This window comes from Panicum virgatum, chromosome 3N (genome assembly GCF_016808335.1).
Source record: "Panicum virgatum strain AP13 chromosome 3N, P.virgatum_v5, whole genome shotgun sequence".
In the NCBI taxonomy this organism is placed as follows: Eukaryota; Viridiplantae; Streptophyta; class Magnoliopsida; order Poales; family Poaceae; genus Panicum; species Panicum virgatum.
This window is the reverse complement of record NC_053147.1, coordinates 13704374-13843217: the sequence shown is the minus strand read 5'-3', so window position 1 is coordinate 13843217 and position 138844 is coordinate 13704374. Positions and strand designations below refer to the sequence as shown.

The following is a 138844-nucleotide window of genomic DNA, read 5'->3' as shown; positions in this document are numbered from 1 at the left end:
CTTTCGATTTTCAAAGGCGTCCCACCGAGCGCCACTTGCTCACACGCCTCCACCACGATCTCGAGGCTTCCTTTCGATTTTCAAAGGCGTCCCACCGAGCTCTTCGCCGGCAGAGCCAGCTGTCACCATGCTCGGGAAGCACATCACACTCTAATTTGGAAATAGAAGAATTTCTGCAAACAATTACTCCCTCCATCTTAAAACAAATGCAATTTTAAGAGCAACTACAACAGTATATATAAATCACCATGTATAGGTAAAAAAAAAGAGAAACAGCGCTAAAATTCGTTTCCAACAGAGTCGCAAAAGTCATGGCGTTGCTTTCTCCTTATGTATCCCGGAAAGCCGGTAGGCTACTTTGCCGATTTCTAGCCGTTCGCCAAACGCTCACCCGCCTTCCCGCGCCCTCCACCTCCTCTTCCCCCGCGATGGCGCGAGCAGGACCGCCCCCCCCCCCCCCCCTCTCCTTCCCACACTCGCCCGCAGCTCCGGCGCCCTCTCCCGCGGCGCGGCGTCGAGGCTGCGCAGCTCCTCCCCGGCGCGGACCACCAGCGCGAGCTCCCCGTAGCAGGAGGAGTCAACACCGGCTGCCAAAGGCAGACGCGGGCGCCTCGTCGGGAGAGAAGCGGCCGACCTTCATCGGCGTGCGCAAGCGGCCATGGGGCAGGTTCGCCGTCGAAAATCGCGACTCCACGCGCCTGGCTCTGCAGCCGGGCTCCTTAGCGCCCATAGCTTCAGCGCCCCCTCCCGCCGGCGCGGCGTCGAGGCCGCGCAGCTCCTCCCCGACGCGGACCTCGGCGCGAGCTCCCTCTCAAGGCGGCCATGGCAAACCTCCGGCGTGAGCTCCCCCAAGCAGGAGGAGTCAGCACCGACCGCTGGAGGCGGACGCCTCGCCGGGAGAGAAGCGGCTGGCCTTCATCCTCGCCCTTCATTCTCGCCGGGACGTGTGCAATCGGGAGACGGAGGAGAATCGGGAGGAGGGGGGCGGCCTGTAACAGCCCAAAATCTCACACAAACAAATAATAAAAATAAAATTGTTTGAATTCAAAATTCATTTTCAAAAATCTAATTTTAAGACTATTGAGCTCATCTTTCTTTACATGAAAAATTCCTTTCAAGCTTAAATTATCTAATTTCTTTCTAACAACCATTGTCAAATCGCTATCTTTTTTTCTAATTACTCTCTCCTAAGCACTCACATGCACGCACACGGCACCTCTCCCATTCTCTCTCTGTCGGTGTGTGCAGCATTAACACTCTCTTCTCTTTCTCACCCCTGGCAGAGCTCTACAGCAGCACCTTTCTCTCCCGTGTTTGATTTTTCTTTCTCCCACCGCAAGAAGCAACGCAGCATCATCTAGGGTCCGATTGGTTGTCTTCCCACGCGAGCCAGGCTCGCGTCACGGAGCCAGGCTCCACTGAGCTAGGTCCTGCGCATGCAAATGCCCGCTGTTTGGTTGCCTGTGCGCATGTAGCATGGCTGAGCATGAAGTTGATTGGTTGCCTGGGTGTATGAGATGTTCTTGCATCGGTGCTCTCTGCGCGCAGCTCCCACTCGCACGCGCCCGGCCATGCTCCCGAGAAACGCTCGATCTGACCTTCTCCCGCGAGCCTGGCTCGATGGCCTCCGCTGCATCTATAGGGCCAGGCTCTACCCCTTGACCAGGTATCCAAACATAAGGACCCTGCATCCCGGGAGCCTGGTTCCCTCATATGCAGGGAACCAATCAGGCCCCTAATCTCTCCTCCACCGCACAGATCAACCAGCAGCTTCCTCTATCTGTCTCGCACATCAGCAACCCGAGCACACAGGCCCTGTTTGGTTTGAAGTAGCACAAAATTTTTTGACCAATAATTAGAGGTACTAAATAAAGGGTAAATTACAAAACTAACTCCACAACCCTGCGCTACTCCGCGAGACGAACCTAATAAGGCCTTTGATCGCACGATTAGAGGATGGTACTGTAGTATCACTGTAGCCAATTATTGATTAATTACTATCATTAGATTCGTCGTGAAAAGTTACACTTATCCGTGAAAAATTTTTACAAATAAACTTCATTTAGTACTCCATGCATGTGAGATTCTTTTCTCGGAAATCATGTGCGATAGGTATGATAGGAAAACTAAACAGGGCCACATGGAGCACACAGTACCAATATTTACTCAGTCTGTGTTTAGTTCCCCTGAAATACAAAGTAGCGCGGGGAAATACACTGTAGCGCACTGTAGCACTTTTCGTTTGTTTATGGTAGATATTGTCCTATCATGATCTAACTAGGCTCAAAAGATTCGTCTCGCAACGTACATCAAAACTATGCAATTAGTTTTTTTATTTACCTACATTTAATATTTCGATGTGATGGAGATGTGATGTTTTTGTGGGGGGTTTTGTGGCAACTAAACACAGCCTCACTCTCTTTCCCGTTGCAGGCAGCCTGGCACCCTGTTCTCTCATCTCTCACTCACTTCCTGCACACATACATGCACATATGCATGCAATTAACTCCATCGGTGGCAGCAGGCAGCGCAGCACACACATGCAGCTCTCTCTCTCACTCTCTCTCACATGTCTCTTTCATTCACTGCATATTCATGCACACACAGCAGCTGCATCTCTGGTCTCTCTCTCCCTTCTGTTATTGTTTTTCCGCCACCACGAGAAGCTAGCAGCAGCTGCTGCTCCCGTTCCCCTGCTCCTTGTTCAACACTGAGATGCAAACCAACAGTTCCTCTTCCCTCTCCCATGCCAAGCACAACAAGCAAGAGCTCCAATCTGAGCACCATGCGCCACTTCTCCATCTCCCTCTGTTCTTCTACTCCTACCGCAAGCCAGCAAGCCAGTGGCCCTCTCCCCTCTCTGATTTCTTCCACGAGAAAACAGGCAAGCAAGCTGCAGCAGTGCAGTCCACCATCCGTTCCACCCCTGCTCCTCTCGCTCGAGCAGAGCGACGTGACGCCGGCGGCCACGGGCCGGACAAGTAGAAGCGTGTCGACGACGCCGACGCCAAATCACCGACGGCCACGACGAGCAGTGCCGCGAGCCGTAGCTCCGACCTCGCCGACGACCAAGCCAAGCTGCCGCCGCCGAGCCGTGTGTTGTCGTACCGCGAGTCCACACCCCGCGCCGGCCACGCCTTCACCGTCGACCCACGGTGAGCGCCGTCCCGCTCCCGACGTCCTAGTGCTGCCGATGTGAGCTACGGCCGCCGATGACCCCTCCATAGAGCCTAGGACCCTCGTTCCGTGTTCTTGTGCAGGAACCGAACACCGTCACCATACGTTTCCTCGCTGCAGCCAGACACTGCTGCGGTCCGGCATAGTCACAAAGTTTCTGCGTCGACGGGTCGAGGAACGGGGTCGAGGGTCGAGGGTCGTCACTTTATAAAATTATGGTACGAAGGGGGTATACCTCTGTGGAACGATAAATTATTATGTGGGACGTGACCCTAATTCATCCGGGTCGATATTTTCGGGTCGATGCGTCTTTAAAAAGACAAAAACTATATATGTGCTACTAATGAAGAAACTAATTTGCACAAGCATATAAAAAATATATAAAAAGAGTACATTTAGACAATAGTACACGTACTCGGCTCATTATCTAACAAAAACTACACCCTTAACCTTCTTATCCCAATTAAATCTGCTAGTAATGGGGTTGTGACCCCTCTCAAACAGGGACGCGATCCAATCTTGAATGGGACACTGACCCTCTTTGACCCCGACCCTCGAATCGAAACGGCGTTCCCGGGTCGTGGGACGGGGCATCGACCCCGAATCCTGTAACTATGGTCCGGCCTTGCCGGCGTTTCGCGAGCGTCTCGGCCGTTCCGCGGCCTCGGCCATGCCGTGAGCCCGTGCGCGCGTGCTCACCCTTGGCCGCAAGGCACTCCCTTTACTCCTCAAAGCCCAACCTGAGTTGCGTGCCTGCGCACGGCCAAAGGCCCTGCCTCTGCGCCGCTCAACCTAGCCGAACTGCTCTGCCACAATGTCAAGACGACGACGCCGAGCTGAAGCCATTGCCGGGAGCAACGACGACGTCAACGGCCACGAGCACGAGGAAGCTGAACATGTCCTTGCAGCACACTGACACACTGCAGCCACAGACGCAGGTCCGCCACGACCAAGCATGGAACAAGCCCCGACCCAGACCAAACAGGCACACCGTTCTGTCGTCGCCGATGTCGCGACACGAGCTCCGCGAACGCACGATTGGCCTTGCCAAGCCTACCTGCGGTACCACGGCCGCTCTGCCCCGCGCTTTTGCCGTGGGCTGGCACGTCACGAACCAGCCATGCCGGGCACCGTGCGCATGCATGCTGCTGGAGGCTGTCACAATTGCCACCGTACTCGCACGCCCCGGGCACGAGCCAAGTCGTCGTGGACTAGTCGTCACTGGACACCACGAGCGCAAGCCTGCACAATCGTTCTTTTTCCATAAATAATCTGAAGTTACAGTCTATCCAACCGTGCACAAGGCAGGCTTTTGTTCGGTAGAACGGATGCCGAGCCGTTCGCTGGACGAAACGTTGCCGACTCGTTGCCACGTGCCAACATCCTACTCAGGGTGCCCCTCGCGGTGCCATCCCCTTTCGCTGAGCCCACGACACGTGTGAACCGCACTCACGCACGTCGCAACACTGGCCCCACGATGAGACCGCACATCACTGTTCGGCAGCTTTCGGCGCCGTTCCACACTGTGGCACCATGATGCTTTTCCGCCCGTGCCGGCTTTGCCGTCTCGTCACATGTGTGTCGGCAACGCCGCTTTTCGCTATAGTGTTATCTCTGTTTTCGCACCAGTACCCCGTCACGCCGTTGTCGGCCACTGCCTCCTCTTGGTCGATAAAAGGCGCATTCGCGTAGCTCCTCCATCACTCCCAACTCATTCCCGACCAACCCAGCTACCTTTCCATCCCGAGCTCACTCATTCCATCGGTTCCATTAGAGCAAGGATTTGCTCGCCGCTCTCTCATCCTAGCAAGCTCATTGTGCTCTTGGTAAGCACTGCATGCTATCTGGCCCGACTCTTCTTCCTAAATTCATCAAAAATCAAGCTCTAACTGTCTTTGTTAGTTTTATAAACTAAGGAGTTCAGTTTATTATTATGGATGCTTTGTTTATTTGGTTTGTGTCGCGTAGTAGTCGCCGAGAGCTGACGAATGACGATGAGAAGAAGCCTGGAGTCCGGTGTCGTACCGCAAGCAGAAGCCTGGAGTACGTACCACGAGCACGAGGACTAGTACCGCGAGACGAAAATCGAAACATGTACCGCGAGTTGAGCTACCCATTTGTTGAGCGAAGGCAAGTCCAACATTATCCCTTTTGATCACGTTTATCCCAGTTTTTAAACACAACCCGTAGAAGCCTATTTAAAAGTGCATTCAATTGGTATATGAAACCTTGAAATATTTTACTGCTTGATGTAGTTAAATACCCTTTGAAAGGCCATACCTTGCTATTGTTTGCATCCTGATTATCCCTTGACAACCTAAGATTTATCTTTAAACATGATTAGCTCTGTTTAGATGAATGCCTTGATAAATGATGCTAGCATGCTTAGGATTTATTTATACAGTATTACTTACTGTTATTTACCAAATGCAATCATTTATAAACGAAAAACTGGGTTGGTTATTTTTAAAAGGTGTGAGTTAAATTTTTAAAAAGAATAATGAACATGATGACGATGATGGTGATTACCCAGAGATGGGGCGGAATAGGGTCCATGTGTGGGACCACTGGAGATTGGACTCGAGCCTGTGTGGTAGGGTCTTGTAGTTGTCCGCCTTATCTCGATTAAGGACCGGTAATTGGTATTATTCTAGTCAAGTATTACAGTGCAACTATAGGACCAAATGGGCACTGGCCTTAGCTTATTAAGTCAGTCGGCTCGAGAGGATGCTACCGCCCGAGTGCTCGAGGAGCTCGTCAGTGTCGGGGTAGCTAACCCGGTCAGATGTACGGAGCCGCGATACTCCGGCAGTCTGTCGTGTAGCATATTTTGGGTCCGGCTGATGTAACGGCTCTGTCATGTTAGCTTGCCGACACATCTAAGGAATTGTGTATATGCGCGCTGATCCCGCGCTGGCGTCAAAGCGAAACATGTCGTGTGGGTAAAGTGTACGACCTCTGCAGAGTGTAAAACTATTCGAATAGCCGTGCTCACGGTCAAGAGCGCTGGTACTAGTCGCCGGTTTTAGAACTTTTAAAATATTTTTGAAAAAATGGGATTTGGGACTGGTTTTCGGAAATGCCCGGCAAGAGTGCCGTGGGCTACTGCGGACGGAGTGTCCGGTAGCATTAAAAGTTGAACTCACTTCTTTTTAAAAATACTTATAAATATGACTATATTACTCTTTTGCTAAAATGCCTTTACAAAATTAACTTTGCATGGGTAAAAATCTCCTTTTCGCAAAATAAACCCCAATCACTTCCTTGTACTTCATTATGCATGAACTTTTATCCCCCTCCATAGGGCGGGGTTGGTCTTGCTGACTACTTTTGTACTCACCCTTGCCTACATTTACAGAGACGGTTCTACGTCGGAGAAGTCTACCCGTAGTCGTCACGTCCGCACCCGACTCGCCTGTGGCGTGGGCCATCACGATGCTGAGTTGCGATGTTGACTGCTTCATCAATGTTTTTTTTTGCCTTAGCACTAGCTTTCTTTCTTTCTGTTCTTCTTTTATTTTAGATTGAAATCCATAAACCGCTGCCATACAATCGGCAATGATCCATTCTGCCGAAATATGTGTACCAGCCTCCTGAGGCTGGAATTATACCACATGTGGCTCCTGTGTAAGCGGGGTCGCGACACGGCCGTTCGAGCTGGACAATGGGAGTGGGGAGAGAGAACGGAGGAGAAGAAGTGGAGGATGAGATTGATAGTCGGGGCTCACAGAATGGAGAGTATATGAAGAGCGGGATTTAGCTAAGCTGGTTGGTTCTCCAACCCTTTGGTTAGCTTTTTATTTGTTTGCCTATTCTTTTGCCTAATCATTTAGCTAGAAATTTAACATAATATCTTGGAGTTGCTTTAAGACCGGACACGCAAACCAATGCATGATGTGAAATTACAAAAATACCCCTCATCTTTTGTGAGAATGATTCGGACACTGTCTTATCTTTTTTTTGTAAGAACACTCCAGAAACTATTGTCTTCTATGGTTGTTGAGTCAAAATAGCTATTTCTTGTGGGACAAATTTTAAAATGTAAATATGAAATTATTTTGGGACGGAGGGAATATGTGGTTTAGTATAAATAATCAGATTGCGATGGATAATTTAGGAGGTTAAACAAAAATATTTGACCAATTGATAATCGCTATACAATTTATGGATGTTTATGTAATATTCGGAACGCGATTAAAAGTCGCAATCCAATTTTGAAGTTTTGTGTAGATATTTTTAGAGTTTCTATAAAATATATTGGCTATGATTTTTTTCAAGCCCAACTCTTCTTTTACCGTCGTATCACTCTTGCTCCCCACTGCCAACGCGGACGGCTAAGGCCACCCTCTATATGGCTCTTATTGTGACCACCGCCTCCTTGCAAAAGCCGCCACCACTTGCTCACACGCCTCCGCCTCAACCTCCACATCCATCATCAGCGGCGTAAATTGATGACTTTTAGGTGCATCTCCAACCTAATTTAATTCAAATATTTGTACTACTTTCTCAAAATAAAAAAATAGAATTTCATTTTTAAAAATTAATACAAATATTTGAAATAAATCGGATTGGAGGTGCATCTAAAAATTATCATTTGCATCCCTATCCACCACACCCACGTGCACTCCAGCTTGGCGAGGTCGCCCACCTTGCAGCCGGCGAAGATCGCGCTTGGAATTCCGCCACCCGATCCGGTTCGCTGTCCCAACAGCCTCCTCGCATGCTCCCACCGCCGCTCTTGCTCCACCCGCACCTTCCCATCATCCGCCTCCTGCTCCGGCGCTTAGAGCTCAGGACAGTCGTAGTGGATATTGGATAATGCGGGAGCGGTGGGGGTTGCCCATCGGGCAGAGGCAGCGCCAGCAGAAGCGGGCGAGCACGACGGCGCGCACTCGATGCTCCCTCAGCCGTCGGGCCGCCCGAGGCCCCGCGGGCACGGCTTCGGGTGCACCAGCAGCCAGTCGGCTCGCGCCCCGTCCGAGTCGCGCGCCCACCGCGCAGCTCGCCGGCCAGTGCGCAGCGTCGTGAAACTAAAGGCTTCTGCACTGATGAGAGCATTTAAGTAATGCAATGCAAAATGTGGTTCTATGGATCCGAGGCCTCAACGGCATTCCCTTTTTATTATCATCAAGATCAGACAAGCACTGGATTACATATAGTCACTCCTTGCCGGTCATTAGGTCATACGGCAATGCATACCACTAAATTAGGACTATGACAACAAAAGCCACATGGAAGGTAAGAGAGTATGAAGTATTACGAGCTATCAAACCGAACCTCCCTCTGTTTTGTCACTCTCTCTCAAATATGTGCTATTACCAAAGCCATTGCGCATACGCAAATACTCTTCTTTTAGCGAGATCGGTTGAGGCCAAGTATTGAGCTGAGCCACTTCCGGAGATCGTCCATTTCTTCAGGGATGGTATAGTGGCCCAACCTGCATCATAAGAACTTAATTAATGTTTCATCAAAAAAAGAACTTAGTTAATGGATCTCGGCAGAGGGGAAAGTTTGGAATTCTCAGGTGTAATGTTTGCGGAACTGTACCCATTGTAGGGTTTGAAACTCAGATATGCGAATCCTGAGGACCTCAGAATCTCAGCTGACCTTTCGCCATTCCTGTAGGTCACAACCTCATCCGCTGCAAGAGCACAAAATTTAGAACATGTTAGCCAGTAATATGTACTGAATTTTTGGGTATCAACATCATTGTTACCTCTTCCATGACAAAGTAGGATGGGCAGGGAAGCAGCTCTTCTAGTAGCAATTTGTGAGCTCTCCATCTTGCTCCTCAGGGTCCTAAAAGAAATACAAAGAACATTAGGATTCAGGAATAGATGAAATACAGTAGCAAATGCCTGACAAAGATTATCTCTGCAATGCTAAACCTTGAGCAAGGGAGCCAGCCACTCAAACTGATGACTGCATTGAGTGTGATTGGATAGGGTATGCCGCTTGTGAATTTGCCATGAGCATAGCATGCTACGGAGTGGAGGGCAACGGTAGCGCCCATGCTGAAACCACCGATCCCAAGCTTCACTGCACTCACGTGTTCTGAACATTAATAGAATGAAAGACAAAGAGCAATTGTTTCATCCAACTATGTAAATCTGTACGTGTACTGATAAATATGTTTACTACTTATGGGCTCATGGTCTAGCAATCAGAAAAACAATATTATGAGGCCTAGCATTTTTTTCTTCTTCAATGATTAGATGTTATGATCCTGGGATTAATACCATCAGATGGCTCAGATGACAGCAGGTTTGCAATGTGTGCAGCTGAAGCATCCAGTCCCTCAATGTCATCTCTGCCATCTATTGATGTGTCCTCAACATCAAACCCTGTTTCATTCCCGGAAATAGTGATCAGACATTTTTCAGGCTTCAGAATTCAGAGAAACAGCAATACTACCATGTTTCAGAGTTCAGAGTATGTAGAGCAGTTCTTTGATAAGTTCCATGAAAAAAACTCACATGCAGTGCAAGGGAATCCACCAAAAGCAGCGACAGGACGGGTTGCTGCTGTGGGACATATCCACTTGATCTACATGAACATAAACTTCAAGGTAAACAAACTTTGTTGCAGTGAGAACAGCTGACATGCCCTACTGCTGAGCAAAATAAGCTACACTATTCTGATTTTTGGAACACGATTGCAAATGCGGATACTGTTGCATGATGGCTCAGGAATAAGACAAGGTGTATGTGTATCCATATCTATTGATGCTTGCTTCAAGTACAAAGCATTGATGCTTACATTTGGCAGAGGAAGAGAATCCAGGAGCTGGGACCAGCTGAAAAAAATGCAGAATGATTAAAAGAAGGAAAAGGAAATCAATCACTTCACTGTATCAGGAAAAACATTGCAGCAGCAACTGGTAAAGATATTCCATTCCAGTTCATCTCAAATTTTGTAGATCGCACCACACTATATAAGCTTCACGTGTTGTCTGAAAGTACCAGCAACACAAAGATGTGCAGAGTGGAGAAAAGAACATCTGGAGCTAAAGGTTGACACACAAAACTGTAGGAAAGTAGGATGCGTATAATATGGTCGATATACTCTAACATCCCCCCGCAGTCGTAGCGGTAGCAACACGAACGGTCAGACTAGAGAACAATGGAGACGTATCCCCCTGCAGTCGGAACGCCGGTGCGAAAGCTTTGACGGGAGACTCATGCAGATGATAGCCCTTTAGTGCCGGAGTAGCCGAAGTTGAGGTGGATGTGGTCGAAGCCGTGGAGGGGGCGCGGGTCGAAGCGTCGTCGAGGTGCTCGAGTACACAAACTCAGCAGCTTCTTGACGAAGACAGCAGCAGGACGGTGCGGCGGATGAGGATGGTAGATGGCGCGGTTTGCGAGTTAGGTCACGCTTAGGACAGGGGTGGCGACGGCGCAGGTTGCAGCAAGTGTCGCACTCAGATCAGGGGTGGCGATGACGTCTTCCTTCAGGAACATCGGCGGCGATGTCCGCGCGAGAACGGCTGGAGGCGCGGAGCCGGATCGAGCGCCTGCTTGACGAAGACCGGCGGCGAGTGGCGCCACCGCCTGAAAAGGCGACGACACCGGTAGGGTGGCTTGATCACGAACGTCGTTGCTGCAGCCTGGAGGGCGCAACAACAACCTCGTCCTTCGGGAGTGTCGACAATGAACGGCGACGAACGGTAGGGCGACGCAAACCGATCTTAGATCGGAAAAGAAAAAAACTAGCAGCCAGACGAACCATGGGGTACAATCTCGGGTGCCCCTAGACTGCTGCCTCCCCCATCCCTTATCTCCTTACCCCAGTCAAGGACAGAGGAAAAAATCAAAAGGTGAGAGGAGAGGCTGCCCCTCCCGGACTCCATGGCCGGGCACCCACCCGCCCTTGCAGATGCAGGGCCCGCGCTCAGGTCGGAAGGACCCAGCAGCAGGGCACCGGCGGTGAGGGGGAGCGACGGTGCTCTGGCAGATCGGGAGGGACCGGTGGCGAGCAGCAGGGGGAAGCGAGATGGGGTGGCGCCCCCACGGCGGCGCGACCCACCAACGGCGGCGAAGTGATGGGTGGAGGTGCGTGGAGGCCAGGGCGGGGCGAGGGTGACCCGCGCGGCCCGTCCCGGCGATGGATCTCGACGGAGGGCGCCATCGGCAACCGGCGGTGCAGCAGCCGGCCCGACCCCGACGACTTCAACAAGCAGCACAGGCGCCCCTCGTGCTTCCTCCGCAGCCATGGTCGCGCACCAAGCAGCGGTAGGGGAGGCGCAGGAGGAGGGAGGGCGGCGGCGCATGGGAGGAGACGAAAGGGAAGGGGTGACGAGGCAGCCGACGAGATCGAAACACCACGGCAGGTAGGTCCATCTGCTCCGCTTGACGATGTGACAGCGCGGCGGATCAGAGGGATCCGCGTGCTGATCCTACGAGGACGCAGCCCCCGGCGGAGATCGATCTGACTGATCTCCCCGGGGGTGGCACGAGGGCAGCGGAAGCCGGTGGCCTAGGGTTAGAACCTAGTCTTGTGATACCATGTAGGAAAATAGGATGCGTATAATGTGGTCGATATATTGCTTGAGCCTCTAGGAAGAATATATAGGAGTACATGGTTTGGAGGGCAAGTAGCCTCTCCTGGAGATAAGAAAGGTTATCCCGGGATTACAATCAATCCTAAACTAATCATATCCGGAGTTGCCTAATATACTCTAACATCCCCCGCAGTCCTAGCGGTAGCAACATGGACGGTCAGACTGGAGAACAATGGAGATGTATCCCCTCTGCAGTCGAAACGCCAGTGCGAAAGTTTTGACTGGAGACTCATGCAGTTGATAGCCCTTTAGTGCCGTAGTAGCCGAAGTCGAGATGGACGTGGTCGAAACCGTGGAGGGGGCGCGGGTCGAAGTGTCGTCGAGGTGCTCGAATACACAAACTCAGCAGCTTCTTGCCGAAGACAGCAGCAGGACGGTGCGCCGGATGACGATGGTAGACGGCGCGGTTTGCGACTTAGGTCACGCTCAGGGTAGGGGTGGCGACGGCGCAGGTTGCAGCAAGTGTCGCGCTCAGATCAGGGGTGGCGACGACGTCTTTCTTCAGGAACATTGGCGGGCAATTGCTATGTGCACCCAAGATTGTACCCGCGGGTCCCCTGCTGCTGTGATTTCTTAGGTTTTTCCCGATTCGTTATCGGGTTTGCGTCGCCCTGCCATTCGTCTCCGTTCATCGTCGTCTGGTCGCTCCAACTCCGGCTCCGGTGGCGGCAAGGGGTCCGGGGGGGCAACAGCAACAAGGGAGGGTGCGGCAAACGCGGCAACAAAGGCACTACAGCGCATCAGACTCCTGCTGGCGGCAGCAGTCCTGGCGCTCCCCCTCTACAGTGCCCACCCAAGGGGTGCAGGTGCAGTGGCCCTCCTTCTACAATGTTAGAGTATATTAGGCAACTCCGGATATGGTTAATTTAGGATTGATTGTAATCCCGGGATAACCTCTCTTATCTCTAGGAGAGGCTACTTGCCCTCCAAACCATGTACTCTATATATACCGCCTAAGGGGCTCAAGCAATATATCGACCACATTATACGCATCCTACCTTTCCTACATGGTATCACGAGACTAGGTTCTAACCCTAGGCCTCCGGCTTCCGCTGCCCTCGCGCCGCCCCCGGCCAGCGAGCAGCAGCAGAGACCGCCTACCTCAGTGGCCGATTCGATCCCGCCAGGCATGCCTCGTCTTTGCGCCGTCGATATACATCTGCCGCCCCTCCCGCGCCACAGGCTAGGCGCCCTTCTACCAGCGCCGCAGCACTGCTGCCCTAGCGCGAGTGCGCGGCTGCGGAGGAGGGGCCGCTAGGCCATCGCGCTGTTAGGGCTGCACCGCTGGTCGCCATCGACGCCGGGCCGCAGCTACGCGGGACCCCGCCCCTCCCGCCTTCCATCGCCGGTGATTTCCTCCGTGTACTGGGCTGTCGTCCCCTCCCACCTTCAGCGCCGCCACTGCTGCCATGCGCGCAAGGCCGCGCGGGGGCCAGCCCACCGCGTCGCTGGAGGAAGACACCGCTCGGGCCGCACTAGGTGCACCCAAGATTGTACCCGCGGGCAATTTTTGCTGTTGCATCTGCTGTGTTTTTCTTTTTTCCGATCTAAGATCGGTTTACTTCGCCCTGCCTTTCGTCGCCGGTCTTCGTCGACACCCCCGAAGGACGAGGTTGTTACTGCGCCCTTCCAGGCTGCAGCGACGACGTTCGTGATCAAGCCACCCTACCGGTGTCGTCGCCTTTTCAGGCGGTAGCGCCACTCGCTGCCGGTCTTCGTCAAGCAGGCGCTCGATCCGGCTCCGCGCCTGCAGCCGTTCTCGCGCGGACATCGCCGCCGATGTTCCTGAAGGAAGACGTCGTGGCCACCCCTGATCTGAGTGCGACACTTGCTGCAACCTGCGTCGTCGCCACCCCTGTCCTGAGTGTGACCTAAGTCGCAAACAGCGCCGTCTACCATCATCATCCGCTACACCGTCCTGCTGCTGTCTTCGGCAAGAAGCTGCTGAGCTTGTGAACTCGAGCACCTCGACGACGCTTCAACCCGCGCCCCCTCCACGACTTCGACCACGTCCACCTCAACTTCGGCTACTACGGCACTAAAGGGCTATCACCTGCTTGAGTCTCCAGTCAAAGCTTTCGCACCGGCGTTCCGACTGCAAGGGGGATACATCTCCATTGTTCTCCAGTCTAACCGTTCGTGTTGCTACCGCTACAGCTGCGGGGGGATGTTAGAATATATTAGACAACTCTGGATATGGTTAGTTTAGGATTGATTGTAATCCCGGGATAACCTTCCTTATCTCTAGAAGAGGCTACTTGCCCTCCAAGCCATGTACTCCTATATATACCGCCCAAGGGGCTCAATGCAATATATTGACCGCATTATACGCATCCTACTTTCCTACAAAAACACTAAGCGGAATCCAAATAATTCAGTATTGAACCAAAATTTTTAAGAGCAAGGTGGTGAGGTTGCCTCCATTTCTTAGATTATCTGGAGAGCTTTAACAATAAGTAAATAATAAAAGTGTTACATGCAAGGAGCCCAGACTCTCATGTTTGCTTTTCCTTGTGATATTAGAAAATTAAGAGTAAGTGGGTAAAGAACATCTGAAGCTGAGCTGGACAAATATACAAACTTGGAAACAACTCTTAAAAATGCGTCGTACTAAACCAAAAGGCTATCAGCTGATTTTTCTCCAAAGCTCCCATTAGAAATTCTGATAGTGGAGACAAGACCAAGATACTGCAATTCAGTCATTTGTCATAAACTGGAACTGTAAATTCGGATTCTTGCCTAATACAAAATTTTAACACGCAGTATGTGTGTACTATTAGCCCACTTTATATGTTGTCAGCACACATCAATAAGTATTTGACATTCCTATTCATTCTCAATGGAAAGTGAAAGCATTATCAGTGTCCTTCATAGCACAGAAGGTGGTTAGGTGTGCAATAGGTGCGAGAAAATTATGTACTTTGAGCAAAGCAGTACTAGGAATATATGCATGCATGGATAGACAAAAAGGGCACTTAAATCATTTCTAGCAAAAGGATGCAAAGGAATAAGTTTTTGCATCGACACTGCAACAATCTAGTTCTTTCCTCTTTGCTTGATTGACAAGTGTAGTTTCTTGCATTCATATGTCAGTTGCATGAGAAAGCATGCATGAAGGACCATCATCTGAATAAGCAAAGTTTAAGAAAAACAGCAGTAGGTATGCGTCTAGCAATAAGTTGGTACCTTGCTCCATTGTCACCTAGGCCATGGAGCCACACAATGGTGGCTAGGTGCCTTCCCTTTGGCCTCACCACATATGTCCTCCCGTAGTCGACTCTCCTACCGCTTCGTCCACCTGAATGATTGATCATCCATGTAGCATGTGTTGGCATCAATGGTAGATCAGAGCATTAGGCTAATGGAGAAACGACCAGAATTACCAGAAGAGCTGCTGCCATAATAGCTCATTGTGTGTTCTGCAATAGTTGCACTATGTGCTGAATACTGATGCTTCTAAGCTCTGGTACTCCTTGTAAGCTATGAAGGTTTGGAACTGTGAAGTGCACATCCCCAGTTGGCCTATATTTATAGCAAAAGCCTGTAGAGGAGAATATATGTTGAAAAATTCCTTGAATCCGTGGTTTTTCACACCTTGCTCACTGCAAGCTGTCATAGAGGAGAATCTGGAGGATAAAAAGATTAAAGGCTTTAGCTCTAGAGTGAAGAATCCTGCAAGCAGAGATATACAGTGAGGGTGGCAGTGGCACTTGGTCATTTCATGAAAATGCATTTGGCACACAGGTTACTAAGATGCATCTTTGGCAGTGGAGAAGGAACCAGATATATAAATGTTATCTTCTCCCTTTTCTCTATTTTGCAGCCACCAAACATTTCTCTGCTTCATGGGTTATTAATGTGCACTGCCTTCTGCACACAAATCCACGCAGTTCCTTATGTGACAATCTCAAAACAAATTTGAAAGAAATAAACACAAGTTAACTTATTTTCTAGTCATGAAGCTTTTCTTTTGACATCACTGCTACAGTTCTATTAGATGAAACTGCAAAAGTTCTTTGCTGGAGACATTACCTGCCCACAGACATACAGAAAATCATTTGGTGTAAGAAGTTCAAGTGGAAAACAATATTGAAAGAATTTTATAATGTAACTAGCAATTGATATACCATCAGGATACAGTACAGAGCTAAAAAGAAGGATGATTATATAGCAAGACATATCTATCATGTTTCAGTGCCGAATCAGCATGGATATGGGAACCAAATCAGGCTGAAATTCAAGTCCACTTGCAGCATATACGTGATTACACCTTTCATGATGGTACATGTACTAACAGAAGTAACCCCACAATAAGAGCTTAACATGAATTTCTTTTAATACAATGAGAATAACTGTGAAATTTTTCTCTCAAATTTACTCCAAGGTTTTGTGACAAAGATGTTATGTACACCTTCTTATTCTTTCTAACTCTCAATAGGTAAATACTGCAAAAAGTTAACTTTTTTTCAGATTTGGAAAACCCTCAAACCTAATATCATTCTTCTGGCCAAATTTGATGTTGTTTAAAGTAATTGGCACTGTGAAGAAATATTACTCAACAAGACATCCCTCTTGAGGTATTTTCTATTTTACTCTAGGTTTTCTTGCGGGAAAGGTGTTAACCTTTGCAAATATTCCTGTCGCTTTAGGAAATGGAGAGCAGCTGATTCTTTCTTCACAATGCAAATTTGAGAGGTGATTACAAAAGAAAAAGATAACTGTAAACTGATATATATGAAAATTTTGGTTAACTTTTTTCCTTGGAAAATTGATAACCCAGTAGAAAAAGAATGATGAAACAAAAATGGTCGGATATTTGTTTTCTATGTGTGCCAGCCCCACTACATACAGCAGGAATCATGTTCCATTCCCCTTTTCATTTTCTAATGATTGGGATGGGTAATATGGGAGACAGCTCAAGCCAAAATACATGAGCTATGTGTGATTTTTGTTCCTACATTAGCATCAGAGGTTTGAGTTTACATCGAGCTAGATGAAGCTACTTCATGAGACAGGTTCACCAGCCACCTTTTTTTCACACTGGAAATTAAAGGCATCATTGTGTTATGCCCTAGTACTAGAAGCCTGCATATTCCTCTCTATGCATATTGTTCCCCTCCATGTTGCACATGTTCCTATGAAAAGTGATTTTATATAAAGTCAGAAAAATGGTCCTCAAAAAGGGAACATGCACAAAATATCGGATTTGTCGTTACTCAAAACCTAAAAGCATACAGTTAGGGAAGATATAAAAATAGGAAAACTTAAATCCTTTAAATATTTTCTACTTCATGCTTAATATAGATTTACATATTAGCAGGCTTAACACAATTATGCACACCTTCTAGATGGAATAACTGTGAGTGCAGTTTCTTTGCAAACAAGTTTCTGATTGCATATGCAGTTAGGTACAGTTTCCATATTCAGCTCCCACTAAAGCCAGATCACTGAATAGATTTATAAGGTAAAGAATACTCACTGTAAGAAGAAGTCCACATCAAGGCTCAACAGAAGTCAACTTCCAAAATGCAAGAGCTGAATGTGTGGCCGCTATTATCCGAGGAATTATGCCTTTGGAAGTAAATGAGGGAATTATGCATGCTCTTTATTGCATGGATCGATCTCTCCAGAAATTCTGAAATAACATCTTCTCCACTTACTATTTCGTACCATTATTTATTCATGTAAAATTTGCTTTTTTTGTTATTAGTTTTATTAATGCTCATGTTTTTCTTCCATTTTGTTTTCATTCTAGGACTTCTGATTTTTTTTTTGGAAAAGATGAAGATAAGAAATGCAAAGTAATGTTACAGTCAGCATAGTGCAGAATTTATCCTGTGATCAAACTTAGATAAAGCAAAGGCGAAATAGCCAAATACATCTCTCAACTTTAGTCCAAAGGTCACTTTGGTCCCTGAAGTATCAAATAGTCCACCTGAGTCCTTCAACTTTTCAAAATGGATCAAAATGGTCCTTGGGCTGATGTAGCAAGCCATATATTCATGCCATGTCAGTTTTAGTTGTCCTTGGATGCGTCAATATGTTATAATGTCTCATTTAACCCTTGTTCCATCCAACTATAAATAATACTTTACGTGGAGTTGATAGTTTACAAGAAACCTATGTTAATGAGTCATCACAAAATCTTATGTCTAATAATAAATAATACCTAGTACACAACCATTATAATAGGTATGGTAAATCAAATGGGGGAAAATCTACTACTTTATAATGCTGACTTATTTAAATGATGCCCTTGCTGACATGGCAAGAGCACATGGTATGCCAAGTCAACTTAGGGACCATTTTAATCCAAAATAGAAACTTGATGGACTTTGGCCTATTTGATAGTTTAGGGACCAAAATTATCCTTGGAGAAAAGTGCAGGGACGTATTTGGCAGTTATGCCTAAAACAAACAAAGGATTTCCAGCTGGTGGTTTGAGGTTGAGAGATGGACCATCATAATCTGTGGGTGATAGTAGGAAAATGCTGAAAGTTTCTGGTAAAAGCATGTTTATGGGCCCAGAGATATACACTCAATGACTAAATATTGTAACCTTTGAGTCAACTATAACCCTTTTTTTTGCGATGCGAATCAACTTAAGTCTATAAACTGACTCTCGTAGTAAAGCCTGAACATTTTTTTTTCAAAGATCCCTAAATTTTCAATAGTGTTAACTGATAACCATAGCATTCTGGGCGGACTCGGAATTATCAACCTGGAAGTTATGGCATGGGCGCTGCAAGCAAGATGGCAATGGCACAAGAAAACCCAAGTGGATCGTCCTTGGACTGATTTGGAACTTCCCTCGCATCCCAACTCCTTAGCCCTGTTTGCTATTGCAGTCAAGACGGAGCTGGGAAATGGAAACACTACTCTCTTCTGGTCAGATACTTGGCTGCATGGTACTTCGGTTGAGAATTTGGCACCTTTGGTCTTTGCAAGTGTGCCTCCCAAGATCCGTAAGAGGCAAACTGTGGCAGACGCCCTAACCAACAATGGTTGGGTAGCTGCAATTCGAGGATGTCTTTCATGGGTTGGTATCAGGGAATTTCTGAAATTATGGGATTGTGTCCAGGGTATTGTATTAAATGAGCAAGAAGACAGGCACATTTGGAAACTGGATGCGAAGGGATGCTACTCTTCTAAATCTGCATACCGATCCTATTTCCTGGGGTCTATTACCTTTGAACCATGGAAAAGATTGTGGAAATCTTGGGCTCCTAACAAGTGCAAAGTGTTTCTTTGGTTGGCAATTCGGAACAGATGTTGGACAGCGGATAGGCTGGCCAAGAGAGGACTACCACACCCTGACCGGTGCCCTCTTTGTGATCAGGAGGGGGAGACAGTGCAACATCTTTTAGTCTCATGTGTGGTGGCAAGACAGGTGTGGTTTAACCTTTTACAGCCTCTCAATCTGGGGGATTATATTCCTAGACAGCAGGAGTACAGCTTTGCGGAATGGTGGCGTAAATTGATTAAGAGGGTGAAAAAAGAGTACAAGAGAGGTGTAAATTCTCTCATTATTCTGGGAGCTTGGCTGTTGTGGAATCACAGAAATGCCTGTGTTTTTGAGGGAGTAACCCCTTCAGTCAGCGCCGTCATGTGTGCTTTCAAAGATGAACATAGCCTTTGGTGTCTGGCCGGCGCTAAAAAGCTGCAGGGCCTAGGTGAAAGAGATTGGATTTGTGGAAATAGTAGATTGATTAATTGAGAGACAATACATTTACATATATAGGGGAGGAGGAACGTGAGGCAAAAGGAAACCTCGTATAGGATCAGGACTCCTCCCCATATATCTCTAATCAAACATACTAAACAAGGCTGGTCGGCTGATAGCCAGGCTCTAAGCCGTACAAGATCAGGACTCTGTCTAACCCCCCCCCCCCCCCCCCCCCCCCCGCAGTCGAATCATCGGAACATCGAACATTTAGACTGGACCTAAATTCCGTGAAGACCGAAGAAGGCAGCCCCTTGGTGAAGATGTCAGCGAACTGAGAAGTCGTTGGCACATGTAGAACTCGAACATCACCAAGTGCAACACGCTCCCGGACGAAGTGAAGGTCAATCTCAATATGTTTGGTCCGCTGATGCTGAACAGGATTGGCAGACATGTAGACAGAGCTGATGTTATCACAATACACCAAGGTTGTCTTGCGCAAAGGAGTGTGCAGCTCAGACAAAAGTTGGCGTATCCAGGTGGCTTCAGCAACAGCATTGGCAACAGCTCGATATTCGGCCTCTGCACTAGAACGAGAGACGGTATTCTGACGCTTGGAAGACCATGACACCAAATTGTCACCAAGGAACACTGCATAACCCGAGGTAGATCTGCGTGTATCCGGACAACCGACCCAATCAGCATCAGAGTAGACCACCAAATCAGCTGGTGTAGAAGGACGAATGAGCAAACCCATATGTAGCGTGCCACGATGTAAGGATCGATGGACCAAGAGGGGAGGTGAATTGGGCCTTTTTCAAATTCCTAAGACAAATAAAGCAACATTAACCTATGCAAAGCTAGTAAGGCTCAATTCACCAACCGGCTAACAAAGCAAACTACACAAGCTAACAAAGATATGAAACTAAGCAAGGTAGAGCTAAGTTATGATCTCTAAGGTCAAGCACATGAATAGTTGCATGAAAGTAAGTGCTTGAAATGAAAGAGCGGGCAAGAGACAACCGGATTTTTTCCCGTGGTGTCGATGTGTTGGCACACACCCCTAATCCACATTGTGACACTCACTAAGAGTCTTGTCACCTCCCATGTCACCGAGACTTGGGCGCTCACTAAGAGTCTCCGTTCACCATCCCGGCGTGGTGGAGCTCAAGCCACGTACAACCTTCTTCGGGCTCCCACAATCTTTGGCAAGCTCCGGAAGAAACACCTTCAATCACCAAGATCGCCTAGGTGTTGCCAATCACCAAGAGTAACAAGCTAGGGCCTTCACTTGAGCAAGAACGGATGCACACAAGCTTCTCTCTACTCAAGTCCTTAGTCTTGCTTCTTGAATGATTGAATGAACAAATGTGTGAACAATGAAGCTCAAGGTGGCCCTTAACAATATATGAGTGTATGAATGTTGCCTGGTGTCAAGATAGAGCAAAATAATCCATTGGAGGGGTATATATAGGCAGCTCTCACGAATAGAGCCGTTGGAGAAAAGTTGCCAGAAAACTGCTTAGCGCCGGTTAATCCGACGTACCTCCAATAGCCAGCGTCGGTTTAATCGATGAATGTAAACTGCCCATTCTAAAAACTAGCCGTTACAGCTCGGGCAGATTAACCGACGTATCATCGGTTTAACCGGTGAGTGTAGTTGTCCACTGATCAACTGAAAAACCAAGTCTCTGGACAACTGCACCGACGTTAACTCAAATCCATCGTCGGTTTAACCGGTGAGTACAACTTCTGAAATCCCTGGAAAAACCATCTCACTGGTCAATTGCACCGACGTCTCATTTCAAACAGCGTCGGTTTAACCGGTGTATTGAACTTGAAATGCCCTGGAAAAACCAACTCTGGACTAATGCACCGACATTAATTCAAACAACATCGGTTTAACCGGTGTATAGAACCTGTCCAGACTCTGCTGACTGCGTTTAACCGACGTATATAAAAGTGGAAGCGTCGGTTAAATCGGTGTATAGACTTTTTCTGATTTTGACTTTTCTGATTTGAGTCTTGAGTGAAATCCAAATATTCTTGAGATATAAGTTGAAAATCACTTATTTGAACTTCTAGGAACCTGAGTGATCATAGTGTGCATCCATTTTCAAATGACCATGTCCATGCTCAAGTTACTTGACCTTAACCCCTCTTAATAGTGCGATCACTACAAAACTATAAAACCTATACTAACCTAAGTGTCCTTCTCAACCTTACGACACTTAGGACTAGAAAGATCCTTAGTCTTGTTATATATTTGAGTTGAATACCGAGATCGCCTTTTTGAATAACGAAATTGAGGGGCCTCTTTTGACATATGACCAAATAAGCGGTAATGATTCATTAAGCTGCACAAACTCATTAGTCACAATAATGGTTGTCATTAATCACCGAAACATACCTAGAGGGCCTAGATGCTTACACACGAACATAGCGCAGGATGCGCTTAAGAGCAGCAAGGTGTGTCTCCCGAGGATCATGCATATGAAGACAAACTTGCTGAACTGCGTAGGAAATATCCGGTTTGGTGAAGGTAAGCCACTGAAGAGCACCAGTGAGACTCCGAAAATCCGTGGCACCCGTAGACCAGAGTGGAGGTCCTTCAGCAGACAACTTTGGATTAAGATCCACCAGAGTCAAGCAAGACTTGCAATCAGCCATTCCAGCACGCTCAAGAATCTCAATCATATACTGCTCCTGAGAGAGAAAAAGATTCGAGCCCAGATGCTGAACATGCATACTGAGGAAGTGATGAAGAATCCCGAGGTCCTTCATAGAGAACTCCTGCTGAAGAGCACCAATAATCTGCCGCAATAAAGCTGGTGAAGAGGCTGTCAAGACAATGTCATCGACATAAAGCAAGAGATATGCCACATCTGCTCCATGATGATAAACAAAAAGCGAGGTGTCTGACTTTGCCTCAGTAAATCCAAGCTGCAGAAGATGCGAAGCAAACCGACTGAACCAAGCATGAGGAGCCTGCTTAAGACCATATAGAGAACGATTAAGCCGACACACGTAATTGGGATGAGCAAAATCCTCAAATCTAGAAGGCCGAGCGCAGTAAACCATCTCTGACAAATGGCCCTGAAGAAAAGCGTTGTTGACATCGAGCTGATGGATCGTCCAAGAGCGAGAAACAGCAAGAGACAAAACTGTCCGAACTATGGCTGGCTTAACAACTGGACTGAAAGTTTCTGCGAAGTCAACACCAGGCCGCTGAGTAAATCCACGAAGTACCCAACGAGCTTTGTAGCGCTCGAAACTCCCATCAGCATGAAACTTGTGCTTGAATACCCACTTGTCGGTAACCACATTAGCTCCAGCTGGCCGAGGCAACAGATCCCAAGTGTTGTTGGACAAGAGGGCAGAAAACTCAGCTTCCATTGCTGCTCGCCAGTTTGGATCAGCAAGAGCAGCACGATAACTCCGTGGAATAGGTGACAGTGAATCAGTCTGAAACAGAGCTGGAACCCGAAAACCAGACTTGCTGCGCGTACGCATGGCATGCTGATTTGCCACCGGAGTAACTGAAACTACACCAGCAGGCAGTGGAGGGCCGACGGGACCAGGAGCAAGAACCGGAACACTAACCGGAGGCGCCTCTGGTAAACCTTAGTGAAGGGAGGAGGCAGACGGCGCAGTACAGAAGGTGCCGGGGATGAAGGTGCCGGGGCCGAGCGTGGCGCAGTGTCATCGTCGGGGGCCGCGCATGGCGCAGCGTCAACATCGGGGGCCGCGTGTGGCGCGGGGACGACGTCAGGAGGCGTGGCCGCGCATGGCACAGCGTCAACGTCGGGGGCCGCGTGTGGCGCGGGGACGACGTCAGGAGGAGTGGCCGCACGTGGCGCAGAATCAACGTCGGGTGCCGCGTGTGGCGCGGGGACGACGTCAAGAGGCGTGGCCGCGCGTGGTGCGGTTGAAGAGACGGGCGCCCGGACCACGCAGGGCGCAGGTTGTGGCGAGGCCGGAGATGGCCCAGCGCTAGGCGCAGGGGCAGAGGAGACACCAGGGGGACCTGTAGTAGAGAAAAAGGTGATGGCGGAAAGTGAACAGCCACCGGGTTAGTAAACTCCTCCAGGAAATCAAAATCGGCCCGTGTAGGAGTAGAAGAGGATTCCGAGGACGGGAAAGAGGTCTCCTCAAAGACTACATGAGGGGAGATGATGATGCGATTGGTGTGACGATCAAGGCACAGATAGCCCTTGTGGTGTGAAGAGTAGCCAAGGAACACGCACAAGGTGGATCGAGGAGCAAGTTTGTTAGCGGCGGTGGCGGAAAGATTTGGGTAGCACTTACAGCCAAAGACACGCAAGTGGTCGTACGTCGGCTGCTTCTGGAGAAGGGAGAAGTACAGCGTGGAGAAATCGAGTGTCTTGGTGGGAAGAATGTTCAGCAAATATGTAGCAGTGCTGAGTGCGGCTGCCCAGAACCTGGGAGGAATGCTAGCCTGAAAAAGAAGAGAGCGAATGATATTGTTGATGGTCCGAATGATGCGTTCAGCTTTACCGTTTTGAGGGGAGGTGTATGGACAGGACATGCGCAGACGAATGCCATTGGCGAGGAAGAAGATGCGCGAACTGGAGTTGTCAAACTCCGTGCCATTATCGCACTGAATTCCCTGCATAGCAACATTGAACTGGGTGCGCACATAAGCGAAAAAATCAGAAAGAGTGGAGAACGTGTCTGACTTCAATCGCAAAGGAAATGTCCATAGATAATGTGAAAAGTCATCAAGAATCACAAGATAATATTTATGACCCGAAACACTAGTGATTGGTGATGTCCATAAATCACAATGTAGCAACTCAAAAGGGCGCGAGGCGCGAGAAGAGGACACATGAAACAGAAGACGAACATGACGGCCAAGCTGACAAACGTGGCACAAAGATTCACTACTCCTCTTGTTACAGGTAATAGCAGAAGATTGCGCTAATTTGGACAGAACTTCATGACCAGGATGCCCGAGACGTTGGTGCCAAAGCGTCGAAGTATTAGCAAGGAACGCTGATGCTGAAAACTGTAATGGGTAGAAAGGCCCGGAACTGTCACATCTGACGATCTCGTTCCTGGTTGGTAGATCCTTCACAGAGCAACCAAAATGGTCAAATTCGATAGAACAGTTATTGTCAGTGGTAAACTGGTGGACAGAGATAAGATTCTTAATAAGGTGAGGTGAGACCAAAACATTATTAAGATGAAGCTTGTGTGGAAGAGTGGTGGCGCCAGTGGAAGTGACAGGAAGAAGGTTCCCGTTACCGAACATAATAGAGGATGGACAATGACTGGAAGGAACTGAGGAAGAGGAAAGGATACCGGAGTCAGATGCCATGTGACTGGTGGCACCAGTGTCGAAGTACCACTCATGTTGCGGCGGCTGCTGAAGCGTCATGGTCTGGAAGTTGCTCGCCAAGGACTGCTGATCCCATCCTTGCACCAAGGAGGGAGGAGCAGCAGCGGGAGGAGGGACGCCCCACTGGCCGGCCCACTGGCCAGGAGGACCGGCGGATGTAGGTCTGGGGCGCCTGCAGCTGCTGGAGAGGCGCCTGCTGGGGCACGGAGGGGCGTCCAGCCTGCGGTCCAGGCCACATGAAGATGGCACCGGTCCACGGGTTCCGGTACGTGTAGACGCCAGGGGGAAGGGCGCCACCAGGAGTAAAGGTGCCACCACCGCCTGCGGGAGCACTCTGGGAGGTGTTGTCCTTGGTTTCTTTGTTCCACCACTTGCCACCACGTTGACGACGAGGTTGTTGCTGTTGCTGTGGCGGCTGAGAGGGACGCTGCTGTAGTTGTTTGGCCTGTGGTTTGGGGCCACCAGAGCTGCCACCACTGCTGCTAGAGCCGCCATTGAAGACAGCAGCGAGAGCGGTTGCGGGAGGGGCTTTGGCCATGGTGATCTCTTCAAGGCGCAGGTCATCCCGGACCTACAAGAACGAAGGCAGGGGGTGGTGCACCTGATGTGGAGACCAAGAGTCTGGAAGCGTTCGTTCAGCCCGCGAACGATGTTGAGGACGAGCATCTCGTCGGAGACAGGCTGGCCGAGATCGCGAAGATCCTCGGCCATGCGCTTGAAGCGGCGGCAGTAGTCGACGACGGACAAATCGCCTTGAGTGAAGGCGCGGAACTCCTGGTCGGCGTAGATGGCACGGGTGGTGCGGTTCCCCAGGAACTGGGACTCGATGGCGAGCCAGATCACTCGAGCGGAGGCGTCGCGCTCGGAGATGGTGTCGGCGAGGTCGTCGGAGATGGCGCCGAGGAGCCAGGTACGAACGACGCAGTTCATCCGCACCCATGAAGGTGAGTGGGGTGAAACGGCATCGGAGAGTACGTGGGACTGGAGCGAGTACTTGCCGAGAACGTCGAGGAACGATTGCTTCCAGCGGCCGTAGAAGGTGGAGTTCACGTCGAGGAGTAGCGGAACCAGGGAACGAATGTTCTGGATGGAGACGGCCTGGGCATGAAGATTGTGGAGGACAGAGGCCTCCTGTTGAAGTAGCGCGGCAGCGAAGGGATCACCGTGGGGGCCGCCGGCGTCGGAGCCGTCATCATCAGTGCCGCCATGGTTGTCTTCAGGAATTTGAGACACAGCACGCACACGAGCGGCGCGCTCTTGGGCAGCACGAAGGCGCTCGGAGGCCGCCTCGATTTCCTTTAGGATGGCAGCGGCTTCCTGATCGGCCTCTTCGGCGCGCAGGCGAGCGGCATCGCGAGCCTCCTGCTCAGCACGCGCCTTCTCAGTGCGGGCCTGGATCTCGGCTTCAGTCTCGACACCAGAGCCGTCTTGAGCCATAGCGCAGGGCCGGCGGACGCGCAGGTGAGCAGCGTCGTGGGGCAGCGCAGGGCCGCGCGGAAGCGCGGAGCGGAATCGCGCGGGGTTCCATGCACAGAGGCGCGCAGGGGATCCGCGTGCAGAGGCGCGCAGGGGCGCGCGGCTGGCGGCGCGGAATCTCGCGCGCAAGGGTGCGCAGGGGAAGATGGCGCAGGGCCGACGGTCGCGCAGGGGGCGGCGACGGAGGGCAGCGCGCGGGCGCAAAGCCGGCGGACGCGGGAGAGGCAGCGTCGGCGGGCAGCGCACGTGCAGCGGAAGAGGAGAAGGGATTAGCCCTAGACTCGTGATACCATGAAAGAGATTGGATTTGTGGAAATAGTAGATTGATTAATTGAGAGACAATACATTTACATATATAGGGGAGGAGGATCGTGAGGCAAAAGGAAACCTCGTATAGGATCAGGACTCCTCCCCATATATCTCTAATCAAACATACTAAACAAGGCTGGCCGGCTGGTAGCCAGGCTCTAAGCCGTACAAGATCAGGACTCTGTCTAACACTAGGTTTGGCTAATGTAATCTAGGTTCTTGATCAAGGTGTTCTGGTCATGTTCTTATTTTTGCCATAGGCTAGTCTGGTTTTTTAGTTTTGTACCAATCTCTCTTATTTGGTCCCCGTATGAGAGGTGGGAGATGTATGGGGACTTTTTTCTCTCTCTAATGCAATCAAGCGCAGCTCTCCTGCGTTTTCGAAAAAAATAACCATAGCATTGTATTCTCACCAGAAAAGGGAAAAACAAAACTATAGTAAAAATATCCAAATTGGTAGTAGGTGGAACGTGACTAATGAGCGATCATGTAGCTTTGTGGGTAGGTGCTTGGCAAATTAAAAGGAACAGTGCTGCTTCTGGTGCATTGCACCAGCAGAAGATAGAATAGAATAGAATATTTATCATTGAGCAATTACTTCCTATTATGTTCTGTTCACAGGAACTATATGTGGTGCATATATCCATGAGTATGACAAGTTCAGCATCCAAATAAAAGAGGAACTCATGACATTTCCAACTTGAGCCTCTACTGTAAACTTAGTGATCTCATATAACACTGTGATAACTGATGGCTCTTTCATGTTGGGATGAAACAATGGGGCTCAGAGTGAAGCCCAAGCTGAAATAGAATACATCACTGTCGGTACCTCTAGACTAGGGTACCCCCTCTTGCTGTGGCAAGTCTCGCGTAGTTATCCGTAACTATGCCCTAAGGAGCTGAGCAGCCGGACCTCTGGGGTCCGACTCCATCTCACCGGACCAACGGTCCCGGACCCGCTTCCCACTCGGAGACGGGTCCGGTGTCACCATGTGTCCCAGAGGTGTTGCTGTGACTAGGCGAGAGCCTCGTAGTTATCCTTGACTACGCGGTGACGGCCTGAGCAACTGGACCCCCGCGGTCCGAAGCCCTTCTCACCCGGTCAACGGCCCCAGACCCATTCCTTGCTAGGGAAGGGTCCGGTGACGCCGCGTGTCCCGGAGAAGGGAGCGCTCAGCCAAAACAGCCGGGGGTCCGGGACCCCCACGGGGTCCCGGACCCCCATATACTATCCGGACCCTCAGCGAGGAGGGAACAGACACCCTACCTGGGGGGTCCGGAGCCGCCACGTATCCGCAGGTGCAGGCACGCGCGCGGCCGCGAAGCTTCCTCGAAAAGACTCGCCCACCTACCGCATTCAATACGGGAGACGTAAGTGCGCTCTTCCACAGCAGAGCCCGAGGCGACTTTTGCCAGGCTGCACTGTTGATCGCGCATTACCAAGGCACACAGTACAGCCGCTGGCGCCGCCCACACCACGCATGTCAGTCTGCTACGCCAGTTGGACACGACGGCTCGCCTTCGCCCATCATGACGCCTACGCGGTAGACCCAACAGTCTACGCCGCAACCTACACTACCTCAATGAGCGCCTCGCCGACAGGACAGGTGAATCCACTCCTCGGTCAGAGAGTCCACATGGCGATGAAACGTATCCGGAGAGAGATTCTCAACCACTGTAGCACCATTAATGCCTTCTGCGCAGTATACTATACATCCGCGTTGGACCCACCTGTCGGGGTCTCAACGCCTGTGTACGCGTCCCCTTGGGCTATAAAAGGGAGATGCCCGTTAGACTTAGCGAAGGCCGAAGAAGTCCCGGCAGAGGCCAGAACCCAGTTTGGGCAGATGATAGATTCATATGCAAGAGCAATACAACTCACAGTGGAGGTAGGGTATTACGCTCCGGCGGCCCGAACCACTCTAAATTCTTGAGTGTTCTTGTGTTCTTGCTCCCGAGGTAGACATGCCGAATCGCTTAGCGCCTCCCCGAGTACTCACCCTCTGAGATTAGGCGGGTGCACTACGCCACCTGGCTGTGGGTCTCCACAAACCACGACAATCACATTTCACATCATTCAATCAATAAAGATGTGCTATGCAAGATGCTGAAGGAATGCCATGTGTTCTAGACACACTGCTTTCCAGGCAGGAAATTCCAGCTATTTGCTGTGACTCTGAAAGGCTGAATCCATATTGCGAAAACATGCTAAAAGTCGTTAAGGGCCGTGTTTGGTTCTTTCCGCAAAAACTTTTACACAAAAAGACGAATGCATGCATGGAGTACTAAACGAAGTCTATTTGCGAAACCTTTTCAGGGATGGATGTAACTTTTCGAGGCGAATCTAATGACGGTAATTAATCAATGATTTGCTACAGTGATGCTACAGTACCATCCTCTAATCACGCGGTCAAAGGACTCATTAGATTCGTCTCGCGATTTACACGGGGTTGTGGAGGTGGTTTCGTAATTAGACTTCGTTAACTACTCTAAATTAGTGGTCAAAGGGCCAAAAAGTTTCCGCGAAATTTTTTACACCCCCAACCAAACACGGCCAAGGGTGGAGGAATCAAGGCGCTATCCTTTTGATGTGGTCTAATGTCTATGCTACGTAGCTACTAGACTGTAAAATGCCAATGTATAGATGTCAAGGTCAAGCAATGCAGACAAGAGCATCGAACAGTTGATATTTGGAAAGAACCAAGAAACCACATTTCCTTCATTGTGCAGGTTACCTGGCAAAGATTCTGTTTAGCTTCAATCAGAGAGATTAAATGGATGGGACGTGCGAGTCACTGTCTTTGGGTTGCTGATATGGGACAATTGATTCGTAACGATATTGTTCATTTTGAAATGTAAGAAAAAGATTAGAACAAAAGTCAATGCATTCTCACCGTTGAGACCTTACCTTTCGTCGAGCAAGTAGCGCGCACTATTTCAAGCCTCTGATGTAGCCGGGTGGGCGGTGGTTGTGAATCCAGGACGTGACATGGCTGTCTCGCGGCGCGCCTGCGCGCAGCGTATAGCCCGCCCTTGCTTCGAATTGCTTCGGGAACATAGTACGTTTTCGCTATAGCGACGGCGCATGGGAAAACCCCGCCTCACTCCCTGCTGCAGTGCGGGTGGTGCGGTCACCGGCCAGCCTGAAACGGAAGCTCCAAAAGCCCACGCACCTCGGCACCTGACAAGCCCCCGGCATCTCCAGCCCCACCTCCGCGAGGGGCGACCCGAGAACACAACCGCCGCCACGGCCGCCGCCGCCGCCATGTGGCGCCGCCTCCAAACCCTAGCCTCCTCCCTCCGGCGCGCCGCCGCCGCCACATCGTCGTCCTCCGCCCGCGCCGCGCCCCTCTCCACGGCGCCGGCCACGTTCCGGCGCACCTCGCCCCTCCTCTCCTCTCCTGGTAAGCGTCCCCGGCCCGGCCCTCAGATCTCCAGCTGCTTCCGGCTCTCACCGAGCGGCTTGTTCTGATCGGTGGCCCGTGGGTGCGCAGGCGACAAGCCGGCGCCGACCAAGGTCGAGGATGTCATGCCGATCGCCACGGGGCTGGAGCGCGAGGAGCTCGAGGCGGAGCTCCAGGTGAGGGGTGTCAGTTTGAGTTTACGGGGGCTGCGGGCGCATTTGATCTGAATGTGTCCGCGTGTTTGTCCAGGGGAAGAAGAGGTTCGACATGGATCCTCCCGTCGGCCCCTTTGGCACTAAGGTGACTTGATTGCTGCCCTGATATTTGTTACGTGCGATACCTGGGTTTGTAGAATCGCATCAACTGTGTGATGTGGTATAGAAAATGCACATGGATGTAGCTCGGGTTCATCTCTAGCTGGCCTGCCAGTGGTTCAATTTGTGGTAGCCGCGTGACAAAAATGTGCCAGTGACAACTTATGACACATCACATCACTCTTAGCATGGTTGTAAGTAAATATTTTTGGCTCACCAGATGCATCTCTTGTTTATCATATAATATAGCAAATTAATAAGTATCTGAAATGTTATCATGCTTAAGCTGTATTTCCTGAATGAGATGTTGTAATACACCATCAGTCTGCCATACATGAAAACGAAATCCCTGGGTAGCTTATCACTGACCTGTCACTTGAAACTTTGCATTAAGTATCAGTGCTTGTTGTGGATATTTTCAACTTCCTATCCTTCCATGCTTTCTGCTGAGTTGGTGCACTGATCATGAAGTGATTGTTGAATACACTCTAGAGCAAGGTTAATAATACAGCCTGCTGCTGGCTTGCAGCCTACCTCTTAGCCCACTCGTATAGTAGTTAGTTGTTCATCGTTAATATATGGCCCATTTGTCACACTCACGAAGTTTCTTGGTTCTTGTGTCGAAGCTGGCTGTAAGCTTACAGCCCACTCCTCTCTCTCCTCTCATCTCTCCACCTCAGCATTCAGCTAGTTTACAGTCAGTTATAATACTTGCTCTTAGCACATGTGTCACTCCTGTTAACCAAAAGAGCCCTGGTAGCCATAGTTGGTTGGATAGTTGGTTTTGCACTTAACTAGACATTAGACAACCATGAAGGCAAAACACAAACATAACAAATCTGTTTTAATGCATAATAGGTTTAGATTGTTGTTTTTCACTTGTCTGTGGTTCCGCTATTCACCAATCCTAGGCATGCCCTCCTATGCATTATGAGTACTGAAATTGCCTGTATATTTAGTCTAGATATGTGGAAGTTCTTGATCGCTCCCTCCCCATCTTTTTTGGTTTTGCATACCACTACCAGATTTTCTATGCTGCAAGATTGCTCAATGTATTGAACAATATGAAGTACTCAATATGCCTCATTGGGCACGACAAATTATAAAGTGAAATGTATCATGCTTAAACTGCATTATTTTAAGGAGCTTTTCTAGATAAACCATTGGTTGGTCATAGATGCACTGACTTGTCACTTGGAGCTTACATTAAGTGTCAGGCTTGATTTTTTGATTACTTGTTGTGCATGCACCTAGATATTTTCAACTACAATTCATCAAGAAGGGTTGGATTTGGTCAGCGGTGGCTAGATCTCTTTTGTCTGATTTTGTCCACTGCCTCAACTCAAGTCTTGGTCAACAGTGTACCGGGAGACACTATCTTTCATCATCGAGGTCTTAGACAAGGAGATCCACTTTCTCCTATGTTATTTATATTAGTGATGGACGTCTTGAATTCTTTGGTCCAGTTTGCCACCTTGGAGGGTTTACTACAACCGCTGGCTGTTCAGCAAGCTCGACACCGTGTTTTTGTCTTTGCGGATGATGCTATCATATTCTTGAGGCCTTGCAATTTGGATCTAAATGTTATCCGGCATCTCCTGGATATGTTTGGACATGTTTCCGGCCTTAGAACCAATCTGTCCAAGAGCTCTGTGTCCCCGATTCATTGCTCTGATGAGGAGCTGTCCCTCACAGCAAATATTCTGTCCTGCACCATCAAGGCTTTTCCCTGCACTTATCTTGGCCTCCCGCTCACCATTGGCAAACCAACTAAAGAGGTTCTGCTGCCTCTTGTTGATAGAGTGGCAGATTATCTCCCTGGATGGAAGGCATCTTTAATGAACAGGGCAGGACGCTTGGTTATGGTAAAAGTGGTGCTGACCACTGCCCCAATTTATCATCTGATAGCCATGGACTTACCAAAATGGTTCTTCAAGGCCATTAACAAGAAAAGGTGTGGATTCCTTTGGAAAGGTCATGATCAGGCAAATGGTGGCAATTGTCTGGTGGCTTGGGAAAAGGTGCAAAGACCACTTAAGTATGGAGGTCTGGGGGTTCACAATCTTGAATTTTTTGGCTGGGCGCTGAGAATCAGCTGGCTGTGGGATCAAAAAACAAACCTGGATAGACCTTGGGCTGGTCTTCCTGTTGAAGTTCCTCCTAAAGCAAAGGCACTCTTTGATGTGGCAGTTGATGCTATAGTTGGAAATGGGGAGGAAATTCTGTTCTGGAAGGATAGGTGGCTGGATGGACACACTTTGGCCGAAATAGCTCCTAATCTGTTTTAAACAGTCCCAAAGCGAATTGTTAATAGAAGGACTGTAGCTCAGGCCTTGCAAAATAGGAGTTGGGTCCATGACATCACGGGAGCCCTTACCGTAGAAGTGTTGGTCGATTACCTTCTCATATGGGATATGGTGGATGGTGTTGTTCTACAACAAAATGTGGCTGATCACTGCAAGTGGAAGCTAACACAGCATGGTTCATATAGCAGCAAATCTGCTTATGAGGCTTTCTTTATGGGATCCATCAAGTTCGGTCCGTGGAAGAGAGTATGGAAAACCTGGGCCCCACCACGTTGTAGGTTCTTCATATGGTTGGTGCTCCATAACAGGGTCTGGACTGCTGATCGTCTAGCCAGGAAAAATCTACCCCATCCGGAGGCTTGCCCTTTATGTGATCAGGAGGAGGAAACAATAAATCATCTACTGATAGGGTGCGTTTTTGCTCGCGAGGTCTGGACTATAATCCTGCACCATCTAGGTGTGTTACATCTGGTGCCACAGCCTTGGAATGTTCGTTTTTCAAGCTGGTGGAGGAAAAGTGTTGCTGCAGCTCCAAGAGAAGCTCGCAAGGGCCTTAATTCCTTAATAATCTTGGTGGCTTGGGAGTTATGGAAACATCGTAATGCTTGTGTTTTTGAAAAGAAGAGGCCAAGTATACACGATGTTCTTAGGTCTGTTAGTATGGAAGGGGGCCTTTGTTGTTCAGCTGGGGCTTCCCGGTTACATCAGTTGGTGTCTAGGTCGTTGACCTCCTTGGCCTAAGCCTGAGGTCGTTGGGTCGTTTCCATCATAACGTGTGATGCGAATGTAATTGGTTGTAAGCGGCACTTTTATTGGTGCCGACTGTGGTCTGTCTAGACCTTTATTTTTTCTACCTTAATGAAATGACGCGCAGCTCTCCTGCGTGGTTCGAGAAAAAAAAGTTCATAGTCTTTCCTGGTGAACTCATACACTGACTCCAATGTTCTTGCTTAAGGGATGCAGTTGATCATTCTGTGATTGAATACACTATCTACATATGTTGCTCGTGTTAACTAAAGGAGTCCTGGTAGTGATAGTTGGGTTTAGTATCACATAACTAGGTAATTGTGGAGGTAAGCTGCACCTAACAAAACAAATAAACAATTATATATATAATTTCAATGCACAACTGGGTATACTGTTGTTTTAACTTGTTTGTGGTTCTGCTGTTCCTATTCTTCAATCCCAAGCATGTCCTCATATGAATAACATGTACTGACTTGCCTGCATATTAAGTCTAGATATGTGGAAACAATTGATCTCTCTCATATTTTGGTTTTGCATACGAGGCTTTCTGTGCTGCAAGATTGTTCATTTGAATGCTTTACCTGCAGGAGCCAGCTGTGATTGAATCCTACTATAACAAGAGAATAGTTGGTTGTCCTGGTGGCCAAGGAGGTACGTCAAGGCTAACCATATATGTCGGTTGTAACTGTCAAATATGTAACTCGCTGTAACTGGCTGTTAATTTTCCACGAGTGCCCAGTCTGCTCGCAGTACTTTGTGGTAACTGAAATCAATGCCTTGACCAATTGTTATTGTAGAAAGAAATAATCAGATGTATTCCTCCAAACCATAGAAGGGTGGGAAATATAGATCCTATACATAGGCCTCTATACATGGGCTCACAAATACACCAACACCCCCCCTCCCCCCGCAGTCTGAACTACCGGCGCAGCGGTGTTCAAGATTGGACAACGAGAAAGTACACGCAGGGCAAATACCCCCTCCCCGCAGCCACAACTAGCGACCTGCTACGTTGAGGCTGGAGCGAAACTCCGAGAAGGTCGAGGAGGGTAGTCCCTTGGTGAAGATGTCGGTAAATTGGGTGGTGGTCGGGACATGGAGTACCCGAACATCGCCGATGGCGACCCTGTTGCGCACGAAGTGCAAATCGATCTCCACATGCTTCATCCACTGATGCTGAACGTGGTTGGTGGAGAGATACACGGCGCTGACGTTGTCGCAGTAGACTAGCGTACTCTTGGCGAGCGGGCTGTGGAGCTCTGCCAAGAGCTGTCGTAGCTAGGACGCCTCCGCCACGCCGTTAGCGACAGCCCGGTACTCCGCCTCGGCACTGGAGCGGGAGACAACCGGCTGTCGCTTGGACGACTAGGAGACCAGGTTGCCGCCCAGGAAGACGGCGTAGCCGGAAGTAGAGTGGCGAGTGTCCAGACAGCCAGCCCAGTCAGCGTCGGTGTAGACAACCAAACCAGCTCAGCAGAGGACGAGCGGTGAAGGACCAGGCCGAGGTCCACAGTGCCACGGACGTAGCGGAGGAGACGCTTCAGCGCAGCAAGGTGTGACTCCCGGGGATCATGCATATGGAGACAGACCTGCTGAACAGCGTAGGTGATATTCGGCCTGGTGAAGGTGAGGTACTGCAAGTCACCGGCCAGACTCGGTAGGCAGTAGGATCAGCCACAGGATTACCCAGATCAGCAGACAGCTTCGCCTGAGTGTCGACAGGAGTGGAGCAGGGCTTGCAATCAGTCATCCCAGCTCGCTCCAGAATATCGAGGGCATACTGATGCTGGTGAAGGAGGAGGCCAGACGGGCGAGGCTCAATAGTGACGCCCAAGAAGTGGTGGAGCTGACCAAGATCATTCATAGCAAACTCATGCTGCAGAGAGGAGATGACGCGCTGAAGCAACTGCTGACTGGAGGCTGTGAGCACAATGTCATTGACATAGAGCAGCAGATAGGCAGTATCATCCCCACGGTGGTAGATGAAGAGAGACGTGTCAGACTTGGCCTCGGTGAGCCCCAATGTCAGCAAGAACGTGGCGAACCGAGAATACCAAGCCCGAGGGGCCTGCTTCAGACTATAGGGAGACTTGTTGAGTCTGCAGACCATGTCCGGACGACTGGAGTCCACAAATCCCGCTGGCTGAGAGCTGTAGACTGTCTCTGACAGAGTGCCATGAAGAAACACATTCTTCACATCCAGCTGGTGCACATGCCAAGAGCGAGAGAGCGCAAGCGAGAGGACCGTGCGCACAGTAGCAGGCTTCACCACTGGACTGAAGATCTCATCATAGTCCACACCAGGCCGCTGGGTGAAACCCCAGAGAACCTAGCGAGCCTTGTAGCGCTCTAGTGTGCCGTCAGCCCGATGTTTATGCGTCTAGATCCACTTGCCTGCGACCACATTGCAACCAGACGGACGCGGCACGAGGTCCCATGTCTGGTTAGCAAGAAGAGCTGCGTACTCCTCTTCCATCGCGCGACGTCAGTGAGGATTCGCCAAGGCGTCGCGGACAGAGGAAGGTACCGGAGAGACCCGCGGCTCCCCCTCGGTGGCGGAGAGAGTCGCGGCCTGAGACGCCATCCGCCGAGTCACCATGGGATAGATATGTTGAGGATCCCGATGGACGACTGGCGGGTGGTACACCGCCGGCTCGACTCGAGACCGAGGCGGCGAAGGCGACGGCGGCGACAGCTCCGGTGTAGGCGTCGCAGGAGCCTCCGGAGCCGGAGCCAGCGCCGGTGCCGGCGCCGAACGACGCCGGTACACCTGCACCGGCTGAGTGTACCGCGCAGGTGCAAGGGGAGGCACCGGGGCCACGTGTGGCATAGCAGGAGACCCCGTGGCCGCGCACGGCACGACAGGAGGTCCTGGGGCCGTGCGTGGCGCGATAGCGGCCACCGGGGCCGCGCTGGGCACAACAGGGATCACCAGAAGCGGTGCCGGTGCACCGGAAAAACCTGCAGGGAAAGAACAAACAGGTAAAGGTGGCTGAACCACCAGGTCAGTTGAAAACAGCGACTCCAGCTCGGGGTTAGAGGAAGGTGTGGAGGAAATCCGACTCGTCAAACACGACGTGTCGAGAGATCAGGACGCAGCGAGATGTGAGGTCAAAGCATCGGTACCCCTTGTGGTCAGGAGAGTAACCAAGAAAAACCCGAGTCGAGCGGGGCGCCAGCTTGTGAGAAGCAGTGGCGGAGATGTTAGGGTAACATGCACACCCGAAGACCCGAAGGTGGTCGTAGCGAGGAGGGGTACCGAAAAGAGCGTGGTGTGGAGTGGGAGCAGGAGAAGTAGTGGACGGATGACGGTTAAGCAAGTAGGTGGCGGTGTGGAGGTTCTCAGCCCAGAAGCTCGGGGGCAGAGAGGCCTAGATCAGAAGGGTGCGCACAACGTCGTTCGTTGTGCGAATCATTCGCTCAGCCTTGTCGTTCTGAGGAGAGGTATACGGACAAGACATACGTAGCTGAACACCTCGAGAGAGGAAGAAGGAACAGGAGGTGGAGTTATCGAACTCACGCTCGTTGTACACTGGACGGCCTTAATGGTGAGGCCAAACTGAGTGGACACCCAGGCAAAGAAGTGGAGGAGGGTGGGGAAGGTCTCAGACTTGGCGCGCAAAGGAAAAGTCCAAGAGTAATGAGAAAAATCATCAACCACCACCAGATAATATTTATAATCCTACATGCTGAGTACAGGAGATGTCCATAGATCACAGTGAACAAGATCAAAGGCATGCGCAGCATGCGAAGAAGAAGAAGAGAAAGGAAGTCTGACATGACGACCTAACTGGCACGCATGACAAAGGTGCTTAGCAGGAGTCCGAGTACATGGAATATCGGTACTACAACCGAGCTGAGCCAAAACGTCGCGGCCGGGGTGACCAAGGCGGCGGTGCCAGGTGGTGGAAGACGGCAAAAGCAGCAGACGAAGAAGAAGTCGAAGGCGAAGCAGCGGAAGCAGGAAGACGCAGGGTGTAAAGGGGCCCCGAGCTGTCATATCGGAGGAGCGGACGCCGGAAAGCCGAATCCTTCACAGTAAGACCAGAAGAGTCAAATTCAATGGAACAAGAATTGTCAGCAGTAAACTGACGAATAGAAAGAAGGTTGTGAACCATCTGAGGAGCAACAAGGACATTGGGAAGACGAAAAGAGTCAGGAGCAGAACCCACGGCGGTGACAGGAAGACAAGATCCATCACCAACCATGATGAAAGAAGGACAAGAGGGGTGTGGGGGTCGGACAGAAGAGATGATACCGGCATCTGGGGTGGTGTGGAAGGAGGCACCCGAGTCGGCGATCCACTTGGTACTGACCGGCGGCGTCAGTCCCATGGTGCTGAAGGACTGCGCCAGAGCGGCCTGGTCCCACCACCCAGGCCAAGTCGGCTGCTGGTTGGGCTGAGCGGGCGGGGTCCAGGACGGCGCGAAGAGGGGAGCAGCACTGGTGAACATGGCCGCTGGCTGGAGCTGAGGACGAGCCCCCCCCCCCGCCCTGGAAGGACCACATCGAGATGCGCCCTGACTATGGGTTGCTGAAAGATGGCCATGACGTACCTCTAGGGACAGGGGCAGGAGCGGGAGTCGGCGCGCCCCGACGGCCCCCACCAGTACCACCACCACCCCCCCCCCGCCCCGCCGCCGACGTCCACGGCCCTACCCCCCCTCCGATCTGCCCGGCGGGAGCAGCACCAAAAGGGAGGTGGCAGGAGCGGCGGAGGAAGCCGGTGGAGCAGCAACGAGCGTGGTGGGGGTGGACGAGGACGATCCGGGCGCGAGACCCCTGGTGATCTCCTCGAGGGCGAGGTCGATCCGGACCTGCAGGAAGGAGGGAAAGGGCCTCTGGCGGGTGATCCATGTCTTCAGGTGGTCATAGGTGCTGCTCAGGCCTCGCACGACATTGAGCACCAAGACCCGATCGGACACCGGACACCCGAGGTCGTGAAGAGCATCAGCCATGCCCTTCATCCGCCGGCAGAACTCACCAACGGAGAGGTCCCCCTGCTTGAAGGTGCGGAAGTTGGCGTCGAGCTGGAGAGCGTGGAACTCGGCGTTGCCGAGGAACTGCCCCTCGAGCGCCAGCCAGGCCTGTCGCGCGGTGCCGCCGTGGGTCCTGACGAGATCCTGAAGATCTAGGGAGATGGTCCCAAAGATACAGGACATGGCGACGCTGTCGAGGCGCAGCCACGTCCCGCGCCTCGATCGGCGAGTCGACGAGGACGTGGTCGTCGAGGGCGTAGCGGCGGAGGGCGAGGAGGACCTGGTCCCGCCAGCGTCCGTAGGAGGAGGACGTGGGGTCGAGGAGGATGGTGACCAGGGCCCTGATGTTCTGGACGCCGGCGGCCTGGAGGTGGAGCTGAGCGACCATGGGGTCGGTCGGGTCGTGCCGGGGTCCAGATCCAGTGGGCAGGGCCTGGTGGGAGGAAGAGGCGCCGTGCTCGGGAACGACGGGCAGCTGGCCGGAGGAGACGCGGAAGTAGTGCTCCGCCTTGGCGACCCGGAGGGCGAGAGCATCGGCCGTGGCGCGCTCGCGCTCCCAAGCGAGGGCAGCCACACGGACCCGCTCCTGCGCCGCCGAAACCTCCGACTTGGCGGCGAGGAGGGCCGCGGCGAGAGCGGCGTCGGCCTGCTGCCCTCGGAGAGCGGCGGCGGCGAGCGGCGCATCCGCGGGCGCCATCCCGAGACCAAACCACGCGGGAGGGGGCGCGGTTGGCGCGGGGAAAGCGTCAGGAATGGCGGCGTCGTCGGGGGGCTGCTTGCCCGCAGCGACAGTGGCGCGATGGGCGGCGGCGGCGGTGTCGACGGCCGTGGGCGCTTGCGGCCCGGGAGGGGGCTGTGGCAGCCCAGGCGGCGACAGAGGAGGTAGGGGCCCTGGTGGCGGCGGTGGTGTCGAGTCTGGTGCGCCAGAGACCCCATCGCCGGCGACGCCCCCTGCACCCGCCACGTTCGCGCGCACGCCAGCAGCTGCAGAGGCACTCGCCGCGCACCCCGCGCTCGCGCCAGCGGCTGCGACGGCGGCGGTAGGGTCGGGCAGGGGCACCAGGGCTGCCAAGGCGGCGGCGGCAGAGGCTCCGTCGCCTGCCGCGCCCGCAGATCTGCTCCAGGCGGCGGCGGCAGGGTAGGCAGCGGCGCCCCCCGCACCCGCAGATCGGCTCCAAGCGGCGGCGGCAGGGTAGGCGGCGGCGGCAGCTGGAACAGGGGAGGAAGAGGGAGGGGAGGTGGAGCCGGCCATGGCGACCTGCGGCAGTGGAGTGTGGGAGGAGAGGGAAGAGGGAAACCTAGGCTATTGATACCATGTAGAAGGAAATAATCAGATGTATTCCTCCAAACCGTAGAAAGGTGAGAAATATAGATCATATACATGGGTCTCTAGATGGGCCTCTATACATGGGCTCACAAATACACCAACAGTTATAAACGATGTACATCAGTAGTTGGTTTTTGCTGTTGGTTTGGCAGGTTAGCAGTGGCTGAAATATTCTTTTTCTTGACTTTGTGTACAACTCAAGGTCATTGGTGATGGAGGTGATCCAGATGGGCACGATGATGATGAAGATGAGCATCACTGAGGCTGTGTCAGTTGGCGATAATAAGAACTTGGTGATACATGGTTTCAGCCTTATCTTTGCAGCATCAGGCTGCTCTATAGTGTTGTAGTTGATGAGTTTCATTTCAGAAAAGAAAATGATGAGTGTGACTATGAAGCAGGTCAGGTGGTGTTTTTCGCCTACGGATTTTGTTCGAGCCGCGGATACCTTACAGGTGTTTGGGTTTGGCATGTGCATTTTTTTCTTGAGTGCATCATCAAATAAAGGATCAGTGCATCGATCTGTTTCACTCTAGTGTGGCGATGCTCGTGTTTGTATTTTGTTCTGAGATCAAGGAGCTTAAATTTAGTATTCATTAGCAAGATTACAGCCTGTTTGCAAGCAATAAGACAGGAAGTCAGGCAACCTATTTCACACCGATCGTATCGATGCCAAGTTGCTAACTATGTGAGGTTTGCTTATCACAGAAATTAGCATGCAGCCAAATTGGGTTCCTAACAAACAAGTGAAATTTTAAATGTGAACTAATAAGCAAAAATTAAAATGTACCGTCAGCAGCTGCACCTGCACCGCAGGTTTATCGTTCTTTCAGTTTTTTTTTAAAGTTGAGAGAAATTTACATCTCCAACTTTTTCCATATTCGTGAAGTAGAATACGAAGAAAAGGCCTTCCGGAATAGCTAAATTTGTATGAGTTCAATTCCATCCGCAGAACGAGCTCGACCAAAACCCATCTTGCCTGCGTTCATTTGTGATGGCTGCACAGCCCAAGCGACTGCGGGCCGCACAACACCACACACCAGTCTCGTGTGAATGCCTGCTCAATCAGTTGTTACAGCGGCTGCTTGGCTAGGAACAGCCAAGTATTGTAAGGGCAGTCTAAAGAAGAGATAGCATAAATTAATATATATGTAGACACTATGTCCTCGATGCATAGTTTCTATAACAATTTCCATAGAGCCAAAACATTAATTACTCTTTGCATGTTCACCAAATGGAGTAGGATTAGATATGGCAAGCCGTGTAACATGGCAATTAGCTTAACACACTCAAACAAGCCGTGCAACAAAATGTCAATATATAGCACATGGAAGCCCTGTAGACTAACAGACTAGAATCCTGGTTCCACAGGGATTCAGGTATCGCCACACCAATTTGCCCGCTTCAACAGGGACTTTGCCTGCAAATCAGGAGACTGTATAAGCAATTCAGCATCACGGGATCCTAATCTTTCTACCAACGGGAGAAACATTCAAGATGACAATAGCACTTGAGCATCAAAGGAATCGAAAGAGTTTCATCATTTTCAGCAGACATAACCTTTTAGTGGGTGTGCCAGTTGACGTCCAAATCATAAGGTTCTTATCAGCATATACTACTTAGAGATCAAATTCAAGAAAACAAATACCAAATGAATGACACATACTTTAGGTAAACCAATCACTACATATTTCCTGTGGGGAGAAGAATACCTGCAAGAATTAGTTGATTTTAGGGCTTAAGTAGTACTGTGGATCCCTGAAGAACCTTAAAATCCTCTCTGCTTTTTCAGTGGAAAGATCAGTGTTTTCCAGGATGAATTCCTTGGATGCCTTTGCAATTGCTTCAATGGAGCCAATAGCTTGGGCAAGCTTAGAAATAAATAAAGACTACCATCACCATCAATAAGCACGCCATGTAAACAACATGGAAAAGTTAAACAGATAGTAGGAAAGTTGTGTTTACATTGAATCTGACTACTTTTTGTGTGTGTGTGTGGGGGGGGGGGATCTGACTACTTAACTACAGGCGAGACTAATAAACACTAGCGAATAGAGCACAACTCAATTTGCAAAACATAGCATATGATCAGTTATTATTCTTGAATAGCTGCATAAAACCAATATTATTTGCATGCTAAGCTCCAAAATACATTTGAGTCCTGATCTGCCCTGAATACATACAGGTACTGACGTACTGTGGCTTATCATTCACAATTTTCAGAATGATGAGTGCAGATGACAAGTGAAAATGTGAAATAATGATACTTCTAGAAACAAACAATGTGTATTGTGTGAATCTGTATCTGGTTATCCCTAGAGGAAGAACTTGCAAAGGACCCGGAACTAACCAGCTATCACTGATATCTAAGTAATCAAGAAACCATAGAGTTAAGAAAAAGGAAATAGTTAAGCACATACCGCATTTGCATCATGACTGTCAATACCAGGAATAGAGGTCAGCACTCGTAAAAATGCATCCATGCACTGAACAGCTTGGGCCCGCTATAGTGAGAAGCAAGAAAATAATTTAGCTGCACAAATAGTACACTCATGTATCTGGAAGGATCTGATAATACCTCATTCCTCATAGTTGTGATAATGTCTTGCTGCTTGCATACTGAAGAAAGAAGATATGTTATCAATAGCCCTTTCCAGTTCAGGACTTGAGCACGAGTCAGGAACTTCAGAAAAGAATGTAGAGATTTACCTCCACGAGCATGAGCTATCTTTACAATCTTCTCAAATCCCATCTCTGGATCACAAACAGGCACAAATGTAGGACAGCCAAGCTCCATGCCATACCTTGAATGAGAACCACATAAATAACAATGAGACAGCCAAAACAAACACTTCACATTTAACATAATATCAGGTGCGTACTTGAAATATGATTGGTTAAATGATTCAATTTGTTCTCCTGTGGAAACGACGACAACAACATAAAGATGTTTGAACTGCCTTTTCAGTGTATTCACCCTGCAAAGGCATTCCGAGACTGACATCACCATCACAACAAATGCAATGCATAACAAGCATAACCAGGAAGCTGAAGTGTCTCACGGAGTCACGGCCTCACCTGCTGAAGACAGCAGCTTCCTTTTCAGTATCCCAATTCGTCTCAAAGATAAAAGCAACAGATGTGCCCCCATTGTTGAAGATGAAGTCCTGGAATACACTCGATGAGTTTTCAGGTCACTGGTCACATACATAAAAGACACGCAAGACGAAATCAATGGGATTCCTGAATTGCGGTGCTAACCGGAGAAACTGACAGGAAGTTGAGGCGGTACGAGTTTGCAGCGAGGAATGTGGCGATGAAGTTGATGAGGTTGGGGTGCTGCTTGTCTCTCCACGAGTTGCTCATCATGCATACTCCTCGACCTGCGCTCAGAACGGTGCTCAATTGAGTTGCAAAAGTTTTAACTCGATGTGCACATGTAATAAAATTCGGTAAATATTCAGCGGACCGCTACTCTAGAAAAACATCCTCGCGCAGCCTTTAGAATTAGAACCTGCACTTGCAACCATACAGGGGCAGACGTAGTTTGAGGTCATGGGGGTTCAGGTGAACCCCCAAATAGTCCGCAATTGAGATCGTTCAGGAAGAATAACAGAATCATACGAACGATTCAGAGTAATAGAAACCCTGAGACGTGCACTTGGGGCATGGAGGAGGACGCCAACGCCGTGCAGTTGCTACCTCGTCATGGGTACTCATGTCCTACAGGCTACAGGATCACAGCACAGGCCCCCAGCCCCGTCGAGGGGATGGATTAAAGAGCGGAATCTTCGAACCGAACAGTGTTGCCCCACCTGAACAAATTCGAAAAACTCTAGCGAGCTAGGGCTTACCGACGAATCCTGAGGCCATCTCGTGCCAGTAGACAGGAGGACGAGGAGGAGGAAGCCGGCCGCGAGAGGAGAATTCGAACCACTTGGTGGTGGCCCTTCGCTTCCGTGGAGGCGTGGAGCAGAGTGGAGATCAAGGCGGGCAGGCGGCGGCCGTCTCCCTCCGTCTCCTCCCGCCCGTTGCGCGTGGGAAGGAAGTTGGGCCGGGTTGGGCCGATTGGTGCTTTCGGCCTGAAAGTTTTGAGTGCGCACCATCATCAAACCCGCTAACCAAAAAGAAAATCGGGTTGGTGTTTAGATCCCACCTTCTCTGGTGGTTTGCATCCCCTTTTGGGTGTCTTCTTCTCCGGCGTGTTGGGGTTGACGCTGCCTGCGGCGTCGGTTACCTTCTTCACCGGCGAAGAGATGGCCTACGGCTATCTTCCTCGGGCTGCATGTTCATCGACTTCACGGCATGTTGGATTCCTCAACGTGCTACTCTCGGTCCCATTTCAAAACTTTGAAGATGCTTCGTCGGGATGGTGGATGGCTTCAGTGCGTCTTCGGAAGCCGGCGACGAGCACTACTGGGAGCTTCTTACAAGGATTTGTGTGCAATTCTTTTTTTCTTTCATGGTTGCCCTTGTAAGTTGTACGATGTAAACTATCAGATCTTTTTGTGATATATAATCCTGGTTTCTAAAAAAACAAAAAGAAAAAAGGAAATGAAAGGAAAAGAAAGGGAAAAAGAAAAGGAAAAGCCGAAAAGGGAAGAAAGAAAATGTTGGCGTCGAGTCAAAAAAAAAAGAGAAAATGTTGGCGTCAATGAACAGGTACAGTACAATACTAGTAGTTTGAACAGGTACAGGAAGCCGAAAAGCGAAGTTCCTTGGAGGTTGGATGTGCGCAACATCTTTAACCACAACAAAATGAGAAAGAAGCACCTCTCTGAAACCTCCACCATTTAACAATCGCTGCGATTTATGACTGCAAAGTTACAAAGACTAGAGTGCCCAGCAGAACGCGCTCTGACAGAACCGTGCGGTGATGGCGATACGGTATTAGGGTGCGTTTAGTTGGTGAAAAAGTTTGGGTTTTGGTACTGTAGCACATTTTATTGTTATTTAACAAATAATGTTTAATTATGAATTAATTAAACTTAAAAGATTCGGCTCGTGCTAATCAATTAGACTATGTAATTAGTTACCTTTTCCAACTGCATTTAGTGCTACATGCATGTGTTCGAAGATTCAATGTGACGAATACTGCGTAAATTTTTTTTAAGAACGAAACAAGGCCTTAGTGTTACTGTACTGAGCCAGTGAGCCTGGAGCCCAGGACCGGGAAAGGGGACAGGAACGCGGAGAAAGAAAATAAAAATATCAGTCGAGGCCTCGTGGCCTTGTGGACTGAATTTTTTTAAAATAATATTATTTAAATAGTTAATAGTAAAAATAAATGTCAACTTGAGAAAATTGCAAAAATATGTGTCTGTCGGCTCTCCAAGAGCCGACAGGCCAGTAATCGGCGCTTGGACGGCCGACAGCCTACGTGGCATGTGATATGGCGCACGCGAACCACGCGGACGCAACCTGTCGGCACCAAAAGACCTTGTCGGTCCTTGGATGTCCGACAGGACCCTGTCGGACCGACTGTGCTATCGGCCCAATATCGATCTGGGGACCTGTCGGCCCAAACATGGTCATGTCGGCTCTCCGAGGGCCAATAGGCGCCTGTCGGCTATCCAAGAGTCGGCATGCACTTGTCGGCCTCCCATGGGCCGACAGGTCCCTGCAGGCCCCTCCACTCCACTTTTGCCTATATATAGGTCTTGATTCAGGCCAGTGGCAATAAAAAATAAGCTGCAGTACTAATGGCTAGTGGGGGATCATCTAGTGGGAAGGGTTTCGGCTTCGGGAGAGGAAAAGGGTCTAGGAAAGGACCACTGATAGTGTGACCCGGTTCCATTGGCCCTGAGGATTTTTCAGAAGCAGTGTATGAGTTTCCAGTTGAGAGCAGGAGTGATTTCACCAAGGATTCACTGCTGAGAGGGTACGATAACCGTATAGAAGATTGGTCAAAATGCATGCATGGTGAGGATTGATTAGTGCAGATGTGCGTCGAGGGAACGGATGGAGGTCGTCGTTTCTTCAAGTGCCCTCGAGCATGGGTAATGTTGAGGACTAAGGGTGTGTTGGATATGTTTAATATGTATTGTATGATTTACATTATATTTTGTGTTTCAGCCATCCAATGCTCCAGAGAACTACGGGTTCGTACGATGGGTCGATCCTCCCCCAATTCATCCTCACGCGAAGTACATCTATTATATGCAGAATCGTATCTTCGATTTAGAAATGGAAGTAAGCAGCGGCGATAACGAAGAGGAGGGAGATGAGAACAAAAATCCCAGCCCAGCGAAGTATCCATGCACTATTCCATATTGCAACTGCCCGTGTCACAACAACAATGGGCCTCCGGTTCCGCCAGTACCGCCAGCACCTCCTGCTACGGAAGCATACTATGGAGACGGTTCGACACAATTTGCTAATTGGGAGCAGTATTAGGCGGTAGATATCGTGTTCGCTCGATGTTGTGTTAGTATTTGTTGTTTGTTAGAAGAGTTAAATACACCAGCGGCCCTCGAACTTGTCTCCAGGTGCCACTTAGGTCCACGAACTCGCAAAATCGAAATCTAGCACCCTAAACTTGTTAAGTTGTGCCACTTAGGTCCATACCCCTTGATATAGCGCCACGTGGCATGAATATATGCAAAAAACTCCTCCAAAGTTGCTATCTTCTACATTCACCCCCTCCCCCTCCCATTCTATCTCTTTCTCTCCCCCACGCCTCCCCTGCTTCCTCCGTCAGTGCGCCGCCGCCTTGGAGCTCGCCGCTGGCCACGCCCTCCAGCACCGAAGCCCACCCGGCGTGGGTCACGAAGGCGCCCACGGACGCGTGGCGCCGCACGGCCACCTGCGGCGCCCAGGGGACCACGCCTCTCTGCCGCAGCCACCACCTCCGCCGCCGGTCGTGACCCCGGTCTCAAGCTCCTCGGCACAGAGCCGGTCCCGCAGCCCCTGTCCTCCGCGCGGGGGGCGGCCGTGGCGCGCGCAGCGAGCGCGGCAACCGCAGCGGGCATGGCGGGCGAGGCCGCCGCCGTTGCGGGTGCCGGGGCACGACAAGCGGGCCGGCACGGCCGCCGCGGAGCGCGGCGGGCATGGCGGGCGTGGCGGCCACGACGCGCATAGCGAACGCGGCGGGCATGGCGGGTGAGGTGGCCGCGGCGGGCGCGGCGAGCGGACAGGCGCGGCGGGCATGGCGGTCCGCGCGTGCTCCGGCGAGGAGGCGGGGGGATGCCCAGATCCGCTCGAGCTCCGGCAAGGAGTAGGAGGGAGGAGGGAGGAGGGAGGGGCGCCGGTGAGGGAGTGGGCTCAGGGTTCCGCCGCAGCTTGTCGTCGCTGCTCGAAGGAAGCCGCGCCGGAGGAGGGAGGGGCTTGCTCGGAGGAAGCCGCATCGGAGGAGGGAGGGGCGGCGAGGCGGGCCGAAGCTCCTGCGGGGCTCGCGGCCGCGGCCGCGTGCGTGTTGTGGAGTAGCGTGCGCGAGGAGGGAGATGATACGAGCTCGGTGCGGCGGAGGGAGGAAGGAGGAGGAGGAGGGAGGAAGGAGGGGGCGGCGCGCCGCCGCCACCTCCGCCATGCCATGGCCTCCACCGTGAGGAGGGGTGCGCCGGCACAGAGGAGGGAGGAGCGAGGAGCGAGGAGGGCGGTGGGACCTCCGCCGCGGGCCACACGAACGCGTCCCCGACCATGCAGCTCACCTTGGCACCGCCCGCCGCGGCGCGGGCCGCCTGTAGCCCGGCCTCCACGAAAAGCAGGTTTCCCGGGAGCTCGGCGCCGCCCGCCCGGCGGAGCTGCGCGATGGAGGCCGCGGTGGAGAGGAATGAGAGCGTGGCCTAGATCCGCCCCGTCCTTGGCGCATCGCGGCATCGAGCGGAGGAGCTGAGTCGGCGGGGCCGGCACACGCGCTCGGTGGCGGAGCCACCGGAGCAATGAGTGGGAGGGGGCGGCAGAGGGAGCAGGGAGGGGTAGGGGCGGCGGAGGAAGCTAGGAGGGGGAGAGCGCGGCGGAGGGCGCAGGGGAGGAAGCGGCGGAGGGCGCATGGAAGGGAAGATGATAAAACTTAAGGGCATTTTTGCATATATTCATGCCCCTTGAAAGGGTATGGACCTAAGTGGCACAACTTAACAAGTTCAGGGTGCTAGATTTCGATTTTGCGAGTTCGTGGACCTAAGTGGCACCTGGAGACAAGTTCGAGGGCCGCTGGTGTATTTAACTCTTGTTAGAATTACCTAAGGCATGTTAGGTTTAGTCCAGTACCTCGTTACCGTTTTGTTCAACAGGTCCTCACATGCCATTTCATGTGTTGTGCGCATTGAATTATGTAAAACAGTACTTTATTTGTGTTTAATGTGTGAAGGTTGCATTGGATTCGACTATGAATGTGTTGAACGTTGTGGCCGACATAGGATGCATAGAGTTGTCATTTCCCGCTGCACAGCTGCGTCGGCCTCATTTAATCGTGCATTGGATTCGACTATGAAGTGAAGTGACATAAGGTAACATTGAAAGGACGCCAATTGATTGCTTTGCCTGTCCTGGCGTGCGAGTGCAGAAGTGTGCCGTAGTGAACGGAGATAGCTTTTACTGCCGTGCGATTGCAGAAGTCAGGAGCAGTGAGAGGTCGTGTCCGTGTTTAAAGTGGGAGTAGTGAGCGGTGTGGAGCATGTGAGTGTAGAAGTGTGGCAGTGCCGCTGTAGCGAAAATGGCCTCTCATGCCATATTTCAATATAATGTTTTGGCGATTGATGACACACACAACACTTGGACTAATATGATTATTTAGATGAACATTCCCAGGCTTTTAGGTTCAAGTGATGACAAAGAGAAGATATGCGTAGCTTGGTCCAAGGGACAAGAATTGAAAAGACCGTGAAGAAATCCAAGTCAAAAAGATCAAGACGCAGACAATTTGCTATCACCGGTTAAACCGATGATAAGCAAATTGCACTCATCGGTGCAATGAACTTGGCACCGGATTAACCGACGTTGAGTGTTTTACACTCACCGGTGTAATGGACTTGGAGACAGCAGGAGTTTTACAGGCACCGGTTAAACCGACGATCAATGCAAAGTGAGCGTCGGTGCAGTTGTCCAGAGACTCCATTTTTCGGGGGGTTTCTGATATTACATACACCGGTTGAACCGACGTTAGTTTTTGAGAGCGTCAGTCGATTGATCAAGTAGCCGTTGGAGCAGTAACAGCTAGTTGCTGGAAAAATACACTCACCGGTTAAACCAGTGATGACAAAAACTAGAGCGTCGGTTTAACCGGCGTTAAGGGATTTCGTCAGTCTTTTTCCCAACGGCTAGTTTGGAGGGTTGGGCTATATATATGCCACTCCACGGCTCATTTGAGAGTGCTGGAGTCCAAGGAAGTATACAAGAGCAAAAGATCATCTCCAACCACCATAGAGCTTCATTGTACATCATATAGGCTTAAGCACACTTGCGAGAGTGCTTAGTGCTTGTTTAGGCTTAGTTCTTGAGAGAGCAAGCTTGAGAGAAGTCTTGCTGCGGCAAGCAATCCTTGTGATCCGTCGTGTGACCCTCCGGCTTGGTGTGGAGTGGCAATGACACTTTGTGCGGGGGAAGAGGAGACCCCCTCCTTGGTGGAGAAGCTCCGTAGTGGATTTCGACCGGGTGACCGAGAGAGACGGTGGCGGTGCACGAGACTCGGTGTCTTGTGGGCACTTGCCTTTGCTTGCCGGCATCGCCTTGGTGGCGTAGTGTAAGACGGTGATCGGAAGAGCCTCGGTGTCCCGTGGACGTAGGCGTTTGTGCCGAACCACGTTACATGATCGTGTCTACTCGGGAGTTTGCATCCCTCTTGCACTTACCTCTTTACTTACTGTATTACGTTTCCGCATTTACTCTATCTTGCGTACCTTTACTTTCCTAGTTGGTTTTATTAGGATTGGTTAGGTTGCAAGTCTTTTAGGGGTAAGTAGAGTGTAGCATAGATAAACCTTAGTCATAACTAGCATGTATAGAACGTGTTAGGTTTATCTTATGCAAGTAGTTTGAGCCCTAGGTTAAAAAAGCGATTAGTGACCCTATTCACACCCTCCCCCTCTAGGGTCGGACACCCCGGTGATCCTTACAGCCGCCCAAATTAATCCAGCTCAAGTGCGCTAAACCATTTCCGTAAAAACAATACAGGTTAACACGCACTTCAAACGGAGTAATCCGGCAGTGCTGTCGTGTAAAATCCCGATTAAACCACTTGAAACAGGATCGACAAAGCAGTCCAGAGTGTGCAACATTCCGCAAAATTTTACAGCGCAGAGTATGTAATTGAATTATTATTACAAACCGAGTTTGAATTTATGAAAGTACAACAGAATTTAAGTGCGTCGGAAAATAAACGATAGTCTACCGACGAAACAAGACGTCATGATGAAGCCAGTACATGATGTCATCATCCTCACATGTACCACCTGAAAAATAAAGCCACAAGTAAGGCTGAGTATACTAATACTCAGCAAGGCTTACCCGACTAAGGGTATACTTAGCCCTTTATCTAGACATGCAAGGCTTTTGGCTTGAGATGTTTGTTTTGCCGAAAAGCAGTAAAGAGTAGATCCTTAATTTCAGGTTTTAGCTTTCAGGTTCTAGTTCAATTAGCCATTCTAGGTGAGCATCTATCCAATAACATACATAGTGGAAACAATTATCTTTCATCATCCAGCCAACCATATTCATCATCATCATCATCATCTTTCACTTCTTACTCTATGTGGCAAAAGGGTTAAGCAGTCCCAAACTATGAGAAGCGGACGATTCGAATCGAATTTGTTAACCTGGCCAGGCAGACCTAACACACAAGCATGGGGATTGATGTCTCGCTTCGCCCATGCGACTTTTCCCTTCAATTCCCTCTTCACGAAACAGGCCCACCGCCCTCGACTACAAGAATCCACGCCACGGTACGACGCGGTCGTGAGCCTCCTTGCACCCGCATGTGGCCGCATGAGAACAACGTTCAAAGATGGTGGGGAGGTATCTTCCGGCCTCGGTGCAATCCAGTATTTAAGCTTACCGATTACTATATTTCTCGGCATGTGGTTAGTACGTTCAAAAGCTTAACCACCACTACCACAGACTGCGGCCTTATCCATTTTCACTAAACAGACGGGGTATCACAAGTACCACTACCCCGTCCGTGAGCCTTATAGTTGCAGTATGTAGTAGACATTCAACTCCTATAATTCTCGCAAGTGACAGAAAATCACACAACTTCTACCGAACCATTAGCTTAGCCAACTAGCGACCTACACATTCTAGTGTTCAAGCATAGGTACCTAGGATCATGCAACTAAGGTTCCAAGCAACTCCTATAAACTTAAATGCGCAAGTAGATGGGAATAATAATAAGTTGCATAAATTTAAAATAGACAGGATATGCTCCGGGGCTTGCCTGGGATTAATACTAGGTCAGTGTTAGTTAGAAAATACTGCTCGGCGAGCATCTTCCTTCGGTCGTGCACATCGGGATCCATCCGTCCATCTTCTAGACGTGTCCACCATTCACCGTCTTCTGGCTCGGCTCCAACATCACGTCATCCACATGGTTCATCTATCGTACCTAAATGAAATGCAATAATGCGTATGTATGAATGCAAAGTTCCGAGTGGCTTAGCGATTTAGGTGTTATTAGTTTTCCTTCACGATAAAGTTGCAGTCCACCTAAGTGAGTTTGGACATGATACTTCTTAATTAACAAATCCTGGGCAGTCATTTATAGAGTAGTAATTTAATACCATTTAGTTCATAAAGGAACTAGGGGTGAGTTTCAAAATCTTGCTAAGTCGTGTAATACAAGTGTCTCAACAAACACTAGTCGAACAAGGATAAATCTTACATGTCAAATCATGCAAGCACTGGTAATTAAACTTTAACCGAGTGTTGTTTATGTTAGAATGAGCTTACTGCACAATTTCCAGGCTCAGACCATAAGTACACAAGGCATGGAAAATACAACAAAATATAACTACAGTGAACAAGATTAATTTTTACAGCTAGTTCTAGTATGTTTTAGAGGTTCATAATTTACTTGAATGAATATGTACCCAACTAAAAGCTCCACTAAAAAAATATCAGATTTTTCCAGTTACAGAAACTATTTTTCATGATTTAAAGTATTTCTCCTTACCAAAAATCATTTGGTCAAGTTGAGCTTAACTAAAAATTCTCAAACTTTTTCTATAGTAATTAGGAACAAAAATAAAGGGACTATAAAAATTTCAACTCATGAAACACAGTAGAACAACTTGGAGCAATAAAACCATTTAACTTAGGCATTAATCAAGATCTATTTCAAAACCTAAGTTAGGAGTGAGGACTGGCCATCAAATTTTTACACAAGACTACTCTACTAGCATATAGATCACTGGCCAAAAATGGTGGCCATGCAGTACACAGAACTTGAGATCTAATTAAGTGACAAATCAACTTGCATTTAACCTAGAGAAAAATACATTGAGCAAATGGAAAAGTGCACGCAGAGAAAGTTCTAGATTTGGTTACAAGGAATCCAAAACAATTGAGTTTGTATTTTTTTTTCTACGATTTTTAAATGAATTTACAATTTTGCTGTTTTGATTTCAAGTACAATTTACAATCTAACCCCTGAAGGTTTTTATATTCTTGCAGAAAGGCCCTTGGCCGGTTTTCAGGAAACAAAGGAGGGTGACAGGGGGCGGCGCCGGCCGGTTCTGGTGACTAGGCTCGCCGGCGGCGAGGACTAGGGGGTGGAGGAGCTAGAGGGGAACACGCTCTACCTCGGGGTGGTCTTATTGGGGTCGGAGGCGGCCGGAGCAGGCGTGCCGGCGGCGCACAGGAAGCGGCAGCGGCGACTGCAGTGGCGGCGGCGCTCCGGTGGCTTGGGGTGGTGGTGGAGGGGTCGGGTAAGACCAGTGATCGACGGAGAAACCCTCGGGCGGGTCGGTTCGTGAGGATGGAGGCCGGAGGAGGGGTCTCCGCAGGAGCATGGCGGCGGCGGCAATGGAGTGTCGCGGCGGTGGCTTGCCGGCGGCGATTGGGAGGGGCGGCCGGCCCTTGGAGCTTCGGGAGGACGTGAGGAAGGTCGTGGTGCGCTCGATTTTGGCACAGTGGGAGAGGAGGGTGGAATTCCGCGGCGAGCTGAGCTCGGCGGCCATGGCGACGGCGGGCGGCGAGGCTAGCTCGGGGCGATAGGGAAGAGGGTTCGACTCTGGACAAGGTGAAGCAGAGAGGAGAAATCGAACTTGGCTCATGAATGGATTGGGATGGCTTGAGCAGCGGGGAAGGCAACGACTCGACGACGCGGGACGGCACCGACGTCGAGACGGCGACAACGCGGACGGAGGACGGTGGGGGCGCGTATAGAGCACGGGTGGGCGCCAGAGGGAGCGATTTCGAGCGAAACCGGGGGTGAACGAGGTGGATTTGGCCGGGGGCGCGGCCCATGGCCGACACCGGCGGCGAACGCCGTCACGGCGAGAAACAGAGAAGGGAGATGGAGTGAGGGCAGTTTCGTAAATAATGCAAAGTTCAAGACTCCAGTTTGTAAACTCAATTTTTTTCCTATTCCAAAGGTCAAATGAAAAACTTTTGAATATTAAACTTGCTTAAAATTTTGAAATCTACAATTTTCGTTTTAGGCACTTTTTCATTTGAGGCTTCGTTTGAAAGATAAAATTTAAAACTTGAGTGTATTTGAAAATGTCCTATACACTTCGAAATTCAAAATTTTCTTCACTTTTTATATGGCGACTCGAAAAACTTTGAACACGAAAGTTATTTATCATTCGAAAACCTATAATATTGGTTTTGGGCAAAAGTCCATTTGAGCAATGTTTCAGAAATCATTTTCAAGGAATTTTTGTTTAAAATTTTAAAAATGGTTTAAATATTTACAAATTATGATTCAAATGACTCGTTATTTCATGTGCAAAATTTCACTTTCTCACTTTAACTTCAACAAGACTTTGATTTTAGTTAATTAAATACCTGGGCTGTCACAAGAAGTCAGGAGCAGTGAGAGGTCATGTCGTTGTTTAAAGTGCGAGGAGTGAGCGGTGTGGAGCGTGCGAGTGCAGAAGTCAGGAGCAATGAGAGGTCATGTCTGTGTTTAAAGTGCGAGCAGTGAGCACTGTGGAGCGTGCGAGTGCAGAAGTGTGGAGGACTGTGGAGCAGTGAGAGGTCATGTCTGTGCTTAAAGTGCTTGAACTGTTGACTTGAAACATCCATGTGAACGCTAAATGATACACTCCGTGACTCCCTCGCTGTTGGGAAGGACGATGCAGGCACCCCTGCGTGTATAAAAGGCGGGCATGTGGTTGCCGAGAGCACAAACTTGCAATTCAGATTCCACATATTTTCAGTTAGCCCAAACAAACCGCTATGAGCTCCTCATTCTCCAGGGCAGCTTTCCGTCAGGAAATGGAGGCTAATTTAGGACCATCTCCTAACGATCCCAATAGATGTATTACATATTGCAAGGTATGGCCGAAAGGTGTAGAGCCACCCGATTGCTATTGCCAAATGCGTTGTGTTCCGAGTATATCTCGTTATTACGAGACTTTTGGCCAGAGGTATTGGTATTGCAAGAATATCGAGGAAGTCCAAAAAAGAAGTGCAACATTAGAGGTATAGATTAATTTTTAAATATGTTTGTCTAGTGCTTTTGACTAGCTATCAACGTGCCTGAACCATGACCTTTGTGTCTTTTGGGTTTCATCTTTAGCCTATCCCAACTCGCTTGGGACAAAAGGATTTGTTGTTGTTGTTGTTGTTGTTGTTGTTGTTGTTGTTGTTTTGTCTAGTGCTTTTGTTATTTTTAATAAATTTGTTTTGTTTCTTGTTTACGAAAGCACGCTGGTGATGAGACGCATACTCATTGGTGTCATTTCCATGAGTGGATTGACAAATGGATCACTCGTCGTGATCAGTAATATATGGCGTAGTTGAAGAAGGTGGATGAAGATGTATGCAACTGCGAGCGCGAGAAAGCAGAACGGGCGGGACGTGATAAGGGTACTGGCCGTAAATGATGGATGTTGTACAGCTCCATGAATCGTGCTGTCAGAATAAGTAATGTAGCTGCCGGGCCAATATGTTGCGTGTTTATTTTCGGCAGCCTCTTCCGCCTGCCTATGTAATGTTGTTTGTTGGAATTACCTAAGGCATGTTAGGTTTAGTCTTGGACCTCGTTACCTTAGCTTTCAACAACAGGTCCTGACATGCCATTTCATGTGTCGTGTGCGTTGATTTGTGTGAACCACTACTTTATTTGTGTTGAATGTGTGAAGGGTGCTTATTTTGTTTTTTTTATGTGAAGTGGCTGACATATGACTCATGGAGTTGTCATATCTCGCTGAAAAGCTGAGTTCGCTACATTATCCTGGGTCGTCATGTCGGTCTGAAAAGTTTACTTATACACCATTACTTCTGAACAGTTGTCCACTTTGGATCTCAATTTTATTGTACACCTAGTTACTTTCATGACCATCATCAATCGTGAACCCATCCATGTCAAAGTTGCCCCAATCCTCGAGAATGGTATCATCATTGTCGAATAGTCGAGTATCTCGACCTGCAATAAAGGTTCTGTACTCCTCGTCATCTACCTCCATTTCATCAACTATCACCTCATCCAACTCGCCCTGATCAGCAGTCATGTCACCGCCAATTCCTTTAATTTGATACTCATCTTGTTGTTCGACCACAGGCTGCACCTCCACCAGTTCTGCAGTAGCATTTTCATGCGGCCAATCGGTTTCAGCCACCTCCTCTGGTGCACCACCGGCATGGCTCATGCTACTCTCTCCTGCAGTTAAGTTTGCCAGTTCTTGCTGCACAAGCACAACAAGAGGGAATTTCATTGTATTCATAGCCATATGGACAAATCCACGCCAATATTTCGAGTTCCTCATCTTGGCCAATTCCCAGCGCCAACCATGCTCACACTGCCTTGGAACTATACCAGAAACTTTGATCCTCCAGTGACTTGGGTCAACTTGCAGAAAATTATGCATCCAACCTAACATATCCACATGTCTCATGTGTAACGGATTGCTCACAGTTGTATCTATATACTGAAACTGACTTAAATCTACCCCCGAGTCACAATAATTGATGATCCCATTGCCATGATGAACTATGATATTTACTAGTTCCGAATTCATCCCTGCTAATGCATTACAGAATCTAACGTTATACGACAAATCGAATCGATATTCTGACAATCTATAAGCACCTACACTCTATTTCATTCGAATATGTATTAAATATTCAGTACAATTCCCTCAAATTTTCATGATTTACCTAAAACCCGATACATAAAAAATATACCTAAACTATAGTTCAAATATACCTAAAAATTATAAAAATATTCCTCATTTAAAGAATTTATATACCTAAAATAAACCTAAACTATACCTTAATTATAGTTCAAAATATACCTAAAATATACATCAAACCTAAAATATACCTAAACATTATTTAAATATACCTTAATTATATATAAAATCTATAATATATCTAAACATTATTTAAATATACCTTAATTAAAAACATACCTAAACATTATTTAAATATACCTTAATTATATATACATAAGCATTAATAAATAAATCTAATCTATAGTTCAAAATAAATTAACTAAAATTACAAAAACACATTATATATACCTAAACTAACTACAATTAAAAACCTTAATTAAATAAGACTATAATTACAAAATAATGTAAAAAGAAAAGACTTAATTAAAAAAACTTACTGCGTAGGCGCGGCTGCCCTGCGTCGCAAGCAGCGGCGGGGGGGGGGGCGCGGAGCTGGGGAGGCGGCGGCGGCCCCCTCACACCGCCGAGCCGAACGGCGGCGGCGAGGCGCGGCGGAGGAGGCGGCGGCGGTAAAAAACGGCTGGGAAGGTGAATGCGACCGGGTGAAGTGAATCGGCCGATTATATGGCGGACAGGCCTGTCGGCCTTCCAGAAAACGATAAGGGGGCTTATCGGACCGATAAGCCCCCTTATCGGCCTTCCAAGGGCCGACAGGGCCCTATATCGCCGACAGGCCGAGCTGGCGCTTCGCTGGCAGCTCGCCCACGGCCGCCGCTGACGTGGACAGCACTACTCGGCCCCTCAGGGGCCGACAGGTGCTAATCGGCCGTCCAAGCGCTTGGCCTGTCGGCTCTCCAAGAGCCGACATGCACCTATTTTTGTAATTTTCTCAAGTTAGCATTTAATTTATTGATTAATTATTTAAATAATATTATTTAAAAAAATTCTTTTGGACTTGTGGTCAATCGCTGGCCGGCAGCAGAATGAAGCGATGCTCCTGCAAACCCACCCTGGACCCTGGTGACTCTGTGTGTCTGCAATGGATTCAAAGTCTTGTTTAGTTACTTTCAAAATTTCAAAATTTTACAAGATTTCCATCACATGGAATCTTTAAACGCATGTATGAAAAATTAAATGCAGCTAAATAAAATAACTAATTACACAGTTTATTTGTAATTTGCGAGACAATCTTTTGAGCTTAGTTAACCCATAATCGAATAATAATTATCAATTACAAACGAAAATGCTTACTTTACACCCTAAAATTTAGGCAACTAAACAAGGGCCAAATCTGAATGTCTCGAGAGGCTTAGAGTACTATAAAACGTGCTTGGTTCCTACAGCTCCTCGATCACAGCTTTCGAATCGATTAGCATGATTGCCAGGTGGAGCGGCCATCATGGCGAGAGCCGGCCGCTCGATGCCTCAACGGAGCCGAGATCAAGCAACAGCAAAGCGTGCTGTTAGCCTGTCCAAGACCGGTTCAGACCAGAGCGTCAAGTAAACGGCGTGGCAGCTAGGCGCCGGCCGGCCGGCTGCGCGCGACACGTCGGGCCGGGGCATCGATGCCCATGTCCGCGGGGTTGCCGTCACATCATATCATGCGGTCTGGTCGATCCATTGCTTCCGACCCACGGCGAATGAGCATCCAGGAATCAGGGATTTTCACTGTCTTTTGTCCTTGAAACCTCGGCGCTTCGGCGTTTCGGGCCGTGGTATGGTTGCATCGGCAAAAATAGACGGCTAACTGGCTACACCGCCTTGCTGAATGCTGGCTGGTGGTTTTCGGGCGGCTGGACCATTCAGACAGTGGAGCATTCCTTGCTTCGGCTGCTGGGAGAGTTCTTGATTCCTTCACTTGTCTGATGCAGATTGCTGTGCTCTGCTGCTGTATCCGGCGGCCACCATGGAATTGGAATGCAGAAGCTGCCATTCAGTTCACACCCGCCGGTCTCTGCGAATTTTTGGCGGCGACACGACAAATGCGGCCCAGCCGTCTGATCTGGAGCCGAGCGCCGTCCAGGCTGACATAGAAAGCTCTCAGCCTGCCACACGGTACATGACACAAGTCACCACGCTCTGCGAGTCTGCATGCATACAGCCAAGTGCACAAGGGACACACACCAGCAGCAAGCAAGCGAGCACCCATCCGGGGGGCAGGGGTCACCAACCAAGTTCGGCTTTCCGCCCGCCACGCATAAAAACCAAAGAAAACTCGTCTCGTCCCGGCCCCTTGCTAAGCCCTCCTCCCCACCACACCGCGCAATGCCTCGGCGTCGGCAGCGCGCGCGTCCATCCAGGCCGTAGCGTGCGTGTCCTACCCGTCCGGCGCGGCCCAGAATGGGCGCGCCCGCGCAGCTGCTGCTGGTGCTGGCCGCCGTCGCCGCGGCGCTCGCCTGCGCGGCCGCGGAGCCGCCGCCGCAGGAGCGGTCGGCGCTGCAGGCGTTCCTCGCGGGCACGCCGCACGAGCGCGCGCTGGGCTGGAACGCGTCCGTGCCGGCCTGCGCCTGGACCGGCGTCCGGTGCGACGCGGCCAACGCCACGGTCGTCGAGCTCCACCTCCCGGGCATCGGCCTCATCGGCAGCGTGCCGCCGGGCACGCTCGGGGGGCTGCGGGGACTCCAGGTCCTCTCGCTGCGCGACAACCGCCTCCTCGGGGACATCCCGCGCGACCTCTTGGGCCTCCCGCAGCTCCGCTCGCTGTACCTGCAGGGCAACCTGCTCACCGGCGCCATCCCCGCCGAGGTCGGCCGGCTCGCCTCGCTCGAGCACCTCGCTCTGTCCCGCAACAACCTCACTGGCGCCGTCCCGTCGGCGCTCAACAACCTGACGAGGCTCCGGTCGCTGAGGCTTGACGCGAACCGCCTCTCCGGCAGCCTCCCGAGCCTCAGCTTCCGCCAGCTCGAGGTGTTCAACGTCTCCTACAACGACCTCAACGGCTCCATCCCCAGCACCCTCGCGGGCTTTCCGCCGGAGTCCTTCGCCGGCAACGTCCACCTCTGCGGCCCGCCCCTCGTGGACCAGCCCTGCCAGCCCTTCCCGTCACCGGCGCCCTCTCCTCCCGGTGTCCCTGTGCCCTCGTCGAAGAAGAAAAGGAAGCTGTCCGGCGCGGCGGTCGTGGCCATTGCGGTGGGCGCCGGGGCCGCGGCGCTGCTCGCCCTGGTGCTCCTCGCGCTGTGCGCCGTCCACCGCCACCGTCGCGCAGCTACCGGCGAGGAGGAGGAGAAGACGACGCCGCCGACCCGGGGCCTGACCCCGTCGACGGCGTCGGGGGAGATGACGGGCGGCGACTTCACCTCGTCTTCCAAGGACATCAGCGTGGCCGCCGCCGCCGCGGGGGGCGCGGCAGAGCGGAGCCGCCTGGTGTTCGTGGGGAATCAGGGCCCGGGGCAGCACCACTACAGCTTCGACCTGGAGGACCTGCTGCGCGCGTCGGCGGAGGTGCTGGGGAAGGGCAGCCTGGGCACGTCGTACAAGGCGGTGCTGGAGGAGGGGACGACGGTGGTGGTGAAGCGGCTGCGGGACGTGGCCGTGGCGCGGCGCGAGTTCGCGGAGTGCGTGGAGGCCGCGGCGGGCGCCGCGGCGGAGCACCGGAACCTGGTGCCCCTGCGCGGGTACTACTACTCCAAGGACGAGAAGCTGCTGGTCGTGGACTACCTCCCCGGCGGCAGCCTCTCCGCCCGGCTCCACGGTAAGTCATCGATCGATCAGAGCCTTTCCTTTTTGTTCAACGAACTTGCTTACCAGCTGCCATTGCTGCGGGCGGTCAAGGAATTCCGGCCGCATTCGGCTGGCGTTGCGCGTGATTCGCGCGGTTTTGCAGTCCTCTCGAATGTTTGTGTTTCCTTTTTATTTTTGGCCATGTTTGGATGAATGCATCAAAACTTTTTCAAAAAAGACGAATGCATGCATGAAGTACTAAACGAAGTTTATTTGCAAAACCTTTTTAGAAATGGGTGTAATTTTTCGAGACGAATCTAATGAGCCCAGTTTCATCATGATTGGCTACAGTGATGCTACAGTAACCGCACTCAATCATCTTCCAATCGTGCGGTCAAAGGCCTCATTAGCTAGATCAACTGCTACAGTACCATAATTGTGGAAGTAATTTTGTAATTAGACTTTATTTAATATTCCTAATTAATGGTCAAAGTATCATTTCTCTCTCATCAAAACTTTTACACACCTAAACCAAACATGGACTTTGAGAGGAGTTTGTGTTTGCTAGGAGTAGTGTGGAAATTGGAGGTTGCCGGCGACATGCCCTGCCGGCATGATTGCCTGCAACCGGAGTACAGGTACTAGGAGCAGGTGGTACGAGGGACTTGTTCCTATAAAAAAAAAAGCAAAATTTGTCGTGGGACACCATTATTTGATGGTATTTGCCATAAATCATTAAAAAATTACATCTTTGCTCAAAGACACCGTTCAATCAGGCCGTGTTTAGATCTTTACAGGTTTTTGCAAAAAAACTGTAAACGCATTAAAGTGAAACGGAATCTTACTAATTTAAAGTACTAAATGAAGTTTATTTACAAAACTTTTTGTATGGTTGGGCTGTAAATCGCGAGACGAATCTAATGAGCCTACTTAATCCATGATTTGCAACAGTGATGCTACAGTAACCATCCGCTAATTATTGATTAAACATAGATTAATTAGCATCATTAGATTCGTATCGCGATTTACAACCCATCTATGCAAAAAGTTTTGCAAATAGACTTCATTTAGTACTTCAAATGCCCTCTTTACATCTTTACACAATTTTGCAAAATGAACTAAACACCCCCTCAGTTACATTTTTTCAAAGACACCGCAAGCACTATTTTAATCGATTTAATTGGAGAGATATGGGAAATGACAATCGTAACCTCGGTGCCTTATCCTCTTCACGGACCTTCTTCTTCCTCTCGCAGAACCATCGCACGCCGCTGCACTCCTCGTGGCGATTCTCGTATCCAGCGCGGTGGCCATGCCCAGCAGCAGGCCTCCCTGGGCGCGCAGCCCTCCCCAGCGTGCGCTGTCTTCCCCGACGCGCGCAGCCCCGTGGAGGTCCTTTCCTCCCCTCCCGCCAAGAGTAGGTGCTGCCGCAGTGCCGCTCCCGCTACCCAGCCATGGCCATGGGGAGTTCTAGATCCTGTTTTTTTTTTCCGGTCACGAAGGAGTCAGCTCAGCTGGAACCAGCTGTTCCAGGCGAGGGTAATTTAGTCAATTTCAGAAGTTTTCCATTAAACTGAATATAATATTAGATAGAGTGTCCAACAGCAAATAACCATAAATTTATAGTGTCTTCCAGCAAAACCAAATATTTTTAGTGGCTTACGGCAAAAGTCACCTTTGAGAAGTGTCTGGTAGCAAATTTTCCCTAAAAAAAATCTCGCATGCATAATGTACTAAATAAAGTCTATTTGCAAAAAAATTTAGAAATGAGTGTAATTTTTCGCGGCGAATCTAATGACGGTAGTTAATTAATAATTTATTACAATAATACTATAGTAATCATCTTCTAATCGCGCAGTCAAAGACCTTATTAAATTCTTCAGGGTCAATAGCGCTGGGTTCTGAATTTGGTTTTGTAAACTGATTTTGTTTGACACCGTAATTAGCAGTTAAAATATTACTATTCAACCGAGAACATTAGCCGCAGGCACTCTTGTTTGTCGGCTGCCGCTTGGAGCCACCCAATTCAGCGCTAGCTCCGAGCCCACTCGACTCGAACCGCCGCTAGTTTGTTTTGCTCCATCTGCACGCAAAAGGGCACTGTAGCACAGGTCCGGTGCATCTCCGGGGAATGTTTGCCTCTGGTTCGTCGCGTACAGCGTACCTCTAACAAGCCATGTACACGGTACTGCTAGTACGGTACTGTAGTACCATACCATGGAGTGTAGGTCAAGTATGGCGTGGTCAAGCCGCTAGTACATCGTTCGTTCAGACCTGAGCTCAAGGGACCACGATTCCACGAAGGTCCAGATCAAACAGAACCGGCCTTCAGCATCCCTGTTTGCATCAGCGATAAAATCGATTCGGACATCCGGTCTAATGTGATGCCGAGTGGTGAAAACTTGTTTTTCCCCCTCTCTCTCTCTCTCTCTCTCTCTCTCGAAAAGGTAGTGGTGTAAAAAACTTGTGTCAACTGCAGCGCTTACACATACTGACAGCACCATCCTTAGCTCCAATCATTCATGCAACTTCTTGGCACTAGCATCAATACGGGCACGGTCGTTTGGGGTCTGTTTAGTTCATTTTGTGAAAAAAATTTGCAAAGGAATTTTGGTCATTTGAAGTACTAAATGAAATTTATTTGTAAAATTTTTTGCATAGATGGATTATAAATCGCGAGACGAATCTAATGATGCTAATTAATTCATATTTAATTAATAATTAGCGGATGGTTACTGTAGCATTACTGTTGCAAATCATGGATTGAGTAGGCTCATTAGATTCGTCTCGCGATTTACAGCCCATCCATGCAAAATTTTTTGTAAATAGACTTTATTTAGTGCTTCAAATTAGCAAAATTCCATTGTAAAATAATATGTTTACGGCATTTTTGCGTTTGCATGTAAAGAACTAAACAGGACCTTGGAGGCCGCTAGCTACTCCCCTTTTCCTTCAGCTGTGCTCTACTAGGCTCCAATCCCTTGAAAGGGATTGAGAGGGAAGCATTTGCAATTTGACTAGCGTTTTTTTTTCAGAATTCAGATTCTGTTGGCTTAGGGCCAATCATCTGACAGGGACTGAAATGGAAGTTTATGGTCCCGTAGCCATCGCTTATCCGCGATGGCGTCCTCACTTTTGAATTATTGTGAGCAAGTAAGTTCAATTCTAACTCTCATTGAGCTGAGAGGATGACAATAAACTTGGGGCAATTTTTTGGGTTTTTCTTCATTCACAAACTCAAAGCCAATCTCCACGGGAGAGGTGGGTATATATTTATAGGCAGCCAGGTGCAGGCAGCCAAGGCACATACCAAACTAATCTAAGATGCTAGTCTAAAAGCTAAAATTAACCAGTCAAATATGCTGTCCTCTAAGATGCTGTCCTAGGGGCAGCAAGACCACTACATGCTGCAGTAAGGAAAGATGCTGCAGCCCCACAAAGACCACCAGTACAGACTGTCCCTCAAGGACCATGTGCTGCAGCAAAGAGATGCTGCAGAGGTACAATGCTCACTAACCAGCAAAGACTTATCCATCATTCTCCCCCTAAGTCTTGTGCGTCGTCTTGTGGGAAGATTGGACCATCCCAGTCCTGGAGCAAAGCTCAAGGAACTTGATCCTCCCAAGGGGTTTGGTGAGCAGATCCGCAAGCTGATCCTTGGTGTTAATGTAGCTCGTCTTGATGGTTCTTTCCTCCAAGCAGCCTCGGATGAAGTGATATCTGACCCGGATGTGCTTGCTCCTCTCATGAAACACGAGATTCTTGGCCAGCGCAAGAGCGGACTTGCTGTCCACCCTGAGCTCCACTGCTCCAGTGTCTCTGCCGAGGAGATCACCAAGCAGTCGAGCGAGCCAGAGCGCCTGAGTCGACGCGGTGGAGGCCGCTATGTACTCGGCCTCGCAGCTGGACAAGGCCACCACCTGCTGCTTGACCGACTGCCAGCTAACGAGGCACTCGCCGAGGAAGAAGAGGATCCCGCTCGTACTCTTGTTGGTGTCGATGTCGCCGGCGTGGTGGCTGTCGCTGTACCCGACGAAGTGTGCCGCCCCAGTGCACCTCGGGTAGTGGAGACCGTGGTCGAGAGTCCCCGCGACATAGCGGATGATCCTCTTCACGGCCTGCTGGTGCTCCGTCGTCGGTCGCTGCATGAACCGACTGACGTAGCCGTCGGAGAACGCCAAGTCCGGTCGTGTGTGGGCGAGGTAGCGGAGGCTTCCCACAAGACGCCGGTACTGAGTAGCGTCCACCTCCTCCGCCATGGTGTCACGGCTCAGCTTCAGCCTCTCCTCCATTGGAGTGAAAGCTAGGTTGCAGTCGGTGAGCCCAGCGAGCTCGACGACGCGCTTGGCGTAGGCGGTCTGTTGAAGTGTGATCCCGGAGTCGTCTTGGTGCACCTCGATCCCCAGGTAGAAGGAGAGAGGCCCCAGGTCGCTCATCTGGAAGGTGGCCTTCATCTCCTCGTTGAACACCGCCACCTCCACATCCTTGGTGCCGGTGATCACCAAGTCGTCGACGTAGACACCCACCAGCAGAGCATTGCCTCCTTTGCCCCGCCGGTAGATGGCCGCCTTGTGTGGGCTTTGCTCGAAGCCCATCCCCTTGAGCGTGGAGTCCAGCTTGGCGTTCCACGCCCTCGGGGCCTGCCGCAAGCCATAGAGGGCCTTGCGCAGGCGTAGCACCTTACCCACCTTGCCGGGGATCGCAAACCCCGGCGGCTGGTGCACGTAGACCTCCTCCTTCAAGTCGCCGTTGAGAAACGCCGACTTGACATCCATGTGATGGACACGCCAGCCCTCCTGGGCAGCTAGCGCAAGGAGGAGTCGCACGGACTCCATCCGTGCCACGGGAGCGAAGGCATCGTCGAAGTCGACTCCCTCCTGCTGCACGAAACCTCGTGCCACCAGGCGAGCCTTGTGCTTGACGACGGTGCCGGCCTCATCCCTCTTCAGCTTGAACACCCACTTAAGGGTGATCGCGCGGTGACCGCGAGGGAGGTCAGCAAGCTCCCAAGTGCGGTTCTTCTCAACCGCGTCCATCTCCGACTGCATCACGGCACGCCATGCCGCGTGTCCCTCGGCCTCTGCGAAAGACCGAGGCTCGCCGTCGTCGCACGCGAGGTGCAACTGCGCCTCCAGGTCGTGAGGCACCAGTCCCGGCACCGGCTGATCACCGAGAAGGTCCTCCATTGTACGGTCCCGCAACGGCTCGCCGTCGTGGTACGCGTCGACGCGCTCCTCGTCGTGAGAGAGCAGAGTAGCGAACTCCACCGGACTGTGCTCAGCACGAGCAGGTGTCGAAGTAGACGTGCCCGGAGGAGTGGCCATCGGTACTGGAGTGCGCGGCGTCGCCGGCTGTGGTGGTGCAGCCGAGGAACTCGGCGCAGCCGGAGTCGTAGCTGAAGAGCATGGTGCCGCCGGTGTGTCGGGCGCCAGAGTCGGTGGAGGCTCGGGGACCGGGGTAGGCACGCTCGGCGAAGAAGAGCTGCCTACTCCCCCAGCTCCCTCGAAGTGGACATACTCGACGGTGAAGTTGTCGTACGTCGGAGCCGAGCCGTCGTCCACCGCCTTGTCCCCACGCCCATCCTCGCCCTTCGTCGAACACAACGTCGCGCGCCGTGCGCACACGCTGTGTCTCCGGGTCGAGAATGCGGTAGGCCTTTGAACCCTCCGCGTAGCCAATTAACACTCCCGGAGTGCTCCTGTCGTCGAGCTTGCCGATGTGGCCAAGCTCCTTGGCGAACGCGAGGTAGCCGAAGACCCGCAGGTGGGAGACCGCCGGCTTACGCCCATGCCAAGCCTCATACGGCGTCATGCCGTCGAGTGCCTTGGTGGGCGAGCGGTTGAGGATGTAGACGGCCGTCACCACCGCCTTTCCCCAGAAGACAGCCGGCATCCCCCTCTGCTTGAGGAGGGTCCGGGCCATCCCCACAACCGTCTGGTTGCGCCGCTCGACGACGCCGTTCTGCTGCGGGCTGTACGGCGCGGAGTAGTGGTGCTGGATGCCCTCATCCGCGCAGTACGCCGTGAACTCGGCCGCCGTGAACTCGCCGCCGTTGTCGGTGCGCAGCACGCGCAACTTGCGGCCGCTCTCCGCCTCCGCAGCTGCCTGAGCACGCCTGATGGCGTCCGCAGCCTCTCCCTTGCTGCCGAGGATCATCACCCACATGAAACGGGAGAGGTCGTCGACGAGCAGCAGGAAGTAGCGCCGTCCTCCTGGTGTGACCGGTGTCACCGGGCCACACAAGTCCCCGTGCACGAGCTCGAGCCGCTCCTTGGCTCGGAAGCTCGCCTGCTGGGGAAGGAGTGCCGCTTCTGCTTCGTCAGCACGCAGACGTCGCAGAGCTGCTCCACATGGTCGAGGCATGGGAGGCCTCGTACCATCTCCTTGGCGCCGAGCCGCTTCAGGGCCTCAAAGTGGAGGTGCCAAAAGCGCTCGTGCCACTGCCATGCCTCGTCGTCCTTGCGAGCTGCAAGACAAAGAGGCTGGGCCACCCTGACGTCGAGGATGTAGAGGCGGTTCTTCCCTCGAACCACCCTGGCGAGAAGCTGGCGACGGTAGTCCCAGATGCGGAGGACCCCGCTGTCGATCACCACGCGGGAGCCGCTCTCATCGAGCTGCCCAAGGCTGATGATGGAGTTCCGCAGCGCCGGGATGTAGTAGACTCCGGTGAGCATCCGGTGCTCTCCGGACTTGGCGGTGAAGATCACGGAGCCCACGCCCTTGACCTCCACGGCGGAGGAGGCCCCGAACCTGACGGAGCCACCTACGTCGACGTCCAGGTCGGAGAAGAACTCCCGCCGCCCGGTCATGTGGTGCGTTGCGCCGGAGTCGAGGTACCAGCCATCGACCCTGTCGTCGTCGGAGCCGGTGCCGAGGACGACTCGGGCCCGCGGCTCGTCGAGGTGGAGTAGAGCGGTGGCAGGCGGTGCCACCGGATGCGGCTCCATGTCCCCGTGGAGTAGGAACAGAGCCGGCTCGTCATCCGGCTGGGCCTCCGCGACGTGGGCTTGGCCCCCACGCTTCCGCTGCGAGCAGTCCCTGGCCCAGTGGCCGGGCCTGCCACAGTTGTGGCAGGCGTCGTCTCGTGCCGCCTTGGGCCTATCGGCGACGCCGCCATGAGCATCTCCGCGAGCGCCACCCTCGGCGCGCCCTCGTGCCCCGGCTTGGGCACCTCCGCGCCCCTTTCGCGGGTTGCCGCGCTTGCGGCCACCAGTTGAGGAAGAGGGCTCCCCCCTCCTCCTGTCACCGCGCCGGGCCTCCCACTGCTCCTGAGTAAGGTGAAGCTTCCCACCGATGGAGATGCCTCCCGAGGGAGGCTGTGGCTCGTCGCTGTCGACGACTTTGAGGCGACCTATCGCCTCCTCGATCGTCATGGTGGAGAGGTCCAGCAGAGACTCGATCGAGCGAGCGGTCTGCCTGTACCTCTCGGGGACGCAGCGGAAGAGCTTCTCGACGGCTCTCTCCTCGTCGTAGGTATTGTCGCCGAACTGCACCACCTTCTGTAGCAGAGTGTTGAGACGGAGGGCGAAGTCATCAACATCCTCACCTGGCTTGAAGGCCAGGTTCTCCCACTCCTTGCGAAGTGTCTGGAGAGTGGTCTTGCGGGCGCGGTCGCTGCCGATACGTGCCGCAGCGATGGAGTCCCAGGCCTCCTTGGCAGTTCGCTTCTTAGAAAGCGTGAACTGCATCTCCGGCGGGGCTGCTGCGATGAGAGCATCCAGCGCCCGTCGATCCTCATCGTAGTCGACGTCGCCGTACCGGACTGCCTCCCACATATGCCGCACCTGGAGCTTCACCTCCATGACCGCGGCCCACTCGACGTAGTTGGTCTTGGTGAGGGTGGGCCACCCACCGCCGGGACCGACGTCCCTGACCACCGCCTGGAGGCCGTGGTAGTCGGGGGCGCCGCCGCGCGCACCCCAGCCAGGAGCACCGCCACCGTCCTGCGCGCCGCCGCCAGGGGCGCCGCCTCCGCCGCCGGGTGCGCGGCCCCCTGGACCGTCGCCGGGCGCGCCGCCGTCCAGGCCGCCGCCGGGCGCGCGGGCCCCTGGACCGTCGCCGGGCGCGCCGCGGGGCGCGCCGCCGCCCAGGCCGCCGCCGCCGGGGTGGGCTGCTGCCCACCGCGCGGTCCGCTCCCGCGCTCTCTCCCTCTCCAACTCCTCAAGGTCCTCGTCGGCGGTGGCGTCGCCGGCGATGGAGCCGCTGAGGCTGCCGCGCAAGGTCTCAACCTCGACCTCCGCCGCACGCGCTTCATCCTCCGCCGCCTCTGCTTCCACCTCCGCCTGGCCGCCGCCAGCTCCGCCGCAGCCAGCCTGGCCGCCCTCGCCGCTGCTGCAGCGGCTTGTGCCGTCGCTCGCCTGCGCTCCTCTGCCGCGGCGAGCTCGGCATCTCGCTGACGCCGTGCGCTCGAGGCGACCGAGCGCTGAGACGGTGCGTCAGACATGGCGCGCCTCCAAGGGGCTGCTGCGTGGAGAAGACGCAGCCTCAGACGAGCTGCTGCTCGTCTGCTCGGTGAGGAAGGTGGAGCGGAGGGTGCAGCAGGTGCTGCTGCTGCTTGGGAGGGAGAAGAGCAGGAGATGTCTAACCTACAGGAAAGTACGGCTCGGATACCAGATGTTAGAAGCTCAATTCTAACTCTCATTGAGCTGAGAGGATGACAATGAACTTGTGGCAATTTTCTGGGTTTTTCTTCATTCACAAACTCAAAGTCATGCTCTCCACGGGAGAGGTGGGTACATATTTATAGGCAGCCAGGTGCAGGCAGCCAAGGCACATGACAAACTAGTCTAAGATGCTAGTCTAAAAGCTAAAACTAACCAGTCAAATATGTTGTCCTCTAAGATGCTGTCCTAGGGGCAGCAAGACCACTACGTGCTGCAGTAAGGAAAGATGCTGCAGCCCCACAAAGACCACCAGTACAGACTGCCCCTCAAGGACCATGTGCTGCAGCAAAGAGATGCTGCAGAGGTACAATGCTGACTAACGAGCAAAGACTTATCCATCAGTTTTGACTTCACTGTCAGGTTTGTGTATACAGATGCTATCAGAGTATGATTTAAAATACAAGCATGCAACCACTCTCATTCAGAAAATGGGTGCCGTTCGGTTAGTTCTCAGAAGTGCAGGAGTGGCTGCTCTGTTGTGCCCGCTGGCCGCTGCTGCCTCAAACAAGTACCACTGCCACTGCCCTGTGGGGCCTGCTTCCCCGTCGGTCCTTCATATATCCTGACCACTGACTTCTGATTGCTCAGTGTCTAGAAACACTGAAGAAAGCATGGCAAAAAGCCAAAAAGTCTAGGTTTTGATTGATCGTCCACATCAGATGCGTTGGCATACGAACACATGAGATGCTCTTTTTTAAGGGAAACCCTGCTAGTATTGATGATGTTCTATTCTTCAGTATGTTACTTTTTTTTGTTGCTCTATCATGCTGCATATTGGACGTAACTCATCGAGTTGACAGTTGACACCGATACTCATAGCAGTTTAGTTACACCAGCCTTGAATGTTTTGTGCATTTAGAAAACCAGACGCCAACCGGCAACAAGCGTTGCCGATTGCTGGTACAATTATGTTGCTGTTTCTTTGTTTAAATCGCTCTACCTACCACACCAACTTTGTTCTCTTCCTTGACCATTTTGCTGATCTAATTGAAAAGGAGTAGGGCACTGTGCATGCATCACTGTATTTTTGTTCAAGTTATAATTCTGCGCGTCACTGGTGGTCCATTCCATGGACAATGACTACTTGACTAGCTCGTGTAACCAATATCCAGTCGGAGATTGTATTTCTGTAATGAAAACGCCAAATGATTCTTTTCACCAGTATTACTGCTATATACTGTACAAATTAAGCCCTGGCCTGAATTAGGGACAAATGATGTCTGAACTTTTACCATATGCTAGTACAATGATGAAAATAGCAGCGTATTCATACAACTGATTTCTCTGTCTGTGCACTGTTGTGTTGTCGGTCGGGGATGCTAACCAACACACCGTGGATTTGGACACAGGGGGCCGGGGCACCGGCCGGACGCCCATGGACTGGGAGGCGCGGATGCGGACTGCGCTGTGCGCCGCGCGCGGTTTGGCGCACCTGCACACCGCACACAGCCTGGTGCACGGCAACGTCAAGGCCTCCAACCTCCTGCTGCGCCCGGACCCCGACGCGGCCGCGCTCTCCGACTACTGCCTCCACCAGATCTTCCCCCCGGCCCCCGCGCGCCCCGGCGGGAGCGGCGGCGGGTACCGCGCGCCGGAGCTCGTGGACGCGCGCCGCCCGACGTTCAGGTCCGACGTGTACTCGCTTGGGGTGCTGTTCCTGGAGCTCCTGACGGGCAAGTCCCCCGCGCACCACGCGTCCCTGGAGGGCAGCGAAGGCGCCGTGGACCTCCCGCGGTGGGTGCAGTCGGTGGTGCGGGAGGAGTGGACGGCGGAGGTGTTCGACGCGGAGTTGCTGCTGATGGGCGGGAGCGCCGAGGAGGAGATGGTGGCGCTGCTGCAGGTGGCCATGGCGTGCGTATCCACCGCGCCGGACGCGCGCCCGGACGCCCCCGACGTCGTCAGGATGATCGAGGAGATCGGCGGCGGGCACGGGCGCACGACGACGGAGGAGAGCGAGGGGACGAGGGGCGCGTCGGAGGAGGAGCGGTCCAGGGGCCCGACTCCGTGACGCCGCCGGTGCAACGCAACGCAGTGCAATGCTGCATCAAAGTTGTTTCCTTTCGATCCATTTATATAGCATTTGTTTTCATCCTCTAGTCTCTAACCGCTCAGCCTGGCTGCTTCTCAGGCATCCATTGTCACGCCAATCAGATACCTTCCCCCCTCCCTACCAGCCTTTGTTCCTCCAAGTGTATGCAGCAATTTTTTCCCCGTTTGGTTCTTGTTGGGACCATTGCAAGTGTCTGCTCCAAAATCCAGTCAGTCCACCATCATGCACTTTCTTTTGGTGTTGCTGTGTTGCTGCAAAGCTGGCAATGGCATCCAACGTTGAGACTCCCAAACCTTGTTGGCCGGGGAAGGTTACTTTGCGCTGCAGCTTGAAACAATAGAACTCGAAGCAGGACAAGGCAGGGCAGGAACACGGAGCAGCACACTGCGGAGCAAAGACCCATGACGGAGCAAATCTGTAGATTACCATCGTGCTGCCATTATGATTCGGACACTTTTGCTGCTGAAGTGCTGAGCAGAACTGGAAACGGTGCCTCACGTAAACTGTTTGCCAGAGCTCCAATCCGGTTCCAAGGGGTCAACGGAAATCGAATCCTAAATCATCTTGTAGCTCGGGAAGGCATGACGAAATGAGGCCATCAGCTTACACTGTTTTGTCGCTAAAACATCGTACGCGCACACTGACAAATGTGCAAACGGAACAAATTCATATGGACAGCGTTAACGCGCGACAGGTAGGTGCAACGCGCGACACCATTCCCTTCCCCTTTTACCCATGCTCAGGTTTGTCCTATCAAATCAACTAGGAAGGCCACCCGCGCATTTGCGTGGCTAAATGTTACTATTTGTAATATTAACTTTTTTAATTGTTTCTATTATTATTTATTACTCGTGCGGCTAGATATAAGTATCTATTAGGTCACAACCTTTTTTTTTTCTATTTTGGCTCTCATAAAGCAGTATGTTTTTAGGAAAATCAAGATGTGTTAAGGTGTTACCTCGATTTTGATGAGTCATTTTGTCTCCATATAATAATTAGATTTATTTTTCATATTCCCTCAAGTTTTGATATTGTTCTAAGTTTGTTGTTTTAACGTTGATTACAAAATAATTTTGAGGTTTTGAGTGTGGATATATTAATATATAAGTAAATTTTTTACTTGTAATTTTATAAAAGTTTACCTTTTATAGTGTTTTGATATTTTTAGATAAAAGTAGTACTCAAAGTTGTGTTTTGAGAATCAATAAATGTATTTCTTTTCATACTCCCTCTAGGTTTGAATTAGATATCATTATGAGACAGTTGTAAGTTTGTTTTTTAATGTCAATTTAAAATTATTTAGTTTAATTAAAATGTATTGTTGTAGTAATCAAAGTTATGAGGATTGTGTCAATGCCAAAATATTTTTTGACTTGTAGGTAGCATTACCCCTAATCCAATCGCCCTCTCCTCCTCCGCCGCATGGCCACCACTGTAACCGCGTGCGTTCCGGTGTCTCCTCCGCTCTCAGCCCCCTCCGCCTCACGGTGCCACCTCCACCCCCGCCCCCATCACCTGCTTCCCAGCGCCACCTGCACTGCCGGCACCCTCCGCACCTGCTTGGATTAATACTTTATGTTATGTTATTGTACTTTGGATTTGTATCTTTTCATTAAGGTTCTATTTTAATTAAGAAAATAGTTTATTATATGAACAAACTTATATACCATTGGTACATACAGTTGAGGTGAAGATAAGTTGTGTAGTAACAACAAAAAAAATATGAGTTCCGATGTGCATAATTTAGACTGACCCAATGGAGCTTAATTGAATATTTGGTAATCTACACCTTGTTGCCCGGCCTTTTGAGATCATGCTTAAACAACATAATATGTATGAGTTAGTACTTACTATTCTGGAGTAGTAGCTCATGATAGTTTATAGCAATCACTCAGCAAATATCCTTTGCCCTGCAACTGAAAAGACAGCATAAGCAAAGTTACCATGTATGGGTTATTCAGGGTAGGTAGAGGCGGATGCTGCCGGAGTGATGAAAATGTATCAGATTAGTCTTCAATGTTGTGAGCATGAGGTGTTCATAAAAAGATAATGATTTCATTAGAACCAAGAAAGAAAAATGAATGATAAACACTAAAAAGTGCTGGTCATTTGATCCAACGTGCTTACCTTTGAGGCTTTGACTGTATCTGTTATAACTCCCTACTCATGGCTTTTGGAGTTTTGAATATTAAACTTGTTTATGCTGCAATAATTAGCATAGCTGGCTAGGGCCCAACACACAACTTCCTGTGCGAGCGGAGATGCTTCATGGAGCTGCATGACGTGCGCGCGCGTTTAGTCGTTGATCGATGCCTTTGAAGCTTGAAAATTGCAACGCCTCTTTGATCCGATCTTATGCTAACCACTTGCGCTCATGGTTAATTGTTGTGTTATCCTAATGATCCTCCCTCTCTCTCTCTCATGATCTCATCCCTGAACCAATCTTGATTGATGTTGGAGGAAGCTAGCTGCCAGCAGTGATCTAGTACATGTTTCCGACTATTTGCTGAAACTCTGCTTCCTGTTGTTTGTTGCACGAAACCTAATTAGATATCACTTTGTAGTTCTTCGTCCTCTAGAGAGAGCTCGAGAGAAATGGCTGATTCCATCATCGGTGGTTCGTCATCACGCTAGCTTCTTCGGAGCTTGTTCGCATCCAGTGGCCTACTACATCAGCTTCCCGTAGTCCTTGAGGGTGATAGTTTGCTCCTCTTAAGCCTGAGCTGTCTAGTGCAACTTACGCAGCTACAAATTTGATATGATGCAATCACCGGCCGGATGCAGCGTCTCTCTGCATGACCCGTGGGAACCCGTCCTTGGAAGCTCTTCCTACTTTTATGATCCGCTTGCTTTGCATCACGATCCATGATTACCTAGTGTTTGATAGATTCTATTCCGACATGGTAAAGTAATCATTTATTTCCATGTTTGATGTTATATCTCCTAGAGTCCTTGTCAATTCAAATACACGACATGATCTATCTCGCTATATCTAATACATAGGATATACTATTTTGATCCATTCAAATATACAGTATGTCCTGGAGTCCTGGTGAACTCAAAAGTACATGATCTATCTCGCTTTCTATATCTAATACATAGGAATAGGATATTCTGTCATGACTCCGTTAAAATATACATGATAATCTATGTTGCCATCATATCACAAATCAATCTCAATCATATCCATAAAAACCAATGGTTGTTATTTTTTCTAATTTCTATGATTAACATGGTAATTTCTAGGCCTTGAGAGAGATCATGGAGACTCCTTTTGTTGCCCAAATACTAACATCTTGGTTGATTAAGTTTTACTACTATTCTTCATATAAATATTTTTATTTTCCTTCAAGTTTGACTGAATAATTGTTTATTATTTAACTTTCTAATTAATAGTATATGTTTCTAATTTGTACATCGATGAATGATAGTTTAGATTAGTTTATCATAAGGGACCTTGGAATTATTTTATTTAGGTGTAAGATATTTTACATTAATATTTATCATAATGGTAGTGGGGTAATTTCTATTTTTTCAATTAATGTGAGTAATTTATAAGCTCTGAGAGTGAAGGTGAAGATCATATGCACAACTATTTTAATGTTGTTGCTTGCCCCCACTCCACCAAACTATCATTCTCGAGATGTCTTTGGACCTGTAGGCCAGCATGTCGTGCTTGGTGTAATGGTGTGTGGAATATAGATTGAGTCCACAAGCCACCAACATGGTGTTGCTCTGTTGATGCTGATGAACTCAGCGCTCAGACTTTAGAAGTATGCTCATCTCCATGGCAGCAGGTTATCGATATGTTAATGCTCCTTAATTCCATTTGAGACAATAGGTGCATTGACATATATAGCAGTGCTGCGGTAGAAGATCGAGACTTTTGAGGCCGTGCTTCTACTGCACGTCTATGTGCTTGGTATTTAGATGATTCTTCCTGAGGTTGGAGAGTTATCATCATCACAATTGATGCCCACGACAGAGGCTTTAATTTCATTGCTGCTCCTCATCATTCTCCGGCGTCTCCTCATGAATCAGCATATTCCTCCTTAACATGGGCGTTAGAGCTCTCATGGCATTTTTCTCTCTTTTAAGACGCTACAACACTAAATATATCGCATCATTCTATTTCTTATCTCTTCCTCTCTATTTGGTACTCGTAGCTCGTAGCATATTCTAAAGTCGTTATGTTTTGGATTTAAGTATTTATTTAATGGTAATGGTGTGTATATTTATTTATGTGTAAGGATAGCTCGTAGCATACCAAAGCTGTTATGTTTTGGATTTAATTATTTATCTAATGACAAAGGTGGGTTATATGTATTTATGTTTAAAGATATTTTGGGCTAATATTTAACATAACGACAGTGGTGGGTAATTTTATTTTTTTCTCCGATTAACGTGAGATTTTCTAGACTTTGAGAGCGAACGTGGAGACTCCGTTTGTTGGCAAAATAATAAGATAATAGATGACCACTGAAATAACTTTTTAGTAAGAGATAGCTTTCTAAAAAATATTTTATCTCTTTCATACGAGCTCCGTTTTGAATATTAATTACACCGTTGTGTTCTACATGATAAAACGGTCAAAACGAGATCCCACTTGCATATATGTTGAAGATGTTTTGCACTGATAGCAAGTTACTATATGCTATATACATAAATTGCCACAAAAATATAAAGTTTCATACACATAAGTTGCCATAAAAAATATTTATAAATTATTATAGAAGAAAGTTGTCACAAAAATATAATCTGTTGTACACATGAGTTGTCACACATATAAGATATAAGTTACTATAAGCAAAATCTAGCATTCACTCATATACATAAAGTTGACACAAAATGAAAGTTGTTATACACATAAGTTATCACCCCAACAAGTCGATACACATAAATTGCTAGAAAAAGAAATAAATTGCCACATAAAAGAAGTGCAGGCCACAAGAGCACGTCCGGATCAAATCAAGGCTACTTGCATGTACGAGATGAGTCTCGAATTGGAAGGCCATAAGGACTGAAAGGCAGCTGAAGGGAGGCTATGGGCCACATGGGGTTGTATGGAGGCGCTGGATGTGGCCATGTGTATAAGTTGCCACTATACATATAGTAGCAATTTATTTTTGAAAGACATAGTAGCAACTTATATATGTACAGTGTACCAATTTCTTTAATGACCTTCAAACTTAAATTTACACATAAGTTGCTACTAATGCAAAACTTCGCCAAAATATTTACAAGTGGGGTTTAGTTTTGTTCGCCTTGTCGTATAGAACACAACAGTGCAATCGGTTATCAAAACAGAGATAGTATGAATGAAATATAATATTTTTTAGCCCAAAACTTTTTATGTTTATTAGACTCCAAAACTAACTCTATTATGGTGGATAATGTGCAGATGAGGAATCTCGTTAGGAGGATGAATATAGGCCGCGACGCTTTTTTAGGCCATAAGCAGGTCGTGCGGATCGCGCGGTGGTTTCGTGTTGGCCTGCTGGGCCGCGGGTCGCGCGATCGGTCACTGGCGCGACCGGTCGTCCTATATACTTTACCGAATTGTATCCATCCATTTAGGCCGTTTGTTAGCCCATTTCTCTTGGGCCCGAGGACGTGCCATCCAAACCCAGATCTCCAGCCCGAAGCAAAATGCTCGTCACCTCACGTGACGGCACGTGACGGCCCCAGGCATCTGATGTCCCACGAGAAGCCACCAGCGGAGCGAAGACGAGAAGAGGAGAGGAGAGCACAACTGCCGCACGGAGACACATACGCGGACAGGCCGGCAGTTTGCGAGCGATTGGGCGGCGACCACCTCATCACCTCATAACCGGCGCCGGCGCCGGCGCCGCGGCAGTCTCCGTCTATCGCAGGGGAGCGCTCCCCGTCTCGGGCTCCGCGGTGAGCACTCGCCGCCCTCTTCCTCCTTTCCTCGCGGGCGGCGGCGCGATCCCACGCGCTGCGTGCCAGCGTGTCGCCGTAGGGGTTAATTCGTGGGAGGGTCAGGTTGAGGTTTTGGTCGGTGCTGGATCCGAGACCTGCACCGTTGCAATTTGCTGCTCGAATTAGGCTCATTTGGCGCGCCCGTTTATTTGCTGTTCGCGTGCGCGCAAGTTGGAATGGTTCGTGTGGAGTGTGGACTTGGGATTGCTGGGCACGGGATTCATAGAATCATAGGTTCGACAGTTCGAGGGTTAGGTTTGTCTCGCCGTAAGTTTTTTTAGGGGGCAATGGCAGGTGCTCTGCCTTTTCATTAAAGAGGAATTAGAAATAAGTACAAATGACCTAGGTACCAGACCTAATGGAAAGGAAAAACTGTTGTTTTCTGACACCAGCAAGAAACAAAAACTGGAAACTAAAACACACTACTCATAAAGGGTAAACGCCATCTTGAGTGTTTCCATCTCCTGTTTGATGATCGTCGCCAGGTGCGCTGCCGGGATGGCCTTGTTGTCGTACACCCGTCGGCAGCGCTCATTCCAAATGTTCCACACCGTGTAGATAGGAACCTTGGTCCTTTCTACAGATGGTGGTGTGGCGGTGTTACCGTTTAGATCAGTCCACCAGGTCTTCAGATTGGTTACTGCAGCACCGACCGTGAGATGTGGTTGAGTGGTCAGCTGGGAGACGTCATTCCATACCGCTTTGGAGGAGGAACAATTGGCGACCATGAGTGGCATTGATTCATTCCCTGTCCTGCACAATTGGCAGATAGGATTTGCTTGCCCACCTCTCTTGATAATTCTGTCCGCCGTCATCAGCTTGTGTTGGAGGAGGAGCCATAGGAAAAAACTCGCACTTGTTTTCCACTTTAGCCTTCCAGACACACACCCACTTGTAGTCAGGGTGCGCTCCAACAAACTGAGCCTCATATGCCGACTTGGAGGAGTATTTGCCATCTGAAGTGAGGCGCCAGTGAATCTGGTCATCTTGAGGTTGGAGCTGGACCATTTGTAGCTGTATCCAAAGGTCAACAAATTGCCTGATTTCAGCTTGTGTTGACATGTGTTTGAGGCCTTTCATCCAGTTGTTGTGTGGCATACTTGTAGCCACAGTTTGATTCTTTCGCCAGGCCACTCTGAAACATAATGGAGCTATGTCTTTCGGAGCCTGTCCATGCAGCCATCGGTCTTTCCAAAAACTTGTCTTCTTTCCATCCCCCACCGTGATGAAAGTGCAAGCTCTGAACAGGTCCTCATCTAGCTTGGTGCAGGCTGTGTGCATTCCGGACCATGGTTTCGCACTATTCGTCCAATGGAGCCACAGCCAGCGTAGTTGCAATCCGCGGTTGAAAAAATTCCGTAAGTTTTTGCCGAATTGGGTTTGAACCAAGGAGTTCATTTGCCTGACGGTACACCCTTTCATCTGCCCATTAAGCTCTAGGTGCTCTAAGTACTTTTGGCTGTGGATTATAGACTTCGTTAGTTTGTTTTGTAGCTATATGCTGCCTTGTGCGCCAGTATTTTGTCCATCTGCTCAATTTGCTCATAGACTAAACACTGTTCACATCGGATTGGAATTTCACTTGAATTAGTTATGCGTTGGAACACTGTTAAAGAGTACTCCGTAGTAATGTTTGTGTTCTTTACAGCTCCATATCCTGATTCCTGACTATGTCTGGTTGCTGTCCCCAAGCTAATAATGTACTGCATTTTGTCATATTTTATATGCATTGTTTTTGTTAGCGCGCCCCACCTAGCCAACCCGACCATAAAACCCAGGTGTTATAGTGGGAGGGGTGGGGGCTTTTATCCATAGTCCATCATTCCCCCTACGGCGTGCGAGCCCGGCGTAGCCCGCAGCAGGTTCTAGTGCCCGGCGTAGCCCGCAGCAGGTCTCAGCACACGAGAGGCGCAGGGGAAATCACGCAGCGGAAATGCGTGGCCGGGTGGGTTCGAACCCGGGACCTCGGCTCTGGTACCATGTTAGCGCGCCCCACCTAGCCAACCCGACTATAAAACCCAGGTGTTATAGTGGGAGGGGTGGGGGCTTTTATCCATAGTCCATCAGTTTTTGGCCATCATCATGTACATTTTTAGTTGTGATTCCATTTAGTTCATAATCTTAATTATACTGTGATTTTTTTTCAAAAATAAAAGGCCAAGTAAGTTTATCTTTCTGTTTTTTTTCCTTGAACACGCAAGAGAGATGTATATTTTTATATTAAGAAGATGAAAAAAAGGCTAAAGAAACCCCTACAAAAGCCACATATCCACACAACAGAAACACACCCACCCAAAACACTTAATTACATAGGGAAACTCCTCAGACAGGGAGAACATGACCATGCTCCAAGCACGACCAGATTTCTGAAGTTTTTCTTGTGCCCAATTTTGAAGCATTTGTTTGGTTGGTATATTTAATAGTGAATAGTGATCTGCATGCCTTTTCTGTATGACCTTCCCTGGTTCTGTTCAGCTGTTGGCTAATTCCTTCTCTTTTTTTTTGTTTTGTTTTCAGGCAATGCTGCTATTTGGCATCATTAGTAGTTGAAGAGGAGCATACGAACTATGGACGCATCTCGTCAGGTAGATGATGGGCCTGCTGTATTACAGTTATGCAGATGGATGTTGTCACGAACCCATCTTAAACTATCAAAATTTCGAGAGGCTTTTATATCTCCAACAAGGCGTCTTTTTGGGTTGCTCTCAGACTATGGTGAGGCTTTATCACTTTCCATTGTTCTCCCTTAATCATGTTGGTGCCTATGTTCTTGTGCTACTTCTATTGTTCTTCTTGTCTAACTATGGTTTTACAATCCAGGAGATCTTGTCCTGGCAACTGTGGAGGTCAATCCATCACAAGTTGAATTACCTAAAGCTCTCTCAGATACCTGTACTAAGGCAGTCTTTGAAACATTTTCTTCTATTCCGAGAGTAAAGTCTTTAGCATGGGGAAACTGTTCTCATGCTTCTAGTCAGCTTGAGGACTCAAGTTTTAACGAAATTCTTGTCGTATCTAGTGATGCTTCTATCACAGTTCATGCATTCTGCCGTTCTCGCAAAAGCACACTAACAGTTAATTCCATATCTGATCCTAAAGAGTTGCATGGGGAATGGAAAGAGTGGCGCCCTACTGAGGGTTCAGTGCTGGAGGATGGTGAGTCAGGTCCAAAAAACTGGTTTTGTTCTTTCCTGACTACAATCACTGCATCTGTTTCTAATGGAAAATACCAAGCCAAATTTCCCATGAAAGCTTTATTACCTCATTCAGCAGAAGTGGTATCCTTTAACTTATACGATACTACTATGTCTTTCTTGAAGTTTTGGTATAGCAAATCTTCTCCGAAGACTATGATGGAAACTGACAGTGAATCGTCACAAAGTTTCTTTAGTTCTTTACTTGTAGCTGAATCATCATGCAGCTGTCAATGGGAGTGTCTAAAAGTTTTGTCTAGCTCTTCAGGTCATTTGATTGGCTTAGTCTTGACTCCTAATGAATCAATAACTTGTGAGGCTCATCTATGCAACACCGAGTGTATTTTGGTTGCGGTTCTTCAGCTAAACCAGTGGGGTATACAGTGGAACTTTGTGGCAAACCTTCAGGATGCACAAGCGGGTACTAAGCCCAGTCCAAAATGGGTTGATTTTCAGTTGTCAGATATGTTTCTTGCCTGCCTTAATGCCACAGGTTTTGTTGCCATTTGGGATGTGAAAACTGGTGGCCTTGCCACGTCATTCAGTGCTCTTCAACGGTGCAGAACAGGCCTGGAGATGCCCCTGAGGAGCTCTATGCCTGATGTGACACATTTGGAAGGGGGGAACATCTCTGTTGAGAACTTTGCTGGTAGAATGTTTAAGCGGTTAGTTTTGGCATCATATTCTCATCTTCTTGCTGTCGTAGATGAGGTTGGAGTAGTGTACGTGTTCTATGCGGATGATACCTTAAACTTCAAAGCTAATGTGCATGAAAACTTTGATCTGAGTGTTATGAATCATTTTGGTGATTGTTTGTCTGCCTGGGAAGCCGCTGGTCATGAGATTGGGAGTCTAGCATTTAGCACTCATCAGTCCATACGACAAGGGTCACTTAATCCAGCCAAATGGGTTCCTGAGGTCACAGGGAAAAATGATGTTGGTATTGTCAGGCCTAGAAAAAGAAGAAAGTGCAGATGCGATGAAAATGAAGTGGACAGCTTGCCAAGTGGTTTTATCACTACAGGGAATATGAAAGTTGGGGCAGTTTATCCAAACACTGTGAATTCCTCTAGTTCCTTAAGGAGGGTACTTCTTCCTCCATGCAGATCAGAAGAGGATGTAATTAGCTTGTCTCCGCTTGGACTAATGAGGATTTTTAAAAGTTCAAATGCAGATGGAAACGAGCATGTCAAAATTTTTCATACCGAGTTGGTTATGAATTCATTTGGTGAAAGAGATACTGATGCTGGACTTATGGACGAAAGGCTTCCATTTAAGAAAAATTCTGCTTTTGTTGGAGATTCTGTTGTTTGCTACTGCCAGGGATATCTGTATCTAATCACCCAGTGTGGCCTTTCTGTGGTCCTTCCACCAGTTTCTATTTCATCTTTTTCATCTCATGGTGGTGCTATCAAATTTTGGCAATCGGGTTTTACTGTTGGTAGTACATGCAATGCTCTGAACCTATTACCAGTTGACAGATCTGAAACAAGGTGGAAAACCTGGCAAATAGAAGTTTTGGATAGAGCATTGTTGTATGAAGGGCCTTCACTAGCAGACAGGCTCTGCTGGGAGAATGGTGTGTTTTCTTTCTGCTAGCTATATCTTTTTTATTATTATTTATTTGTGTGAACATCCTGTTACATGGATGGTCCTGCTGTAGTATTTAAAACGCCTTTCTTATCCTGTGGTCTGTCTTTACTTTATTGAACTTTTTATCGTGGATTTGTTTCCATTAAGGTTATGCCTATCAGGTTTATTACTAATTTGATAGTATCTGATTAACATAATTTGTGAAGAAACCAAGCCTTGATAATCAATGTCTCTAAAAAATTTCTCTTGGGGATTTTAAATTTTGTGGGTGTGGTTTATAATTGGATAAATATACAATATGTGAATTGATCATATACCATAACTATGGAGTTATTCGGTGGCATATTGCAAAATGTCCTATGATAATTATAACCTCATTTTTCTTGATCCGGAAGGAGAGCTGGCCATCATTATCTTATAAGAAGGAATAAAAGGAAAAACAAAATGTACATGCTAAAATGCTAAACTCTTGGCGTGACCCACCAAGAAGAAAAATGCAAAACTAAACAAAACCCTCAACAGGCTTAACTAAATTAAACTTGCCTTTCTATTTTTAGCTTCAAATCAAATTTTTGTGAGATAATACTGTACCATAAATTGCATCCTACTTTGAATTCAGTGAATCTCTGTTCAGGTATATTTGCAAATGCATACATTAAGGTTTTGCATCTGGATGGTACTAGTCACACTCGGTCACTACCATTCACCATTTGCTTGAATCATCTATTGTTTCAGGTGTTAGATCCTTTTCACTAATGCATATTTTTGAAAAACAAATCCCAATGACCTTCTGTACAGCCAACCAGCAGGCAACAATGCACTTCCCCATTTCTTTGAGTACTATTTATCCAATGATATGAGTATACAATTATTGAATTATACATGTTTCATTGCCCAATTTGAATGGATAATACAATATCTGGATAATTATGACTTCAATATTATGTGCGACACACATGGTTCTTTTGAATACTATATCTGCTAATTTAAGTTATTGCATTGACAGGTTGGGACTTGAAAGTTTCTAGGTTACGCTGGCTGCAATTGGCCCTGCATTACTCGATGATTAATGATCTAGAGCAGTAAGATCCTGTATTTTCTTGTCCTGGCACTTTCTCTCACTTGTTTTTATTTGCTTTAATATTATATGCATATTTCCAAATCCTATTCCCTAAACTTTTTGGACTATTTGCAATGTTTATTATTTCGGTGTGTTGATGTATATAACTACAGGATGATGTCTGAATATTAGATTTTGAAGTATATTTATACATGAATAATGAGCTGGTTATTCAGATTGCTTATATTTGTAATTTGATAAGTGATGTGGTATTCTAGAACAAGATTGAATTGTATCTTTGTTTGTAGTTTCTAATCATTAGAGGTTTGTTTTAGACAGATGTGTAGCTCAGCCGGCTTCGGCCTTTAGGCCCGGTGCTGCCCTCAGCCTATATGGCCCGTGCGCACCTGTAGATGGATTGGGGCAGGGATCCCTACGTTGGTCATATTTCCACAAACCAACCCTAGGTCTCTAAGCCTATATATGTACAAGTATTCTACATTCATCAATCAATCCACTATCGCCATATTTCGGCTTACAGTTTGTCCTCAATACTGCCATCTATTTGGAGATCAATAGATGATGTTGTCTTTTATGGGTGTGGTTGAAATGGTAGATGTGTATACTTTCTTCTGAATTTATCAATATGCTTGTACTATCTGTTTTAAGTAATCAAGTATGCTTTTATTGCGTTTTAGTATTACTTTTTTTGTTGAAAAAAATCATTGGGCTCTGTGTTAATATTAGCTTTTGTATTCATGGATTTCTAATGCTAGTGGCTTGCTAGGTCACTGAATATGCTCGCTGAGGTCAATCTTGCAGAAGAAGGTGTCTTGCAACTGCTATTGGCATCTGTTCATCGGTTATCTAGTAGGACTGGAAACGATAATGAAGTCACAATGTCATCCAAGTATGTTTTGTTGCCGGGTAACAGCTTTGTCATGGTGATGAATTACATTAATAAGTTAGGATTGTCTTTTGAAATACAGTTTATTCATGGAAACAATGTAGTTCTTTGCCTACATTTTTATCTGTTAAATTGTAATGTGCAGAAAACTTAATTTGAGTATATAACTCAGTAGCCTGGCGTAGAAGAACCATAATGCTGATAACTGTTATAATGATCATATAGTCATGTTCTTCTACATCTGAAACAACATCAAGACTTAAGCTTCATTGCACCTATTTTTATTGAATTTTATCCACTTCCAAGAATATATATAACTGTTCAATTCAGTTTGTCATAATTGTCACACACTGTTTCAGCAATGAAAAGGAATTTCATGAAGTCCACACTTGGTGCAATTACGGGCAGTGTCTCATACTGCAGATTAGAGAAATGTATAGCAAACATTTAGCAGACAGAACATGCTCACATGGATTTTTGTTTTCATCACAGAGTGAACTATATAAAGATAAAATTTTGCTTCTCATTTAAACAGCTCTTAGATTTTGAGGTTTACAATAGGTGAGAAATTTTAGACAAGAAAGTTGTTAGCAAGTCGAGACATGGAGGAATGGCTATGAAGATGCATGGCAGTGTGAGAGGAGAAAATTGTTTTTTCATGTGGGTAACATGGATATGCCAAAAGGAAGCTGAATGCATCAGTAGTAGTCTCAACCCTAGAACACCTGCTCAACTGTTGCAGCCTTCTTAGGGACCGCAGATGCATTTTGGAACATATGCTGCAGCTGCACCATTTAAGCCACTGTATTTGGTTCTTGTAACTTCACAGATACTAACTACTAACTACTTCAAACATAAGCCACTGCTAGATATGATTATGATAATATTTGTACAGGGTGGATTCTCAATGGATTTGCATCGATGATATAGACATCTGCTAGTAATATATGTGTACGATAAGCATTTTTTGACATACTGCCATTTCACAATGCTTATTTAGGGCATCATTCGTTGATTTAGCATGCAAAACAGAAACCCGTGCTATAGGGAATGCTGTGATATCCTCAAAGCTGCAGTGCAATACATTTAGAAATACATACTATTAGAGGCATGGCTTGTTCTCTTTGTCCTAGTTTTTCTTGGGTTAATGTAGCCTGCTCTATTTCACTCTTTTAGCTTCATGTAATTTGTAAGCTTACAGTGTGAAAACAGGTTAATGGTTTTAGCTGTCCGCTTTGCAACAAGAATGATCAAATGTTATGGGCTACAGAAGCAAAACTCAGGTAATTCACTGAATCCTTTTACTGTACTAATTTATTTGTTACATGTGAGATTTATTCTCTTTATGGCTCAGACATGCCAGATAGTTCAGTTAATCTTCATGAAATGGCTTACCTTTTGATGGTAATAAGGAGTATCCAGAGCCGAATCTCTGCAAAGAATAAGAATTCTGTTCGGATGGTAAAGTGATGATGCTACTGCTTATTTGCTAATAGTCGTCTTCAAATTACCGTTTTCTATTTTTCTTAATGCTGTGCTTACGCTGTGGCAGGGAGATGATAAGAACTCACTGAAAATAGGCACAGAAGTATTGCAAAATGATTCTTCGCTTCCAGTTGTTGTAGTGGATGGTGTTCCATCAGGGCCTGGTGGTTTAGATGTTCATGACAGGCAAGAATCAGCTCATGGGTTGGTTCCTGATAGCAACAGCCTGTTAGCTCTAACACCAGTTGAATCATCTCTTAGTGCTTCGAATTTCCTTGATATTGATACCAATAAAGGGACTGCTCAAGTTGGGAGACAAATTATTCAAGGAAACATTAAGGAAATGATTAACAGATGGGAAATGAATAACTTCGACTTGAAAACTGTCGTCAAAGAAGCACTGCAGTCTTGTCGCCTACCTTTGGCAGTTCTTCAGCTGCAGCTTTTGCGCCAGAGGGAATTAGTTTCCAATGAGGATCCAGAAGATGCTTTCTCTGAAGTTCATGAAATAGGAAGATCCATTGTATATGATCTGTTGATGAAGGTAAATTAGTAAACTTAGCATAATAATGTATTTGTGTGCCAGTTCCTGTTTCTAAGTCTAACATATGTACTTTGAAGGGTGAAACTGGATTGGCTGTAGCAACATTAGAAAGGTTAGGAGATGATGTAGAGTCGGACCTAAGACAACTTATGCAAGGTACTGTCAGGAGGTCACTAAGGCTCCAAATTGCTGATGAGATGAAGAAGCGTGGGTACATAAGATCTGATGAGTGGAAGATGCTAGAGACTATAACTCTGATTGAGGTTTGACTGTATACATGCTTTAGCTAATTTTGAATTGTACGACCTCAGTATACCTTAATACTGATCAACTATTTTTTCCTCTATGGAAAAGCGGTTCTACCCAAGCAGCAGCTTCTGGGACACATATTTTGGTAGGGAGAATGTCATCCGTGATGCTGCAAATATTGTTACACTGCCAGGAGAAGATAAACCTGCATTGGCTCTCCACATTCGTGACCACCCCCTTGTTGAATGTGGTGATGTTGATGGAGCAGTGCTTGGTTCTTGGGTGAATATTAATGATTACACTGATTCTAAGGAGTTCCCTGCGAGCAACATTTCTGATGGCTACTGGGCCTGTGCTGCTGTATGGTCGGATGCTTGGGATCAGATAACTGTGGACCGTGTAAGTCATGACTTGTCCTTTTAACTTAATGATAGGGTAACACCTTATTTCTGATAAGAACCATGTGTTGTACACCTCAAGTAAGATAGTTGTTAAAAGCTGTGCAAACTGCCATAAAATGACGTGAGAAAATCATGAGTTCTTTTTACCCAATTGATTGCTGCATATTTTGACTCGCTGCAAGGGCATTCGATACCACATAGGCATGTACAACTATTTAATGTTACATATACCAGTTCTTTTTTTTTCTTGATCACGACAAATACCAAATTTATTTCTCTTGTTTTCGCTATTTTCTTTTCCGTGGAGATGTTGCTGTGTGGTTTAATTTTGTTATGACACTTTTTTAACTAGTTTCTAGCACATAAATTCTGATCAGGCCCTGGATTACTTGTAGTCATGGCACAGCTCCATTTCGTAGCTCCAGGTTAGATTTAGTGTTAAAATCTAAAATGAATTGGTTTAAATATGTATTTTTGATCCAAATTCGATTATTCGAATCAAAAGGATTCGCATAAACAGACTCAGCTCTGGCTCCATGAAATCTTGAAGCTAAAAATAGCCTGCTCCATGAAATCTTAGAGCTGGAGCTGTGCCAAATAGGCCCTTAGGCCCTGTTAGGCAGGACTCCACCTCTCAACTCCAGATGCATGTCTGATCTGGAGTTTGTATGCCAAAATAAGCAACCTTGTTATTTTTCCATGGAAATGTCTCTTCTTGGTGTGCGATTTAATTTTGTTATGATGCTTTGGTTAACTAGATTACAGCACCCCAAATTCTGTTTCAGGTCCTGGATTACCTGTATTTTTTATGGATTTATGATTTTGTTTTGTATTATGTAGATATTGCTGGACCAGCCAAATCATATATATGCTCATATCCCTTGGGAATCTCAGTTTGAATATTTTATTGGTCACAATGATGCGGGGAAAGTCTGTGAACTTCTGGACATGATTCCCAACAGTGTACCTTTAGAAGGAATTATTAGAGTAAATGTGGACAGTTTACAAGCCGCTGACAACACTGTTTCTGATCTAACAGTCCCAGATTACAACATGTACATATGTGACTCAGAAGAGCTTGAACCTGTTTGTATGGACATACCACATGTTAAGATATTTAGATCCTTGTACAGTCATGAATCAACATCATATATCAGAATGCTAATGCAGCAGGAATTAGCAAAGAAATACATCTTTGTGAAAGAGTACTGGCAAAGTACTACTGAAATTATACCTTTGCTTGCTCGTGCTGGAATGCTTCTAAAGGTTGGTCCAAAGAAAGAATGTTCTACGGCATTTTGTGTTTCAGAGATGCCAGATGATGCAAATCGCAGAGGTCGGGAAGGCGCATTGCATAAGTTAGTCATACGTTTCTGTGTGCAACATAACTTGCCATACCTGCTGGAGCTCTATCTGGACAACTGTAATTTGGCTCTTGAAAAGGATTGTATCCCTTTACTCAAAGACGCCACAGTAAGTTCTGGTGCTGTTTTAGTTTATAATTTATACTTGCTATTCAACATTATTCTTTGTATTCAGCTCTCGGACCTCTAGCAGCATGGAGCTGGTTTATATTATAGTGTTTTTTGTTTAGAACATGGACTTCTATGTTTGCTATTACACGGTTGGAATTTATGTGCTTCGTGGAGCCAAGTTATGATTGGTGTGGTCCATTGAATTGCTACATGTAAACACTTTCTTTTAGGCCTCGCTTGGCAGGGCTCCTTCCAAGGGGCTCCTGAGGAGGAGTGTGGCCCCTCCAAAACAGCTCCGGCTCCTCTATTTTTCACTAAAAACGCCTCCTCCTACAAAACATTTGGTAGGGCTTCTCCGGAGAAGCCGGAGCTGGAGCCGGTAGAAGCCATGCCAAACAGGGCCTTAAAAATTAAAATATGCTTTGGAAAAGTCTCAGAAGGTTCAAGCTTGTCGAACCAGTTTAACTCTGTGTTTGTTAGTTTGACTTGGTTGTTATGTTGTGTATTGTAAAGGTCAGAGATTAAGTTGCCTAACATGTTCCTGTTTAGTACTATATATAAGATGTAGTTTCACTTGGTTGTTATGTTGTGTTATTTTCAGGGTGATTGCAAGTGGGCACAATGGTTACTCCTCTCTAGGATCAAAGGTCATGAGTATGAGGCATCATTCTCTAACGCCCGTTGGAATTTGTCACAGAAAATGGTTAATAATAATAATCTTACTGCTATTGAGATAGATGAAATGTTGTATACAGTTGATGATATGGCTGAACGAATTGGTGAAATGTCTGCACTAGCTACCTTAATGTATGCTTCAGCACCAATTCAGAAATCCATATGTACAGGAAGTGTGAATAGAAGTCGTGGTTTGTCATCTCAGTGCACATTAGAGAACCTGGGTCCTTGTCTCCAGCAATTTCCAACACTATGGAAAACCCTTTTTTCTGCTTGTTTTGGGCAAGATGAATATGGGTGTTTAAACTACTCACCTGTCAATGGTAATCAACAAAAAACTTTGCGCCCTTCTGTTGAGATTGTTGAATCTCTGCTCTTGAGATGTTACCCACACATTATTTCCTTTGTGCTAAGAAAAGAAACATATATTTTTTTTTCAGGGTTTGGAAAATCATCAATTTCTGAGTACTTGCGATGGCGCTATAGTATTTTTTCTTCTGCTGGAGGAGACACTTCGTTGTTGCAAATGCTTCCATGTTGGGTCCCAAAGTTTATTAGAAGATTAATTCAACTATTTGAACAGGTTTGTCCGTCTTTTGGAAACCATGTTTCTGTTAACACACTAGAATTTGATTCTGATTTGTGTTTTGTTTGTATTATTCAATCCCAGTTATGGTTCTGCCCTTTATGTCATCAGTTGAATTTAGGTTTTTAATGCATAAATCTTGACTTTGGAATGCTACATTATTATGTGTATAAGTGAAATTGTAATTACCGTTTCTAGAGATATCAATAGTGAAGTTAAAACATAGTAAGGTCTATAAGTAATTTCTAAGGACTTCTTTAGGGAAATGTTCCTAATTTGTTCTGGCCTACACCAGCTTGACTTGGGACAAAAAGTTTCTCGCTGTTACTTATTATCTTTGATTACTGAACTATAGCTTAGTTCATAGAGCCTTGAGTCGAGCAGCCAAAACAGAGGAGGACTAAAGCCCCACTCATAAACCCTAAGCCAAAAGACGGATGAGGCTGACGAGTCAGCAGCTGGGACCTGACAATCTCAACTCGGGAAGGAGGCGGGGCATGAACTCATGTAGGCATAGTCTCCCGCTGGCCCCGATGCCGATCACAGCATTTGCAAGTGCCGGCGGCACAAAACTCTACACCAATGTTGTCCAGACAATGCCAGACAGCGAATAGCTGGCGGTGGAATTCCTCCACCGTATACTCATGCTGGCGTAGCGACTGAGCCTCCTCGACCACCCCAAGATTCAATGCCTCATTATGTATCTCGTAATCGCGATGAAGGTGGGCCCACATCAGGTGAGACATGGAGAGGCCACGGAGAGATAGGGAGATGACAACCTCCATGCTCGCAAGCAGAATGGCCTTAGCACAAGCCTCTTCATGCAGCCAGATCACCTGAATGTACATCACCATCTCGGCCTCAAACGCCTCTAGGAGAGGCTTCTTGACCGCATCAATCGCATCTGCCATCTGGTGCATAGGCGGGTAGAGTAGAGAGACGGAGAGTAGGCGGACAAGACCGCTCATCCATGAGGTAGCACCACAGTTGATGCCCGCCCATGTGCACTTCCATGTGGAAGGCCAACTTGCTCCAATTGGTGCCTCACAGGACACCGAGGAACGAGTATAGCACCTGGCTGACCACGGGAAGCCATGACAGCAGCAGACTCTGTCTCTCTTGGTGTCTGTTTTTTTAATAGAGAGAGAAAACAGAGGAGAGGGGAACCGCACAAGCACGTGCTGTGCGCGAGCACGTATGGATGTGGGGCAGCGGAAAGCGCGGTAGCATAGCACGGCCGCTCAAGACCGAAGTGGGCGGCAGGGCGCCGCAAGAGGCATGGCCCAATGGTGGGAGGCGTGGAGCCGTGGACCGGCGCGGTCGGGGCGCGCGGACCGGTGCCGCGGGAGCCGCGATGGGGCGCGAGATGGCGGTAGGCGCGGGGCGCCGCGGGAGGCCGCCGGCACGTGCAGAAGAAGGGATGGGAGGGAGAAGGGGTGAAGGGGTGAAGCTTCCTTTGCCGACTCATGGTGGTGGCTCACTGGCGTGTTGTCAGAGGCTCGCCGGCGCCAGCGGGATGGATGAACCTAACCCTAGGCTGTGATACCATGTTAGGAATGTGCAACTAAGATCTATTGCCATTACCAAAGGGTAGATATGAAGATGTACAAAGTTCAGAAAGCACCCTACACTAGTGGGTAAATACAGGAAGGATATACATCTAACAAAGGGTTTGGTACTCCCCTCTCTTGGCAAAAGGCAGGGGATGTCTTATGCATGGCCAAGGCACATATGACAAAGTATCTTGGATCAGAAGTTCTGTATACCTTTTCTTCCCCAATCTTGATTTTGCTCTATGTGGGCCTGGAGCATCCAAAGGCCTCCAAGAATGTGAATGGAAATATAGAGTTTGTTTTCTGATTTCCTTATGCCATTGGACGAGACCAATGATATTGAGACATGTTCTAATAGGGAAAAAAAATATAGTTTGTCAAATGGAAATATGTCTATATGCTATGAATTTTTCTCTCAAAGATCTAACATTTTAGCTAATGTTTATGCTAAAATACTTGATTGATCATGCAGGTTTCTTATGAGTTAATTAACTATAGCTAAAACTTTTCAAACCATAAGACTTGTCGAGTTATTAGAAAATTTGATACTTGAGTGCTTTATGGAATATATTTAGAGCCCTGCACAAGTTCATGCAAATTTTCCTTTGCAAATGTTGAAAGTACATGGATTTTAATTATGGCAGTTGCTTAGGCAATGAGTATGCTCCAGCTAACACTTAAATGTACTGTCTAACTTTCGACCAATTCTGACATGTGTAACAATGTGATTATCAGGTTACAAGATATGTTGTAAATGTTTCTGTGGTGGTTATCTAGCCGTGTTCTGAGGATCTCCATGTTTGCAATCGAATGCATTCTATTGACCTATTAGAAGTCCTACTGTGATTCGGTTGTAAACAATATTTGTAAGATTATTTAGAATATGTGAGTTATATTGCTTGAGCCCCTTGGGTTGATTATATAGGAGTACATGACTTGGAGGGCAAGTAGCCTCTCCTAGAGATAAGGAAGGTTATCCCGGGATTATAATCAATCCTAAACTAACCATATCTGGAGTTAGCTAATATACTCTAGTATCCCCCTCCCCCAGTCACAACGGGAGCGTGCAGACAATGTGGGTGGAGAATAAGCCATGATCCCCCAGCAATCGCAACCGTTGAATGCGCCGTAGATGTTGTGGCTGGAATGGAGACGAAGAGGCTTGCCAAGCAGATGGTAACCCCTTAGTGCTGAAGTAGCTGAGGTCAAGGTGGATGTGGTTTAAGCAGTGGAAGAGGGCCCAGGTCCGAAGCATCGGTGAAGGCGTCCGGATGCACAAAATCAACAGCTTCTTGCCGACAGGTTCAGTAGGACGATGAGCCAACTGCGATGATAGATGGTACAACTAAAGAGCGCAAATGCATCTTCCTTTAGCAACATTGGCGGGGGTGTCTGCGAGCGTGTGGTAATAGGCGCGGACTTGGACTGAGAGCCAACGCGACAAGGACCAGCAGCATGGGTGGTGCCACCGGCAGCGACATCGGTGATGGTGTCTTGATCATGAGCGTCGCCACTCCAACCTGGGAGGGCGCAACGACAACCTTGTTCGTGAGAGTGTCGACGATGAAGCGACGACGATCGGCAGGGCGACTCAAACCCGATCTTCGATCGGGAATAAAGAAAAAAAAACAGCAGCAGGAGGCCCGCGGGTACAATCTCAGGTGTACCTAGTCATGCCCCCACCTTATCCCCATCTCATCTACCGTCGGTCAAAAAGACAGAGACAGAGAGAGGCATAGCATTGGGGGGGGGGGTATGTCCCGAGCGGCGTCTCCGCTCCAGCTGCATGGCTGGCTAGCAGGCCTCGAGACACCCCTGCAGCCGTTTCCTCGTGCTCCATGGCAGCAGCGGAAGCGGTGTTGAGGGGAAAGGGGACGGCAAACTCGACGGTGCAGAGGAGAAAGCCGGCGAAGCCCCTCAGCGCTGCAGCCCGACGGCGACGTCGTCCGTCGTTGTGGTGGCCCGACGGCCCCAACGGCGAGATGGCCTGGCGAACCCACGTCCACACCCACGCACTCGTGCTTAGGGCCGCGTTATAGTGGCGCTGGTAGGAGGGGCGCTTGTGGCGCGGGAGAATGACGACGTGAAGGTAAGGTAGGCCCAGCGGCGGCCCCATGGTGACGTGGTGCCCGTCAAGGACGATGCGCAGCGCAGCCATGGATCGGCGACAGGTCGAGGTAGGCCCCTCTGCTGCGTCTTGACCACGATGGCACGGTGACTAGATGGATCGGCCGTGCATCCTACGAGAGCACTGCCCTCGGCGAAGATCGATCTCCCGGGGCGGCGCGAGGGCAGTGGAAGCGGAGGCCGAGGGTTAGACCTAGTTTCGTGATACCATGGAAGATTATGTAGAATGCGAGAGTTATATTGCTTGAGCCCCCTTGGGCTGATTATAAAGGAGTATATACATGGCTTGGAGGGCAAGTAGCCTCTCCTAGAGATAAGGTAGGTTATCCTAGGATTACAATCAATCCTAAACTAACCATATCCGGAGTTGCCTAATATACTCTTAGCAATATTGCCTAACCATTAAGGGAACTATAGAAACATTGAGTTGCTAGGCTAAGTTCACTTATAGTTTTGTCTTGCTAATTTGTATATACGCACACATCTATCATCCATTTGCATTTCTAGCAGGGTAATCCTTTTTTTCTTCTTCACCGCAATCTTTCAGGGCCCATTTGGAATGCAACTTCTGTCAAATGCACCATCATCTGAAGAGTTATTCGCTCACAATGTCACTGATTATATATACAATTCCACTGGATATACTGAAGCCAACGCACTGTCCTTGGAAGCGGCGATCCAAAAAAGTGTCGAAGAAGAACTATACTCTTCCCTTGAGGTACATTCATATTGCACATCCTTGGCAACTTTTTTATTTGTTTCTGTATCTTGCATCACCTTCTTTAAAATTTAAATCTTAGCTCTAGATCATCTTGGATATGTGCTGGTATGTGTACTAGGGACAATAATCAGGAATACAAGATTGGCTTCTAGGCACATATGCATATATCATAAACTTACCTACAGTAGATGGACATGAGATTAAACTCCCCTCTCTAACATTTTCCTGAATCTGAATCCTACAAAATTTGTTCTATGGACTTCTCTCTAAATTGAAAAAGAAAGTCGATCACGGGGGGAGACTCCCTCTGGGCTTTGTTCTAAGAAGGTGCCGTGCTTCAATCTGGATTCGGGATAAGAGTTTCAAAGCTCTAACTGGTCCACCGCGAGAAGCTTGCCATTTTCATTGTTCCCCTCTGTTGAATTGTAACTTTTCTTCCTAAACTAGCATTTTTATTATTCTCCTCTTCAGGAGAAAGATGTGAGAGTGGAGCATCATTTGCACCGTGGCCGAGCCCTTGCTGCTTTCAGGCATCTTCTTGTTAAGAGAGCTTCGCAGTTGAAATCAGCCAGTGCACGTCAAGTGATATCTGCACAGTCTAATGTTCAAGCAGATGTACAATTGATACTTGCTCCTTTAAGTCAAGCTGAACGATCAATTCTTCTATCGGTATGGTCCATGGTCTTGAATTGGTTCTGTACTGAACTCTCATGCTGTCAATATCCATCAAGTTTCTGTATTGCATTTGAAGCATTTTTACTGAAATACTGAGTTCTGCTTTACAAATAGGCATAGCCATACAAAAATCTTTCAGTGCCGCAGAACTAAAATTTTCCATAAATAAACGTATGTAGCTTTAGGACAATAATTTTTTCAAGTGTTTTAAATTTTGTTTATCAATATTAAATATATGTCGATGAACTGATGAAAGTAATACTATTGTGTTATTCATAGAGAAGGAAATGAGCCTAGCTCAGTTGGTTGTGGGTGTGGATGTAGATGTACCCCAGTTCAAGTCCTCGGGCGAATTTGGGTGCCTATTGGCTATTTTCTTCGTAATATAGAAACCACCTAATTCCTCCTAGGTTGGTCTAGTTTTTTTTTAATTCATAGAAAAATCCCCTTATTTTCATATTTTTACCGACATATTTCTTTCTTGTTACTATTTCCATAAGGCCATAAATTTATATGGTGAGAAACAGTAACAAACCTTTATGCTTTTGTTCATTATATGTGTGCCTATATCTTATCATTTTTCCCTGCTTCTGCGCATCAGGTGGCTCCACTAGCTATTACAAACTTTGAGGACTCGACTCTAGTTGCTTCCTGTATATTCTTGTTGGAACTTTGTGGCTTGTGTGCCAACATGCTACGTTTAGATATTGCTGCACTTCGGCAGATCTCTTCCTACTACAAGTCAGTTCAGCAAAATAAACATTTTGATCTATCTTCACCAAGGACCCCAGAGCTCCATGTGCAGTCCCATGGAGCTGACATAGCTCCTGCACTAGCTCGAGCACTAGCAGAAGATTATGTCCAGTCTGATCATCTGCATGTATTGGAGCAGACTCAAACCTCGATGGCTCCCAAGAGGGAACAAACACCACAACCCCTTATTGCTATTCTGCAGCACCTTGAAAAAGCAAGTTTGCCATCATTAGATGAAGGTAAAACTTGTGGATTTTGGCTCTTGACTGGCATTGGTGATGCATCTCTTTACCGATCACAGCAGAATGAAGCAAGTCAACATTGGAATTTGGTTACTGAATTCTGTCAGGCACACCATCTCCCACTAAGTACAAAATACCTTGCTTTACTGGCCAATGACAATGATTGGGTATTTATTTTTTCCTTATTCTCTTTGTTACTATGTTGTTTCGTTTTTTCTGCTAGGTTACAATTTGGATAAGTCCCCACACTGATTGTAATTGTGCTTTTGGCAGGTTGGCTTTTTAACGGAAGCTCAGATAGCTGGATTCCCAATTGAAGTTGTTATTGAAGTGGTAATTTTTCATATTTTACCTTAGGATTTCGTAGAGTAACTTTAATTGTGATTACACTCTACTAATTTGTTCTAGTTGGTGTTGTGTCCACTGTTCAGGCAGCTAGAGAGATAAGGGATTCAAGATTGAGGACTCACATATTGACTGTTCTAAAAAATATGATGTCACTTAGAAGGAAGTCATCTGGTAATATACCTTCAGGAAGTAGTGATTCATCTTTCTCTTCTGTTGACGGCAATAATCCTATGGAACTTTTCTGCATTCTTGGAGTCTGTGAAAAACAAAAGAACCCTGGGGAGGCACTCCTGAATAAAGCAAAACAAATGCAGTGGTCTTTGCTAGCCATGATTGCTTCATGCTTTCCAGATGTAACTCCTCTCTCATGCTTAAGTGTTTGGCTTGAGATTACAGCCGCAAGGTAATAATGTGAGCATTGCTGGAAAGGTTTATGCTAACAACATTTTTCAAGCTTCATTGTTGTATTACTGTGTAATTTTGTTGCCTTGGCATTTGTTGGTTATCTGAAGGGAGATGGCCTCTATCAAGGTGGATGATATTTCCTCGAAACTTGCAAAGAATGTTGGATCTGCTGTTGAGGCCACAAATAAATTGCCAGGCACTAGTAGGAATGTTGAATTTCGTTACAACAGGAAGAATCCAAAGCGAAGGCGGTTTCTGGAAGCCTCATCGGAGAAGTTCACGATATGTTTCTCGCTGGATAGCTCATGTGGGCCAAATTCTGCTGGAACTTCCTATCCTGCAGATACTGATGCTCATGAGGAAAGAGGAAAGCCAATCTCTGGAGAAACCATAATGTCAACTGATTTTGATGAAAGGCTTGCATCTTTATCAAGCATGGTAGCAGTGCTTTGTGAGCAACAACTGTTTCTACCATTGCTTAGAGCTTTTGAAATGTTTCTACCTTCCTGCTCCCTTCTTTCCTTCATCCGTGCTCTCCAGGTTAGAAGTAATAGTTTATTTAGTTTAAAATGGTTTTCAACTAATAGTTTATTTAGTTCAAAATGGTATTCAACTAAAGTGTTTCTGTGTTACCCTCGAAAGGCATTTTCTCAAATGCGTCTGCCCGAGGCTTCTGCACATTTGGCATCATTTTCAGTGAGAATAAAAGATGAAGCTTCTCATACTCAACTAAACTCGTCCAAAGAAGTGTCAGTTATAGCTGGATGGGTGGCTGCTACAGCTGTAAAAGCTGCTGATGCTGTACTCTCAACTTGTCCATCAATTTATGAGAAGAGATGTTTACTGCAGCTTCTTTCTGCTGTGGATTTTGCTGATGGTGGCGCTTTATCATCTTACTTTAGCAAAAGATATTGGAAGATTAACCTGTCCGAACCTTCGTTGTATAAAGACACTGATATCTACGACTGGAATGATTTGATGGATGACGCTTCTCTTTTAACATCATTAGAAAAGGATGGTCAATGGGAGCAAGCTCGCACTTGGGCAAGACAGCTGGAGTCGAGTGACATAGCTTGGGAGTCTACTCTTGACCATGTCACGGAATCACAGGTGTGCCCCCCTGCCCCCCCCCCCCCCACCCCCACCGCCAAACCAATTTCGGATTACATAGCCAACATTCATAGCTACATTTTGACATTCTCAGTGCATCCTTGTTTATGCTGACATCCAGCTGCCGGACATGTGTAGGCAGAAGCCATGGTTGCTGAATGGAAGGAGTTTCTTTGGGATATCCCTCAAGAACGTGCAGCCTTGTGGAGCCATTGCCAATCTCTCTTCATGAGATATTCTTTCCCTCCTTTAAAGGTATTCTATTTGATAAGTCAAATGCACAGAACAATATACTCACACCATTTTATACTGTAAGGTGTCTTAGATTTGCACACATAGATTAAGGAGCATTAAAACTCAGCAGGTGCCAGTGAGAGAATATGAGAGTTGCCCTGCTCTTCCAACCAAAAAAATAGACATGAAATGATCCAATGCCATCTAGCTGCTGCATGCTTGGAGAAAACCTTGCTTGCATGCTTTGTTAGACACCACTTAGAACACATGTATTGTTGCCAGCTTTTCAATTTCCTGTGAAAGCCAACCCATCACTCGTTCAACCATATGGAACATCTTGTATTATGAAATGGAGGGAGTATATTTTTCCCCTTAGCCTTTTAAACTAACAATTTTTATGCTCGTTCAACCATATGTTCAGGCTGGATTATTTTTCCTTAAGCATGCTGAAGCAGTAGGTAAAGAGATACCAGCACGAGAGCTTCATGAAATACTACTACTATCTCTACAATGGCTAAGTGGAACTATGACCAAGTCCTCTCCGTAAGCTTCATCTTCCTTGCATGTTCATATTGTACTCAAATCTTTTTATCCCCTTACCGATTAGTATTTAACTTTTGCAGGGTTTATCCTCTTCATCTTCTACGGGAAATTGAGACTAGGGTTTGGCTCCTTGCTGTTGAGTCAGAGAGCCAGTCCAAGGCTGATGGTGAATTTGCCACGTGTGCTGTTGCTCACAACATAGCTGTTGGAAACTGTACCAGTATTATAGAACAGACTGCTGATGTCATCACAAAAATAGACAGTAACATGAGTTCGCCACACATGAAAGCTACAGAAAGGAATGGCATAAGGGACAATTTATCGTGCCAACCTGTGCAACTCTTTGAGTCTAACAGTGAAGCATCTTCAGCAACAACAAATAGCACAAGAGCAAAGCGAAGGGTGAAAACAAATTTGCCACTTAGCCGAGGGGTCAATGATAATTTTGAAAGTAGAACTAATGATCTTGATAACAATTCTAGTAATTTTCATAGCTCAAAGATTGGTGAACAAGCTAGAAATTTACTTTCTGAAGAGGAATTTGCAAAGATGGAAGCATCTTTATCTGGTTGGGAACAAAATGTTAGGCCTGTGGATGTGGAGAAGGCCGTGCTCTCCTTACTGGAATTTGGGCAAATAACTGCTGCTAAGCAACTACAACAAAAGCTGTCTCCATCATATATTCCCGAAGAACTTGTCCTTGTTGATGTTGCTTTAAGAATTGCCAATACCAGCTGTAATGGAGAGATCAGTTTGTCATGCTTTGACACGGAGGCTCTTTCAATACTTAAGTCACTGGGAGTAGCAAGCAGCAGCGATATGATTGACCCATTACAGGTCTGGTTATTTTGTTTTGTTCGTTTATGACATGTTTCTGTTTGAAATTAGTTTTCTGTGATCTCCACTCTGAGGGTTCCAGGGTGGTGCATCTTATTTATGGTGTGTTGTTCACTTGTTCTACAATTATCCAGATAGAACCTACACTTTTCTAACATTGTACTACTGCAATCATATCCTTATGAAGCGAGAACACAGATTAAACAGTACATGTGTAAAGAAACAATTTCTCTAATTTATGTGGCTTACAATGCTTTATTTACAATGGCGATTGTAATAATTATATCCAACATTTGCATCACTTTTCCTGTTAATTTATGACTAAGGAGTCATGGGTGTAGAAACTAGCGCTCTGTACATTTTGTGAAAGTGCCAGTTCATCTTTGATCTCTATTTGTATATTCTGTTACAACAAAGCTTCTTAGTACATCAAAGTATTTCTGGTTATATCATGAAAATATACTCAGGTATTATTGCATTTTTCATGTTTTTTTATCAATCTAATATCGAGCAAAGCAACTTCATTACTTTTGTTAACTTGTTAGGATAATAATTCTTGTGAAATCTCTTATCAGCCTTGGGATAGATAAACCGTTGTCATGCCGCAGTTATTGTTAGGTCTGCGGTTTGGTTATTGAATATTGATTACATATTTGTTCATTATTACTAGTATAGGTAGTGATTCAATTTGAACCATTGATGCGAATGGATACTGATTTTGTCCATGCTTGTCATTATTCGTGTATGTTACAAATTTGTTATAAGTGTTACTGTGATCCAGAAATCAGAATGCTGTTTTATCTCAGGTTATGGAGAAACTAGCCATGAAATGTGGCGAGGGCCGTGGACGAGCTCTTATTAGGAGAATAATAGCAGTCATTCGAACTGCTAAATTATTGGGACTCCCATTTTCCGAAACGTTTGAGAAACAGCCAATTGAACTTCTACAGTTGCTTTCCCTGAAAGCTCAGGATTCTTTTGATGAAGCTAAATTTTTGGTGGAGACTCACATCATGCCTGCGTCTAGCATTGCAAGAATTCTCGCTGATTCGTTTCTAAAGGTTTGTTCATTGCTCAGGTTTTAAAAGTACGCTTTTCTTGGGTAGTTATTGCAGTCCTACGTTACATTATATACTTTCAATCCTTGATAGGGGCTTTTAGCTGCACATCGTGGAGGTTATCTGGATTCCCAAAAGGAAGAAGGTCCTGCACCTCTTTTATGGAGATCAAGTGACTTCTTAAAGTGGGCAAAACTATGTCCATCAGAACCAGAAATTGGCCATGCTTTAATGCGTTTGGTAATGACTGGACATGAAGTACCACATGCTTGTGAGGTTGTCTTCTGATCCTTGTTTTGCTTTTGAACATTCTTTTCTATTTGCAAGTATTCATATTTTCCTTAATTGCACTGGATTTTAACGGCTGGAGCTAGCTATGAGGCACCAGATATATATTTGTTTGATCATTTGATTTGACTGTAAACTGAGGAAAACACAGCAAGGGAGACCCCTGCTGAAACTTTATTAAAAAAATAAAACGAAAGTAAAGGAATACTTACAGAGCAACTATGAAGCTGTGAGAGAGCTAAAGAAAAGAACAGAAAGAGAAAACAGACTGTGTACTATATATCAAGTAAAAAGACTAATTTCTCCCATAAAAAAAAGGACTAATTTCTTGAGTTGACCCATTCTAAGAAAGGTGTCTTGAGAGTTTGACTGAATCTATGAGCCTTCAAAAAACATTCATCAATGAAGTTGCTCTTCCAGAGTAAGGGAACCTTGCGCCATGATTAGAAGCAAAGTTAAATCATATGCTTTACTACAGAAAGAGTGCTTTCCAATGTTTGCTGGTTCTGTAAAAGATGGTTTATTAGGATCAGACAAGGTTATTTGCTAATGGATGCGTCTAGGTTAAGGATTTGTTTGGCATTGCAGTGGCTTTTTAGAAGCATCTTTCTAGAATTTAGTCAGAAACTTCATATTGGTTTTGATAAAGGCTATGCAGCACAAAACAGCAACTACAAACTCTGGGTAGTCTAAGATGGGGGAAAAAGCAAGTGTTTTGTACTTTTTTACTGGATCTTACCTAACAAGCACCAATATAATATTCAATCTGGATGGATGGAGTTCAGCTGAAGCCCTGAAGTGGCTCATGAAACCTGCAGTGTTCGTGTAGTTTTACAGAAACTGCAACAGAGAATATCAAGCTTTGATTTATGTTTTTCTTTTGCCACCTCTAAGTTGTTATCTTAAAATGTCATTGCAGGTTGAACTCCTAATATTGTCTCACCACTTCTACATGTCATCTTCTTGCCTTGATGGAGTGGATGTTCTCGTCACATTCGCAGCAAATAGAGTGGACTCATATGTTTTAGAGGGGGATTTTTCTTGTTTAGCTCGCTTGATCACCGGAGTGAGCAATTTCCATTCCTTGAGCTTCATTCTTTCCATCCTTGTAGAGAATGGCCAGTTGGAGTTGCTACTTCAAAAGTATTCTGCCACTGACACAGCTACTGGGACGCTTGCATCGGTTCGAGGATTTAGGATGGCTGTTATTACATCACTGAAGCAGTTTAATCCGAATGACGATGATGCTCTCTCAATGGTATCTCCTCGTGCCTCACCTCTGTTACTACCCAAAAATCTTTGAACACTCCATATCTATTTACTATCCAACAACACAAAGTAGGTCCAAGAGCAGGTTTAGCATAGCACATCACCAAACGAAATTGACCAGGGGACCTTCACTATAAACACTAAGCGAGTAAAGAGGAGCACTTCTGCGGTCCTCTGTCACAATTATGGGTGTTGAAAATAATCAAACATTTAGTAAAGTTAAAGAAATAATTATTTCAGGACCTAATGCTGTGCTGGGGTAATTATTCAGCTGATTGAAAATGTACTAATCAATATTAGCCTGCTTTGGCCACAAAGGAATCTTGCATAAAGAATAAGAAAAAGTGATGACTAGATATTTTTGTTTACTTCGTACCTTTTTATTTTTTATTGACAATTGTACTGCTTGGTTATTACCACTATGAATGTCAACCTTCTGTCTCCTTGTGCTCTACAACATCTGTGTCCGATTCAGGTATATAGGCACTTTGACATGAAGCATGAGGCTGCTTCTCTCCTTGAGTTGCGTGCCGAGCAATACATGAACAGCTGGTTATCGCGATATGACAAGGAGCGGCGAAATGATGAACTCCTTGAGGCTATGCGTCACCTTGTAGAGACAGCTGAGGTTCTTTCAACGATTGATGCCGGCCAAAGAACACATCGTGCTTGTGCCCGTGCTTCTCTTCTGTCACTTCAGATTCGGATACCCGATCTTCTGTGGATTGGTCTTTCGGAAACAAATGCCCGGCGGATTTTTGTGGAACAATCTAGATTCCAGGAAGCCCTTATTGTTGCTGAAGCGTACAACATAAATCAGCCTATGGAATGGGCTCCAGTCTTCTGGAATCAAATGCTGAAACCTGATCTAATTGAGCAATTCGTGGCTGAGTTTGTATCAGTGCTGCCCCTGCAGCCACCAATGCTTGTGGAGCTTGCAAGGTTTTACAGGGCAGAGGTTGCAGCTAGGGGGGAGCAGTCACACTTCTCTGTATGGCTTTCACCTGGAGGCTTGCCTGCAGAATGGGTGAAACATCTTGGCAGATCATTCAGGAGCCTGCTGCGTAGAACGAGGGACATGAGGCTGAGGCTGCAGTTAGCAACCCTGGCGACAGGCTTTCTTGACGTCCTTGATATATGCAATAGAGTTTTGGACAAAGTCCCGGAGAATGCTGGCCCGCTGATCCTAAGGAAGGGCCATGGGGGTGCATACCTTCCTCTCATGTAAATCCCTTTTCTATTGGTGCATTTTGGTTCAAAACGTTTTGGCGGTTAGGTGGTCCGGAAAGATGGGTGAATCTAGCAGGTGTGAGCATATACTACATAGGATGGTGAAAAGATTATGTATCAGCTTTTTTCCCCTGAGTTTTGGCAATCAGGCTTTACTGTAGTCTTGGGCGTGGTTTGTCATCGATGATGACATGGAAGACCGTTCGGGTTGTATATACAGCATTTCGAGCGGAAAAGTTGGAAACAGCCGACAGAAGTGGGGTTTTTGCAGCTTCATCCGGCAGAAGTTTTCCATGGATGGTAATAAGGGCACCCATGATATATCGATGTTTGTACCATACCCAAACAATCAAATTTTGTGGAGTTGGTTTGGCCCAAGTCATTTTATTGTACATTTGATGTCAGATGCACTCGGTATTTTCTTGTACAGTGATAAGATGCATTTGTAAGTACTTACGGTGCGTTGCATTTACAAGGAACTCTAGTCCAAGTCTTTCTAATAGTCTCGAGCACCGGTAACCATAACCACACTTCACGAGCGGCGGCCATAGCATGCTTGGGGAAGCTTCAGCTGCTGGATCGGAGCACGCAGGTAAGCCTGCTAATAGTTTGGGTTGAAATGTATTTAATGGATTGGGTTTTGATATGGATTATGTTTGGGTGGATTCAAATGGGTTATATTAGCTAATGGGGTGGGGTGGGTTCTATATAAATATGGATTGGAGTGGTTTGGGGTGGGTTGAAATAGATTCTTTATGCAAAACAGTATGATTATATATAAATGTCGGTATGTAAGAGCCGGACCTTAGAAATAAAATCTTGCGTTCATACTATAAAATTTTATCAAAATTGACTGAAATTTGTTGGAGATGGCTCAGTATGACTAGCAGCTATTTTGTACAAAGCACTGTGGCTAGAATTACACGTGGGTCCCACGTCAAGAGCCGGACCCTAGAAATAAAACTTCGCGTTCACACTATAAAATTTTATCGAAATTGACTGAAATTTGTTGGAGATGACTCAGTATGACTAGGAGCTGCTCTGTGCAAAGCAGCATGGCTAGAATTACACGTGGGTCTCACGTCAAAAGCTGGATCTTAGAAATAAAACATCGCGTTCACACTATAAAATTTTATCGAAATTGACTCCAATTTGTTGGAGATGACTCAGTATGATTAGGAGCTACTATGTGCAAAGCAGCGTGGCTAGAATTATACGTGGGTCCTATGTCAAGAACCGGATCCTAGAAATAAAATCTCGCGTTCACACTATAAAATTTTATCGAAATTCACTGAAATTTGTTGGAGGTGACTCGGTATAACTAGCAGCTACTCTGTGCAAAACGGTGTGCCAAAATCTACACTATAATTTTTTTTGGAGAAACGGGTTTTTATTGGATTGTAACTATAGTTTGGCTAATAGTTTATTATATCATAAGCTGAAATGTTTGTGTTGGATTGGTTTGTAGTAGTGGTGATTTGGAATGGTGTGGGTAATATTAGTTTCTCTTATTAGAATGGATTGGTGTGGATATGGTTTGATTTTGTGCCCATTTGCAGGCTTACACGCAGGGCGATTGATACGAATCTTAGCATAGTATATTATTAGTAATCCGGGTCATCGCAAAATTGCGAGTCACAAATGAACGCCACCTTTTCTCATTTCTACGCAATTCCTAGTTGTTCCCCCCTTATTCCGGTGACCAAGTCACGAGCACCCATCGTCAGGTAGCTGGTGCGCGCGCTGTAGCCGAGTGCCAGCATCGACCGCATCACCGGACGACCGGCGAGCTCTCCGTGGAATCTACCAAGTTCCAGCAGAATGGCGTTCCCCGCACACAACATACAACAGGAACAAGAGCAAGCAGCATCAGTATACGAGGATCATCGATGTGCACAGCGCGAGTGCCGCTTTCAAACGGAATGTGGAATGACGCCGCGCCCAGGATTGTGCGTAATTAATATGCAACCAATCATAACAGTTATACGAGTCAAGTCCAATCCTAGAGACATATACTCCCTCTGCTTAGATTTGTCTTAAGTCAAACTTAGCCAATTTTGACCGAATTTACAAAAGTAAAATAATAATATTTACAATACCAAATATGATCTATTAAATTCACTGTCAAATATATGTTGATAGTGCATATATAGGGTAGTATAGTTGTTGCTATATTTTTCTGTAAATTTGATCAAAGTTAGCAAACTTCGATTTAGGACAAACCTAATACGACATGTAAATAAAAATGGAGAGAGTACTTGGACTTTAAATGAATCCCTGGCCGCTCTAGCTGCTTCCGGAACAACCAAAAAACAACTACCCTTAGTCAACACTTTCTTCCAACCACATGAATTTGAGCTGCATGCCTTCATTGCCACAGAAATTCCAGGAAATACATAGTCTGTACTCGTATGACTCATTATCACCTAGTATTATCTTCGTCAAACCAGACTCTCCCCAGTATATACCATAATAAAGAGAGAGAAAAAGGGGTGGGGGTGGGGGTGGGGCACTGGGGCGGGCTTGGCATGTTCTTCAAACCTCTGTGTCTTCTCTTTCCCCTTACTCTTCTATAGTCTGCAGGATTAGGATGTTCTTCTGAGAGCTTCCACATGGAGGAGATGATCTACATAGCTGTCGGGAAGGACTACAACCCCGACAAGTGCAACCTCCTGTTTGTTCTACAGCGGTTTCCAGGGCCCATTGGCATACTCCACGTCCACTCGCCATCCAAGCTGAGACCCATCCGTCAGAGCAGCAACAATCTTTTGCAATTCTTCCTGCAAGGTACACGTAGATGTGTAAGCATGATTCCTGGAAAGGAAAATGAATGTCTCTCATACCTCATAGTTATGTATATGACTCACATGCTCTGTAAACAAGAAAGTATTCTGATTTCTTGATAGTAATGGTCAAAATGATAAAACCAGATAACATGTTTAGTGACACCATATATAAGCAGAGGATCAACAAACACATTACTGTTCAATGATCATATATGAATCCGGCAAGTCCTTAGTATCTTGATGCATCAGAAAAATATGACCTTGTCTTTTTAAGGACTCAAATGATAAGCACCGCAAGCCAACAGCTACCGGCTAAACATGCATATGTTAGTTATCGGCTATCCCTTTTAGTAACAACTCTCTGACTAGATTCTGATGAACAATCCTATAGTGGGTGCTAGAATGCCAGAGAAGTTTGCAAGAGAAGATGTAAATGTACAGCACAAGAGGAGAGAGAAGGAAAAGATGCTGAAGCTGTTAAGGAGTTATGCAACCCTGTGCTCTGAGCGAGAGGTAGTCTCTGCCTTGGTTATCCACTTTTAGTAGCTCCATCCATAGAACATTCGTGGTAGGATTTCATTGCAAATGGAAGAAAACAGTATCTCCCAACAGTTACTCTATACATTTTAGCAAGGTGCAGCATGGTTCATCGAATGCCCACATCCTAAAAAAACAGTTAATACCTTAAATAAAACAGTTAATCCTAAACATGATTGGTACTGAAGCTTAAATAAAACACATTATAACTTGATAACTTGTGCAAATGAGCTCAAGTCTAGTGAACAAGTCGAATAGTCCTGTTGTGAATCTGATATAAAACACAGGAAGGTCCTACCTTAAATCAACCTGAACCAAGTGATATAGGATTGTACTAAAGCTTAAATAAAATACATGCTAACTTGATAACTTGTGCAAATGAGCTTAAGTCTAGTGAACAAGTCGAATAGTCCTGTTGTGAATCTGATATAAAACACAGGAAGGTCCTACCTTAAACTAGACAGCAAACATGTCTATTTTAATTCTATACAGTTCTAAGATTGCATGGAGAACGCATCGGTTTGCCTATGAAATTTAAGATTAAAAATATCATCACAGCAACGATGAGATGCAGACTATTATGAGGGTTGCAGACATGCTCTATTGGAATGGCTTTCTTCATATCTTGTTTAGAGGACATTCTTCCCACAAATTCTTTCTTTGTACAAACCAAAGCGTACATGTGTGTTACTACTTACTAGACAATTAATATTTTACAAACAATTGGAAAGACATAATGTTTGTCATGCCAACCCTTTTCTGCAGGAAAATCACCTGGCAACTGGACGCTTGGATTATGCAATGCAGACTGCTGGCGGAGGCCAACTGCATTTAGAAATGAACTCACTGTAGAAAGTACTATTAAGGTAAGAGGGATAGATTACTTGAGCATTGTACAAAACCTTTTCCCTCAAGCAGAACGAAACCTTCTCCCTGTTCTCCGGCACGGTTCTCCTGCCGTTCTCCACGGCATTGCCGTTGGCCATCACCGTCACGGTCACGTCACCACCTCCCCTGTGTCCTCCTCGTCCTTCGCCTCTGCCTCGCCGCTGCGGCCGTGCAGCCGCTCCTCCCACCCCTCGGGGAAGCGGGGCAGCCACTGCGGAACGTGCCTCAGCGGCTCCCTCTCGGCAGCCGCGAAGCTCTCCCACCCCTTGCCGGTGCCGGAGCCAGGATCCCTCCTCGGCAGGGGTTTCGCGAACGGCACCTCCTTCACAGCGTCGACGAACCCGGCGAGCTCGCGCCGGAGCAGAGCACGGGCCGCGCGGGGTCGAACGCGCCGGGGAAGCCGCCGAGCGCGTGGTCCTCGAGCGCGAGGACGATGTCGGCAACGTTTGGCTCTGTGCGGCCGTGGACCTCGGCGAAGGCCGCGGCGGCGCGGCCCAGGGACTCAATGTAGCGGCCGGCAATGTCAGAGAGGGCGCGGAGCGCGGCGGCCTCCGCGGCGGAGTAGCCGGAGGCGCGGAGGATCTGGGCGGTGGAGACCGTGGAAACTGCGGCCTGGAGGCGGCGGGGTATGGGCGAGGCCCCCGCCGCGTTAGAGGGGCGCTTGGCTGGAGTTCCCATACATGGCGGCGACGCAGGCGGCCGGAGGACGCGCGCGCCGGCGGGCGGAGGAGGAAGAGGCGCGCGCCGGCGGCCTGGCGGAGGAGAGAGGCGCGCGACGGTGGGCGGATCCGCGAGGAACGGAGCGGATCGGGCGGGTCTGTCAGCTACGGTGGCGTAAAGAGTTGGGCTGTTTTGGAGATGCTCTTAGATGGGAAATTCAAAATTTCAAAACTACTGTGAATGTGCGTGGCATACACAGAGTATTAAATTTAGATAAAATAAAAAAATAATTGTATAGTTTGCCTGCAAATTATGAGACGAATCTAATAAGCCTAATTAGACTATGGTTAGACACTAAATTGCTATAGAAATTGCTACAGCAAATATATACTAATGATGGATTAATTAGTCTTAATAAATTTGTCTCGTAGTTTACGGACAAGTTCTGTAATTAATTTTATAATTAATCTATATTTAATACTTCAAATATAAAAATATTTAATTTCAAAAAATTTACACGAGCAACTAAACAAGACCTTATTACGTATGTCTGATGTGTGGATGGACCCTATGTGGCAGTGAGGCTAGTATTTGTGTCTGGCCGATGGGTCCTATGTGGCAGTGAGGCACGGGTATATAACCAGTCGCCATAGGCATGCTTGGGTGCTAAAATGTGGGCATAACAAAATATGGGCATTGCCAAAACGTGGGCCAGTCTATAAATTTTGGCACTTGTTTGGTTGGATTTAAAAAGTACCCCACCCAATTAAGTGTTCTCAAATTATCAAGATTTCGGTAAAAAAAAATTGGCATGTCCATGTTTTGGCATGTCCATATTTTAGCATGCCCATATTTTGATGGCCAACCAAGCGGGTCTCGTATATCTAGGAGGACAGGTTGAAATTGAAAAGAAGATATTGAAAAGAAAAATATCTCTCACCTATCTTCTTTTCAATTTCCAACGCGATTTCGATCTTGCCACGGGTGTTACAGGGTCCTCCTGCTAGAGAGCTGCCACTCGTTGTCGCCGGCCACGAACCACCAGCCGCAGGCAAGGAGGAGCGCCGGATGTGGAAGAGAAAAAGGAAAGGAGAGGGAAGAAAAGAAAAAGTACTCTCTGTTTCAAATTAGGTCAGTCTCAATGAAAATTTTATAGAAGATTTCATGACATTAAATATTATTAATTTTGCTGACATGACAAGAAGAGAGAAAAATGAGAGTTTCATCACCATGAAACTCATCTGGCACAGTTACCTAGTTCTCAGTCTAAGTAAATGTGCTCATGAAACTCCCACTGATACTGGTCTTATAGATCATTTGACTTTTTAACTCTAATTTTAACCACTTGTCTTATTTAAAAATTTATGGTCATTGATGTGTGTTGAAGCCTCGGGAGAGCCATTCATAAAACGCGGCCGGGGGCGGGGGGGTGAACGGACCCCACCGTTTTTCATTAAGAGGAAGCAACACGACTTCACCCGACCGCGGAAAAATCCCCCGAACCCTGGCCCATGCCCGAGAGGGCCAAGCCTTGCGGCGAGCACAGCGAGGAGGATTTTTTGTCCACGAGAAAGTTCGTCCCGACTGGGAATCGAACCAGCGACCTCGAGTGGGAGTGCCATCTGGCTAGGCTAGCCAGTCGGCCGGCCAACCTTAGGCTCGAGAGAGCCATTCATAGCTATAGATTTCAATGTTGCTACTTTTCTAAAAATATTTGTATGGGTGCACAATGGTTCAACCATCTCACCTACGCGCAAATCCGTGGGTGGATTTAGAAAAGTTTTTTCGTGCTTAAGCGGAGGTGAAATGCAACCATAAATTGGCAATATTTGCAAAAAAAAATATTATGAGAATGAGCAAATCCTTATATGTTTGATTTTTGAAAGATCAAGTACATCCAAATACTTCTTGGGTGATGCCACACACTGCTAGCAGATAAGCCTGGTGGATTCATAGCACACATCTCTTGTTATACGGGACTCGCGGGTACCAGATGAATGTCCACCATTGCTGGACAGGCAACTTTGGTAGCCCAGCACTAGGATACATGCATATAGGAGCGAGCAAGCTAGGCTAGGCTACGATTATTCTCTTCAGCTCTCAGCACGGGGGCCCGCCGGGGCCAGCAACGGAACAGCTAGTCTTTGCGGTACTGCCGCAGCCTGGCCCCGAAGATAGTACTCTGTAGCATCCTGTGCTGGGAGGAACGGCGGCGCGGGGCCGAGGAGGAGCCTGCACATCGGGCGTTCCGGGGGGCGGCGCCGCCGCCGCGGTGGTAAAGGTGAAGAACAGGTCGATCCGTCCCGAAGCTGGCCGGCCGGTGCGAGCCGACGAGGAGGAGCTCTTGACGATCTTGATCTCCAGCTTGTCGACCATGTCCGACAGCTCGTCCACGGTGTCGCGACCGTGGGCAGCATCGTCGAACCGCTGCTGCCTGAGCAGGGCCGCGTCGTACATGGCCTTCCTCGACGGGTCGGACAGCTCTGGCACGCCGCAAAGACATGCACTCCCGTCAGAAAATTCAGAGTCTCGATCGAGCTCTGCACGTCGCAGGTGAAAGCGCTCACCTTTGTAGGCCTCCTGGATCTCGTGGTACCTGGCCAGGGCTTGCTCCTTCAGACGAGGGTTATCTCCTGCCCCCTTCAGCTTGTCCGGGTGCCATTTCTGCAAGCAACTCCACAGCCCGGCGTTAAGGCTTGCGGCCACCACCGCGTGTTCGTGCCGCTTGCATTGTTAGCCTAAAATGAAGGGGCCGGCGGCGGCGCGCACTCACCAGGGACAGGCGGCGCCAGGCGGAGCGGATCTCGGCGGCGGATGCGTCACAAGCCACGCCCAGCACCGCGTAGTAGGTCGCCTTCCCGGAGCCCCCGGCCATGGCTGCTGCCAGCTCTCTGCTGTCAGCTGTGCGCTCCTCGCTGATGGCGAGGTGATGGATGCCTGGATCGGGGCCCAAGCCCGCTTGTCTTATAGCGCGCCAGGCACGAGGGGCGCGCCGGACGCTGCCAGTCGCTGCAAGCAAAGTACCTTTGTGGGCGCCGCGCCGCGCCGCGCCGCGCCGCGCGGAAACCGGGGCTGCGCGGCGCCGGCATCACCGGGCGCGGGGGAAACGCCGCGCCGCGCCGCGCGGAAACCGGGGCTGCGCGGCGCCGGCATCACCGGGCGCGGGGGAAACGGCTCCGGAATGGCGCTGAAACGCCTGGAGTTACCCTCGGTCCCCGCGCCAGCCAGCGGCCGGCCGCGCGCCGCTACAGCCGCCCGGCGTGACACTTGCACGCCACGGCGCCGCCGGCGCGACACTTGTACGACCGCGGTGAGGGGGGGGCTTCTGCACGGTGCATGCCCCGCGCGGGGGCTCCGCGCGGCGCGGCCTGGTGTGCGTCAGCAGTGACCTGTGTGCACGCGGATCGGCGCGGCGGGATCCCGCGAGGTGGTTCTTAGGGCTCGGAGGATCATGTGCGTTCTTGGCTTGGCTGGAAGGATGTGGATGGAGGTGTCATCGATGATGTGGAAGGCTAGATTGGAGGCCTTTTTGGGAAGAAATGAAAAAAAAACCATTTAGAACATGATTTGTCAGCGAAACAGAGCTCCGATAGAACAAAGGTTCGACGGTGATGGCGATGCGAGCATCCCTTCTCCATGGTAGAGAAGGAAATTGTAAGCATGGTGGCTCTGATAGGTGGCGGCTATGTGCGAAAAGGATGTATATGTGAAGGTCCGAGGTCGAGTGCCGCCGCTTCAAACGATGGGGTGGAGGTGGCGGCGGTGATTGTGTGTTTTTATAGGCCGCTCGTATACGGGTCTCACGTGTTACGCATTGCACGCCATCAATAGGTTACGTCATTGCATACGTCTTCAATATTATATTTATGCGCAACCCAAATTACATTTCTCCCTTTAGCAACGCGATTGATTTGCACTATCGAAAGCGCGGCACGGAAACTACTTTGATATTTAGGGATTTTTTTATTAAAGAATGCATCCTTGTTTTTCAAATCAGTTTTTCTTTAAAAAAAATCAAATACTCCATTCCTAATGCCTCCGTTGAGTATCCACATTTTCAAAATCTTTACCAGGCCGACCAGTATACGCAATGCGAGAAAGAAAGCAAAATATAGGAGGAAACAAAAACATGATTGCGCAGTCAAATCCCGTGTATATCTCCCGCGCTCACCCCGGTAAGTTAGCGCTGTGAGAAGGCAGAGCCACTAGTGACGGACGCATCACGCATGGCGCCCCGGCGATCGCCATGACCATTTGTTAAACCCCCGATCGGCGGGTCGTTGCATTGTAGGATACGACTAGTTCTTATCTGCACGCCGCGCGCGCGCCGGCAGCGAGAGATCCATCGCCATGGCGGCGGGCTACGCGGAGCAGTTCCTGGGCCGGGTGTCGAGCCTCGTGCAGACGTGCACCCGGCGCGTGTCGCGCGCCACCCGGCGCCTCCTCCGGCATAGGAAGAAGCCGGCGGCGGCGCTGCGCGCGCGCGGGGCGGCGGCCATCGACAAGAAGGGCGGCGAGGTGGCCCTGTGGAGCCGGCGGATCCTGATGGGGGAGCGGTGCCAGCCGCTGGACTTCGCGGGCGCCATCCACTACGACAGCTTCGGGCGGCGGCTGGCGCGGCCTCCCACGCCGCGCTCCGCGTCCTCCCTGTCGTGCCGCTCCTCGGCCGGCAGCGCCGCCGCCGCCGCCTCCGACGAGGACGCGAGCTACCTGGAGAACGCCGGCGCCTGAACCTGATCTGGTTCGTGAGCGAGCCTCCTCCTCCGCAACTCTAGCTAGTGTTTGCCTTGTCAGTGATTAATTTGCGTGCTGGCTCTGGCTGCCAGCAATTTTTGCCCCCCTTTCTTGGCGTGCGTACGTGATCTGTTCATGCTCCATGTCGCTGCTAGATCAAAATCAAACCAAAGATGGGTGATCATGATTGATCCATGTTTTCGTCTTGTTGCCTTGTTGGTGGAGATGCATGCCGAAAACCTTGGTTGGTTAGATCGGAGCGAGGTGTACGGTGACGAGGCGGGTCGATAGCCGTGCTCCTCGTTCCGCAGGCACGCAGCCCACTTGATTGACGTCTGACAAGGAGTGAGGCCCTCGGCCGGTTGGCCCACACTCGTTGGGCTAAGCATACAGTCATACAGAGGTGGGAGGCCGGGCTCTAGCACATAATTTTTATTCCATTTCCGACCTAATCGTACGTTGATTCTAAGATGTCTGTAATTGTAAGACACCTTGTTAATATATTTTTATGTGCTTTTGATGAATTCTATACTTGCATTGCATGTTATATTTTCCATGTAATAGGCACACACTTGCACTGCAAAAGCCCTCAGAAAATAGGGAAATAAACAGGGTGCCAAGCAGCACGACAAGTATATTACGGGTGCGGCCAATGCAGCAACAACCAAGCCCTGCGCTGCGGCGCTACCGCGCTACTCCCCAAACAAACAACAAGTTAGCACGCAGCAACAACGAGTTACAAAACACACACACCGGCAACAAAAGACACCCAGAAATGAAGCCAAATCTGGCAAAAACAGCTAGCAGCTTTTGCTTGCTGCGTGTCCTCGTATGCATCGCGACGAGACTGGCATGCGCTCGTGCATGCTCATGCCCGCAGTACCTGCACATACAGCCACACACACTGACACACACACAACTCCTACCCGGCCGGCCGGAATCCGGCTCAGGTGGAATTAATTAAGCTGGCGCGGCGGCGCTAGTTCTTGCCCTGGTCGCCGGCCGTCACCGGCAGCTCCATGCTATTGCTGTCGTCGCTCGGCTTGTTGGGCGTCGACCCGTAGTAGCAGAAGTAGAGGATCAGCTGCGCCAAGCCCAGCAGTGTTCCCAGGCCGTTGGGGATCTGCATGCAGTTCATCAATTATATATACATTCTGGAAATCGACCGTCATATATATATATATATATTTATATACATGCATGTATATTTTCTATATGCAGCGCGATGATATATAAATATATATACATATATATTATATATAGGATGCCCGATCGAAACGGTCAGGTGGAGAGAGAGCGTGAGATAGAGAGAGGGGCCGACCGTGATGAAGATGTCGAATCGGATGAGCGCGTAGGTGGTCCAGCAGACGCCGTTGAGGAAGCTGACCAAGGAGAGCGTGAAGGGCATGTACTCGACGCTCTTGGTCGTGATCACGCGCTTCATGACGGTGAGCGGCGCGGCGTACATTATCGTGCCGAAGAAGATGCAGATGCTGCCGACGACGAGGGAGCGCTGGTCGGAGGTGTGCGCGCCGAGGAGCACCCCCGCGGCGACGGCGGCGAGGAAGACGAGCTCCACGGCGAGGACGCCCAGCATCTTGAGGCGCTTGGGCCTGGGCGCGTAGGCGAAGAAGATGGAGAGGTAGACGGTCTCGATGAGGAGGCCCGTGCCGTTGATGGTGACCACGAGGATGCTGTTGGGGTGCACGATGGGGAGCCCGTAGAACACCCACAGCGCGCAGTTGAGGAACGTCGCCAGGTACGGGTCCGGCACGAACTTCTCCACGTCGCCCTTGTTCACGATCTGGATGAAGGTCGGCAGCGGCGACAGAAACAGGCCGAACGAGATGACGTTGCCTGCGGCGGCGCAAACGATGGATCGATTAATTATACAGATTCTCAGCGCACGACGAAGACGATGCATCCATAAAGATCGAGAGAAATTTGAAATGTTGCTCTGCGTACCGATGATGCCGACGATGTTGCGGACGGCGTCGGCGTTCACCATCTTGCCGGCCGGCCGCGCTTCAATTCAATCTGCTTCCTCCTCCTCCTCTCTCTCGCCTGTGTTCTTGCGAATGGCCGCAACTACCACCGTAACAGAGAGTGACTGATAGCGTGTGCAACCGCAATCAAGAAACTGCAGTGGATTGGGGACGGGTTAGTTGCTGCGGTTTGCTGCTAACTAGTGGTGGTTAATTAGTTTATTATGGATCGACGAGATGATCTGATCCGGAGGCCTCTGCCTTCCTTTCCTCCCCTTGCGCACCACAAAGAGTCGGAATGGAGAGGCAGAGAGCTAGCACGGTTTCGGCCGGCCCATCGCCGCTGCTTTTATAGGCGCCGATCGACGCCATGGATAATGGATGCGACGTGTCGACCGTGGCTAGCTAGAGATCGAAACAGATAGCAGCAGGGCATGTGTCAATCAAACCAAGTAAAGCCTATTTCAGAGCAGCGCGCCCTGGTTTTCCAGCTAGATAGCGCCTACGTGCAAGCTTTTCATGCGCGCGTGCGGTACGGACGGTCCACGCGCAAGCTTATTTCTGGATAGGATGAACTGTTTGGCAGCAAGGGTGCTTCGATGCCGCAGAGCCGCTCGCTCGGAGGTTACATGCAGTTACGCCGGCGTCCGGTCACGGGCAGCCAGTAGGTTTTATCTGACACGCGGATGGATCGATATGCATGTTTCTTTCAAGCTCAATTTGCGCGTATGGATATGTTCAGGCAGCGGATCGGATGCCGGCTAATCATCTGCTATCAAAGCCATAGTAATATCTGACTGTCATCTGCTAATCAACAAGCCATAGTAGTAGTAAAAGTTGCAGGAAGGGGGGTTAACAGGGAAAGAAAAGGATTAGTAGATGAAAAGAATCATGTGCTCGTAGTGTAAGAGGAGAGGTGGTGAATTAGGCAAACTAAAAAACTTAACATGTGGTTCCAACTAATTTACACAAAACATAAATTAAATCATGCTATCTAGATGTGCAACTATGGTTCAACTAGTGTGAAACCCTCATCCCCAAATAAATTTTGTATCTTATAGCCAATCCTAGTTTGATGCTACTCTAAAAAAGTAGGGGCACACAAGTTGCAATAAGAAATGCGGAAACTTAAATAGGGATGAGAGAAAACAAACTCTTGACGTGTCGGTGTCCAGACCCAGCGGCCTAGCACCAACTAGTAATCGGTGCTGCGTGTCCCAAATCCTAGATGGTTGATGCAAGAGGTAAACAGTAACGCAAGGTTTATCCTGGTTCCGGCCACGGGGCCGTACGTCCAGCAGGGGTGTGCGAATGCACTGTATTATCTTGCATCGAAGTACCTGTAGTAGGAGAGTACAAGCGAGGCGAGAGAGGGAGGGAAGCTCCCAAGTCTCTGGGAGAGGAGGAGATGATTGAGGCAAGTGCCAATATCGTGCTCCGGAGAGCGGGTGTGTGAGTGGAGGGCGAGTGGACGGATGAGATATGACTTGGGAAGGAGCCCACCTCCTCCTTTTATAGACACAAGGAGGAGCGGAGTACATGTACGGGAAATCTGAGGAGTCGTCGTCTTTCCCCGAATCAAGGGTGCGCAGTGGTCGGCCACTGTTGGAAGTACACTGTGGGGTATGGCGCCGGGCGTGGCAGCCGTCCTGGGAAGTCCTTTAGCCTTGTGGGGATCGCGCCGGCGTCTTGATGACCCCTGTGAGCGTCGTGGTGGTTGTTGTGGAAGGTACCGTCCTCCATGCTTGAGCTGGCGGAGCGCCGAGGGTTCTTCAGGAAGGGGTCTTGTTCTGGTCAAGGTCCATACCTCGTTCGAGGGTCGCGCCCATGCTAGTCGAGGGTTCTGCAGCTGAAGAAGTACAAGGAGTAGGCAGCACAGTGGCGGGAGCAGCGTCAGGCACGTTTGCACAGAGCACCGCAGGTTCCCACAAGGTTGGAATAGTGCTGGGGATGGTGGTACAGTGACCGGAGTTGACGGATGGGACTCCGGTCACAACATGCTGTGTGACATGGTGTGGTGGAGTGGTTGGCATTTAATGCTTCTGTCAGACGGGTGGGTGAGCAGATGGGTTGCTAGTTCTATCTGCCGAGGAGTGGCCTCGAGCGAGGCAGAGTTTCCCCCAAGTCGAGGCCCTGCGGAGGGCTCGACCGAGGGGATCTCGAACGGGGCGGAGTCGGCTAACTTCCCGAGGGTAGGTCCGATACCCTCGAGCGTGGCGGAGTTGTGGTGCGCGCTGGAGGCCTCGAGTGAGGCGGAGATTGTTCTGCGGGTCCGAGGAGGCCCTCGGATGAGCCGTACCGCAGAACTGGGCCGCGAGCCAAGTGTGGATTGGGCCTCTTTGGGATCTAGAGGGGATCTGGGTGCTGTGGAAGAGTTGGAGGAACTCCATGGTATCCGGGTGCAGAGCGACGACGGAGTTGTCATCATTGGTGGCTTCTTCCTCTCCAGGATCGCCATCGAGTAGTCCTTCTTCCCTTTCGAATCGGAGGAACACGGCTTGCCTTGGTTCGCCGTGACTATAGGGTCTGACAAGGTGATTGGCACTGCGGGCCCGATTGCTTAACTGTGTTTGCGTTTTTTAGGGTGGTTTTGTCCCTGGATTAGAGTGCCCCTAATTATCGTACCCGACATGACGCGAGATTTATCCCATGGTTCAATTAGGCACAAAGCCGCTCCTGCTCCGCGTTGTTGAAGCACTCTATCAAAAGTATTGCTTCTTGACCACCAAGTCTCTTCCGGGACTCTTCAAGTCACCATGGACCCAGGTTCCACTAAGGAGCTTCTTTATGAAGGATGGGGGTCTCCACGTTCTCCGCACAAAGATGTCGACACCACTCTACACCAAACCGGAGGGTCGTTGATGTTGTCGGTGAGTCACCAAGACTAAGGATGACCGGCACATTGAGTACAAACTTGAGCTGATCTTAAACACAGCACACAACCTTACTCTCTCACTCAAACTTGAGCTAGCCTAGCACTCTCACTTACAATGTTTGTGCTAAACCTAAGGATTTGATCACTAAACATTTGGGTTGGCTTGAAGGTGTTTTTCAATGTGTATTGGGTCTTCCTGAACTCCAGCACCTTGAAAATGTCCGAGGTGAGGCCGCTTATATAGGCCACCAACTCAAACTAGCTATTTTGTAGCCGTTGTCCCTTTTCTGTGTAGGCATCGGAACTTCCGATGGGGGCGTCAGAACTTCCGGTCACACTGCGTCTGAATAGTAGCCGTTGGCGGTCTGACAGCCGATGTGGTAGCCATCGGAAGATTGTTGGTATTTCTTAACGATCACAGATAAGATCCATAAGCGCACGAAAAATACCGTTGTAGCACTTCACCTGGAGAGTATTCAGGGTATCGTATTTTCACAGGGAACGGAGGTGTAACGATCTTCTGGCTAGCTAAACCCAGGAGAACAAGAAGTAGGAGAGCTTCGGGTAGTGTGGTTTATTTAAGGCTAAGGATCAAGGCAAGGTAAACTTAGGCTCGTCACTTGTTTACTTCAGGCACCGGTCTGACCCAGGTACTGTTAGGGACATCCGGCTTGTGGCTCTACGCCGTACTCGGACAGGGGGGAGTGCACTAACCACGAAGCAGCTTCATAGCGGACCAACAGGGCTGTCACCACCTGCGGTCTACCCCGCAATACTGTGGAGCACGAGGCAAACAAAGGCAATCTAGGACCTAAGCACCACACTTAAGTCTTCGACTACTTACTCTAGCTTTGCGCAGGGTTACCCGTCTTTATTAGGGGCCCTCTACTAGAGCATCCGTTATGAGAACAGACGATGAACCCGTAAACAAATAAATAACTTAAGAATACTGAACCAAGAACTTAACAGAAGATGAACTCTGGATACTTACTCAAGTGATTCGTACCCGTCGAAGTACAAGACGAAGAGAGGCCGACACGTCCGGCTCTTCTCTGATCCTCCACCTCGCACACTTCCCTACTCTAATGATACAAGTGGATTCCTACTACTACTCCTTCTCCTTGTGTATGTGATGGAATGAATGAATGCCTTGAGAGGCTCCTTTTATAGTGTGGAGAGGTCGGTTCCTGGGTGAGATAAGCGAGGAAACGTTGTTAACCGACTTCAGCAAGGCGGTGGCAACCTTCCTTCCAAGGCTGAGGGGGCCAGGAACCCGTTCAGGTTCGGCCGAACCTGGGGTTCGGTTGGCCCCACTCTGCCGCCTTTGACCACCGTCCTTTGCAGGGTGACTGGTAAGTGGGCCCTCTTGACTATACGTTGGTGCCGGGGCTTCGTTCGTCGATTTGCTCTGCTTTGTGGGCTCTCTTTGTAAGTGTGACGCGGGATTGGGTATTCTGTGTAATTGTGTCGTGTCTTTTGTCTGTTTTTGCCTTATTCCGCGTATGGGTGCCTGCAATCCAAGTTTCACCAAAACTCGTGGAAATGGTTAGAAATAAGCCCTATAACTACTTTTGGTGTTTGAAAGTTATGAAAAGATGCAGGTGTTGACGGTTTTATTTCTGACTTAAGGAGCGTCAACAAAGATCTGATGCTATACTCCGACGGGGCATCATACCTTTTGGTGCTGAAGCCTTGTCTGCTCGTGGCATAACAGTGCTGACATCATTACTCAGGTGCCTTGCTTCGATGGGCGTCGGACTTTTCGGTGATGAAGGCTCTGCTGCCCCCCCCCCCCCCCCCCCGACATGCTCTCTGTGTGAAAGTCTAATGCTTAGTCTGATGCCTAATATTGGGGGGCATCGGAACTTCCGGTGGTAGAGAGATTTCCAACTGAATTCAAACACCAGGGAATATTAGCGCCGTCCTAAGGCGTCGGACCTTCCGGTCAGGAGGTTATCAGATGATCCGATGGCCCAACGAAACTTCCGGTGCTACTGTAAATCATGTTTCCTCCTTGCATTTGTCCAACTCGTCTGCTTTATCACTGCGACTGAAGTGTCTCGACGGTGGATTGGATGCCTCGACGGTGAATTGGACGCCTCGACGGTGAATTGGACGTCTCAGCGGTGAATTGGACGTTTTAGATATGGTTTGGACATCATCCATGAGACCTAAAAATTTCTACAAATATGATCTTGCAAATTTGTTAGTCTCATTGATTGCGTTGTCATTTGATTACCAAAATAATTCGAAATGGCCTAAATGGGGTCATGTTCGTTACAGTAGAAAGGAGAAACATATTTACATATATAGCATGCCTAACGCGCGAGTCTGCATGAAATTACTGAGATTAGTCTGAGCTCCCAGCAATCTGCGACCTCATCTTCAGTGTGCAGCTCTGAGCTAAAGATTGGAGCATCGCATCCTTTCCATATCTCATATGCACTACAACACGAGTTTTCTTTTTCAAAAGTTTGTCGGAGCACATATTTCATTACGAGGTAAGAATGCGTGACCGGGAGTCCGCCGCAGCGCATGAAGTGATTTGCAAACTAAAGGAGCCATGATGTTACACACCTCGTGTCCATTCCAACCCTTCTCTAGTTCTCTTCCACCAAAACGTTATGAATAATTGTTCGAAAATTTATTTTTTACTAGTACAGTGCACGTGCGGCACGCACATGTATGAAGATCATTTTTGCGAGAAAATTACACACACTAAATATTTTATGCAACAATAGTTTAGAAAAATATTTTTGGAAGCATTACAATAAATTGTGACAACCGAGTAAGAGGCTAATATAGTTTAAAACATATTTACATCACAATATAAGTAACAGATATTTAGATGGCATTATATAATGCTAACTGTCTTGGAGGTTCAAACATATTACAATAACATAAGTGGGTCACAAAGTCATACTGAACAAATGTGTTAAATATGTTCATAAAAGAGCAGACTGAATTGCCTCATTTAATTAGGTTAGGACTGGACGTAATTCAATTTTTGTAAAAAAGGGCAAGCGATAACATTTAATTGTAACTGTGAGATGTTTAAGTTAGTTAGATGAATAAAGGTGATAAACAATTAATTATAAAAATAGCTCTTACAATTTAGGAAGAATAACAAGTAGTGCCATTGGACTGGATGTCCTGGGGTGCAGCCAATGATCTTGCCCAAATTTGGACTGATTTTGAAAATACTTGCGTGATTATCAAAGCAGAGATCTGCTCTTGCTATATTCTGGACTGCATCTTGTTCTACCTGCGCCAAAAATTAAATTAGATATGAATCTACTTTTTCCAAGAAATTATAAGACTCAAAATGAGTTATGCATAGTCACTGAACAACTAATCAGTTCAAGTGCTCACAGAATTTCTAAATACATACTTATAGAACAAGTCATTTCATAGGATTTCTGGATGCTCATTCATACATTCAGATGTTTGAGAGGAAAATTTCCAGGTTTTAGTTGTTTTCAAATTTCTAAGCATTTTGGACCTGAAAAAATTAGTCACGAAATTCCTCCCCTTTCTCTTTTCATTGCCACATTCCTATTCAAATGTAGTTTGCACATGCTAAATTTGCTCATCTTAATGCCATGTAAGAGCAAAATCAGAAAAACAGAAATCAGGCATTCTTCAGAACCTCCTTCAGAAACCTTAAAAAAACTAATATTCTCTCAGTGAGCAGAGTGTGACAGACTGACAGTGCGATCTTCAGAGACTAGAAGAGCTTGGAACGACAGATGATGGGAGGCAATGCAATTCAGTTGAAACGGGACACACGTACCGAGGACTTCGGCGGTGAACACGTCCTGCCAATGGTGCCAGTAGTCGGCGGTGAACTAAGGACTCCATCCAAGAAACCCAAACTGATATCCACAATTCCATGTGCAAGAACTACATGAGCTGCTGTTACTCGATCTTGAACTGGAAAACTCAATAAATGTCAAGAATTGTGAACGGGTTTGAATATATCCCCTACATTTGGAGAGCATGTTAGTTTATCCACAGCAATTTGCATATCCAATAATCGGCTATATCAAGCTTATTTGCAACCTATGCTACAGCTTATTTGCCATGGAAGGAATATTTGGGATAACCATGATAGGATGTGTACATTTATTTGCAAAAAGGAGCCAAATAGCTTAAAGATACTTTCAGTATGAAGTGTTTCACCTCAGACTATGCCACGTTCCTCTTGCCTTACAAAAAGGTCCTGGGCACCTTTCTCATATCATCATAGAAAAATCATAGTCTCCCCGGTTCTCCTCTTCACCAAGTATGCACCTTAAAACTATAGAAAATATACAACAAGGTACATGTTAACTGGATTAGTAAAAGTTGAACCAAACATCAGGCAGTAGTTTTTTCTGAACTATGGCCGACTCTATGTTTGGTTCAGATGAGCTCAGAATAGTAACACTATACTCTAGATCATTAATAACTTTGTGTTCTTGTGTTTCTAAAAAGCCAAAAAGCATGTGGAGTTGTCACGCAGGCAATTGTAATCTGGTCATAAAAGTAGCTAGGACTTCTGGCAATTGTACTCTAAATATCTATATTTAGCTTAATACTAAATTAGTAGGAAAGGGGAAAGAAAAAGTGCATATCAATGGTCACCTCTTGAGCCCAGTTCACTTACAACAACAACAACATAGCTTTTTTTCCCAAGCAAATTAGGGTAGGCTAGAGATGAAACCCAAAAAAAATAACAACTCCACCTATGTTGACTGGAACTCTCTCTCTCCTGAGTCGTCTCAGCATAGCCGGTTCCAAGCCCGGGTAAAGGAGGAGGGTTGCGTTAGGTTTTGGCAAACCAACATAAAAAATAGTCACTCTAATGGATTTGAAACCCATAAGAAGCCCAGTTCACTTCCTGCTAATATATTTCTTCTATATTCCAAATCTCTACATAAAAGAAATATAAGCAAACGAAATGTCTCCAAAATACTACTTCTCAGCCCATGTAGGAGTAGCTCATGAAGAATTGTGATTTACTCCTGCACAGCTTCTTGTTTAGGCATAGCACCAAGCTTAAGCCAAGCATTCCAAGCATATTGAGATCATAAATGGATAACCTTGGTTGTGAAATTTAGAAGAAAGAGAATGGTCCAATTTTCTCTTTGGTATCATAGTTCATACATATGGCTGTGCTGCATTAGAATACTAACATATAGAAATATAAATATAGGAATGTGATCATGCCTATTGCCCAGTATATAGACCATTACAAAATGCCCATAACATAAGTTCAAATAATCTCATGAGAAAGAAATAAGAGGTTTAAGCTGATTGTTTATACCTAATTGGTGTTCTACTGTTCTTGGTCTTTTTCACCACAGTTTAGGACTTGCCATTGGTAGTATGATCACTGACACACCATCTCTATCTTCTTTCCCTTTTTCTGTAAAACTGTAGCGCAGTTGCAATGTACAGTTTCGTTGTTTCCTTTGAAGAGAAACTAATAAAATGTAATATAATGGGTGTTTGAATCAGATAACATGAATGATCTCCATAAACAATTAGACATCATAATGCAAGGTGGCAAATAAGCAAACTTATCAACTGTTAACAAATGGTAAAACTGACAAGTAGAATCTATAAAATTTAGCTGTAAAAGCTGCACACTTTTTGACACAAGCACAGTCTTATCAGGGCTCATTGCTCCAATGTAGTCCTGGTTGCCCAATTTGTTACTTTCCATGTTTCTGTTTTGTCTATCCTCTTAGAGTAACGACACTGAATGGAAAAAGTAAAATAATCTGCATTGGGCAAAAAGGATGACCACTGCATACCGATGGAAAAGATAATTAGACGTATTTATCAGCATAAAAAAAAAGTTTACCAACAATCAGAAGACAGTTTTAAGATAAAGGGTATTGTAGAAAAGCTGTAGTCTACTAGTGATGGTTGGAATAATGTAAAGTTTATTTGAAAATGAACTCAGTACCAATTATCCAAAAAGTGGTTCAGTTGTCAAGCCCATTATGATCAATTTACGATTTGAGAAGTTCAAAAATAAATAAAAACTAATGTCCTAAGCCCCAGAACAGAAAAACTATAAAGTTTGAGCATGTATGGTCCTCTTTTGTGATTAATATTATTTTGGAAAATATACCATGTGGCATATCAGGGTGGCAACGGGGCGGGGAGGGGAGGGGCCGGGGGAGCGATCCCCGTCCCCGACCCGATCCCCGAAACCCATTCCCCGCCCCGTCCCCGAAATGCTTAACGGGGCCAATTTGGTCCCCGTCCCCGTTCCCCGCGGGTCCCCGATGGGGCCCCGTGGGGATTGCAAACTATGCAAATAATCCGTCTTTAGAATCAGTTCACTGTACAGAAGCACAATTTCAATATATAATCAATAGTTCAACACTCCAATATCCAATAAAGGCATACGGCTGCCAGCCATCCAAACATTCAAGCAACCAAGTAATATCCAATAAAGGCATACGGCTGCCAGCCATCCAAACATTCAAGCAACCAAGTATTAAGTAGCAAATTACTAGCTATTACAATATTGTTCAAATATAGCTGATAGCAAACATCAATGACTCAATGTCTAGTTTAAAGTCTTATTAGCAGGCTAGCAGCTTGCAGTGGCGAAGACTTGCTTGCTTGCATGGTTCATCTCTTCCTTTGAATAACATGCATGTCCATAATATCACCTCTGATAGTGTTTCTAGAGGGTACCTTAAACAATGGTTGCATAGAAGAACAGAATTTCCGAAACCCCGTATGATCAACCATAGACAGAGGATATTCATGTAGACATATCATAAGGCCAAGCTCTTTCCTAACAATTTCTTGATCAAAGATGTACTTCTCAACACTAACAGTACCATCTTTAGCAGTAGCCATCCTAATAGTGGACTGTTTCAGACCTTTCCTACATGCTCTAGCCTGACATATGCTGAGGTGATCATGTAAATGCTTAGTTCCATTCCTAGTTTCTCCCCCCAACTATTCCTTGCACCAATCACATCTAGCTGCCGCATATATCAAGCGTAACTACCTGAAACATCAGAACAAACAATGTAAGATATCAAGCAGGCCAATTCTCAAGATAGCTTCCCATAACTGACAATCAAGCTCTTGCTAAGCTACTGGTCATCAGCATACCTGTTTAGCCTTCTTAACAGCCATATCAGAAATATCCAAACCAATAACAAATCGTTCAGGGCATGCCAGAGCCACTGCATCGTATCCCTGTTATACAGAATCACCTCAATGTGGGAAACAAATTTGATGACATGGTGTTACTACAAAAACCTAAGTTTCAATTTGTAAAAAGTTATTACAATGGCCAACAAAATGGGCGCCTGCTTATAGTATTAGTCGTATAGATTTCTGAACCCTCCAAGGCACCATGATTTGATCTCAATGCAGCATTGATCCTGCAACGCTCCAATTTTCAGAATAATACGGCTTATCCAATGCAGCATTACATTTCATGTGTAATAAACTAATAATAGACAAACAATTGCGGCAGCTCGGGATATCTGGGTGCCAGGGCGTACCTGGGCGGGCGGATGACGAAAATTACGAATTGCTCGACCATGGCGCTTTCTAGACCCCGTGCAGGGCCCCTACGCTGTGTTGTGGCCCTGCTGCAAGGCAAACATTTTCATTGAAGCTTATCTTTATACAAGAAGTATTATGAAGATACAATGTTTTTAGTTCCCAGTCATAATAACAAAAAGAATAATGAAAGAATCGGAAACCTGCAAAAGTTTCAAAGGCTCCTATCCAAAGCAGGACCTGGAGGTGAAATAAACATATTTTCAAAATATTAGTAGACAATATTTAAGCCTATATGTAGAGAGTTGGGCAAACACCACACACCCTAATGAGGGGGGGGTGACCGTTCATTATATAGGTCATATAGGCTTGGAGTACAAATTAGGGTACAAATACAATACAAGACCATATACAACTCTATATATCTAACACCCGCCCGCAGTCGCAGGGGAAGCATCACGAACACCAAGACTGGACCTAAAATCAGTAAACAACTGTACATGAAGACCCTTAGTCATAATATCAGCATACTGATGTGATGAAGGAACATGGAGGACACGGACTTCCCCCAAAGCGACCTTCTCACGGACAAAGTGGATGTCAATCTCAATGTGCTTCGTTCATCGATGGTCTCCTAAAGAAGGTAACGCAGCCAACAACACTCAGCCACAACATGAGCAACTGCCCTGTACTCTGCCTCAGCACTCGAACGAGAAACTGTGTACTGCCGCTTGGATTTCCAAGACACCAGAGTATCACCAAGATAAACACAATAACCCGAAGTAGAACGCCTCAAATCAGGACAACCAGCCCAGTCGGCATCAGAATAGGCTGTGAGGGTATCAACAGGACCTGTACCAATGTGGAGGACAAAAGACAGTATGCCCTTCACATAACGCAGGATGCGCTTGACAAGTGCAAGATGTGGCTCCCGAGGATCATGCATGAACAAACAGACCTGCTGAACAGCATATGCAAGATCAAGACGAGTCAAGGTGAGGTACTGCAGAGCTCCAATAAGACTCCTGTACTCAGAGGCATTGGCCACAGGCGCACCATCTGTGGCGGACAACTTGGACTTAGAATCCACGGGCATTGATACAGGATGGCAATCACTCATACCAGCACGCTGAAGAAGGTCCAAGCCATACTGCCGCTGAGACAGAAACAACCCATCTGAAGAGCGAGTGACAGAAACTCCCAAGAAGTGATGAAGTGCTCCAAGATCTGTCATAGCAAACTCATCATTAAGTCGATCAATAATGCGCTGAAGTAGGGCAGAGGACAAGGCAGTGAGAACAATGTCATCCACATATAACAGAAGGTAGGCAGTGTCAGCACCAGTCTTGTAGACAAACAAAGAGTGGTCAGACTCTGAAGGAACAAAACCCAACTGTCATAAGTATGTGGCAAACCGCTGATGTCAAGCACGAGAAGCTTGCTTCAAACCATAAAGAGACTTCTGGAGAAGGCAGACATAATCAGGATATGCTGGATCAACAAAACCAGGAGGCTGCTGACAATAGACTGTCTCATCAAGATGACCATGAAGAAAAGTATTCTTCACATCAAGCTGGTGAATCGGTCACTGTCGAGAAGCTGCAATACTCAGAACTGTCCGAATGGTCTCTGGCTTGACAACCAGATAGAATGTCTCATCAAAATCCAAACCAGGCTGCTGATTGAATCCGCGGGCAACCCAACGAGCCTTGTGATGAGACAAAGAACCATCTGATTTATACTTGAGCTTATAAATACACTTCCCTGTCACAACATTAGCACCAGAGGGCCGTGGAACAAGACACCAAGTGCCATTGTCAGTCAGAGCCTAGAACTCATCTGCCATAGCTGCCCGCCAATTTGGATCAGCAAGTGCACTGCGATAATTGGCGGGAATAGGAGATGCAACAACATGATCAGCAGTCAAGTTTCGATAGTTGACAGACATAATGGTACCGGTCTGAAGCCGAGTTTGGCGACGAACGACAGGAGACGGAGACGGAGACGGAGACGGGCTGCCAGGTAACGGTGGTGGCGGCCCGGTCGGTGTAGCAGGACGACGCTCATAAACATCACCCTTAAACCGACCAGGAAGGTCAGCAAGAGGTGCTGGAGTAGAGACACCATCGAGAGGCCCTGACGGGGGCACGAAACCACACCCGCCCGGACTGCCAGCAGCAGCTGGGTCGTCGAGAGGTCCTGGCGGGGGCACAAGACCACACCCGCCCGAACTGCTAGGATTAGCAGCAGCTGCATCATCGAGAGATCCTGGCAGGGGCACGAAACCACACCCGCCCGGACTAGCAGTAGCCGAAGTGCCAGAAGGGGAGACACCCAGGGCACCGGGTAGGGGCATGAGACCACACCCACTAGGCGGAGAGACATCGGGACTTGGTGGGGGTACGGAACCACACCCACCAAGCGAGCGGCCACCAGCTACATGATCATGATCAGTAGAACAAGGTGCAGTATCTAAGTCACCACCGAGAATAAAGTCAAAGGAGCTGGTGGGAGTGCTAGAGTCATGCGCAAATGGAAAAGTGAGCTCATCAAAGACAACATGACGAGAGATGATTATCCGGTGCGTGGAGAGGTCCAAGCAACGATATCCCTTGTGAGCAGACGGGTACCCCAAGAACACACAGGCGGTAGAACGTGGTGCAAGCTTATGCGGGGATGTAGCCTGTAGGTTGGGATAACAAAGGCATCCAAAGACACGTAAGTGCTCATAGGAAGGAGGAGACTTGTACAGACGAGTGTACAGGATTTTGTTGCGAATGGAAGAGGAGGGGCGACGGTTTAGCAAGTATGTGGCAGCTGCCAGGGCCTCAGCCCAGTACTTGGGCGGCATGGACGCATGAATAAGCATGGTACGCACAAAGTTATTGAGGGTACGGAGGACACGTTCAGCTTTACCGTTTTGTGGGGAAGTATAGGGGCAGGAAAGATGAAAAACGATGCCGTGGGCAGCAAGCAGGTCGTGCATGGCATGGTTAACAAATTTTGTCCCATTATCAGCTTGGAAGCATTTAACGGTAGAACTAAACTATGTGCGATCGTATGGGATAAATTCAGCAAGGTGCTGATGAACCTCAGACTTGTGCTTATGTGGAAACGTCCAACAAAAATGAGTAAAATCATCGAGCAAAACCAAGTAATAAGAACAGCCAGAGATACTAGGAATCGGTGAGGTCCAAACGTCACAATGAACTATTTCAAAAGGAGAAACAGTTTGGGAGCGAGATGAACTAAAGGGGTCTCGCATGTTTGCCAAGTTGACAGGCGTGGCAAATAGTGCAGTCTATTTTATTACATGAAAGCAAACTATTTTTCTTGAGACTAGCTATGGCGGCTGGAGCAGGATGACCAAGGCGACGGTGCCACACGGAGGAGGATGCTGCAAGGAGGGTGCGGGCAGTGGACTGGGCAGCAGGCAAGATGGTGTAGAGAACGCCCGAGCTATTGCAGCGAAGAATCACGCATCCCATCTTGGGTTCCTTGACAGAGAAACCAAAGGCGTCAAATTCTATAGAACCACCATTATCACGGGTAAACTGATGAATGGAAAGTAAATTACGAACGAGAGAAGGAGCGACAAGGATGTTATTCAAGATGAATTTAGCGGAATTGGTGTCTAGAATCGAGAAGCCACGGGTCGTGACAGTAATACGTGCACCATTGCCTACTAGAATCGAAGAATCAGCAGTTGGAAGGCGAGAGAGGAGTATACCTTCAGAAGAATGCATGTGAGTGGAAGCGCCGGTATCCATCACCCAATAGTCACCTTACAGCGACATCTGCTGCAGAGCAGCCACGAGACCCGCTGTGTCCCACTGCGCCTGGCCGCCGGGTTGCTGCGCAACGACCGCAGTGTGGGCCTGGGGAGCAGGCCCGAGGAGTCCAGGGCCACCGCGCTACTGTCGGACACGCGGGCCTTGGCCGCCGCCGTTGGAGCCGCCCGCCTGACCCTACTGGCCCCATGGATTGATGCAGATCCATGGGCCATTTGGGTTTGGCGTGCGCGGCTGCTGGTTCCCACCGCCGCTGCTGCCCTTGCGGTTGTTCTTCCGCCTCCTCTGCTGGCCGCCGCCGCCGCCCTTGTACTGTGGCTGCTGCTGCTGCACCAGGAACTGCTGAGGAGGAGCCGACATGGAGAAGCAACAGGAGGAGCAGCGAGCCGCAGCCGGAGGATGTCGAGGAGGCACTGAGGGCAGTGGAGGTGACCAGCTTGGCCGCCTCGGCCAGGCGCAACTCCTTGAGAGCAAGGCGATCCAGGGCGCTGGAGAAGTTCATGGTGGGATCGCCGACGATGATGTCGCAGGTGGTGCTGAAGCGAGGATTGGCGCCACGGAGCAGATTGAGCACCATTGTGGAGTCGTTGACGGGTCTGCCGACGTCACGAAGACGATCAGCAGCCTTCTTCATCTCCTGGCCATAGGCTTCGACGAACAGATCCCCCTGAGTCAAGATCATGAAGGCCTGACTCAGGAAGATGGCACGGGGTTCCTGATTCGCCTGAAAGCGGGCAGTGATGCCGGTCCAAAGCTTGCGCGTCGTCGGGTCAGCCTCCATGACGTAGTCGTGGACAGCATCGGAGATGGTGCTGTAGATCCAAGAGCGGACGCAGCAGTCCTCCTAGATCCACGCAGGGGTGAGCGGATCGGGAGGCGCTGTCCTGTCGATGTGCGACAGCAACTCGAAAGTGCCGCACAAGGCCTCGAAGCATGCCTTCCACTTGGAGAAGTTGTCGGCGCAGAAGTCAAGCTTCATCAGGACGTTGGCGTGCACGTTGATCGTGGCGTAGGGGCGCGCCATGGGGGGTCAATCTGTGCAGCGGAGTCGGCGACGAGGGAGAGTCCGATGGAGCAATCAGAGTCGCTGTCACCGGCGGAGGAATCCACGGAGGTGATGGAGGACATCAACCGATGGGATCTGGTGTGGTGGACGCGTGACCAGGGAGTCGGCGGCGCGTAGGCAGCGGAAGGGAGGGTGCACGCGCGGCCAGGGAGGAGGCGGCGCGCTAGGGCAGGGAGGGAGGGAAGAGGCAGGCCTAGGGTTTAGGCTCTATACCACGTAGAGAGTTGGGCAAACACCACACACCCTAATGAGGGGGGTGACCTTTCATTATATAGGCCGTATAGGCTTGGAGTACAAGTTAGGGTACAAATACAATACATGACCATATACAACTCTATATATCTAACACTATATAGGTGATCATTTATGCTTGAAATGAAAAATGAGTCAGACACATCAGGCTAAAAAATATCAGTGATCACAATGAATAGATCATACCTCCTCCCATCTAGTTCAATTCTTCTTTGTGTGCTTGCAGCTTGTAAAGTCATACCCCCTTTTCTTCAAAACACCGCCAATTGGCTGAAAACAGCTAGTTTTCGGTGATAGAGGCAACCATTCTTAAATAAGACACAACTTGTTGGTATTTAATAGTTCTTAAGATTTCTATTCCAATAGAAACCAGCCACTTATTTCTAAAATAAGTGAGCAAACAAATAAGTATCGTCGCAAAAATCCACCATGTTGTGATAATAGAGCCTAATTTAGTACTAATTAAATGGAATGGAAGCTGAATATGTTACTATCAACTTCTCAAGAGGGCCATACTACAAATAAAAAAACACTAAACTCATCATTCCAGTAATGTTTAATTGAGTTGCTTGCTTTTTATTTATTGTTCAAAAAAAAAGTACGAACACAAGTACTACAAGGATATATCAGAAACAAAAAAAACGAATGAATTTTTGCATTGGTTGGCCAATAGACCCTTCTCTTCCCTCCCTGTTTTGGTCTGTGATAAGTGGAAAACCCATAAATAAGGACAAGAAAAAGGGATAAAGAAGGTGTCCAAAAATCGTATATGCCCGGTGAAGTTCTTGCAAAGAGAATAAGATGCTGCTCTCCCTCCTCCCCAAGCTCTATTTCCGGACCTAGTTCAATGTTGCTTCCGTTATGCAATGGAAAAGGGGGGTAATCCCGGTTCAGAAAATTGGCTGGCCAATTGGCCTCAGCTTCTCTGCTTAGGGCATTCAATCTCTAAGCTAAGGTTACACTCATAGGATCAGCAGCACAAAAGGTGGTGTTCTGCTCACTATTCATATCTCTGTGGGCTACTGTAGGAGAATAGAATTGGTGGATTGTTGTGGATTGTATTAGCCTGAGCCTTGGGGCTGAATATATAGGGGTACAGGACTTGGAGGGCAAGGAGCCTCTCCTACAGATCTGGTAGGATACGGATACAATCCTAATCTACCTAATATAGAGATATCCCTAATATACTCTAACAGCCCCTCGCAGTCACAGCGGGAGCATCGCAGACAGTGAGACTGGAGAGAAGTCGGTAAACTGACATCCCCCAGCAGTCACAACGGTCAGGGCGCTACAGATGCTGTGGCTGGAGTGGAAACCCACAAGGTTGCTCAAGCAGATGATAGCCCTTTGTGCCGATGTCGAGGTAGCCGAGGTGAGGACGAGTAGCCATGGTCAATGATGCCATACGTAGAGTAGCCGTGATCGACGTAGCTATGTCGAGGTTGCCGAAGACAAGGTAGCCGCACATGAAGTCGCGGGAGCACGAGGAGGCGCCATGGTGGTGGCATAATGGAGAAGACGCCGGAGACGAAGATGGCGACGCGTCGAGGCAGTCGTAGAGGGAGCGATGCCGAAGTCGATGCAGTCAGGCCATTGGGCGACACATGCCCAGGTTTGCCAGGCTCGGGAATGCGCCGGGGACGATGGGCACGCACCGGTGTTGCCAATACCGGACGTGCAAGGGAGGATGCACAACCAGACGCTGTCGCCGGGGGGACCAGCAGAGAAGGCCTCCATGGCGGTCGCAGGCGTAGAAGAAGGCGAGGTAGAAGATGCCAATGCCTGCTGTTGCTGGAGTAGACGAAGTAGTCGGGGACGAGATGGCGACGCTGGCGACGTGGTTGTGCTAGACGAAGCTAGGAGGGGAACCCAGATTTTCCAGCACAAGGCCGAATGATCCGGTTGATGCGACGGCGGCGCTCGAAAGAGACGGTGAAGAACTCGTACAGCTTGACGAAGACCATGCGCGAAGCGCGCAGCGACGAGTCAACGATGAGGTTAGGGACATGGTCGGCGGCGGTGAGGAAGCAATGGCGGAGAAGACCACGGGGTGACGCCACTGCTGCCCGAAGAAGCAGCGTAGCGACAGCCCTCCGTGCTCGGTGAAGGGCGCGCTCGACAAGGACGGACGTCACGGAAGCCGGGTGGATCACGCACATCGGCTGATCAGACCGAGTAGCGTGAGGCGAGATGACGGTGGGCGAAGTCGGTGAAGGCGTCCCGATCGGTGAAGGCGACGACGAGCCGGCGAAGGTCGACGTGCGGACAAGGCGGCGATGTAGGCGGCGGCGCAAACGAGCGCCCCCTAGGGTGCCGGCCATCTCGCCATGCCGCAGGGTCGGAGAGGAAGAAGAGGCCGGTGAAGTCGATGCCGACGTCGAGGTAGAGGCGCGAAGTCGACGGGCGGTGGGCGACGCAATCTCGATCAGTGATCGAGCAAAAGAAAATACACATAGCAGCAGGTCGTGTAGTAACCCTGGGTGCGCATAGCACAGACCCCCCTCCCTTATCATCTTCACTATCTGCCCACCACAGTGAAAGACACCAGTGCGAGAAGGGGAAAAAGAAGGGAACAGAGGAGCGGGGCGGTCCGGTGGACGGTGGAGAGCTCTGGAGAGCGGGCGGCGCGGGTCCCGGGCGGCGTCGGCAGGGGATCCGCTGGAGCAGGTCCCAGCCCCGCACCGGCGGAGCCGCACTGGACGGCGCGAGTCCCTACGCCGGCGGCGGAGGTTTCCGCCGGGTCGGGCGGCGCAGGTCCTGGCCGTCGGCGGCGCGGGTCCAGGCGGCGGCAGGGGAGGGGACGGGGTGGAGCGAAGGGGCCGCGCGAAATCCGCCGGCGACGAGTGGATGCGCCACGTAGAGGCCCGTGCTGCCACCACGACAGCACAAGGGAGAGCGCGAGCATCACGGGAGACCACGACTGCCACCACGGCAGCGCTGGACGGGGTCGTCGACGATGGCTTCCATGGCGGATGGAGAGGTACGCCATGATCTGTTGCTGCTTGACACTCTAAGGCGGCGGACTAACAAGATCTGTTACGGGAATCGAAGAGGGCGCTGCCCCCGGCGGAGATCGAGGGGACGCCCTGGATGGGCGACGTGGGAGACGGCCGATGACGTGCAGGAGGTTGGGGCACGAGGAGAGACAGGGGTGAGGGTGGCGGCAGCGGAAGGTTTAGCCTAGGATCCCAAACCCTAATCTCGTGATACCATGTTGGAGAATAGAATTGGTGGATTGTTGTGGATTGTATTAGCCTGAGCCTTGGGGCTGAATATATAGGGGTACATGACTTGGAGGGTAAGGAGTCTCTCCTACAGATCTGGTAGGATACGGATACAATCTTAATCTACCTAATATAGAGATATCCCTAATATACTCTAACAACTACGACTATGACTTCTACCAGCTCGTGCATGCCTATTGCAGCCAACAGATTTGCTTTGCTACACTATGTTACTAACCTTGAAGGATTGAGAAGATAATCTCTCAATTAGAGACAATAATATGTAGAAGACCTTATGGGCCATATGGGCCTATAGTATATAGGCTTTAAGTCTTTCATTAACACACTACACCCAGGCATATATTTACATGATGGGTTTGGTACAAACTTGTGTACAATAGCTATTCTACTACGAGTTCCATCCGGGAGCTAAGAGATTAAACCATCTGCGCCAGGCTGAGATATGCTCGCTATACCCGCCTCCAGCTTCCGCTTTTTCCTGCGAGGCAGATAGCATGTTACAACAGAGAATAGGCACCTTGCTAGCTGGGCGCAGAATAGTTAAAGGTCAAATGGGTGCCCCTTAGGGTATCCATTGCCCGTCTTTAGTTCAAAAATTTGTACTAGTTTCATAAAATAAGCTCCCACCTTGAAAAACTAGTATAAACTTTTGGACTAAAGAGGAGCGGTGGATAATGCACCTATTTGCACCCCTAAGGATAGTCACTAGTCGATACCCCTACCTTCTCTGAAAATGGTTTTGCATCGGCTTAATAGTATCGTCGAGAGGCTTGCTACCTTTCTCTCCCTCCTCATGGTAATCTTGCTCCAGTGATCCATTTGTTAGACGAGTCGGAGACTGAACAAGGGTGAGGACAGATACATATAGCAATTGGTAAGTTGGATATCTCGAGCCCAATCATGTACCACAAATTATGTTCTTTCTTTCAAAAAGAAAACAAAGATGCTCCACTAATTATGTCCTGATGAACTGGGTCGAAATGAGGGTTGGACAAGATCACAAGACATCAGAAACATACTAATGGCAACTAACAGAAGGACTCTGAGACTTACGCTTCTTGCATGTTGATGGCGAGATATATATTTGGATGGGTCTTGTCCTCTCATTCCCTCATGGGGCTGGTCTTCAGCACCTGAACAAATTTTGCAGAGCTGGAGGACAAATTAACTGGATCAGGCAAGCACAAGCTCTGGTTCAAAGGCACGTCAACCCAACAAATTAACAAACATCTAAACACCCCTAAGCAAGTCAGACAACATAGCTAATATTCATCACACCCTAATTTAGATTACCTGCTTGATAACTCGGCCCATCACCTCGTTTAGAGTAAAGAGTACATAGGATTTCGGCCCAAGGAAAGTCAGGCAGTACTTCTCAAAGTTCGAACTGTTAGTAGAGCCTGTTAGTAGGTTAAAGAGTTCCCTCTTAAACCTGCAGGAATCAATAGAAAGAGAAAATTGAAGTTAGAACTATTGCACTATGAGTCACGAATAGTTCTGCTCAGGTACATAGGTAAGAATTCTGGACATTTACCCAGCATATACATCACAAGTGACTGAACCTCGAGAAGGAGCTTTATCCCTTGCTTTTGCCGAAAGAACCTTTGCTACTAGGAGTCTCTCACACAAAATCTGTTAATACAAGGATAAATGAATAAATTGTAGCACCAATAATAATTATAAAGACTGAACAGTTTTGTCCAATTATATAAAACAAAATATGGTGCTGCAGATTGCTTGCAAGCCTCGTTCCTTCATGAAATAAACACTAGTATTGGCATTGAACTGCAGAGTCTTCAATACCAGATGTTTAATTTAATCTGCTAGCAAAAATAAAAGCATGGTTCATGTAACAAGATAAAATGCTGAAATACCTGGTGAAGCCTCAAGAGCACAACCAGAGAACAGCAAGGTATACTGCCGTTCACATCAAGCGGTTCAGCTGGTCTCTTGGAATATGCTAAACTTCCCATTTCAACATTGCTGCCTTCTCTCGATTCATGATGCACTCCAGATTTATTACCTTGATCATAAATACTACTGCCTGGGCACCGAAAACTCATCTCGTCTTCACTGGGATCAGAAACGCTGAAACTTGCTGCTCCATTCCCAGGTTCAAGCATGGAACCTAACTGGACATCAGGTATGAATTCACCCTCCTCGATCTCTGTCTGACAAGCATCATGTATAGAAGCAGACCTATTGGGTGTATTTACAAGATATCCACCTCTCTGAAATAAAAAGTACCAAAAAGCAGGTTATATTTTAATCCATAAGCACAAAGTGTCAATGTGGGGATCAAAACTCAAATAAATTTGAAGAACGTAACATTATATAGACATGTATATACCGTCGAAGATAAAGGAATATTATTAGCAAACGAAGACTCAGGGATGCTCCTGAGAAAATTTTTGCCAAGACCACAGTGTTCACAAGCTTGTTTGGGAGCTACAGTGCCATTTGATTCTGTTAACTGACAATTAATAGAAACAAATGGTTGAACTAATTTTGTCCAAATCATCATTGGCTTTTGTTCAGGACAGCTTTTGGTGGCACAATGAACCATCATGTTTATGTCATTGTGGATGTGAAGCTCAGTATCTTTAGGTACATTTTCCGAAATCAAACTTGACTGATTGTTGCTAGCAGACGAAATATGTTTATCCCCATTGTTCAACCTTGCCATATTAATTTCTTTGGCTTCAGCAAGCAAAGCTGCAAGTGAGACATGGATGAGAACATTGAATGTTAAGAGAAATGTAAAACTCTGATGAGTCGGGGCAACTCAGCTTTAGTAGAACTTAATACTAATCACATAGATTTGCTGGACATAATGATGCTACCTTTTGGGCTCATCCTCTTCTTATCCAATTGTTTGAAGGAGGAGCTTCGATGATCAAGCGATCTGTGGTAATTATTGGCCATAATACTGGAGCACATTTTATTCATAGATAACCGTGCCTCTGATAAATCGTCTATCTTCTGATTTAAACGAGAATGTAGAATAACAAGAGCTGTACTGGTATCAATTTTCTTCCACAGTGCATCAAGCATGTCAAGGCCATGTTCATCGTATAATTGTTCAATGCACCTCCTATGTAAGGCTTTGCACATGTCCAAAACGAAGAGAAAGAAATAATCATTAGTCAATTCGAAGAAAAAAACTCCAAATTTTCTGTATGATAAAGTATTCCTTACGAGTTAGATACTCTTGAATTTTCACAGAGCTGTCAATATTGTCTTGCAGATTTCCAATAAAGTCAGCGGTTGCTTTGTAGCGCTGCAATAGCATGTCACTCTCAAACCTAATAAAAAAATACACCATTATTCAAAGAGGCACTATAAAGACCATGGATCATTCACTATCCTATGAGCAAGCAAAATGTTGTAGATAGCTGATGAAAGACAAACTGAACCAAATTAACAATTTATTACTTACATGTCATCTTCGCATTTGAAAATATTTTCTTCATAATGATTTTTAGTTCTGAATTTAAAGCAATCCTCCCTCCCAGAGGTAGCAGAAACCAATGTGTCGTTAAATATAGACTGCCCCAGCTCGGTCCGGTAACTTGATTTTAGAGTTAAACACTGAGATTAAGAATAACCAAGTAAGAACTTGTTGTCATAAGATGAAATGGGGATAGAATGAATTTATAGGAACTTACATTCTTTGGTAGCAGGTAGTAGCTAGTAGTGCAACGTGAGCACATATCGAGGTTCACCTTGGGGGGTAATTCATTTTCTTTTGAGGAACTCCAGTCTGGTAAGGGATCAATCTTGTCTCCCTCATACTCTTCTGCATAAAGTGATTCTCCATTACCTATCAGAAATATGCAAACAGAATTTCAGCCCAATAGGTTAACGAGTGAAAACCACACTCAGGATTGAGTATCCAGCATGAGCTGCGCTTCTACCAACACATTAGAACATGTATGTATGTATGTATGTATGACATAACTATCACCGACTTTTCAGAAATCTATTGATTTTGCTCGGGTAAGGATTATGTATCAAATGGCGTGTACTCCTTTATATCGTTTCAGAAATCAGGCATACAGATAGAAATTGGAACATTCAAAGTGACCACTTTTCTACTGGCACCTTTGGTACCTGTTTCAAAGGAATCAAGGATAATTTGAGTATGTCTCTGCCTGAAATTGTCCTCTGTTTCTTCATGGTCTTGATCATGAGGATGCCCCACTTGAGATACATTACATTTCATATTAGTTGTTTTTGTTCGGTTACCATCCAAGTTATGATTTGCATCTGGAGTAAAGCATAAAACTGCCTGCACATGGAAATTTAGGAATTGATGATAACATCCCGGATCATAATGGAAAAGGGAATAGCATGCAATTATGAGCCCTAGGGCTTTAGAATATAAGCCACATGTGGTCTGGACCATATAGCAAATATTGAGAAATGCAATTCATTACCTTGTCAGTAGGACTAGTCTTTGGACTTCCGTGAGATTGCTCATTTGGTACAGTCACCCTTGGGCTATCAGACAGAAAATTTTCAAAGATATGTATGAACTCTGGGCACTGATGCATGGCTCTCTTTACCTACAAAAACAAATGATTCTGAAATGAGTGTCCTTCCAAATCGTTAGGAAGAAACCACTGAACAACAAGAGCACCTTTCTGTAAACATCTTCAACTCCCACGGTCTTTGTGACAATAAACTCAGTCAGGGTGGCTATTAAATCATTGTAATCTTCATGGGATATACAAGGGGACTCCTGCAGGCAGAAAGGAAGCATCAAGCTATATAGCGACACCAAGCAAGAACCTTAAACAAGGAGCAGCTGTGTATATCACCTTCACTTTCGCAAGGAAAGAGAGTACACCCAATACGCTCTGCTGGCTGTCATTGTCGTGGAAGGGATCACGCCCAGCCAGAAAGTGATGGAAGCCCTTTAGGACGTGAGTTTGGCCAGCAAACACTCCCAACAGAATTTCTTCGCATTTTTTGGCTGTGATTCCACCTTCAGTACATGAACTGCAATAGAAGAGGACAGTGTTAGAAGTTAGAACATAACCACAAATAAAAAGAACGGTTCAGAGGGAGCTAAAATAGGACTTGATGCAAGATGCATACCTTCGTTTAACGATCTCCTGTGATGTCTTGATGAGATCCTTGTATGCATCGTCGCTGAGTATGGACTTAGCAAGGATGAGGAACCCCACAGTCTCCTTACGGTGGTTCTCAAGTGCCCTTTTGTGCAGATCTTCACCACCGGGCTCGCCGGAAGGTGCCATTCCCTGGACCATCCGCAGGCACTTCAGACGCACAAAAGGGTCTACCAGTGCAGTAAACACACAAGCACCTGCGCTGCATAATAACATCTCGATTGGTGGTATGATCTAGGAATTAAACGCGGATCGCACTGACTTAGCGCGCGCGGGGAGGAATTAAACGCGCGAGATAAGAGACATCGGAGAAGGGGAACGTACCGGCCGGAGCACCAGGTTGCCGCGGTGAGGTTTGTGGTTGGCGAAGAAGACGAAGGCTACCTGCGCCCGGCGGCGCCCTAGCTCAGCTCTCTAGGGCACGAACCCAAACCACAGGGTGCGGCACCGGCGATGGCGCGAGGGGAGGGAAGGGGGTAGAGGCGGACGCGAGGGAAGTGCCTATTTATGCGCACATGTTGGCTTTGGGTGCGGGTCCGATTGGTAGGGACCGACTGGCTTATGTCTTGGGGTTTTTTTTTTATTAGAACCGCCGCTATCCACGTTGGTCTGGAATAGATTATCGTGTCAGCGTATCTTCTCCCCTTGCCGTAGTGTCCCCGGTGGGAAGGTAATAGTATCTCCGTCGTCGCATCTGATTCCGGGATGTGGAGGTTGAGATCAGACCACCTCCCCCCCCCCCCCCCACCCCACCCCAGTGATTTCAGTTGACTTCTGCACTGTGTCAGTTGCAGAGCTGGTGATGAGTGGTTTGGGGATTAAGAGTTGCGCCTGCAGGGTGATGAAGTATGCCTGTCTTGACTAGCTCAACTGCTGCCAAGGATCAGATAACTGCGGTAAAACTATATGGGATCCTACTACTTACCTTGTCAATTTACCTTGTCAATTGAGGCCCTGGGGAACTGTTCAGTCACAGGATGAGAACAATTCTCCCCTCCCTCCTTTTTCAGATTGTTGGTTGAACACTGAGAATGGTTGAACACTGAGAAAGTAGGATAGCCGTTTTCTGTAATAGCTAGCTTCATAAACACATCAGACGGTAAGCTGATGAGATTGTGCTTCTCTGCTTCTGTAGATTGCATTTATTCATATCCATTTTCAATTTGTTCTTACCAATAACACATCACCAATGTTTTGAAATTCCGCATCCTTTCATGTCTCTTAAATTTGTTAGTTATTCGAAAAAAAATTGTTAGCCCCTACAGTTTGCGTCATGGTCACCCATAATGGCAATACATCATGAATTCCTGACAAACCTGCAACTAGTTCGAGAAAAAAAGAGAAGATCCTGGCGTTCTTTGCTCATGCATATCACTGAATGAGCCTAAACTATACGCAGCTTAAGCCTAAACACCACCCTCTTTTGCTGTATTCTGCATTTTGATATGTTTCACAGGATATATCTTCTTGTTTATTTCACATAAGATGCATGTGGTAAAATTGTTTAGTGCTTTTGTTTTATGCTAGCATACAATGATACTATAAAGCTTGTGAAAACAAAACTCTGTCAAGTACATTGCTTGGATG

The 138844-nt window shown here is 48.0% G+C and overlaps 10 protein-coding genes, 1 long non-coding RNA gene and 1 pseudogene across 18 annotated transcripts; 6 read left to right on the top strand and 6 right to left on the bottom strand.

Moving 5' to 3' along the window:
* Positions 1–2507: 2507 nt before the first annotated feature.
* LOC120664465 lies at positions 2508–7110 on the top strand. Of its 2 annotated transcripts, none has more exons than XR_005670904.1 (2): positions 2508–5003; positions 5149–7110. It is a non-coding gene; the product is annotated as an uncharacterized LOC120664465 (long non-coding RNA). The 2 variants fall into 2 exon arrangements; XR_005670903.1 differs by having other exon boundaries at positions 5146–7110.
* Positions 7111–8260: 1150 nt separating this feature from the next.
* LOC120664464 (acyl-protein thioesterase 1 homolog 1-like) lies at positions 8261–16156 on the bottom strand. The gene is made up of 9 exons (XM_039943710.1): positions 15121–16156; positions 14924–15035; positions 9937–9973; positions 9654–9723; positions 9417–9521; positions 9066–9216; positions 8894–8976; positions 8725–8818; positions 8261–8614 (listed from the first exon to the last, which is right to left on the bottom strand). Exons 1-9 carry the CDS (start codon positions 15146–15148, stop codon positions 8530–8532), a joined length of 765 nt encoding a protein of 254 aa, XP_039799644.1. The 5' UTR covers positions 15149–16156; the 3' UTR covers positions 8261–8529.
* Positions 16157–29620: 13464 nt separating this feature from the next.
* Positions 29621–40227, top strand: LOC120664463 (cytochrome c oxidase subunit 5b-1, mitochondrial-like). 3 transcript variants are annotated; one of them, XM_039943709.1, is made up of 5 exons: positions 29621–29951; positions 30042–30127; positions 30201–30251; positions 33906–33969; positions 39777–40227. In XM_039943709.1, exons 1-5 carry the CDS (start codon positions 29633–29635, stop codon positions 39779–39781), a joined length of 525 nt encoding a protein of 174 aa, XP_039799643.1. In that variant the 5' UTR covers positions 29621–29632; the 3' UTR covers positions 39782–40227. The 3 variants fall into 3 exon arrangements, with proteins under 3 accessions (XP_039799643.1, XP_039799641.1, XP_039799642.1); XM_039943707.1 differs by having other exon boundaries at positions 29623–29951; positions 39821–40227; XM_039943708.1 differs by having other exon boundaries at positions 29634–29951; positions 39827–40227.
* A 543-nt stretch (positions 40228–40770) lies between these two features.
* On the bottom strand, positions 40771–43632 carry LOC120664462 (protein PARTING DANCERS homolog). 3 transcript variants are annotated; one of them, XM_039943704.1, is made up of 9 exons: positions 43479–43632; positions 42886–43007; positions 42703–42791; positions 42507–42602; positions 42334–42428; positions 42203–42243; positions 42045–42128; positions 41337–41495; positions 40771–41044 (listed from the first exon to the last, which is right to left on the bottom strand). In XM_039943704.1, the coding sequence occupies exons 1-8, from the start codon at positions 43495–43497 to the stop codon at positions 41346–41348; spliced, it is 696 nt and encodes a 231-aa protein (XP_039799638.1). In that variant the 5' UTR covers positions 43498–43632; the 3' UTR covers positions 40771–41044; positions 41337–41345. The 3 variants fall into 3 exon arrangements, with proteins under 3 accessions (XP_039799638.1, XP_039799640.1, XP_039799639.1); XM_039943706.1 differs by lacking the exon at positions 41337–41495; XM_039943705.1 differs by lacking the exon at positions 42507–42602.
* Positions 43633–58015: 14383 nt separating this feature from the next.
* On the top strand, positions 58016–70498 carry LOC120664461 (probable inactive receptor kinase At2g26730). Its single transcript, XM_039943703.1, has 2 exons — positions 58016–59589; positions 69571–70498. The coding sequence occupies exons 1-2, from the start codon at positions 58239–58241 to the stop codon at positions 70227–70229; spliced, it is 2010 nt and encodes a 669-aa protein (XP_039799637.1). The 5' UTR covers positions 58016–58238; the 3' UTR covers positions 70230–70498.
* A 5509-nt stretch (positions 70499–76007) lies between these two features.
* On the top strand, positions 76008–102276 carry LOC120664457. Its single transcript, XM_039943700.1, has 27 exons — positions 76008–76172; positions 78732–78929; positions 79035–80987; positions 82008–82083; positions 82849–82971; positions 84181–84251; positions 84323–84429; positions 84521–84997; positions 85075–85260; positions 85352–85645; positions 86488–87120; positions 87724–88120; positions 88238–88380; positions 92611–92781; positions 93256–93453; positions 94061–94621; positions 94728–94787; positions 94886–95205; positions 95315–95747; positions 95850–96317; positions 96456–96572; positions 96973–97094; positions 97175–97931; positions 98738–98992; positions 99083–99265; positions 100197–100535; positions 101022–102276. Exons 2-27 carry the CDS (start codon positions 78782–78784, stop codon positions 101772–101774), a joined length of 9345 nt encoding a protein of 3114 aa, XP_039799634.1. The 5' UTR covers positions 76008–76172; positions 78732–78781; the 3' UTR covers positions 101775–102276.
* Positions 102134–106037, top strand: LOC120664459 (U-box domain-containing protein 33-like). 2 transcript variants are annotated; one of them, XM_039943701.1, is made up of 4 exons: positions 102134–102368; positions 104360–104563; positions 104954–105075; positions 105865–106037. In XM_039943701.1, exons 1-4 carry the CDS (start codon positions 102329–102331, stop codon positions 105949–105951), a joined length of 453 nt encoding a protein of 150 aa, XP_039799635.1. In that variant the 5' UTR covers positions 102134–102328; the 3' UTR covers positions 105952–106037. The 2 variants fall into 2 exon arrangements, with proteins under 2 accessions (XP_039799635.1, XP_039799636.1); XM_039943702.1 differs by having other exon boundaries at positions 102231–102368; positions 104360–104524.
* LOC120664458 lies at positions 104117–106896 on the bottom strand (annotated as a pseudogene).
* A 1600-nt stretch (positions 106897–108496) lies between these two features.
* LOC120667417 (chaperone protein DnaJ-like) lies at positions 108497–109692 on the bottom strand. The gene is made up of 3 exons (XM_039947498.1): positions 109421–109692; positions 109215–109311; positions 108497–109130 (listed from the first exon to the last, which is right to left on the bottom strand). The coding sequence occupies exons 1-3, from the start codon at positions 109520–109522 to the stop codon at positions 108748–108750; spliced, it is 582 nt and encodes a 193-aa protein (XP_039803432.1). The 5' UTR covers positions 109523–109692; the 3' UTR covers positions 108497–108747.
* A 1305-nt stretch (positions 109693–110997) lies between these two features.
* On the top strand, positions 110998–111378 carry LOC120667572. Its single transcript, XM_039947622.1, has one exon. The coding sequence runs from the start codon at positions 110998–111000 to the stop codon at positions 111376–111378; it is 381 nt and encodes a 126-aa protein (XP_039803556.1).
* Positions 111379–112079: 701 nt separating this feature from the next.
* Positions 112080–113611, bottom strand: LOC120667454 (bidirectional sugar transporter SWEET5-like). The gene is made up of 3 exons (XM_039947521.1): positions 113347–113611; positions 112703–113238; positions 112080–112504 (listed from the first exon to the last, which is right to left on the bottom strand). Exons 1-3 carry the CDS (start codon positions 113387–113389, stop codon positions 112361–112363), a joined length of 723 nt encoding a protein of 240 aa, XP_039803455.1. The 5' UTR covers positions 113390–113611; the 3' UTR covers positions 112080–112360.
* A 16313-nt stretch (positions 113612–129924) lies between these two features.
* Positions 129925–137776, bottom strand: LOC120664456 (paired amphipathic helix protein Sin3-like 6). 2 transcript variants are annotated; one of them, XM_039943698.1, is made up of 17 exons: positions 137582–137776; positions 137226–137459; positions 136946–137126; positions 136765–136866; positions 136562–136690; positions 136236–136413; positions 135791–135945; positions 135562–135713; positions 135321–135427; positions 134966–135226; positions 134473–134837; positions 133997–134353; positions 133657–133754; positions 133416–133554; positions 133176–133274; positions 132845–132960; positions 129925–132600 (listed from the first exon to the last, which is right to left on the bottom strand). In XM_039943698.1, the coding sequence occupies exons 2-17, from the start codon at positions 137396–137398 to the stop codon at positions 132531–132533; spliced, it is 2682 nt and encodes an 893-aa protein (XP_039799632.1). In that variant the 5' UTR covers positions 137399–137459; positions 137582–137776; the 3' UTR covers positions 129925–132530. The 2 variants fall into 2 exon arrangements, with proteins under 2 accessions (XP_039799632.1, XP_039799633.1); XM_039943699.1 differs by having other exon boundaries at positions 137226–137454.
* Positions 137777–138844: the final 1068 nt, after the last annotated feature.

Excerpts from the sequence above, each read along its gene's own strand:
- LOC120667454 (XM_039947521.1), bottom strand. The coding sequence starts at position 113,389 with ATGGTGAACGCCGACGCCGTCCGCAACATCGTCGGCATCATCG. Across the intron at positions 113,239-113,346 it reads CAACATCGTCGGCATCATCG|GCAACGTCATCTCGTTCGGC; the intron begins GTACGCAGAGCA and ends GCGCCGCCGCAG. Across the intron at positions 112,505-112,702 it reads GATTCGACATCTTCATCACG|ATCCCCAACGGCCTGGGAAC; the intron begins GTCGGCCCCTCT and ends AACTGCATGCAG.
- LOC120664463 (XM_039943707.1), top strand. The coding sequence starts at position 29,633 with ATGGGAAAACCCCGCCTCACTCCCTGCTGCAGTGCGGGTGGTGCGGTC. Across the intron at positions 30,128-30,200 it reads AGCTCGAGGCGGAGCTCCAG|GGGAAGAAGAGGTTCGACAT; the intron begins GTGAGGGGTGTC and ends GTGTTTGTCCAG. Across the intron at positions 30,252-33,905 it reads TCGGCCCCTTTGGCACTAAG|GAGCCAGCTGTGATTGAATC; the intron begins GTGACTTGATTG and ends CTTTACCTGCAG.
- LOC120664456 (XM_039943698.1), bottom strand. The coding sequence starts at position 137,398 with ATGGTCCAGGGAATGGCACCTTCCGGCGAGCCCGGTGGTGAAGATCTG. Across the intron at positions 135,946-136,235 it reads CCTTGATTCCTTTGAAACAG|GTAATGGAGAATCACTTTAT; the intron begins GTACCAAAGGTG and ends TATTTCTGATAG. Across the intron at positions 133,275-133,415 it reads TGGGCCGAGTTATCAAGCAG|CTCTGCAAAATTTGTTCAGG; the intron begins GTAATCTAAATT and ends TTTGTCCTCCAG.
- LOC120667572 (XM_039947622.1), top strand. The coding sequence starts at position 110,998 with ATGGCGGCGGGCTACGCGGAGCAGTTCCTGGGCCGGGTGTCGAGCCTC.
- LOC120664464 (XM_039943710.1), bottom strand. The coding sequence starts at position 15,148 with ATGAGCTATTATGGCAGCAGCTCTTCTG. Across the intron at positions 9,974-14,923 it reads CTAGGTGACAATGGAGCAAG|CTGGTCCCAGCTCCTGGATT; the intron begins GTACCAACTTAT and ends CATTTTTTTCAG. Across the intron at positions 8,819-8,893 it reads CCTACTTTGTCATGGAAGAG|CGGATGAGGTTGTGACCTAC; the intron begins GTAACAATGATG and ends GTGCTCTTGCAG.
- LOC120664461 (XM_039943703.1), top strand. The coding sequence starts at position 58,239 with ATGGGCGCGCCCGCGCAGCTGCTGCTGGTGCTGGCCGCCGTCGCCGCG. Across the intron at positions 59,590-69,570 it reads CCTCTCCGCCCGGCTCCACG|GGGGCCGGGGCACCGGCCGG; the intron begins GTAAGTCATCGA and ends ATTTGGACACAG.
- LOC120664462 (XM_039943704.1), bottom strand. Across the intron at positions 42,792-42,885 it reads ACTTCCTGTCAGTTTCTCCG|GACTTCATCTTCAACAATGG; the intron begins GTTAGCACCGCA and ends AGTGTATTCCAG. Across the intron at positions 42,429-42,506 it reads TTTAACCAATCATATTTCAA|GTATGGCATGGAGCTTGGCT; the intron begins GTACGCACCTGA and ends TTCTCATTCAAG.
- LOC120667417 (XM_039947498.1), bottom strand. The coding sequence starts at position 109,522 with ATGGCCGGGGGCTCCGGGAAGGCGACCTACTACGCGGTGCTGGGCGTG. Across the intron at positions 109,312-109,420 it reads CCTGGCGCCGCCTGTCCCTG|AAATGGCACCCGGACAAGCT; the intron begins GTGAGTGCGCGC and ends AGTTGCTTGCAG. Across the intron at positions 109,131-109,214 it reads GATCCAGGAGGCCTACAAAG|AGCTGTCCGACCCGTCGAGG; the intron begins GTGAGCGCTTTC and ends GCGGCGTGCCAG.
- LOC120664457 (XM_039943700.1), top strand. The coding sequence starts at position 78,782 with ATGGACGCATCTCGTCAGGTAGATGATGGGCCTGCTGTATTACAGTTA. Across the intron at positions 82,084-82,848 it reads ATGATTAATGATCTAGAGCA|GTCACTGAATATGCTCGCTG; the intron begins GTAAGATCCTGT and ends GTGGCTTGCTAG. Across the intron at positions 84,252-84,322 it reads GCTACAGAAGCAAAACTCAG|ACATGCCAGATAGTTCAGTT; the intron begins GTAATTCACTGA and ends TTTATGGCTCAG.
- LOC120664459 (XM_039943701.1), top strand. The coding sequence starts at position 102,329 with ATGCTTGGGGAAGCTTCAGCTGCTGGATCGGAGCACGCAG. Across the intron at positions 102,369-104,359 it reads TGCTGGATCGGAGCACGCAG|GATTAGGATGTTCTTCTGAG; the intron begins GTAAGCCTGCTA and ends TATAGTCTGCAG. Across the intron at positions 104,564-104,953 it reads TTTGCAATTCTTCCTGCAAG|TGGGTGCTAGAATGCCAGAG; the intron begins GTACACGTAGAT and ends ACAATCCTATAG.